This window comes from Dryas octopetala, chromosome 2, assembly GCF_963921425.1.
Source record: "Dryas octopetala chromosome 2, drDryOcto1.1, whole genome shotgun sequence".
NCBI classification, from domain to species: Eukaryota; Viridiplantae; Streptophyta; class Magnoliopsida; order Rosales; family Rosaceae; genus Dryas; species Dryas octopetala.
The window spans coordinates 905,820-1,027,099 of NC_141367.1; the positions used below are offsets into that span (position 1 = coordinate 905,820).

General features: G+C 36.8%; 6 protein-coding genes, 2 long non-coding RNA genes and 2 pseudogenes across 18 annotated transcripts; 5 read left to right on the forward strand and 5 right to left on the reverse strand.

Annotated features, from left to right (window-relative positions):
• Positions 1–8,774: 8,774 nt before the first annotated feature.
• Positions 8,775–13,498, forward strand: LOC147292343 (TMV resistance protein N-like). 2 transcript variants are annotated; one of them, XM_086231750.1, is made up of 6 exons: positions 8,775–9,016; positions 9,172–9,703; positions 10,080–11,163; positions 11,288–11,563; positions 11,652–12,524; positions 12,696–13,498. In XM_086231750.1, exons 2-6 carry the CDS (start codon positions 9,204–9,206, stop codon positions 13,248–13,250), a joined length of 3,288 nt encoding a protein of 1,095 aa, XP_086087876.1. In that variant the 5' UTR covers positions 8,775–9,016; positions 9,172–9,203; the 3' UTR covers positions 13,251–13,498. The 2 variants fall into 2 exon arrangements, with proteins under 2 accessions (XP_086087876.1, XP_086087875.1); XM_086231749.1 differs by having other exon boundaries at positions 8,775–9,703.
• Positions 13,499–14,486: 988 nt separating this feature from the next.
• LOC147292344 (uncharacterized) lies at positions 14,487–18,021 on the reverse strand (annotated as a pseudogene).
• Positions 18,022–18,472: 451 nt separating this feature from the next.
• On the forward strand, positions 18,473–20,968 carry LOC147292345 (uncharacterized). The gene is made up of 4 exons (XR_015120882.1): positions 18,473–18,869; positions 19,215–19,302; positions 19,506–19,562; positions 20,644–20,968. It is a non-coding gene; the product is annotated as an uncharacterized LOC147292345 (long non-coding RNA).
• Positions 20,969–32,257: 11,289 nt separating this feature from the next.
• LOC147292346 (uncharacterized) lies at positions 32,258–33,485 on the forward strand. The gene is made up of 2 exons (XR_015120674.1): positions 32,258–32,558; positions 33,237–33,485. It is a non-coding gene; the product is annotated as an uncharacterized LOC147292346 (long non-coding RNA).
• Positions 33,486–39,164: 5,679 nt separating this feature from the next.
• Positions 39,165–49,028, forward strand: LOC147292347 (RING/U-box superfamily protein). 4 transcript variants are annotated; one of them, XR_015120687.1, is made up of 10 exons: positions 39,165–39,320; positions 40,198–41,216; positions 42,106–42,790; positions 42,873–42,962; positions 44,574–44,774; positions 47,210–47,307; positions 47,557–47,656; positions 47,798–47,896; positions 48,013–48,159; positions 48,358–49,028. XR_015120687.1 is itself a non-coding variant. In XM_086234068.1 (9 exons), exons 2-9 carry the CDS (start codon positions 40,201–40,203, stop codon positions 48,073–48,075), a joined length of 2,352 nt encoding a protein of 783 aa, XP_086090194.1. In that variant the 5' UTR covers positions 39,165–39,320; positions 40,198–40,200; the 3' UTR covers positions 48,076–48,295. The 4 variants fall into 4 exon arrangements, 3 of the variants coding, with proteins under 3 accessions (XP_086090194.1, XP_086090195.1, XP_086090196.1); XM_086234068.1 differs by lacking the exon at positions 48,358–49,028 and having other exon boundaries at positions 48,013–48,295; XM_086234069.1 differs by lacking the exon at positions 48,358–49,028 and having other exon boundaries at positions 42,876–42,962; positions 48,013–48,295.
• A 4,466-nt stretch (positions 49,029–53,494) lies between these two features.
• PKT4 (peroxisomal 3-ketoacyl-CoA thiolase 4) lies at positions 53,495–57,387 on the reverse strand. 2 transcript variants are annotated; one of them, XM_086233837.1, is made up of 14 exons: positions 57,220–57,386; positions 56,970–57,046; positions 56,759–56,843; positions 56,554–56,680; positions 56,371–56,469; positions 56,195–56,262; positions 55,968–56,075; positions 55,809–55,886; positions 55,571–55,700; positions 55,377–55,473; positions 54,645–54,768; positions 54,454–54,562; positions 53,932–54,015; positions 53,495–53,816 (listed from the first exon to the last, which is right to left on the reverse strand). In XM_086233837.1, exons 1-14 carry the CDS (start codon positions 57,313–57,315, stop codon positions 53,707–53,709), a joined length of 1,392 nt encoding a protein of 463 aa, XP_086089963.1. In that variant the 5' UTR covers positions 57,316–57,386; the 3' UTR covers positions 53,495–53,706. The 2 variants fall into 2 exon arrangements, with proteins under 2 accessions (XP_086089963.1, XP_086089964.1); XM_086233838.1 differs by lacking the exons at positions 53,495–53,816; positions 53,932–54,015 and adding an exon at positions 54,076–54,212 and having other exon boundaries at positions 57,220–57,387.
• Positions 57,388–61,799: 4,412 nt separating this feature from the next.
• LOC147292349 (putative vesicle-associated membrane protein 726) lies at positions 61,800–64,391 on the reverse strand (annotated as a pseudogene). Its single transcript, XR_015120649.1, has 5 exons — positions 64,088–64,391; positions 62,590–62,731; positions 62,378–62,498; positions 62,091–62,153; positions 61,800–61,860 (listed from the first exon to the last, which is right to left on the reverse strand). The product of XR_015120649.1 is annotated as a putative vesicle-associated membrane protein 726 (transcript).
• Positions 64,392–77,499: 13,108 nt separating this feature from the next.
• On the forward strand, positions 77,500–96,281 carry CTF18 (P-loop containing nucleoside triphosphate hydrolases superfamily protein). Of its 5 annotated transcripts, none has more exons than XR_015120329.1 (25): positions 77,500–78,168; positions 78,441–78,502; positions 78,886–79,023; positions 79,170–79,442; positions 79,921–80,007; positions 80,914–81,015; positions 81,089–81,154; positions 81,951–82,061; positions 82,140–82,201; positions 84,973–85,017; positions 86,820–86,893; positions 87,149–87,216; positions 88,216–88,284; positions 88,378–88,478; positions 88,573–88,654; positions 88,742–88,820; positions 88,912–88,999; positions 89,083–89,236; positions 91,950–92,138; positions 92,224–92,283; positions 92,817–93,100; positions 95,025–95,127; positions 95,763–95,830; positions 95,932–95,989; positions 96,088–96,281. XR_015120329.1 is itself a non-coding variant. In XM_086231626.1 (24 exons), exons 1-23 carry the CDS (start codon positions 77,631–77,633, stop codon positions 95,814–95,816), a joined length of 2,889 nt encoding a protein of 962 aa, XP_086087752.1. In that variant the 5' UTR covers positions 77,500–77,630; the 3' UTR covers positions 95,817–95,830; positions 96,088–96,281. The 5 variants fall into 5 exon arrangements, 3 of the variants coding, with proteins under 3 accessions (XP_086087752.1, XP_086087751.1, XP_086087750.1); XR_015120330.1 differs by having other exon boundaries at positions 95,932–95,969; XM_086231626.1 differs by lacking the exon at positions 95,932–95,989.
• A 1,080-nt stretch (positions 96,282–97,361) lies between these two features.
• CSLD1 (cellulose synthase-like D1) lies at positions 97,362–100,816 on the reverse strand. The gene is made up of 3 exons (XM_086230267.1): positions 100,266–100,816; positions 98,407–100,005; positions 97,362–98,322 (listed from the first exon to the last, which is right to left on the reverse strand). Exons 1-3 carry the CDS (start codon positions 100,814–100,816, stop codon positions 97,362–97,364), a joined length of 3,111 nt encoding a protein of 1,036 aa, XP_086086393.1.
• A 5,754-nt stretch (positions 100,817–106,570) lies between these two features.
• Positions 106,571–108,593, reverse strand: LOC147292352 (putative F-box protein PP2-B12). Its single transcript, XM_086233836.1, has 3 exons — positions 108,269–108,593; positions 107,563–107,681; positions 106,571–107,001 (listed from the first exon to the last, which is right to left on the reverse strand). Exons 1-3 carry the CDS (start codon positions 108,548–108,550, stop codon positions 106,617–106,619), a joined length of 786 nt encoding a protein of 261 aa, XP_086089962.1. The 5' UTR covers positions 108,551–108,593; the 3' UTR covers positions 106,571–106,616.
• Positions 108,594–121,280: the final 12,687 nt, after the last annotated feature.

Sequence of the window (121,280 nt, forward strand, 5' to 3'; positions counted from 1 at the left end):
CTGAAACAAAGAAAACACTAGATATAGTTTGAGAGGTGTTATCTTTGGCCCGAATTTTAATATTTCCCTTTCCCATGACAGAAATTGCAGAATTATCTCCAAATCTTACAGTGGTGCGAAAAGACTCATCCAAATCAGAAAATGTTGACTTATTACCACACATGTGGTTACTGCAACCTGTGTCTATATACCACACATCATGGTGAATGTTTTCAATAGTTTGACAAACCATCAAAAGGGTAGCTTCATCTTCTTTTTTCTATAAAATTTGTCTTTTCACCTTTATCTTACAAATTTGTTCGACACTCAGAACGATAGTGGCCATACCTATGGCATCTGTAGCACTCAATGTTTGACTTATCGAACCTTGAGTCTTGATCATGTCCTCTGTCTCTATTTTGAGAATTGGGAGTGGAGTAATCTTCTGACTTGCTGTGTCTGCCTTCTCTGTTGCCAGCATTATTTCCTCTGCCTCTACCCCTTCCTCGGCCTCTACCTCGACCCCGACCTGAGCCTCTGGATGTTGGGAATTCATAGTTGGTAGAGACCTTCAGAGCTTGCTCCTCAATGGTACTGCGAGTGATCTTCCGTTCATGTACCAGTAAGGAACTTTGGAGTTCATCAATTGAGAGTTCATCGACATCATTTGATTCTTCAATCGAGCAAACAATATAATCAAACTTTGGAGTCATAGACCGCAATATCTTTTCAACAATGGTAACATCTTCCATCTTGTCGCCATGGATCCGCATCTTGTTTGCAATTGCCATTGTTCTGGAGAAATAGTCATTGACAGACTCTCCCTACTTCATTTGAAGAGTCTCAAAATCTCTTCGGAGTGTCTGCAATGCAGAACGTTTCACCTTTGTTGAGCCTTGGTACTTCTTTTTCATGGAGTCCCAAATTTGCTTCGAAGTGTCTTTTTGAAGAATTGTCTCTAGAATTGCACGATCTATTGCTTGAAAAAGATAATTCTTCACCTTTAAATCTTTCAGTCGTTGTTCTTCCAAACTTTTTTGTTGAACTTCTGTCAACACTGCTCCATTTCATGGTTCATGAATGCCGGTTTCCACCAAAGTCCAATACTCCTTGGATCTCAGGAAATTCTCCATTAACATGCTCCAATGATTATAGTGACCATCAAAGCGAGGAATTGCAGGTTGCACAAAAGTTTCTGATTGATGCTGCAATACAAGAGTGAGTAGAAGAGAGCTGCTGCTCAGTGAAGACTTTCTACACGACCTCTGTTTTTTTTCTCTCTGTGGCTCTGATAGCAAATGTAAACTCAAAGAAAGTAGAAGACAGTAGACTAAAATTGACTCAACTTAATTGATTAATATTGACTGAGTTGAACCCAACTTAAAATAGAATAAACAAAACTGACTTAGCACATAACTTGGAACAACACGTTCCATGACTAACAGACTTTCACCACTACTGGGATATCCCTATAGTAGGAAACAACCAAACAACTAAGTCCCATAAGAATAGGACAACGTACACCAACTTATTCAATAAATAATAAGTAAATAATAATAATCTTTAACATTTATTCCTTTTTTTAAAGTTTTTTTGCTAGTTTTAATCCTGTTTCGGGGCTGGTGGTGTTGGTGGTATCATGCGTACTTGGATGGGGGAGGTTGAGGTGGTTATGGCCCTTCCTCGTACCGACATTACCTCTCCATAGCAGGCTGATATATTGGTTTTTCTGCCCGAGATTTTCTTTGGTGGCTGGCTTTCTTTCCTCTTTGCTTGTGACTGTTGCTCGTGTCTTGTGTCTCGGTTGCTCAAAGTTGGCTTGGGTTTGACTTCTGATGTGCTATCGTTTGATGCTTTAGGGGTTTGACATCCTAGTTTACAGTTGTTTGATCGATTTGTGCTTCGGTCTTGTAACGGGGCCACTCATTTACTTATTAGACTTGTATTGTGTTGTGGTCCTTTCCATAGTTGGGGGTCTATTTCCCATCTTTGGTTATAAGCACTTGCGCTTTTGGTTTGTAATTCCTCCTAGTTTATTAATGAAATTTTTTTATCGATAAAAAAAAAATAAAACTGATTAATTAATAAACTAAACTAAACTAATTAAACCCCTCCCCTCATCCCCGTCACGCCCCTCCACCCACCTGCCGGTGACTCCTCACTCCCCCGGAAGCAGCGGCAGTGGCCCTTCACTGTCGCTTTCACAACAATAGCTACAACAAATGCTTACCTTGAATCTCAGTAATATGTCCTCCACTGTCACTTTCTCCAAAGCCAACCATCAATACCCCATTAATGCTTCATGTTCACTTCTCAACACAATCCAAATCCAGAAAAGCCTACACACCTCATCTGCTCTGCTCCGAAAACTTGAAACATGTTCCAAAGCCTTAAACTTCAATAGAAATTATGGCTACCAATTTGGATTTTTCTCAAAACTCATATCTAAGATCAAAGATTCTAGCGGAAACATCAGCCACTTGAGCCAAACTTGTGCATTCCCATTTGGGTGGGGGGACGTGATGGGGATGGGGGAGGGTCGGGGCTAGGTGGTGGAAACTGGGTTGTTTTCGAATGGGGTGAACTTGAGTTCGACCCAGATGGTAGAGTCGGGTTTCGAAGGCTTCCTCGAAGGTCTGGTAATGGGGAACCACCCGGAGATAGGTTCTCCGGACGCAATTTTTTGGGCGGAGATCGTAGCAATCTTGATTATCTGTGAGTCGAACATGTCGTTGTCTTTGACCTGGAACTCAAGGTTAATTATGGGGTGTGCCAGCGGGATTACGAAGTGCTCGCACCACTAGGGGTTATGCGCGTTCTTTATGAAAAAGGTCCAAATACAAAGATGTTATAAGCTTATAGCTGATTCTACAATAACCAAGCATGTTTATATTATAATCCCTACCAATATCATGATCAAAATCCAAAACATGCATTTAGTTCACATGTTAAGCATCATCTTCACAATTAGAGTCCTTGTAACGAAATTTTTGACACAATTGACGGAATATCTTTGATTGAAAAACTTCATTAATTATAGTCCTTGATTGAATCAAAGTGAACACAAGATCATCAACTGAAAATAGAAGTATAATTAGAGTCTTTTTGCTAAAATTTTCTCAATTGTAGGCGTCAATGCCACCAATTAATGCAAGCCAAATACAACATCATTGGTGCAAAAGTGTAGCCAGTTTTGCCAATTCCAACTATTGGAATGAATACATGGGTAAACTAAGATTTCTTATGATATCCAAACCAAGGAATGAAATTTCGAAAATTTCGCCGAAATTTCGGCGAAATTTTCGTTTTTTAGGGATCCCGAAATTTTATCACATATCCGTTATTTTTCGTAAAAATTTCGCCGAAATTTCGGTAATTTCGCTTAAATTTCGCCCGAAATTTCGAAAATGCCCCAAGCACATTTTGGTTAAATTTCTGGAAATTTTACCGAAATTTCGTCGAAATTTGGCAAAATTTCGCGTATAAATCGAAGGGAGGCAGAGACCGGAGGGAGAGAGGGCCGCCGTCGCCGGAGGAAGAGAAGAGATCGGGAAGAGGAGGTCGCCGTCGCCGGAGGGAGAGGAGATCCGGGGAAGAGGAGATCGGGGAGGGGGAGGGAGAGGGAGGAGAGAAAAGAGAAGGAGATGGGGGAGGGGGAGGGAGAGGGAGGGAGAGAGAGGAGAGAGAAGAGAGAGAAGAGATTAGGGAGAAAGGACGGAGGAGGGAGGAGGGAGGAGGGAGGAGTGAGGGGGAGGGAGAGAAGTTGGTCTGCGTGAGTGAGGGGGAGGGAGGTCTGCGTGAGTGAGGGAGGAGAATAGAAAGGTAAGTTTGCAGTCAGTCACGGGTGAAAAGGAAGAAAGGAAAGAAAAAAAAGGAAGAAGGAAAGAAAAAAAAGAAAAGGAAAGAAAAGAAAAGAAAAGAAAAAGAAAAGAAAAAAAGAAAAAGAAAAGAAAAGGAAAGAAAAAAAAAGAAAAAAAGAAAAAAAAACACGTTTTATTTACGTCTATGCGCTCGTTGACCCGAGACTTTTCCAACAAGACTAAAATCAAGACTGAGTCTTTTCTAATTTTTATTGTTCCTCAATGACTTGCCAAAATCACTTAAAATTCAAATAATTTACCAAAATTAACTTCGAGGTTCGAAAAACGTTCTGTAAAATCTCGTGAGCTCGTCTTAATAAATTTTATTTTTCTACTACTTCAAATTCATTTATTTCCTTCCAAAATTCCTCAGAAAAATTCTAATATCTCCGAATTAACAAGATAATTATCAATAAATCACTATTTACTTCAAAATAAATTATAAACCAACTTTTTGGGATCTCACAATCTATTTAGATTGTTTTTGGTTATTAGATTAAGTGGTTTAGAAAATAACAATACATGTCATTTTCTTATTTGTCCACATATGTTTTAAGGACAATTGGATTCAAAATGATTAAATATCCCTTAAAAAGAGGTCATTTTTATGTAATTAGTAATTAGTGAACTATTTTTATTTAACAGTATTTGCCTCCAGCGCACATTATATTCACCTTATATCATATGAAACCTACTATATAATTTGATTTCTTCAATATTTTTTATCAATGTAGTAGATAATATGTTAAATAAACATATGGTCAAGTTTCATTCAAAATTTCCGTATTTTGATAGCAATTTCCGTCGTTTTTGTCTAATTTTATCGAAATCGAAATTTTAATCGAAATTTCCGCGAAAATTTCCGTCGAAATTTCCATCGAAAATTTCCTCGAAACCGAAATTTTACTCCTTGATCCAAACAATCATATTTTTATAGGTAAATTACAATTTAATACTTCAACTTTACCTCATATTTCAAGTTAGTACTACAAGTTCAAAAAGTTGCACTTTTATACCTCAACTTCAAATTCGTGTCAAATTCATACCTTTGTTATTTATACCGTCAAGAAGTTTGTTATTCGCCTACGTGGCGCTAACGTGGACCACGTAGACTACATACCTGGACACGACGTACGTCTCAACGCGAGGTTGGTTCCTGCCCAATATCGTCATGTCAACGCTTACCATGTCATTTCCCTCTAAGACTAGATGCCACGTCGACTGACGCATAGCCATCTGGACTGACGCACATCCACTTAGATTGACACACATGTAAGTTTAATAAAAAAATTCAAGAAAATTCAAAACACATAATGATTAGATTTTTTTTAAAAAGCAAATTACAGGTATGTATCTCAGGTTTACACTGTTTTTCACATGAGTACCTCAATAAAAAAAAAGTTGCATAGATGTACCCAGGGGTTTAAATTTCGAAAATTTTGGCGAAATTTCGCCGAAATTTTCGATTTGAGGAGGGGTCGAAATTGAAACGTATAATTTTCGATTTTTCGTGATAATTTCGCCGAAATCTTCGAAATTTCGGTGAAATTTTCGACGGGTGAGATCGAGAGGGCGGCGGCAGGGGGCCGACATGGGGGAGATGAAGGAGAAAGAGATAGAGGGAGAAAGAGATAGATGGAGGAAGAGATGGTTCAAACTTTCTGTGCATCATTCGGTGGGTTTCGGCGGCAGGGAGCGGCGGCGGGGGGGAGACGAGGGAGAAAGAGAGGAGGGAGAAAGAGATGAGGGTGAAGGTGAGGGTGGTGATGGAGATGCAGAGAGAGAAATATAAGAGTGTGTGACTATGTGAGAGAGAGGAAAAAAAAAGTCACAGACTCACAGGTGCACTGCAGCAGCGAAGAAGAAGGAGAAGATGAAAGCAAAGGAAAGAAAAAAGGGGTCAGCCCATGGGGAAAGATAAGGAAGGAAAGAGAAAAAAAGAAAAGAAAAAAAAAAGAAAAAAAAAAAGAGAAAAACAATAAAAGATTTTTTTTATTGGAGTTTGAGACTTTTGGGCAATTTGAACAAAAAAATAATTTGGGGTTTCGTTTGGCCATTTTGGGATTTCGTTTAGTTGTTTTTAAACTCTAAACTAATAAACTCTAATAAATTTTTATATAAAAAATAATTAAAAATATCCTAATGGGCCTAAACCCTAATATCTTATATTATATCTTAAACAATATAGAGTATAGATTATAAAGTATATAGGGTTTAGTGTATAGATTATAAAATATAAAGAATATATTAATTTCATTTAATCATTATACTAATTTTATTTAATAGTATTTGCCTTCAGCGCGCATTATATTTATCTTATATCACATGAAACTTATTATATAATTTGGTTTCTTCAATATTTTTTATCAATGTAGTAGATAATATGTTAAATAAACATATGGTAAAGTTTCATTCAAAATTTCCGTATTTTGATAGTAATTTCTGTCGTTTCCGTCTAATTTCTGTCGAAATTTAAAAATCTTCAAAATTTCCGTCAAAATTTCCATCAAAATTTCCATCGAAATTTCTTCGAAACCCAAAATTTTATTCCTTGGATGTACCTCAACTACCATTTTTTGACACTTAGGTACCTAAGTCAACTTTTCCATCCGCTAGGTCATTAACTGTCTACGTGACACACTGACGTGGCTTTAAAAAATATGACGTGGACAAAAAAATAAAATAAAAGTTAAAAATACAAATGATTATTAAAAACAAAAAAATTAATAATTAAATTAAAACAAAAAACAAAAAACTCGCTCTCTACCTCACCTCCCTCCACGCCCAGCCACCTCTTTCCCCGACCGTCGACCACCGACGTGGCACTCTATCCCCACCCCTCACTTTCTCTCTCTGACTCACTCTCCCTCTCCCCGAAACCCCAGCCCAAACCCAGCCCCTCCCCACCTCGCCCCGACCGCCGCCTTCTCCTTGCGTCCCTCCGAACCTAGCCCAACCCCCTGCGTTCAAATCAGAGAGAAAGAGAAAGAAAGAAAGTGACAGAGAGTGACAAAAAAAGAAGGAAAGAGTGAGAGAGAGAGAGAGAGAGAGAGAGAGAGAGAGATGAATTTGGTGGCCGGAGAGGGGGAGGGAGGGAGGTGGGTGGGTTGGGTGGCCGACGCGAGGGAGGCAGAGGGAGAAGGGCTCGGGGCTGGGGTTTCAAGGAGAGAATATGAGTTAGAGAGAGAGAGAGAGAGAGAGAGAGGGGGGTGGGTGGGGTAGGCAGCGAGGTGGGTAGATGGGAGGAAGGAGTGGTGGCTAGGTTCTTTTTATTTTTGTCTTTGTTTTTTTATTTAATTATTTATGTTTTTAATTTTTTAATAATTATTTCATTTTTTATTATTTTTTTGTCCACGTGGCATTTTTTTAAAGACATGTCAGAGTGCCACGTCGACACTTAGCGGCCTAGCGGATGGAAAAGTTGACAGAAGTACCTAAGTGTTAAAAAATAGTAGTTGAGGTATGTCTATGCAACTTTTTTTTATTGGGGTACCCAAGTGTAAAACGGTGTAAACCTAAAGTACCTACGTGTAATTTGCTAAAAAAAAAATTCCACTCTTCATTATCGATCTTAAAAGCAAATGCCATTCTCTATCTGCTGAAAACCTAAAACCCCATATCCTGAACATACATAAATCCTGAAACCTTGGACCCGAAATCCCTAAATCCCTAAATCAATTTGAAATTTCAAAATCAAAAAGTGAATCACGTGATAACTAGAAGATTGCGTACCTGGTTTAGGACCTAATCAAGACAGCATGGCCTGGAGAATTCGTGTCGACGATGACTTTGATATTCCTATATATAGTAAGTAGCAAATCTCTGTGTATCTGATAATGGGTTTTTTTGACCCTTTTACATTTGTTCGGACCAAAATACCCCTTATATATCATATGTAGACCGCGCATTCGACAACTAGACTAGAATTTGATCATATTTTTCTCCTCTTTTGGCAACCTCTCGAATTTGACAACTAGACTAGAAATTCAACCATTTGCTTCTCCTCTTGCGGCGACGATCGTACAACGGTGACAATCGTAGCTGATCAAAAAATGGAGAAGACGAGGAAGAGCAAAAAGAGGTTGTTCAAGTTCAAGGGGGTTCTGGGTTTTCAAATCTGTACGACAATATTTTTTTATGGCAAAAAACCCACCACTACCATCCCATGATTCAACCCACCACCATACTCCACTTCCCCCCACCAACCTCTCTCTCTCTCTCCCCTTCCCTCCCAACCCACTTAGAGCAAACACCTAGATGAGAAAATTTGGGTTGTCGTTCTCGACGGCTTTCGCCGTCCCACTCCTTATATATCTGGCCTCTCATAAAGCCACAATCTTCATCGTCCTCCACCACCAAAACATTTGTGGTGGTACGACGAATTAGCTACTGCAGGAACACAACCGTTAGAGTTTCGAAGCTAAATAAGGTGGAGGAGAAGAAAATGGTCGAATTTCTGGTTTATGTGTCGAATGTACGGTCTACATATGATATATATAAAAGGTATTTAGTCTGAACAAATGTAAAAGGGTCAAAAAATGCTTATTTGGGAGGGAACGGTCAAAAAAACTTATGGTATGCTAAAAATGGTTATTGAATTAAATTATCCTTATTATTTTTGTGTTAAAACACTGCAAATACAAAATGCAAAAATTTTATTTTATTTTTAATACAGTGTAAGCCTGTAAAGCCTAAGCCCAGAAAAGAAAATTTATTATAAATAAATGCTATATAGTTTTTTATCAGATTTGTTTTCCACGCGCAAATAACCATTTCAGGTGTGAATGGACCTTGTTTAAATATTCATTATTCAGGTTGCGGGCCATGCCTAAATATCGTAAGGATGATAATTCGCAAGTTGCAATAAGAAGACAGTAGATGTAAGTCATGTATTCGGATTGCATCAGCACCAAGTCATATAAGTCATCAGCTTTTTCCAGGAAGAAGCCCTTTTCCTCCTTTTCTACTTTTGACCAAAAACATTACATGTAAAAATGCATCCATTCCTCTGTAATCACCATCACACAACACAATCCCTCCACTCCCTTCTTTGGAAACCAATGAATTAAATGATTGCATTTTTCTGTTCACTTATTCATCAGCTGCTACTAATTCACAGATCTCAAGCCAACCTAAAGGAACTTGGGGCCCAGATTCCAAATTGCCAAGAAACCCAGGTTAATTAGCTCCATCTAGTTATTTCTCTAATACCTAACTAACCTAAGCTATTTTTGCTTCTTTAATTTACATCTCTGCATATACATGTTTTTCTGATTTGCTCTTACATTCCTTTCAAAATTAAGTCTTATTGGTGCCAATGATATATTGTTAGCTCGAGAGGCACAAAATAGAAAGTAGATTCCAATGGCAATGAACGCACATGGAATGTCTACATCTTTCCCTTTTTCAACTCCTCAGTGGAAATATGATGTTTTTATGAGTTTTAGAGGTGAGGACACCCGGAAGGGTTTTGCAGACCACTTATACTCTGCATTGGAACAACAAGGAATAATCGCTTTCAGGGATGACCCTGAACTTAAAAAAGGGAAAGCTATTTATCCCGAACTTTTGACTGCAATTGAAGAATCGAGATTTGCTCTCATTGTTCTCTCTCAAAATTATGCATCGTCAACATGGTGCTTGGAAGAACTTTCAAAGATTCTTGAATGCATGGAAGCAAGAAAAACAGCGATGCCAATTTTCTATAATGTCAATCCCTCTCATGTACGAAAACAAACTGGGAGTTTTGCAGAAGCCTTCGCTAAACATCAAGAAAGGTTTAACAATGACACAGAGAAAGTGCAAAGGTGGAGATCAGCTTTAAAACAAGTGGCAAATATCTCTGGGTGGCATTCAAAGGACTGGTATACATTACTTATTTCTTTCTTTGAAAGTTTTAAAAAGTTAGAAAAAAAAGGAGTTCAATGTATGAGGAATGGAAATATATCAGCCATTATATTTACTCCTAATTTGCAATGCTAAACAAAACTGGACTTTTGTTTTGTTTATTACGTTACAATTCACATGGACGTTGGCAGATGACTAGTCTGAAGATAAATGTCATTAGAAGAATAGAAAATTATTATTGAATACATTGCAAATATGTTCACTGCATTTCAGGTCCCATGATAAAAACTAGTAAAAGAATATATATCTTTACATTTTGTCTCATTGTGCATTTAATTGATATTTCATACAAATAACATGCTTAATTTTATTTTCTTATCTATTTTATTGTAGGTACGAGTCAAAGCTCATCAAAGATATTGTTGAAGTTATATGGACAAAATTGCAACCTACAAGTTCTCTGGAGAATTTGGTAGGGATTGATTCAAGATTGAAACCAATCAATTTGCATTTAGGTGCAGGGGAGGATGATGTTCGTTTTATTGGAATATGGGGGATGGGCGGGATTGGCAAGACAACTACTGCCAGAGTTGTGTACGAGAGAATCTCTAGTGAATTTGAATGTAGTTTACTTGTCACCGATGTTAGAAATATGGTTGAGAAAAGTGGTCTAGTTAACCTACAAAAGAAACTTCTTTCTGGGATATGGAGGAAAAAGGATGACATATCGGACTTTCATCAAGGAGCCACAATAATAAGCAGGTCTTTACTTCACAAAAAGGTTCTTCTCATACTTGATGACGTGAATCATCTAGACCATTTAAAATATCTGGCTGGAAATAAAACGTGGTTTGGTCCTGGGAGTAGAGTTATCATTACAACTAGAAATGAGCATTTGTTAGTGAGACATGGAGTGGAGAGAAGATTGAAGGTCGAGGGACTAAATTATAATGATGCTCTTAAGCTTTTTAGTTGGAATGCCTTTAAAAAGGATTACCCAGAACAAAATTATCTTGATCTGTCAAATGAAGTTATGAGTTATGCCCAAGGTCTTCCATTAGCTCTTGAAGTCTTGGGATCTTTTTTGCATGGGAGAGGTCTAAGTGAATGGAATTGTGCTTTGAGAAAACTAGGAAAAGTTTGTAACTCCAAAATTTTTGACATACTTAAGATAAGTTATGATGGTCTGGATGGGGAGGATAAGAAAATATTCCTAGACATTGCATGTTTCTTTAATGGAGAGGACAAAGATCGAGTAATAAAAATACTAACCGCTTGCGATCTTTCTGCGATTATTGGAATAAATGTCCTTATCGAGAGATCTCTCCTAACTGTTTTGGATGATAGGCTATGGATGCATGATTCTCTACAAGAAATGGGTCGGGAAATTGTTATCCGAGAATCTCCTAATGAGCTAGGCAGGCGCAGTAGGTTGTGGCTTTGTGAAGATACCAATTATGTCTTAAGCAAAAATACTGTAAGTGATTTAAGTAGAAAAATAAGTTGTTATCTGTTAATATATTATGTAATAAGGTTTATAAGTGATATACCAATTGTTTCTTGAGTTATGAGCTTCATTATTCTATATTCTTGTTTAATAGGGAACAGAAGTAGTAGAAGGTATAGTTTTGCGACAAACGGATGGGCCAGGACTCAATGTGGATGCGAGGGCCTTTTCAATGATGAACCAATTGAGATACCTCGAGATTAATAATGTGATCCTCTCTAATGGGCTTGAATATCTTCCCAATAGTTTAAGGATTCTTAAATGGGTCGGATATCCATTAAAATCTTTCCCATCACATTTCAACCCAGAGAAGCTGTTAGAACTCAACTTGTGTAATAGTTGCATTAAAAATTTTCAGATGGGAATAAAGGTATGTATCCTGCTACTTATTTAATCTTTTGTTACCTATAGAAGTTGTTAAATCATGGAAACTAATTTTCTATGTTTTTCCTTAACAGCCTTTATACAATTTAAAAGCCATCAACCTCAGTCACTCTCTGACTCTTGTGAACACCCCAAACTTTAAAAGTATGCCAAATCTTGAGCTTCTGATTCTTGAAGGATGTATACAACTGCATGAGGTTGACAAGTCAATTGGGGTGCTTGAAAGACTTACTTTGTTGAACTTGAAAGATTGTAAAAACCTTGTGGGCCTTCCCAACAGTGTATGTGGCTTAAAGTCACTCAAAGCTCTTAATCTTTCTGGTTGTTCAAAGTTTGAGAAACTGCCGATTGAGTTGGGCCATGTAGAGTGTTTGGAGGAGCTTGATATGGGTGGAACTGCCATAAGTGAAGTGCCCTCCTCCATTGGTCTTTTAAAAAACCTTAAAGCATTATGTTTACAAGAATGTAAAGGACAATCACCTAAATGGTGGAATATGATCTTCAACCCTTTTCTGTTATTTCTAAAAAGAAGTCTGGTTCCGACACCTTTGTCATTACCTTGGTTGTCAGGTTTGAATTCTTTAACAACACTGAATCTAAGAGACTGCAATCTTTTGGAAGGAGCAATCCTCGATGATCTCAGCTGCTTGTCCTCATTAAGAAGTTTAGATCTAAGCAGAAACCAATTTGTTAGCCTACCCAGCATGTGTCAACTTTCTAGACTCGAATATCTTAACTTGGAGTATTGCCCCAGGCTTCAAGCATTGCCAGGCCTTCCATCTTGTCTATATGTTGACGTTTCTAATTGTATATCATTGTATACATTGTTTGATCCATCAAGACAATGGAATTCAGCAATATCAGCAAAATGTGTTAACTGTTTCAAACTAGTGGAGAAGCAAGGCATTGAGAGTATGGCACTTCTATCCCTAATGCAATACCTTCAGGTGCTCTCTCTCTCTCTCTCTCTGTCTCTCTCTTTTTGTGTCTCTTTCTCTCTCTCTCTCTCTCTCTCTCTCTCTCTCTCTCTCTCTCTCTCTCTCTCTCTCTCTCTCTCTCTCTCTCTCTTTGTGTCTCTCTCTCAGTAGTTCTCTAAACATTGTGGTTTTTCGGTACAGGATTACAAACCCAAACCTGAATTTAATAGATTTATTTTTGTTGGTCCTGGAAATGAAATTCCAGAGTGGTTCAATCATCAAAGTGTGGGATCTTCAGTAAGTTTAGAGCTGCATCCAGGTTGGTTAAGTGATAAGTGGATGGGATTTGCCATCTGTGCTGTTTTTGAAATCCATGAAATACACCAGCCTTCGTTAGATGATTACTTTGTGTGCAAATTGAAGGTCAATGGAGAAGATTGGTTTCCTTGGCCTGGGTTGGTATATGATGTTGTGACAGCTCACCTCTGGTTAGTCTATATGCCTTATAGATTTCATGAAAGGGAGTGGCAGGATATGTACTATCAGCTTGAATTTTCATTTGTGTTCTCAAAAGGGGTAGTGGGGGAAGTAAACAAGTGTGGGGTCCGTATGGTATATAAGGCAGAGTTGGAGGCAAAGAGCAATGTTAGCATTTCAGAGGCGTTGGAATTCCCTGATGCTAATGTTGTTTTAGAATGTGTCAGTGACCAAGGTACAAGCTTCGACCATAAAAACAAAAAAAGAAGGTTTACGTAACTGGACATGGACTTGGATTTACAAAGTTGTAGATAGTGTTGTGTTATTATATCAGTGAATTGATGTGTATATTTGATTGTGCTTTGATATCTTTAAGGACTTTGTTTGTGCATATGAGAAGCTTGTGTAATATCCACAGCGTGAAGATTTAGGATGCAATTCCATAAAAATCTTAACGCTGAAGTGAAAGTGTTTTTCAATCCTTTTCCACATTGATAAAAAAAGGGTAATGATGACAAAGTATTTCCATATTCCTTTCCATTATTTTAAAGTTTCATAATAACCCAATAGTTGTCCTTTGTCGTATAAGGTTATTTTTAAAATTTTATTTAGGGTTTATTTCATACTTAGTACTTAAATTTTGATCATTGTCTTAATGTGGTACTTAAACTTTTATTTATCTCAATTGAGTACCTAAACTTTTATTTTGTGTCTAATAGGTACTAAAATGAATTTATGTTAAAATTGTCAACAAAAGTTAGGGGCAATATAGTCAAAGTATATTTTAATTATTTTCTTTATATGTTTAAAATTATAAATAAATAAAAAACACAACAAACAAAAAATTATAATTAAAATATAAATTTTTTTGAAGTGACCATATTGTCCCTAATTTCTGGTAATAATTTTAACAGAAATTTACATGGGTATTTATTAGACACAAAATAAAAGTTCAGGTAGACAAATAAAAATTTAGGTACCACATTAAGACAATGGTCAAAGTTTAGGTATTAAATATGAAAAAAAAAAAAAAAAAAAAAAAAAAAAAAAAAAAAAAAAAACCTTTTTATTTATAATTTATCAAATGATATTGAAAAGAGGAAAATTCAAGGAATTTTCGATACAAAATGTAAACCAGATGTTGCGTCATGGAATTCATTGATTCTTGATATGTTAGGAATAATGAAAACATTTGAACATTACTTCTCTTCAATGAAATGCTGACTAATGCCTAATGGTGTTCATGAAAATTCATTAACGCTTGCAAGTGTTTTGAGTGGCATTAGTATCTCAGGCATCCTCAAACATGCCGAACAAATGCACACACATGCCTGCACAATTGTTAGTGGTATTCTTGATGCAATTTTAAATATATATATTGCACATCTGTCCTACAACTCATAATTTTTAAGAGAAAAATCTACAATAAGGCTAACACCTCCCACAAACTAGCTCGGTATCCATGTCTATCTCATCAATGTCTTCTTCCACCATTGCCAAGTGCTACGTTAAGATCTACCTCTGCCTCTTAATTTCGTTTTCCAAAACATCTAAATCTTTAGACCACCTCTTAATTTCATTCTCCAAAACTTCTACATTTTCTCTCAGCCTTTTCATTCTCCCCGCCCTTTGTACGAACTTCTCCATACCAAGAACAGATTGAACATGAGGATCCAGCCAAGCCAAGTCAAATTTGAAGATTTTAAGCTCACCCCAGAAAATTTCAAGCCGTTCACAGGCATCTAGGGTCATATCCATCACCTTTGTAGTCTTCAAAAAATGCAATAGTCGACCCAAAGCAGTGAACACGCACATCCTGTAATCAATCGACTTTGCTGCTGTTGGCACTCTATCAATGAAAGATGCCACGAACAAACTTCTTCTAGCAGTGTAACAAAAGCTTTCTCTATTAGGCCTACCACTATGCACGGGCAAATGTGACCCAAAAACCCAAAATGGGTCACATTTACTTCACACCCACTCACTATGGGCCGGAAAAGGGGAGCCGAAATAGGGTGTAACCAAAATTGTAACCCACTTCTTGGTCACAGGTGTGAGCCAAATTCAATGAGACCCAAATGCTAGCCGGGCCCACCCACGTGAAGGAAAGCAAGTTTCCCACTTGCCTGCAGCCAGACTAATGCAAGACAGAAATTGTCTGGGATAGTGAAGGACCAAAGCATGCCAAGAAAGTGAGATGCACCAACGGTCCAAATGGCTTGACCGTTGGTGATGAGCAGCCAGCAAGAAACGACCGTTGGACCCTTTTTTTTTTTTTTTTTAAACCCAGACCAAATTGCTGGGCCTAGATTAAAGGACTGTTGATTATCAACGGTCCAAATCGTAGCCAATTAATTTTTTAAAAACAAATTATTTAAAAATTAAAAAAATACCCGGAATTTTTTTGAAAAATTTCAAAAAAATGTTTAAAAATTCTCCAAACCCTCAAATAGCTATATTATCAAATGGGTCTATATATATCATACAACACTCATAGTTTTTCATCACAAACTACAACTTTGTTTACCAAATTTGCACAATTTTTTTTTTCTTTGTCATAGCTCCTAGAGTAAATGCTTGGGGGTAGCTGAAGATGAAGCCCTAGTGATGGCATACCTAGAGAGGTCTCCCAACGGTTGTCTTGGTACCAAAATAGAGCCGACGTACGTTGGGAACAAATTTATCAAATTTTCAAACGTAACATGGGGGGGGTGAAACCATTCATAAGGTTGGCGGCGTTAAAGCACGATTCAAAGATATTGCGCGTGATTGCAACAAATTTTATGCTTGCCTATTGGAGGCCGAGCAAATGCGCGCAAGCGGTGCAAATGATGCTAATGTGGTAAGTTTTTATGCATTTATATATTTGTATGATTATTTTTTGTTTTATCAAATTATCAAGCATGTTTATATATTTGTATGATTATTATATGTTTTGTTTATAAATGAAGCATATTTATATAATGGTATTATTATTTTTTGTTTTTTTTTATGTATCAAACATATTATATATTTGTATGATTATTTTTTGTTTTGTTTATAAATGTAGCATATTTACATAATGATATTATTATTTTTTGTTTTGTTTATCTATTAAGCATGTTTATATATTTGTATGATTATTTTTTGTTTTGTTTATAAATGTAGCATATTTATATAATGGTTTTATTACTTTTTTGTTTTGTTTATTTATCAAGCATATTTATATATTTTTATTTTTATTTTATTATTGTAGTTTACGCAAGCACTTGAAGGCTTTCGAAACAAGACTTGATTCAAGTTTCTATGGGTGCACATTTGGGAACAAATAAAGGAAAGTACAAAGTACGTTGTGGTTCATGCTCCTATCCGATTTAGTGATCCAGAGACCCCCGCCACCGACGATGCTGACACTCCCGCCGATTATGATCCCGAGGAGGCCGATCCAGTCATACCACTTGGCGAGGACGAAAACCCACCACTATTCCAACCAATAGGTTCATCGCGGCCAAGGCCAACAGGGAGAAACCATGCAAAACGGGCCAAGGCAGTCGAGCCCGTCCAAACTCATATGGTTGAAGCAGTAGATCATTATAATGAAAATTCAAGGATTTTCATACAAATAAAACTTGACAGGGAGCGTTCAAGGAGTGAAAGAGACGCCGCAAAGGAAGCAAAAGAAAAGGTGAGGATCGAGAGGCAGCTAGAATGAGAAGAACAAAATATTATGGGTCAAGACCTCTCCAAAATGAATGAGGGGCAACAGATGTATTGGGAGCAAAAGATGGTTGAAGTCATTGTAAAGAGGCAAATGCATGCTAACCACAATTTGGAGTACACTCCATCTGGATACTACCCGGATCTTTCCAACCTCAATCAGTCAAACCAGAGGTACCCGCCTAATAATTAGAATGAGACCTTGTATTATGTTTGCTCTTTAATTGTGTTTTTTATTTTGAATGTTAATCTTGTTTTAAATTATGTTTGCTCTTTAATTGTATCCTTTAATTTGAATGTCAATCTTGTTTTAAGTCATGTTTGCATTTCCACCCAACATTGAATTCTCACTTATTGTGGTACAACTCTAATGAATGCATGCATGCTCTACAGTAGATAAGACTTACTGTTGAAAACGACTACTAATCAAAGTGCATGAAATGACTACATCATCATAAAGCAAATGAATGTGGGCCATTCAATCCTTATCTCAAATGCATGTAGTTTCAATATAAATACCACTCTATTTACCATGTTATACTCAATCTTATTTCAGGATCATTTCTCATTCCATAATCACTAAGATGAATCCTTTGTACGTGTATTCATCTTCCTCCTCGTCTTCGGACTCTGATACTGAATGGGATAGGGCAAAGGATGGAAAGGAGATGGTGGGTCAGTTGATCATGTCAATGGGTCATACCGTCGTCGCCGGACGTCCAAGGTATGGCGGTACTTCTTCAAGTCTCCCGTACACACACCGAAATCGAGAAGCCTCCCACGAACGTCTCATGGACAACTACTTCAACCACTATACGACAATCATTCTTGAAGTTCGTGAGAGCCATCACTGACAACTTCAGACCAGAGTGAAGGATCTGTAGGGCTATCATTCCTAAACCCCTAAAATCCATAAGCTCGGCCGTTGGGGTGGTGGGGACTTTCCCACATTTCTTCATTAGAGAAGGATCTGTAGGGCTATCATCAGTAGGCTTAATACAAACTTGTTCAAAACTTGGTGCCTCAGGTGCTACTGAAGAGGGAGCTTGCATAGATTGGACATTTGAAGACTCCCACCTTTTTTATATATATATATTTTTTTTAAGGAAGGCACCAGTTCAGATTCTTCAGAACATGGTGTCTTAGGTGCTGCTAAAGTGTCTGAATCTTGCACATAATGCACATTTAAAGGCTCCCACCTTTTATATTGTTTATTTGAGAACTCCATAGTTGCAGAAACATCCATTCCTTGGTCTTTGATCTTAACTGGGACATCAACCTTAGCTTCAATAATACATACATCATTCACAAGATAACCTTTACTGCAGTCATAAAGCTCACTAGGAAGCATGAATGATGTAACGACCCGACCCAAATTTCACAAAAAATTTTAATTTTATTCTGATGGCCATGTAGAGGTATAGTGGGAAATGAAATTGAGAGACCCAGTATTTTTTTAAGGATTCATTCTAAATGTTTTGAGATTTTATGTCGATTATTTTGGGAATTTATTTGAGAAATAAAAAGGGGTTTTGGGTTAATTTTTAATTTTCGTTTTAAATTGGGTTTGACCCCAAAGTTGACTTTTCTTGTTAGTAGACTTTTGATTTTGACTTTAGGCCCGTTGGGTAAGTCTCGAGTGTACGAATTCGTAGACACGAAGCACGTGCAAATCGGAGTTACGGTTTGGATTTTACGGACGTTCAAAGTGAGGGGCAATTTTGTAAATTTCATGAATGGGTTTTAAAAGCCCAAAAAGGGTCCAGAAAATTCTGGATTTCTCTCCCCTCTCACGACTCACTCTCTCTCTCTCTCCCTGTTTTCTCTCCCCGACACCCCCGGCCCGGTGACTCTCTCCTTCTCTCCGGCCTCCCTCCCTCGCTGCCCAGCCAGGAGGCGGCGACGGCACTGCCTCAGCCCCCCCTTCTCTCTCTCTTCCCCCGTCCTCTGTTTCTCTCTCTCTCTCTCTCTCTCGCGACCTTCCCTGCGCATGCGACAGCCCGGCCAGAGCTTGGCTCTCCGGACACCTTCCTGGCAGCACAAGACCACCGGCGTGTAGCCCTTATGCCAGACGTCCTCCCTTGAGCCTCCCTTCACCGGCCAGTCACCAAAGACGGCGGATCGACGCGAGGAAACTCGCGAACCCGCCTCCTCCTCCTTGCAATTTCTGCCACCTCCGGCATTGATTAGACTCGATTTGAGGTGGGTTTTTCTCCTCTTTCCATTGGCTTTAATTCCCTTATGAAATTGTTGGTTAAATTTTGAGTCCTTGAAAAATTGATTTTGGGGTTTAGGAACCCATTTTGGGTTCCCTTGGGATTCTGAAATTGGGAGCTATTCTTGGGTGTTCGTAGACAATTCCCATCATTATAAAACCCCAATTGTTGATTACAATCGTAAACTTTGAGAACCTTATAGAAATTGTGATTTTGGATTTAGCAACGTCATTCTGGGCGGCGACAGTGGTGGTTTTGACCCCCCACTGTCAATTTGGCTGTTTGAATGTGAAATTTGGACTGTATTAAGTTGGGTATTGATGGTTGAAAGGTGGAAGTTGCTCAAAGTAGACGAAATCTCAAATCGGACCGTAATGGGACACTTGGCGATACCGGAACGACTTCTGAACGAGCCCGAGGTATATCGTACATGAGGTTTATATGAAAATAATTGACGGATGTTGGTTTTTCAGTCGAGTTGGATTTAAATTTGGGTTCGAGGGTATTTTTAATTTAACCGTTAAAATATGGAAAGGTTGAGCGGAACACCTATACCCACATATGCATGTTTGATTTGTGAATGAACGAAACCTAATTTCATGTCTTATTTCCTTACTTATAGGTGACACGATCGAGACTCAAGACGATCCGGTAGAGAATCGAAGCTAAATTTTGCACTGTGAGTGGACCTCTTGTTTTTATAAATGATTTATGAATTTCATGATTATTATTCTAATTGTTATCCTGAGTTTATTTAGAGTGTTGCATGGTGGGTTGAACTTGGTTTTCGAAGGAAATTTAATAAATTCTATAATTTAAATCCATATTCGTATCTTTAGACTTATTTGAGTTTCGATGTGTTTATCTAGTTGAGGAAATTTTCTTTGGTGGAGGGTGGTATAAATTGGATGTTTATTTATATATGCGCTTTGGAAACTTTGATTTGGGTTTTGGGGTGACGAATTAATTATAAATTTCTCACAAACATGTTCTAATGATTTTTGCTTAAGAGAGATAAAATTTGAAATTTAAGAGGCATGTATACAGATAAATTAGTTTGGATAATGTTGTGATTTGAGATTTTGTGAGGATACCTGCCTGCCCGTACATCGATTCGCTCTGTATGGGAAGTGGCGAGCCTAGGTTCCTGCCTGCTCGTGTATAGATTCGCTCTGCACGAGAAGTGGCGAGTATTCCTGCCTGCTCGTGCATCGACTCGCTCTGCATGAGAAGTGGCGAGCATCCCGGCCTGCCCGTGCATCGATTCGCTCTGCACGGGAAGTGGCGAGCATACTTATCTGCCTGCCCGTGTATCGATTCGCTTTGCACGGGATGTGGCGAGCTTAATTATCCAAGAATATGACTAGCAGCTTTCCGAATACTTATATAATGTGATGTTTCATTTCATGGCCTAGAGATGGATAGCTTGCATGATTGACAAATGAAGGATTTTAGTAAATTACATTATTGTCTATTGTGGCGTGATAACATGCTTAATAATTTACCTTGCATATTTTATGGTAGTCCTTATCGAATCAATTGTGGTTACTTAAATGATGAAAAGGTTTATGTGGAATAATCGTTGTTTTTGTTTGGAAGGGAGTTCCAACAGGGTTTTGAAACTGTGGGATTTCAAAGAGCGACGTGATTTCAGGATTTGTAAAAAGATAAATGACCATTACTTTCCGTACTTATAAATTGTCCACTCACTGAGATTATCTCATGTTTTTCTCATATTTTTGTTTTAAATTTTTCCCCAGGTAGGAGCGGTCGAGCCAAGAGGAACGTCGAGGCATCTTGAAAACGTTGAGGACCCCGTAGTCTAGAGTCCCTTACATTTGTACTTATAAAAAATCTAGAATGGCTCTGATAACCTAAAAGAATTTGTTGTACGTTATGTCACTTTATTTTTGGACGGGTCAGAGACCCTCATTTGTTTTGTGGTAGAGGTGGCTGAAAGGAATAGAAGTGCTTTTTAACAGGTTTTGAAATTTCTGGGTTAGTCCATTTTCACGGGAGGTTCTGCCGAATTTTCGGTAGGATTTCCCTTGATTTTGGATTCCCGCAGGACCTCTCTGGGTTTTCAGGGTGGAATTCGGGGACGGTCCTGTCAAATGATGTATAGCCCAACTCGCTCTTGTTTTCTTTGAACTCTTGTCGAGGATTGCATGTGAACTAATATATCAAGGAATACAAATAATAATCAAGAATGCAAAGCGCATCACCAGGTAATAAAAAAAAAATAAAGGAGGTCTTCGACGTTGCTAAAGAAGAATTTGCTAATAAAACAAAGTGATGAAAACACTTGCCAGATGAGGGTGGTCCACAGAATTCCTTTGGTTTTTTACAAGTCTCAACTTCTCTCTGTTCATGGTCTCTTAGTGCATGTTATACACTTGATCTTCTAACTGTAACATAATTTAAATTGATTCCATCCAGCTACACCCAGGAATCTTGGTGAATCCCTTCTTCTCCATGACCTTTCTCAATCTCCTGGCATCGTCCCATCTCACAGAAGCATAAATGTTGGCAAGAAGAGTATAATATCCAGCTTTATCAGGCTCCAATTTAAAGCAATTCCGAGCAGCAATTTCTCCAAGCTCTACATTGTTGTGTAGCGCGCAAGCAAGAAGCAAATCTTCCCATACCCTAACTTGAGGCTTCATCGGCATGCTCCTTATTAGCTCAAGCGCTTTGTCCAACTGTCCTGCCCTGCCCTGCTAAAAGGTCAACCATGATTCCATAATGATCGCCCGAAGGTCATTCATGGAATTAAAACAATCTTTATTATCTTAAATTTCACAAAATAATATAATAAACTACATTTCATCTATATATATATGTCACCAATTTTATATACTCAATCACAATTATCTTTTCACTTTTCTCACATGCAACAACACATAGACACAATAAATTGTATCTCCTATAAATTGCAACACCTCAAAGACATGCTTTATACTTCTTAAAAAATTACATATATGACTATAAAATTTACTAACCAAACTATGAAAACTAATTTCCAACTTCCTCTATTTATACTTCTCATCCTCTATCTCCAGCTTATTGTCCCTCATTTATTGTGAGATATTGCATTAATGTCATTTCTAACAATAGGTTAACTTCTCCTGTTGTGCAAAGCTGCTTTTCATTGGTTACCCTTTCATCCTCTCTCTCTCTCTCTCTCTCTCTCTCTCTCTCTCTCTCTCTCTCTCTCTCTCTCTCTCTCTCTCTCTCTCTCTCTCTCCAGATTTTTATGCCTCAGTTGAAATTTTTTTTTTTTTTTTCTAATGCTTCCTTACCCTGCATTATTGTGAGATTTTTAGTTGAACTTCATTTTTATGCATGAATTAACTTCTACTGTTATGTAAAACTAAAGTAGAAGATACAAATATATAATAGAAAATATTAATTTGTCTTCGAGTAGCACGTTGACAATAAGGCTAAGGCGTGGAAATCTCGCTCTCTTTAAGGAGATTCAAGCCTTCTTCGGTTTAGTAAGACCACGAACTGGTGCAACATATTAAACACTTTTGACTTGTCCCCTCCAGAATACAACAGCCCAACTCAAAATGTTGTGTAGATCACACCAACCTGCACTAGTGGATGAGCCCAAAGCTCCACCAAGAGAACACCCTTCTTTGGCTAGAAAAAAAATAATTTGAGCTGTTTTTTCTTTTCAGTAAAAAAATCTAATCTCTCTAGCTTATTAAAAAGAAAAGATGAAATTATAGCCACTAATAATAACAGCTATATAATAAAGATGAAAACCGTTACAACGGTTACATAATAAAGATGAAAACCGTTACACACTAATGACGACGATTACACAAAAATTGAAGGGACTCATAAAACCTCCAAAATAAATCACTCAATTTATTACAAAAAATTAAAACATTTAATTAAAATATTAAAATGTTACAACAATCCCCCACTCATTTTAATATTAAAATTAAAGAAAAGAATTACCGGGCGAAAGAGGAATCATTATGCATCATGAAGGTGTGACTCTGCATTGAACCTTCATTAGTGAAACAATAATTCCTACTCCAGAGTTTATAGTGGTCTCAGACTTGAACTATCACTGCTTTAGGGAAATTAAGAATAATTGCTCACACATAATAATTCAAGTGTTAATTATGAGCTTTATTAGCTAGCACATTACGGTCTTGTGCTGAGGTTCCAGTAACTATTACATCTCACTCATGTGTGCTACAGATTTTGTTAAAAGTTTAAATAAACTCAACCTCCATAACGTTACAGGATATATGCACTTACACCATAGGGATGAGCAAAATAGTGCATCTCTTACAACCACCTTATGATTTGTTTTTTCCATTGAACCCAGTTCTTAGGATCTCTGATCACCGGGTTGGGTGTCCTCATATATGGCTGATGAATGTATGGGCTTTAATCTCATCCCCCTCGATGTGTTCCAAACCCTTTCTCTTGTCAAGGCCTTAATTAATGGATCTGCAAGATTATTATTCGATCTAATATAATTCACAGTAATAACACCACTTTTCAAATAAGATCTCACAGTATTGTGCTTCCTTCTTATGGGCCTGGATTTACCATTGTAATAACAGTTATTCACTCTACCAATTGCAGCAGTGCTAGCACAATTAATTCGAATAGGTGGTATTGGTTTTTCCCATAATGGGATTTCATACAACAAATCTTTCAACCAACTTGCTTCTTCACCAGCTGAAGCCAAAGCAATAAGTTCAGCTTCCATAGTTGAATTAGCAATAATGGTTTCCTTCTTTGATTTCCAACAAATAGCACAACCACCTAATTTAAAAATATAACCAGTAGTAGAAAGAGAATCATCTGACAAAGTGTTCCAGTCGGCATCACTAAAACCTTCAAGCACAGAAGGATATTTTTGATAAAATAATCCATAATTCTTTGTGCCAAGTAAATATTTCATAACTCGCTCAATGGCATGCCAATGTTCTCTACCTAGTTTACTGGTAAACCTGCTAAGTACTCCAACTGCATATCCAATGTTAGATCTAGTACAATCAGTTGCATAACGCAAACTACCGATTATGCTAGCATATTCCTTTTGATTAATCACATCATTTTCATTTTCAACAGCAAACAAATGAATACTAGAATCAAAAGGAGTAGTCACTTGTTTGCAGTCAACATAATTATATTTTCTCAACATAATGTGACTGATCAAGAAAAATATCACACATGTTTTTGTTATTTTCATACCCAAAATAACATTAGCCTCACCAAGATCTTTCATGTCAAAATGGCTCTTAAGCATATTTTTTGTTTCATCAATAACAAATAAATTTGAGCCAAAAATAAGTAAATCATCAACATAAAGACTAATAATAACATGTGAATTTTTCCAAGACTTATAATAGACGCATTTGTCACATTCATTTGATTTATAGCCACTTTTAATCATGCATGAATCAAATTTTTCATAACACTGTTTAGGGGCCTGCTTTAATCCATAAAGAGATTTAGTCAACTTACACACTTTGTTCTCTTGGCCAGGTTCAATAAAACCTTCGGGCTGGTTCATATAAATCTCCTCGTCTAGATCACCATTCAAAAAAGTTGTTTTTACATCCATTTGATGAATAATCAAATCATAAATTGCAGCAATAGCAATCAACAATCTAATGGATGTCACTCTAGTAACCGGAGAAAATTAAAGTATCAAAAAAGTCTAGATCAACTTTTTGTTTAAAGCCTTTTGCAACAAGTCTGGCTTTATATTTATCTATACTTCTATCTGGTTTGAGCTTCTTTCTAAGGACCTATTTACACCCAATAGTTTTACAACCTGTTAGTAAATCTACTAATTTCCATGTTCTATTAGAAATTAGTGATTCTATCTCATCATTCACAGCCTTTTTCCAAAAAATAGCATAATGTGATGATAAAGCTTCCTGTAAAGTAATATAATTTTCCTCAACATTATAAACATAATAGTCAGGGCCAAAATCTTTTTGAATTCAATTTCAAAATTATCTTGACTTTTTAAATTAGGAGTAGAGGAACAAGTTTCAGAAAAGAAATTTTCTCTAACTCCTTGACCCCCACTATTTTTTGATTTAAAAGGAAATTTTTCCTAATGAAAAATAGCATCACCTGATTCAATAATAATATTATTTTCAATATCAAGAAACCTGTAGGTTGTACTATTCAAAGCATAACCAATAAAAACACAAGTAGTAGCTCTAGCACCCAATTTGGGCCTTTTAGGGTTCGTTAATCTTACAAAAGCTAAACAGCCCCACACTCTAAAATACCTCAGATTTGGTTTATGCCCCTTCCACACCTCAAAAGGTATAATTTTGGTCTTTTTGTGCGGCACCCTGTTCAACACATAGTAAGCAGTTAAAACTGCTTCACCCCAAAGATTAGAGGAAGCACCTGAATCAATAAGCATGTCATTTGATAGCTCAATCAAAGTTCTATTTTTCCTCTCTACTAGACCATTAGATGCAGGAGAATATGGTGGTGTTGTCTCATGTATTATTCCTAAAGATTGAACATAGGAATTAAACTCAAAAGACTCATATTCTCGCCCCCTATCACTTCGGAGTCTTTTTATTTTTCTACCAAATTGATTTTCAACCTCAAGGAGGAACTCTTTAAATTTACTAAAAGCATCACTTTTATTTTTCATCAAATAAACAAAAGTAAATTTTGAAAAATCATCGATGAAAGTGATAAAATATCTATTTCCTCCACGAGTTAAAATTCCTTCAAATTCACATAGGTCTGTATGAATCAATTCCAATAACTCAGTATTTCTTTCAACACTTTTGTGAGGCCTTTTGGTAATTTTTGCCTTACTACAAGTTTCACATTTTTCAAAACTTTTTTTTCACCATTGGCATTAAACCCATGCTGCTCATGATTCCTACATATTTGCTATTTATATGACATAAACATGTATGCCAAAAATTCAATGAAGAGAGCATATAAATAGAAGTAAAAGCTTTATTCTTATTCTCAACATTCAACTTAAACATACCATCACAAGCAGCCTTTGCCCACAAAAACAAGCCTTTCTTGGTAATTACATATTGGTCAGACTCCATAGTTTGCTTAAAACAAGCCTTGTTTAGAAGAAAACTTGATATCAAATTTTTCCTCATGGAAGGAGTATGAAGCACATCTTTCAAAATCAACACCTTTCCAAAAGTGAAATTAAGTTCAACCTCACCACTTCCAAGCACTTGAGTTGTATAAGAGTCACCAAGGAATATTGTTTTAGGCGCGCTCCTTGAAAGGAGTATACAATTTGAACCAAACTTTATCATAGCAGACATGCCTATTGGCACCAGAGTCTGCCCACCATCCTTCAACGCTATAAACCATATTCACATCGGTTATCATTGTCGTAAACGGTTCTTCGGCAACATGAGCTTAAGGATTAGGCTTACGTTTCCGGTATTTGCAATTTTGAGCAATATGCCCACTTTTGCCACAAACAAAACAAATTGAAGGAGTGAATTGGTTCTTATTCACTTGGCTTGGGTTTCCTTTATTTGGTTGGTAAGGCTTAGAGAACTTTTTCACAATTTTCTTCTTAAGCTGCATATTATTATTTTTAGGAAAATGACCTTTGGGCGAATTATTATTTGAAGAGACTAGATTTACCTTGGAGGAATTACCATTGTTCTCTTGCATAAGGACATCTTGATCTCTAGCCTCCTCCTCTACACGAATACGTGTGATCAAAGTCTACAAGGATATTTCTTTTTGCTTGTGACGCATTGTTTTTTGAAACTCTCTCCATGAAGGTGGTAATTTGTCAATGATGCCAGCCACAATGAGGCTGTCACCAATTTTAACGCCTTCGGATGTGACTTCAACTACAATCATTTGGAAGTCTTCGACTTGTTCTACAACCGATTTTCCATCCACCATTTGATAACAGAAAAAATGGCTTGCAGCATATTTCTTTGCACCTGCCTCCTCGGTGTCATATTTGCTCTGCAAGGCTTTCCAAATCTTCTTTGCAGAAGAGTAAGTAGTATCATAATAATCATAAAAATGATCAGCCAGACAATTCAAGAGATAGTACTGACAATTATACTCATCATTTTCAAACTTTTGGATTTTTTCTTCATGATCAAGAAGTTCATCATCTGACATGTTTTCGGTGTTCTCCTTACTTGGATTTTTGTCCGTAAGAACATAGGCAACCTTAAGAAGGTTGAGATAAAACAACACTTTTCCCTTCCATCTCTTGAAGTGTGCTCCCTTGAATCGAAAAGGCTTGTTGAGATCTCCGACATTCTCCAACGACTTCTCGGTTGTAGGCTTCATCTTTGGATATCCTTAAAATTGAAGTAGAAGATACAAATATATAATAAAAAATATAAATTTGTCTTCGAGTAGCACGTTGACAATAAGGCTGAGGCGTGGAAATCTCGCTCTCTTTAAGGAGATTCAAGCCCTCTGCGGTTTGGTAAGACCACGAACCAGTGCAGCATATTAAATACTTTTGACTTGTCCCCTCCAGGATACAACAGCCCAACTCAAAATGTTGTGTAGCTCACACTGACCTGCACTAGTGGATGAGCCCAAAGCTCCATCAAGAGAACACCCTTCTTTGGCCAGAAAAAAAATAATTTGAGCTGTTTTTTCTTTTCAGTAAAAAAAATCTAATCTCTCTAGCTTATTAAAAAGAAAAGATGAAATTATAGCCACTAATAATAACGGCTATACAATAAAGATGAAAACCGTTACAACGGTTATATAATAAAGATGAAAACCGTTATACACTAATGACGACAATTACACAAAAATTGAAGGGACTCATAAAACTTCCAAAATAAATCACTCAATTTATTACAAAAAATTAAAAACAATCAATTAAAATATTAAAATGTTACAACAAAAACTACTTTCAATTGGTTAGAGGTGTTCCTTATGATTCAATGGCTTAAATTGCTAGAATCATTTTTATCAACCGCTTCTTGCATCTTATCAATCTCATTCAAATGAAGTTTTTTCATTCATATGTTTTTTTATTACACGTTAAAGAATATGTTTGCACTTTTAAATTACATCGACTCAAATTTTACCATTATACACAAAAACAAATCACATTTTCCAAATTTTCATCAAAGAAGAGGAGAATCCCCCTGCTCAAAGAAATGAAGGAGATAAGCAGCCCAAGAACACTGAATATGAATCCCCCAAAACCCATTAAGCCACCTGTGAACGCCCATCCAAGAACTTTTGAACAATGACCATTTGAATATTGCCCATCTTTTGTTTACTATGACATACAATATATTGTCTCACCAAGTATTATAATACTTTTTTGAATGCTGTTTGGTTTATTAAGATATTAACAATATCTTAACATAACAACCAGCATATAGAACATACCATGAATTCGCATTTTGTAACTTAAGCTTGGTTAGCAAACATTGATGTATATATGTAAAAATTTTATAAGCCTTCTGCACGTTTTATAAGCTTTCCATACCTGCAACATCACGCGAGTACTATTACTAGTTAAATCTAAACACGTTAAATTTGGAGCTTTTTGATTACTAGTTTTTTTAGGAGTTTTAGGGGTTTCGAAATGGTTTTTTTTTTTTTTTTTAAATCTAATAATACTTGTATTTATATGGTTTACTATTTTTTTATTTGATTATAGGTTTGTTATTTATTTATTCTTTAAGGGCTTTCTTGTTTACTAATCTTTCATATTGGACATGTCTTTTTTTTTTATTAGAGATTGACACTGATGTGTTCAATCTTTCATATTGTATATGTATTAGTTATTTATTATAGTTCAATTTTATTTTTCAAACTTGACACTGATAAGTATTATATCCCCTACATATCATATACTTATCATATAAACCCTAATTTATGACACTTATATGTTTAATGCATGCATTGATGATTAATTTAACATTTCCTTAAGTTTCATTTAAAAATTATGTGTTTTGAAGCCAATATATGTTGTATCTGTGGAAGGCGGCCGATATCGATATCTCCTTAATTTGGAGTCTCGATAATATCCTCACGGCCGATATTTTAAACCTTGGGCATGACATACCAGAAAATTCATCATCCTCAATGCCTCCTCAACTCCTTCTTTCCTTACTTGATCTTTTTCTTACCATCTTTTCTACCTTTATTGTGCCTTTTTTTCTTATCAAAGTAACTACCACTGTCTTCACCATTAGAAGCAGGCGAAAGATGACCCATCTTATATTGTAACACGCTATATTTTTCCAATCCTATCGTGTGTTGACACGTGTTTTCAAATTTCTTGTGTACTTAGAAACTTAAGATTTCTTAAAGGAAATGGAGTTTTCTTTGTCTTTTGAGTAACTAACTTGTACCATTAGAAGTTTAGAGTTAGCTCTAGTACCCTTGAGTATGATTTTGGTGATTATCAAGTTGGAATTAATTAATTTTTTAGAATTAAATTCTTTGGAGATGAATTTTTCATATTTTTTCTAGAGAACAATTTGTTATTTTGAGGTTACAGGAAATTAGGATTAATTAATATGAGTCCGTATGAATTTTTGGGAAATTATTTGGAGTCCCAAGCTATTTTTGGTGAGTTTACAAAGTTTGGAGAAATTAGAAAATTAGGAAAAAAGAGAATTAATTTGGTTTGCTGACTGGACTGACACGCAATGCATGGCGCGACGTGATTGGTTCGCTCGCACTGACACGGCGCTGACTGATGAGAGGCGGACGAGCTAACGTGAACTTTTGTGAGCGCGTTTCACCGGATCCGATTCTGCGTTTTAATCTAGAGAGTCGAAGCTCATTAAAACCGAACGATCTAGACCGTCCATTCCTTTAAGTGTCAGGCACTATTCATCTAGGTCAATTTGACCCGCGTGTTTTGCCAACCGGGTCAGCCCGCCCATTTCGTCTCACAAAGCTTGCGACTCGTGGGTTTTTTCACAACCCAGTTTGATTTTCAGCCTTCTTTTGAGCATTTCTAGTGCAATTTGTTCTACATTGAAGATTTACAACTTTTTCCAACCCTCTAGTGCTTATAAATAGAGACATTTGTCCCTCATTTCCACTTACACCACCAAGTGAAGTTAAAGTTACTCATTCCTTGGTTGTTTGTGAGTCTCTCTAAGAAGAGACATACCAAAAAGAAATACATTTCCATAGTTTAAAGTTTTAGGAGTGTAAGGAGGAATCCCTAAGAGTGAAGTCTAGCTTTAGAGGTCTACAACCGGGTAACTATTTTATTATTTATACTTTATTTATTTATTTTTAGGTTTTAATTTTATGATGCATGCTTAGATTAATTAAGTAGGATAAATTTATTAATTAAGCATGCCTAGCTTTATTATTGGAGACTTAATTGTTTAATTAAAAGTTATTAGCATGCTAGGATTAGCAAGTTTCAATTGTACAGATTAAGTTGGATTAATTTAATTTATTTTGAGGATTTGTTTTGAGCTTAAACAAATAGTCAATTGGTTTGACTTTAAGATAAAACTTGAAATTTGTGAACCTTTAAGTAAACTCTAAAGAGTAGAGTTTAGTCCACTTAGGACTAGAAACGAGCGACGTGTGACTAAAGGAAATGTCATACCGTCTTCCCTTATTGTTAATCGTCTCTAACTTAGAATTTGTTTTCTTTTGTCGATTTTGTTTCTATCGGATTACCCAGTTGCCGAGTTATTAAGAGGTTAAAGTTGATGTATTGTCTAGTTACGAAGGATACATTTGCCAAGATAGGACCGTGCGCAAACGTGGAAGGCTTGTGGAAGAGAATACTTGAAGAGCATTGAATTCCAGGTAGGGGAATTTATCCTACATTCCTGACTATGGATTTTGTGTATGTATGTGTAGTTTTTAAACTGTTATAACATGCTATTATGCTTATTGTGTTTGGTCTGAGAGTAAGGGTAGCCTCGTTGGTGACCTTGGGTTCAAGTCCCTAAACCTTCTAGAATAATTGATCACTTACGTTATGGGTGTTTAGCCAAGTTATCACGTGTGACGTGTGAGCCAGGGCTCATAACTGATCCGATGACAGATGATACGATTTCTCAATTGCGAGTTCATATCTCTGCTTACAAGGGCACTCTCGCTATGGTAGCTATCTTTCGTAGCTGACATCATAGTTGTACCTAATGTGTATCGACCTTTTAATTTACTGTTATTTATAGATTTTTATGCATGTTTACCATATACTACTGCAACTAAGGTGTTAAATCGATTTTGTGAAAATGTTTTGGAATTTTGGAAATCAATCTTTCACAGGGAAATATTTTTAAAGGTTTTCAAACCTAGCAGGGTCCCCTGAGGGAATGTTCGTATGATCGTATGAGGTGCTTACACCCTACTTTCTTTGTTTTGTTTTGTTTCTTCTCTATTGCTTATGCAGATTTGCTTATGGGAGGAGATCTTGATTGAAGGGTATACATCTTGAATTCTCTTGTCGGGTGTCTCAAGGTCTCTATTGTCATGTCTTTTTCTATTGTAGTGGTTCTTGTTTTCCCATGTGCATTTTACATTGGGAACCTATTTTGAACAATGATATTTTGATTTAATCATTTTGTAAACTTATGTGGGTTTTGCTTATACTTTAGTAATTCTTTTTCTGGTGCATTGAATTAACTATTTTACTTGGGCATATTGGTTATTTTATATATTTATGTTTTTGTTTTGATTTTATTATTTCCTTAAAGATCTTGTTGTGTAATTAGCACTCAGACCTGACCTCATTACTTCTTTTACTATTTTTCTTACTATGTCGCCTCTTTCTATCTTGGTCAGAACTTCCCTCACTTTCATTTCCCGAAAAATATGATGATGATAAATACTCATCCGACGAATACCACTTCTTTCTAGACCCCTTCGTTATTCTTTCAAGATCTTCACCATCTGAACTACTATATCGAGAACTCTTCTTTTCCCTCCTAGCTTATCACTTGACTTCTTCTTATATTTCTGTTTCACAGTTTCACAGAAGCGTTCAAATTCTCATCCTTAATTGACACATGAGTCAAAGTTTAAGTCATTTTTTTCTCAATAAAAAATTAGAGAGGGTGACTGCAACGACCCGATCCCAAATTTAATTTGAACTTCAATTTTCAAGTTTAATTGTCAGTTTCATTTAAATTTTTGGAAAGGGATTCTAGTATTTTAAAGGAGCGATTTAAAAGAGAAAACTTCTGGTCAATAAATTCTAGATGATCTAATCATAACCCGAGTTAATGGACGCGTAGGCGAAGACAGTTTGTTATTTGGAGTTACGGTTGGATTTTTCGCGGACAATTGAAGTTAGGGGGCATTTTAGTATTTTATACAAATAAAAAATTGTTAAGTTCCCAAATTCTAGAAACTTCAAAATTTCCTTTTTCTCTTTTCAAAAGCTCGAGCTCTTACTCTATCTTTCTCCTCATTTCTCTCTCTCCCTCCCCGTGTTCTCTCTCTCTCTTCCAGTTTCTCTATGTACGACCACCTACCACCAACACTGGCCACCTCTCGCCGTCACTAGCCATCAGTGATCGACCTCACCTCAGGCCGGCCGACACCCCAGCCATCCTCCTTCACCGAGCAGCTCTTCTGGGTCAAGGAAACAAACCAAAAACCCCTCAAACCCACCGGCCTTGTTATCCAAAATTCTGATCAATTGTCACTCTAATATCCAAGATTTTTATTGGGTTTTCTCCTTGAGGTATGAGCTTCCTTCTCCTTATGTTTTGGCTGATTATTTTGAGTGATTGTAGAAAGTTGAAATTTGGGATTCTGTAGCCATTTTGGGTTTTCTTTAATTTTTGAAATTGAGGGTTGTTTTGTTGTTTTGTCTATCAAATCTCATCCTTAGGAACAACATTTGTGGATAAAAATTGAAGGAATAAGTGGATATGAGAAAATTGGCATTTCTTGGCTTAAATCTTGTTTTGGGGCTGCCAGTATGGGCCGCACTTTCAGTGATTTCAAACCCCATTGTGAATTCATGACTAAGGGATTATTTTTTTGGGCAAAGTTTGTGTGTATTGTTGACATTGGATGTATTGAATGGGGTTGGAGAAAACAGATTTATTTTAGAACTAATTTGAGACCTTGTTAATACCGATTTCACTCTAGGACGAGTCTTTCGATCGAAGTGAACCTTAGACGAGTTTTTTTAAGTTTAGGAGTTTTTTTGGATTTGTGGGTGATGTGGGGTTGAGCCGGACATGTTTTGGGAATAGATTTGCGAGCGTTATAGTTTTAAGGAAGGTGATTTATCTAACCATTGTGAAACATAAGTTGGGTGGGACATTAGGTTCGTTTACACACACACACACACACACACTCTTTTTGAGGTTGAGTCGAGACTAACGGTATGCTTTATGGTTTTATTTTATAGGTGAGACGACCGTGGGTTGAGACGATCCAGTGGAGGATGGAGGCTAGGAATTCTCACTTTGAGTGGACCTTGATTTTTAATAAATTATCTTTTACTATGTGATTTTGATCTCTCTGATTTAAATTAAAGTCGACCTTGAGTTTTTTTTAAATCCTAAGTTTCACAAATAATCACTTAAGTTAGTCTGATTGCCCCTACCTTGGATTTCATATTTTAAGCGATCAAATAATATTTCAATGTGTTTTTAAATGTGAATTTCTGATTGATGAAATTGTTAATTAAAGGGCGTGCTTTAATTTTAACTTAATTTATGAAAATATTACATATGTCTTGGATGTTCGTTTCTTTGAATATTTATGTTGGTTGTGATGTTATGATTTGAGGAATGACACTTTTTGAGTTTGGATTGTTAAGGAGAGTTGGAAGGAAATAAAAATGGCTTAATCATTATCTCAGAAGTATTTTTAAGGATTTAAAAAATATTTTTAAAACCGCCATATAAGTATCTATTTCTGAGATTGAGATATAGATACACATATGGGCTTTGGGCTGTGTGTCGGGATGCCTCGCCCTTTGGGGGCCGCTCTACGTGCACGTACGATCGGATGAGTCTGCCTATGTAAAATGCATGAGATTGTGTGTAGGATATGAGTCTGCCCATGTGCGGGACTATGGCCAGGGTATTGTTGTCTACAGTTATGGGTATGAGTATGGTGGCATTTTTTTATTTACCAAGGATTTCTCTATAACATGAGTTTAAAACAAGAAATTTCTTTATTTTTTTTCATTTTATTTTATCTTGATTCTTGGACACGTGGTTTTGTATGATAAATTAATAGGAAAGTCCTCAATGAAATGGTCGCATATTGGTTCTATTTAATTACCTTGTGTTAAATGGTTTCTATGATATTTTTAAAAAGATTCGAAAATAGTTTAAAACTGGGGGATTTCAAAACCAAGCTTGATATTAAGGAAAAAAGGGTTTTCAATATGAAAGTAAGTTTGAAAAGGGTTTTACGCTATTAAAATTAGTTTATGTCCACTCACTAAGATTTTTCCTCATGTATTGTCTGTTTTATTTTAAATTTCCCCCCGATAGAAGCGGTCGAGCCAAGAGGAGTGTCGAGGCATTTTGTAACCGTTTGAAGACTTTGTAGGCTAATGTTCCCTTATATTTCTATTTATTTTGAGATCTAGATGGCTCTAATAACTGTGGAATTTGATTGTATAATGTTCTATTATGATTTTTGGACGGGTCAGAGACCCTCATTGCTTTGTGGGAAAGGTGGTTGAAAGACTTAGAAGTGTTTTCTACAGTTTTATAAATTCGGGTTAGTCTATTTTCAAGGGAGGTTCTGCCGAATTTTCTGTAGGATTTTCCTTAAATTTGGATTTCCACAGGATTACTCCGGATTTCGAGGTGAAATCTGGGGACGGTCCTGTCAGTGACCATGACTCCTCAATTGTTAAAAAAAAAAAAAAATCAAGTTTGTTGGGCCTAGACTCTTTTTGTATATTGATCTTGAGCCATGGGCAATTTCACTTCCCCTATATTATTTGTGTATATCTTCACTAGCAAAAATGCTCTAGAGCTAACCAGTTAGTAAGATAATATTATGCTAATCACCTTTTTAGGCTCACTACACAACGTAATTTAAATTCATGATCCAAACCGTTCATATTTTAGGTCACCAATTAAAGATCAACCTTGCAAAAAATCAATCAAATCATAAATCATTTAGCCATTTGATTATCATTACAATTATTTCATGTTTTATTGAAAAACTTGTGTTCATCCATTTACATGAACACAATTAGTTTACTAATAGTTAACTAAACGATTTCTACTGATTTTTTTAATGATGATTTTTGAATGTGAACTAAAAAAATAAACAGTTCAAATCATGAGATTACATTGTGTATAGTGGGCTCAAATGATGGTTAGCGTCGTATTATCTTAATAACTGGTTAGCTCTAGAGCGCTCTTCTCTTCACTAGTAGGGGTGGGCATCAACCTGTCCAAGCCGACTCTCTGACTGACCCGCCGACCAAAATATTCGAAGCCAACTCAAACCGATAAACGCCGACTCAGTTTCAGGTTTCATCCTTCACCAACCGTCAGCACTTAAGCCAACGAAAGAGAGAGAGAGAGAGAGAGAGAGAGAGAGAGAGAGAGAGAGAGAGAGAGAGAGAGTATGACAGAGACCCAGGCGAGAGAGAGTGGCATGCAAAGTGCCATTTTTTCTGGTAAGACAGAGACAAACAAAAACCTAGACGAGAGAAAGAGAGTGGTAGCGGCTACCATTTTTAACAACGAGAGAGAGAGAGTGAGAAGCCTTGTCGACTTAACCCGAACCCTGACCGCTATTCCGACTAACCTAAACCCGCTCTGACCAATGGTTGTGCGGGCGGTGGCGAGTTGAGCCCCAAGTACGTTGACCGTCGCCCACCCCTATTCACTAGTATGTGGCCTTTGAAGATATATATTTCAAGTTCTTATTTAGCATCCTACTTTCACACAATGTTATATTGTAATGTCTAAGCCTATGCTTTAACTAAAACTGGCTAATGTAATGTAGTCTCACTTAAGCTAGCATGGGTTAGTACCAAACGCAGGATGCAGTTCTTATGTGAGCCAATTTCCACAAGTCCGATGTAACAAACAAACCCTTAAAGTGTTAAACCAACCCACAATTTTAAGGTAGTGCCCGTATTTTATCGGGCTATGTGTTCGGCCTTTTTTTAAATTATTTTAAAAGATCGATTGAAACTATTCACAATGCTTGTAAGTGTCAAACAATAACTAAAAAAATTAGGGTGGATGTAATTTTAATGATTGTACGTATTTTGTATTGATTATTCAATTTTCACATGTATATGTAATAAAAAGACAAAATGCATTTTGTATAAAATATGTTTCTTCATATGGTTTTAAAATTGAAATTGTCCTACAATTTACAAATTCTAGGATTACAATGCATTTTTTAAAATAAAAATAATTAAACTATGCCAAATGCTAACGCCCATACTAAATGCTTGGTTCATTAAAAAGTGACCGACTTATCACTCACTTTTGCATGTAGGCGGACCTACTAGACTATTCATGTTTGGACTTTTCTTAAAAAAAAAAAAAAAACCATTTTAATTATAGTATAGATATAGAAACATTAATAGTAATATACAGTAAAAAGTAACTAAAGCTTATTATTGGGTGGGTTGTTCTCCGAAAGCTGCTCTAAAACTAGATATGGCTAAGGCTTGTGATCGGGTGGAGTGGTCTTTTATTCGTGCTGTTATGCTAAGGTTGGGCTTTGCGGATTCTTTTGTGTCACTTGTCATGGATTGTTTGACTACTGTTACCTACTCTATTATTTGTCAGGGGCAAGTTACGGGACATATTGTGCCTCACCATGGTCTTCGTCAGGGTGATCTCATTTCACCTTATATGTTTTTATTATGTGCAGAAGGTTTCTCTGGCTTGCTTCGCTATGCGGAGAGGGTGGGTTTATTGACGTGTGTTTCGGTGGCTCCATCGGTGCCATCGATCGGTCTCACATTTATTTTTTGCGGATGATAGTTTGTTGTTTTTTGATGCTTCAGTGCCGGCTTGTAATTCTTTGCGGGCTATTTTTGTTAGTATGAAGGGGCATTGAGTCAGAAGATTAATCTCCATAAGTCAGCTATTTCTTTCCCTCCCCATATTTCGTTGTTGCAGGTTCCTATGGTCACGTTTCATGAGAAATATCTTGGCTTGCCTACTATTGTTGGGTGTCAAATGACAGAAGCTTTGATGGTTTATTTGGTTGGTTACGTAAATGGCTTTCTGGTTGGAAAGAAAAGTTGTTATCCAAGGCCGGTAAAGTTGTGTTGATTAAGGCGGTTTCTCAGGCTATCTCGTCCTTTGCTATGAGTTTATTTAAAATTCCGACCAAAGTTTATGACATGCTTAACTCTCTTACTGCTTCTTACTGGTGGGCTGGGATTCATTGGCTTAATTGGTTGAAAATTTGTCAACCTCGAGATGATGGGGGTTTGGGTTTTAAAGATTTACAGACTTTTAATCTAGCTCTTATGGCTAAACAGGGCTGGCAACTTCTCTTGCTTCTCACATTCTTAAAGCTCATTATTTTCCTACCACTTCTTTTCTTGATGCTGCGAAGGGTCGAGGTTCCTCTTATATTTGGCATTCCTTGTTGTAGGGTAGGGAGTTGCTTCAATCATGTTTAAGGAAAAAGATTGGGAATGGTAGGGATACTTTCATTTATGGTGAGGCTTGGCTCCCTCGTGATTTGGATTTCTGTGTTTCCTCTCTTCCGATGTTGTCATAGGATGGAGCTGTTAGTTCCCTTGTCACGGCATCTGGTGGTTGGAATACAGCATTTGTTAAGGTTCATTTTTTACCGAAGGATGCGGTAGCTATTCTTGCTGTTCCTCTTGGCCTCTCTCATTCCCGTGATAGGTGGGTCTGGCACTACACACCTTCTGGTGAGTTTACGGTGAACAGTGGCTATAGGGTGGGGCTGTAACGGCTTCTCGCGAAGGAGGGTGTTGGTTTGACTTCGGATCCACAAGCTGTCAGGGTGTTTTAGCGTCGGGTTTGGGGTATGCATGTACCGGCAAAGATTCGGTTGTTTGTGTGGAGTGTTGTCCATAATGGTTTGCCATGTATGGCTAATCTTCATACTCGTACGATCACTCCGGCCCCTTGTTGCTTGCTCGCATTGTTGTCTGGCTTCAGAGTCGCTCCTTCACATCTTCTGGTTTTGCAAGTTTGCTCGCAAGGTTTGGAAGTGTTTCCCTCCTTATTTTTCTATTCGCTCTTGGGTAGGGTCTGACTTTGGGAGTTTACTGGAGTTTTTTAATTCTCATCTCTCTACCGTCACGTTTAAGCAATTTGTGGTTATTCTCTGGAGGATGTGGTTTGAGAGGAATTTATTCATGCATAAGCAGACGTCCATGCAGGTTGGGCATGTTTGTGAGGTGGCTCTGAAATACCTTGCAGAGTATTAGGATGCTCAATGTCCTGTTGTCTCTTCGGGGCCGCGGTTGTGAAAAAGTGGCGTGCCCCCATAGAGGGGTGTTACAAGTTGAATATTGATGGTTCTTTTAATTCTGTTTCTGGGGCTGCTGGTGTTGGTGTTATCATTCGTTACTGGGTGGGGGAGGTTGAGGTGGCTAGGCCCTTCCTCTCATCGATGTCACTTCCTCGCAGCAAATTGAAGGGTTAGCTATCTTGCGCGAAATTGAATTTGCTTTGGTGGTTGGGTTTAACTCTGTGTCATTGGAGTTGGATGCATATTCTGTTGTATCTCGATTTAATAGGCGGGGGTTGGATTTAGCTTCCGATGGTCATTTGTTAGATGAGCCTAAGGAAGTTTGGTGTTCTTTTCTGAATTCGTCGTGTCAATTTGTGCCTCGATCTTATAACGGGGGTGCTACGTCAATGCTTCATGCTTCACATTGTGGTTCTCTCCAAAGATGGGGTTTTTCTATCCCTTCTTGGATAAAGGCACAAGTGTTGTTGGATTTCCCTTCTTACTAGGGATAACTCGTGCCGGTGACATGTTCAAAGGGGAAATTAATTAAAGAGAGAGATGCGATAAACCAATTCTCATGGGTGAAAAAATAAATTTGAGAAATAGATAATGGATCATTGGATGAAAGCCGAAACGATCTCAGTCATTTGAACCCGGAGATAAATTTTAGGATTTAAAAACCGTTTTGTTTTATTATATAGATGATTCTCTTTCCATAAAATAAAAAAATAAAAAGCCTAAAGGTTGTTATTATTTTGAGCATTATCTAAGAATTTTTTTTTTTTTTTTTCCTGGGGTGGAAATTAGGGCTAGGCTCGGCCCAAAAGTTTTACGAGTTACCCTAAAAGCTCGACCCAAAGGTCCACCGACCCGACCCATTTCCGCCACTGAGGGGAGACGGATAACGGGTGGGGTGGGTTCATCGTTCAAAATACACACAGAGATTGAACACGAGCGTCTGAGATCATCTTCCTCTTCCTTCCGTTCAATTTCTGGACTTCGCTTTCTTTTGGATGTGAATCCACAACAACAACAACGAAAATCTCAGGTTATTGTTTTATTTTATTTTATTATTTTTTTTTCTATGGTTTGCTTTCAAATCTCATAAATTTTGAATTTAATCGGGTTTATTTCCTTATGATGCATTTGATTTTCTTATCCATTCCCATTCTGATTCTCTGTCATCTGATTTCTCTTTTATTTTTTAATTTTTTAATTTTTTTTGTTAAATTAGGTATTATGTGTTTTATTGGGATTGTTTAATTCCTAATTCTTTTGTATGATTTTTTATTTTTGAGACTGATTGGTGACTCATGTAAGCAATTCAAAAAAATTTTTAAGTTAAAGTTTATTTTTTCTATATAATTGTTTGTTACATTTTCCTTTATAATTTTAAATTTGCTGTTCAGACCAAACAAAGAAATTAATTTTTCTGTTGTGCATTGATCCCTCTTTATTTTGTTTTGTTAAACATTGATCCTTTTTATGTTTCAAGGTGATTATAATTTGTAAGTTTAGTGTCATGAAATATATCTGCTAGTTATTTTGATATTCATTACCATGTCTTGTCAAATGATTATCTAGGAATGAATTATATGGTGTAATGCATCATGCATCTTGCACATCAAATATCTTTATCATAAAGCTTGATACTTGATTGGTAACCCAGGATGATTTCTTTGATTGGGCACCACTGAAACTTGTCTCACAATGAATCGAACGTCTTCCTTTTTTCTATTTTCACTATCTAGGAAATTTTATCTCTTGGAATCTCTTATTAAATACAAGAAAAACATTATTCATTCTACATTTTGGGTTTGACACTCTTTAATGGGTTTGATATTATTTTTAGGGTGGATTCTAATATTGACTAAATGTGCTGGTGCTGATTCATTTAATTTATTACTATTATCAAATTAATGCAGATTATGGAGGACATGGACATCGATCAGGTAGTGGATGTACCTGACACACCTGATAGATTAGCTGCCAGACATGTTATTGGCAGGGAATCTGTTGCTAAAGTTTGTAATTCAGCATTAGCTTGTCACCTGAGTAATCCACACCTTGTGGATGAAAAATCTGTGAATGGGCTGAGGCTCAGGGGTAAATTTGTCAGTGAAAATGGGCAGAGTAGAAGAATAGTTTGTCATCCTCCAAGAAATGTTAGCAATCTCGAAGTTAAGAGTTGCAGCAACTCTAGTGTTCCTTCCTCAGGATCATCTTCCCAGAATGCTCACTTTAGGAGAGCAGCAGTGGGAAAAAGCTCCAGTTGTGAGGCCAAACATTCTACTGGAACTGAACATATGGACAAAGGAAAGTCTATGAGCATTAAAATTTCTCCTAAATCATCTGCTTGCCAAGAAAACACTAAATATTTTGATTTAACCAAACAGAATGGGCACACCCAATTATCCAAAATGGTTTTTCCACATGGTGAATTAGAAGATTTTGTTGCTGAAGGCACAAGAAAAGGGAGAACAGTGTCAGTTGGCAGTTCTATAGATTGCGTGCCAAATTATTTGGAGAGATCCAAAAATGCCATCAAGGGGAAGGAAAAGGTAGATGACAATAAGGGTCTTGGCAAAGGGGTTGACCTGTCCACTGATCATCAACGTAGAACGGAGCAACAAAAGTCCATGCCTCTTCATTCTTCTACCTTGCCAAGAGTCAGTGGCCAAAAAAGGTTGGTGCGAAATGGCTGTATTTCCCCACATAATATAGCAACAAGGGCTAAACAATTGGCTGAACAGCCTAATAATAGTTCAAAGAATATTCAACAGAGTCATGCAAGAGATGTGGGATCCAATGGTTCACCATATGTCATAGACATAAGTGAAGACAATAATAGTTTTGAAAGAGTGAAAGAGAAAGGGAAAGGGGTAATAGCTCATTCTTCTACACCAAAGGAGAATAATGCAAGATTTATTCATACATCTAACAGGTATTTTGTTCAAGATGCTCTTTAATTATGTCTTTTGTTAATGTGTGATTGATTATATTTTGTTTGATGGGTGTCATTCTGCTGTATTTAGTTTGGTTCCAACATTCAAGCATTGTCTTTTACTGTTTCGAAATGAGATCAATTTATACAAGCACTAATTTCGCGTCTTGTTTTACTATCACTTGCATAACTGTTCGTTGCTTGCATTCTTTCCCTTTTCTATGGTTCCTCTCTACAACTAGTATGTTTTTTCACCAGTTAATTTTGTGATTTATAATTTCTTTACCAAACATCATGTCTTGACATCTGGATTGGTTAAATCATAATACCTGTGTTTCTTCTGCTTGTGTCAGAGAGAGCATTCAACTCTGTACTTGTAGTTTTTTTTTTTTTTTTTTTTTGGGTCGAAATTGGGGGTCTTATGTCCTTGTGTGTTCCTTTTTACAATCTATTTGGGAATGCTGAACTTAACTTTTTCCCCCCTTCTCTTCTAAAGCTGAGAAAATAGTAGATACGGGTTGTGATAAGTAGGTACTGTAGTGCTATGGCTTGGTTGTATAATATCACTCATGTTTGAAATTTGGTAATAACTTTCTTCATGGATTTTACCTTTTTTATGACTTTTTAAATTTTTTTCAAGTGCCTGATGTGAAACCCTATGAGATTAGCCTTTTCTTCCTTTAATGTTTTGGACTTTGTTCTCAAAAACAACAGAAATTCTTAACAAAAAAAATAAAAAATTTGTCTCCATATGACTGTTGAGAATTTTTATTTGTTTTATTATTTCTTGACTGTTGTTGCCAACAGTGTGTATTGATGATAAGCTTTGTATGTTGTCCCTTCTAATTACCAATATCTTGAGATCTTATGACATAATATGTTTTTGCAGCAGTCTTGTGAATGATAATAAAGAAGCTAATGGAACCGGTAATGTCAGTAGGGATATATCTGGATGCTCTGAAGGACTAGGTGGTTGGAGATCTACACGTAATCGTTCAAAGAAAATGGACCATTTCTCTTCTGATTCAACTGAGAATCTTCCCAGCAGGATTAATGGTGTTGGAACCTTTGCCAATCAACATGAATATAAAGTAGAGAGGAGGGATACTAGGAGTGAAGAATATCAAAGGACTGAAGATGATTTTGTAGAAGATCTAAATGCAACTCTAACAGCTTCAGGACTTGTGTCCGACCTAGACCGGATAGCTGGACCTCAGCATGCAGCTAAGACCGTTATTAAAAGGCAGAGGAAACGGGGATTAAGTTTGAGAAATCATGGCGAATGCTCTACATCAGTATCTGGTAACTCAGATATTGTTTTTCTTGGTTCATCTGAGGCATCTGAAAATTTGAAATCATCCAGGATCCAGAGACGTCAATTTCAGGGAATGTTGGGTCCAGTTATTGAAGTTGATGAGTTGTCACCTGCTGCAGGTCACTCTGCCCCCCATGGTATTGATTCCATGAATGATGATTCAGATGCTAGGGCAAGACAACTCGAAGCGGATGAGATATTGGCTCGTGAACTCCAGGAACAATTATATCATGAGGCACCTATCATTGGAGGTGGTGAGGTCAGTGCTTTTTAGTGGACTTTGCTGTGAACATTTTGATGCTTTTCTTTTTCGAAATGTTTGATATCTGTCCATGTTGTAGCAGGTTGATGAACATCTAGCTTGGGCACTGCAGCAAGAGGAGAATTCTTTAAATACTTCTACTAGTGGAAGTCGCAATATATCACATCGGGTGAGTGAACCTCTTTATTTGAAAATAAAAATTCAATTTATGGCGACTGTCAAATGATTATTTAGAAATATTTTGATACATGTGGTCATAGAATATTAGATATCACACTCACACATTAATGAATCATTATCCTGCTGTGCCAGTCTGCCAGCCAGCTCTGGTCTCTATTCTTAGAAACTGAAAGAAAAAAAAGTATTTGTCAACCCAGTCTGTCAAGTTCTATTTAGTATTTTTCATATCAATTTGCTTGACAATGTAATGTCTTGCACGTGATACACCATTGAGTTGTGGCAACTCACAGTTAGGACTAATGTTTTACTCAATAAGGCAACAGTTGAATTTGTTAATTCTATTATAGGGTTTTATACTCCTTCAAAGACTAATATTTCTCTCTAACCAATCATGCATAAAATTAATATCTTCGAGCTGGTGAATTAGATTTTTTAACAAATTTGCCAGTCTAGCACTATAGCGAGTTCCAAAATGAATTCGGTACAACCTAGCAAAGCTAAATAAAGAGAAACTAAGCCTGGGGTGATATTCCCTATAATTGAATATTTGGGATTGCACCAATCTTAGTCGTTCATGTATTTGTCCATGCAGGACCCATGTAGGCCCACACAAAGAAGAGCTAAGATTTTTACATTATAGGAAGTGTAAGCCTTTTAGTTGCGTTGGTGATATTAAAACTGAATCCTCAAAACAAATTGCTAAGGACTACCGTTGACTAAGACTGAAAACTTAACAGTAGATATATAGAATTGAATCCACAACCTCTGATTTTAACTTAACCATCAACAAAAAAAATTGCAAAGGACTACCATTGACTAAGACTGAAAACTTAACAGTAGATATAGAATTGAATCCACAACCTCTGATTTTCACTGAACCTCATTTTACTCTGGATATACAGTAAGTGGTAAAGTTGACATGGTCTTAAGCCTTATCAATATCTAATTTGCAAATAGTACCATTCTTCCTTGACTGAAGTTTTGAATTAAAGCACTCATTAACCAGAAGAATATAATTAAGAACCTGTCTCCCTCCACATATGCAATCTACTTCTCTGAGGCAAAGTTACTGAACACTCTTCAAGTGATGTGCCAACACCTTTTCCAATAAGCTGATGAGTTTAAAGTCTTTCAAATCGTACGCTCTCTCTCTCCCCCTCCCCGGGTTTCATAGTGTAAAACCCCCATCTTTGTGTGTTTCTCTGGAAACCTTAGTTTGAAAACCAACTCTTTATGGAGATTGTGCAAGATGTTAGGTGTTAGGTCTGTTTAAGATACAAGTGTCACGATGCCATATATGGAGATCCTCATGAATAAAGAAAACCAAATGCTTTGTTATTCTGCAGTGATGCATATCATCCTTAAGTTTAGTTTTTCTATTTTCTCAATCATGCTAGCATTCTGATATTTGGTGTATGGATGATTGGAAGATAAAAGAAACATAAAAGGAAGATGTAATTTTGAGACTAAATTTCATTAAAAAAACATTTCTGATGATGGGCAAATGGACATTTATTTCTCTATGTAATGACTATGAGTTTTATGCTGTTTGATAGCAGTGTTTCGTATCCTTAATTTTTTCTTTTTGTATGTTATGTAGGGAGGCTCGACGATCTTGCATCAACATAGACAACCCCGACCAGAGTCTTTTCAAAACCCTTCGACTAGGAGAGGAACCCAGGCTCGACTTCCTACCTCTTCTAGAATGGCACAGTTAAGGAGTCGCTTTCGCAGCCAGTCTCCCAGAGTATCAACTAGAGGAAGAAATCTGCGATTTCCTTTGGGCATGGATCTAGACATGGTACCTGTTTTATCCCTTCTATTTTATAGGGTCTGTTCGATAACGTTTTTGTTTTTTATTTTTGGTTTTTTTAATTAAAGAAAGAAAGGAGAGAGGAAGATAAGAAAGAAGGGAGATGAAAGAATTAAGGGAGAGTAAAACAATAATACATAGAATGTTTTAAAATAAAAACTAAATAAAAGTTTAATGCTTTTTAGTTTTATCTATTCCTCCTCACTTGTTCACTTCTCTCATCTATCTCCTCTTTTTCTTTTTAATTTAAAACAAAAAACAAAAATGTTATTAAATGGATCCGTATTTTCTGCTTCTTACTTGCTGTGATTGGATGATACAAATAACCCTTTAAGAGATATATAAGTTGTCCCCTAGTTTGGGGTGAGGAGATTTATCTTGATTGTTTTTCAAGGCATTTTTTCTTTTGGATTTTCTGGGAAATAATGTTGCCCTCAATGCGGCCCCCAGTATGAACTTTTAGGTTGCGTCAAATAGTCTCCTTTGCTAGCTCAAACTGTAATGGAAAAATTTTATACGGGTCATATGATGACATTTCACTCTAGAAAATTGTCACATAACGAACAGGTATCATGCATGCAAATTATTTCTTGTTTGTAGCTTCAATCACCTTCCTTTTCTTTCTCTTCTTTGCATGCCACCATCACACCCACCCGCCTCCACTCTCTCTCTCTCTCTCTCTCTCTCTCTCTCTCTCTCTCTCTCTCTCTCTCTCTCTCTCTCTCTCTCTCTCTCTCTGTGCCAACCACCATCACATTCACACACACCCACCTCCCTTCTCACCACCACAATCAAGTCATATTTTGCATTGCTATTGAAGTTAAAGCACTATATTAATGGGCTTCCTGCCAATAAATTTGAGAAATTAGAATGAGAAGGATATCAATAAACAGATGAGGAAGGGAAAGCACTGCATCATCAAGCTATCTGTTGGAGATATGTGTCTTTTAGCTCTATTATTAATTTTTTTTGCTGTTTCACCTGCAAGAGTATTTTGGTCTGTCATGTACATATTTCTAATATAAATAGATGTGCTTGGTCTCATTTCAAAACAAGCAATGTACATCAATATTATGTTCTTCTCTATCAATAAACAGATGAGGAAGCATGGCATCATATTGAAAAATGCCCACATCCATATTTAATAATGAAATGTGCACAAATCTGGACATTTTATCACAAGATTATTGAAATAGAGCTCTATATGTCAGCATGTTTTTATGACAGCAGCCACAAAATTGACCAGTTAGGTTTCTGATTTTAGTGAAAAAAAAAAATGGAAAACATATTGGTTTTAGACCTAAGTAGCAAAAGCTTGGGTGATGTGGTGAGAGGGGGGTGGGAGTGGGTGGTGGAGGAGAGACAAGAGATGGGAGGTATGTGAAGCTCAAGGAGTAATTTTGTAATTCCATTAGTAATTTACACGTGTTAGACCCATTAGTTACATGGTAATTCTTTGGCACATGTCAGTCACATGATAACGAAACTGGTCTATCTCTTATTTATGGTCTGATCTAACGAAACTGGCACACAATCTAAGGACAGTATTGGAACCTTTGAGTGTCGTTCTGTGTTTGGGGCAGTATATGATTGGACTTTGCACGATGTTGTTCTATTTTTGGTGCATGTTCATATTTAACTACACTTATTGTTTTTTAATAACTATCAATGTAGCATATTAACTATATGTTTTGTTCCATCTATTTACATGAAAATAAGTTAAGTAAAGCATATAGTTGACCATTGTTGTATTATTCATAATAAACCTTAAAATTATAATTTTACATCGAAGGATATTTTTATTTCTTCCATAGTCACTTTTAGTATTATGTCTTTTTTGGATAAGAAATATTTTTGGTTTTTTTATTCGAGTGATTTACATGCTTACAAGATTTCATATACCTTATGTTTTGTGTCTTTGTAAAGAACTCACTTATTTGAATAAATGGCTTGAATGAAGACAAACTTATTGACACAGGTGAGGAAAAGGAAGAGGGGATTTTTTTTGGGACCACATGTTATCTGGGCTTATTTGAAATTAAATTGTTTTCTAAGATTGCTAATTCAATTCTTAGCTGTGACATCAAACATGGGTTAAGGGGTACTAATTTAATGGTCTAGACATCAAACATGGGTGAAGGACTACTAATTTAATGGTCTAATCTCATCCTTGTCCTGTCTCCTACACAAGGATTAAAGTTCAAGAAAGGCATTAGCATTTATCCTAAAGTTTGTGGGGGACAATACGATATTTCCTCTAAATATTTTGTGCAATAGTTATATTGTAAGAACTATGAATTATAGTTTAATGTCAAGATATAGTCGAATGTTTAATCACAGATCAACGCTCTGTCAAGTTACAGTTAAATTTTAGTTTTGTTTGTTTTTTTGTTATAGACTCAGATTTCTGCTTTGTGATGCAGAGAATTAATATATTAGAAGCTTTAGAGGCTGCAGTTGAGGACCTTAGTGATGTGGGACTGGATAACCCCATGCTTCGAGTTCAGAGGGATTTCAATGAGTAAGATTTTAGCCTATTTATCAATTTATGTCTTGCTTATTCTTATCCGATTCTGTTTCAAGTAAGAGGAAAAAAAAATTCTACTTTTTTAATCCACTGGCTTCATACAGACATTAAGAGATTTGGCATGATTAATCATTTTGTGACTTTGGATGTACACTTGAAGCATATATATATATATATATATATATATATTATTTCTCAGTTCCAGTTTCAGTTACCTTGTGCCTCCTTTTCATTTTCTTGCAGCGATGATTATGAGATGTTATTGGCACTTGATGAGAACAATCATCAACATGCTGGTGCAACAGCTCATCAAATTAATGCTTTGCCACAATCTACAGTGCAAGTAGGTGGAATAGAAGTTGTGCAAATATTGAAAAATGAACATATTTACTTTTTTGCTTCTTGTGGTGGGTTATGCACCCAATTATCTGATATTGCAGATTACTTGATATAAAGTATTGTTTGCGGTTTCTTTGTCTCACAGACTGATACCTCAGAAGAAGCTTGTGCAATTTGTCTTGAAACTCCAACCATTGGAGAAACAGTTCGCCATCTTCCCTGCTTGCACAGATTTCACAAAGAGGTATGGACTCCTATTCTTGTTTAGTTAGCTTTTATCTTGCAAATCAAGTCATCAAATATTTGGTTCCTCCCTCTCCCTTTCCCTCTGCCAATCCCTTTTTCCCATTTCATTCTCAGTGTATCGATCCATGGCTCAGCAGAAGAACTTCATGCCCAGTTTGCAAGTGTTCCGTCACTTAGTTTGCACTGTGATTCAGTGCTCAGGCCATCTTTTGTGACAACATACTATCTTAATACTGCAAGCAGTGTCGTTTTGGGATCAAGGTAATCATTAGTCTATTTTGTGTTTTCCTCCCGAAGGATGTCATTGTAGCAGAAATTAAGAATTTGTTGAAGTGGTAGACTATGTGGACTTCTGTGCATAATTGGATTTTCAAATACAAGAGATCAAGTTTACCTGTCTATCTTGAGTTTTTCTTTTTTTGGACTTGTTTAATCAGTTTTTCTGGTCCTTTTTTCCAGGCCTGATTATTAGGCCAGTTTTTTATTTTGACATCAATGCGGTTAGCAGCCGGAAGCCCTGGCATAAATTCAGATGGATATGAGTGCCTCGTTAGTGGACAGATACGCACTTGGGTGGTGGTTCTTGGGATGTGCTGATGATTTGCATAGGGGAAGGTAGTATGTTACTATGTGGATCTATGCATACACATGATGTTGTCATGTGAAATTGTCAATTGCATTGATGGTCTTCTTGGGGTACAGTAGACCATCTACATAGTCTCCAATATCAACATTGATCTCCATATTTTATGGCTGCCACTAAATTGGTATGTTTGTGCAAGAAATCAATGCTGCAATGCGTTTGATTTACCAATGCTATATGTATTGGGTTGAGTGCTGATGCTCTGCAGCTTGTTAAAATGCATTAACTTTGCATCAAGGGTAGTGTGTGCAAGCCATGCATGCTTACATGGGTATGTATTTACCTGGGTTGAGTCCGCCCCACCTATATCCAACTGCGTGGATTTCACTCAGACAATCATCACATATTCACATGTTGATAAATTAGGTTTCTTTTCTCTTCATTGGCCCAAAAAAAACAGGTTTCTTTTCTCTTCATCATTTGGATAATTTGTCATGGTCAATATCAATTTGAACAGGCGAGCCTAGGCAAAGATGTTTGCAGCATATAGTTAAATTATTTTTCTCTCTGACTAACTTTTTTACTAAACATAGTTAAAATGTATATACATTTTAAAGATTAAAATATATATACATTTTAAAGATTAAAATAGTAAATTAGAAAAAGATAATTTAATTTCTGTGAATAGGAGATTAGTATATATATTGGAGGTCAAATTATTATTGAAGCGCTTGTAGTTTAGGTTATTTTTTATTTTGGTTTCTGTAGGTTTAATTTCGTTAATTGTATATCTATAGTTTTTTTTTTTTTTTTTTTTTTTTATGAAATAAGATTTCATTGATGCTAAAACATTACAGCCCAGCAAAACTAGCTAAGCAATAAGCAAACAAATACAATCACAAGGAAAATAGACACAATGACATTACTCAGCACACTGAGCAAAACTCCTAGCATCAACAAAATGGTGCCCGTTAAGGGCTAGACCAGCAGGCAACCGTTGAAAACGAAACACAAACATTGTGTACCTGACTCCAAAAAGTTGAAGCAAACCCGTGGCAAATAGCCAAAACGTCAATCTGTTATGGGAAGGAGATACCAGAAAAGGGAAAGGGTCATATCCGCCAAGACCTTCCCCCACACTATTCCGCAAAAGAGCTCCAACACCACCCCCACAACATAAACACCTGGGATGAGCTGGGACTAAACAGCACACGGCAAAAACGGCATCGCACACGACAAGGGGGACACCACCTCGCAATGAGGAAAACAATACTTAACAAAACACACAGAAAAACGGAAAAACAAAGAAAACAGATGGGAGAGGCAGGGGAGAGGAGAGGACCAGTGAGAAGGGCCAGCGCCCCCTCCCCTTGGAGCGCTCAACGCCGCCGGGAGGGTTATTGTTATGTTTTATGCCTATCTATAGTTAATTAACAGTAGTAATTACGGTTGAATTAGAATTTTGTCTACTGAATTCAAGGAATGTGGTATGCACATATAGGGTAATACAAAAAAAATTCAAGTAGCTCTATGTGTGGGCATTCTGTCAAATACTTTGTTTGTAATCACATCTCAATTACAATCGTTAATTAACTCTAGGGTAATTTAATTAAATAGCCCCATTTAATCAAACTCAAGCTTTTTTGACCCCCTAGCCCAAAAACTTACTTTAGTAGCGCTTTTGTATTTTATGTGACCAAAATACCTCTCTAAATATATATACTTTATAGACTGGGAATTTCACCAATAAACCAGAAAGTTCACATCTCTCTCTCCCTCGTGATGGCTCTTTGAAGAACAAAAACCAGATCTATAGCTTTGCTCAAAAACAAAACAAAAGCTATTATAGCTCTGCCCAAAAGAAATTAAAAGAAAAAGAATAGATCTTGTTTGCCCAAAAATTAAATTTCTTATAACTCTTTGATGAACAAAAACCAGATTTATAGCTTTGTCCAAAATCCATCGCCAGCATATCTGGTCTTTGATGAACAAAAATCGAATCTATTCTTTTTCTTTTAACTTGTTGGGTGTTATCTATATGTTCTAGATCTGATCTCTTTCTCAATTTTGTCCATGGTGTTACACCCTGAACACTGGGTATGCAACAAATGCATCCACCTTGAATATCTCAAGGGATTAATGTCACTGATCAAGCATTAATCCCCCAAGACACCCGGATTGAGCATTTTGGATTAAATGGACCGGTTAGATTAGAAATAATAAATAAATAGCGGAAACATGTGAAATAAATACAAAACTTCTTTATAAAACCAACCTTTAAGGTTACGGTAGTTCATTGCAACCTTAAAAAATTAAATGAATTCAAAATACATAGAAAGCATAGAATAAATGTTTCAAAATTATGCACACGTATAACCAAAGTATATAACTCAAAATCATCTCCAAACAATAAAGGTAAAATCATTAAAGACATACTCGAAACGGGAAAACAATCAAATGACATCATCAAATAAATCCAGATAGTTGACAAGTCTTAAGATGCTGCTTTGCTCGACCCTCGTCCAAATTCGTCTATTTACCATGCTCGTACCTATAAAATATCCAATAAACAAGGAACACAAAAACAATGTAGAGGGTAAGCATCTTATACGATCATAACTTCTCTCAGGGGATCCTGCTAAGTTTGAAAACCACAAAACCATTTCCAATGAAAAACATAGTGAAAATCTTTTTCCGTCAGATTCTTAAATCATCTAAAACAAGTTCTTCAATTTATGGGTAAGATGGGTCCAAAACCAAAATTGGATAGGAATATACTCAAGTGTAGAGCTTCCTAAAAATATTAATGGATGCAGTCAATCATATATAGAATGATCTGATATTTGATGGAATTCTAGTAATACACTAAAAAGAATGCGGATTCGGATTCTCAGCTAATCAAGAGAAGAGTGTTAATTGGTCCCTTATAGTATGTTTGGACGAGGAAGTTGGAGGTGAGATTTAAAATCTCATATTACAAAATTACTTTGTCTGGAGGCAATAATCATTTGTTCTAGTAGATGACGCTCAGTCTCTATAGACTATAATTAATTAAAAGAAAAAAAAAAGTACTTTTGTGTGGGGACTTAAAATGAAAATTGTAAATTTATTAGATCTTAGAGTTTAACGAACTAACTATTAGTCTAGTTATAGTCTAGTAATATTTTATGTATTACACAATGTTAGAGAGGGTCCAAATTTGATTACCTCTTTCTAAAAATAAAATAAATTTCTTTTTTTAATCATCTAATAGGGGTTATTTGGAAGTTTTATAATCCTGGAAATTACGCCAGACTTGAAAAGGTTTTTTTTTGTTTTTTGAGTTGGGGAGCGGGATTCAAACTTGGGTGCAAAGTAGGTAATTCCACGGCCTTTCCAACTGAGTTACCATAAAAATTAGGCAAGACTTGAAAAGTCGGATGTGTAAGAGACAAAAAAGAAAATAATCGAGTAAGCATAAATGATTCGATTGGTTTTCTTTTTCTTTATTTTTTTTTCTTTTTAAAATTATTGGTTCAATGAGTTTTCCATAACAATCAGGTATCTCATAAATTAATAAGATTTTGCGGGATTGAAAATCAGAATTCTTGTGAAAGACAATTATTATGGAAAAAGTTTGGAATTTAAAATTGAAACTGCTTGTTAAGAGAGTGAGTTTTGCAAGAATGCCGATCACATTAACCATCAAAAGAAAAAACGGCAAGGTATCAAACTTTTTTTTTGGCCATGGCTAGGTATCAAACTTTGTTTATCAAATTATGTGACAATATTTCATATTTGGATCCACTATAATTTTCAACGTGTAAAATATTGATACATATACTGACACATAATTTGATCTATATTTGTACAAAAAATCCCACATACTACTAGTTGAATCCAGATTCAGTCACCAAAAGAAAACCCAATTGGCTAAACTTTTTATGAAAAATTCATGTGATGTCTCTTCCAAATATTGAAAGAGGTCCCAAGTTGGATTTCTCTTGCTCTATATCAAAAATGTCATGTGATGTCTTCATTAATCATAAAAGAGTGGTTTTAACTTTTAGGCATGTGGTTGTGGGTCAGTGGGTGTACCAAGGATTGCAATATTGATCTGTTTTATTCTATTTGTATGGTTACGAACTTACGTTGTTTATGCAAAATGAAAAGAGTAAGTGGGTGAATAGAGCAAAATGGAGAGAGCAATAGCCTCACTCCTTGCTTTAAAGTAATTGAGAGGTAATAGCAAAGGACAGGGTGTTACTTGCACCTATACGTAACTGCTTTGTGTCTGAAATCTGAATAAGCATTTGAGATTAACAAACGATTGCAATTTCATTTGCCGTCTCTGGTGTGTGTGCTTCTGTCTATGTATCTCTAATCTGACTGTTTTCATCTCAAATGGTTAAAAGCTATGAAACCAAAAGTTTACATTTTTTACAGTCAAGTCATTTTTAACTTTTCATTGTGTAGTAAGTTAGTAACTAGAGTCTAGAGTAGCCAATGGACCGGCCTGTATTTATTTTTAGCACCTCGTATTTATCAACATATATTCTTATTTGGCCTTGAAAATAAAGAACCCTGCTTATGAATCAAATATTCTCTTTCTTTTATTTTTTTCTTTTTTTTCAATTTGAAACGCTTCACCTGCAGCGAATAGCCAGTTGCTCAAACAAGAAGCCAAATTTTTTCTTAATTTTAGGACATAGAATTCCTACTTTTTAAATTTCGTTTGAACCGAGTCATTGGTAAGAATTTCGCATAGGAAGCAGAGTTTTTTTTTTTTTTTTTTTTTTTTTTATGATTATAAATTGTTAAGAAGATTCGGCATCATGCTAAATAAGTCTAACAAACAAAACTTGAAATAAATGCTTAAACAGAGTCAGAGAATGACCTATGCGAACAGACTGCCCTAGTAAAGGACAATTAAAGCAACCTTTTATTTTGGTCAACTAAAGCAACCTCATTGCAATGCTAACTGCTTTACTATGATTTTCAGTCCCAACCATACATCATTGAGAGGAATTGCAATGAGTGAAACCTTTTAACATAAGAGAAGAAATGCATGGGGTGAGTAGAGATCACCAGCAACATTTGAATTTAGTGATAATAAGCACTCGGAATGACCTATGTGATTACATTACTCCAATGAAAAGTGAATCTTATTGCACTCCTTTACTATGATTTTCAGTGTAAACCATACATTATTTGTAGGAATTGCAACGAGTGATGATAAATTCTTTCTACCGAGCATCCTTAGACAAAAGATTGACAGATTCAACTTTGCGGGCATTGCAGAGTTCATCAGTGCTGTCCCCGCGTTCGAAAACAGCTGCTGCCCCCATCCCTGTGCCTGCATATGCAATACAACATCCATTCTCAATATTTGCAATGGGTGGTATTCATGTTTGCGTGACAGAGAGAGAGAGAGAGAGAGAGAGAGAGAGAGAGAGAGAGAGAAACAGAACCTATGCACATTGAGATCACTCCAAAGCGGCAGTCTTTTCCACGTCGCTTCATCTCATGTAATAAAGTGGCAACACCGCGGGCACCTGCAATGATCAAATGAGGTCATTAAACTTAACGCTTTAGTAATTCAAACTTCATATCCTGAAACAACAAATTTAACCTCCTCACCCCCACCCACAATCACACAATTGGAATGCCATCACAATCTCCTTCGCTTTATAAAGATATGAGAACACTCTAATTAACCCTGTCATGCATGCATGCTACAGCAGACTGTAGCCTACAAGATTAATGATGGTTAGGCAGAAACTACATATTTAAGATTCCAGCATGCAGAGTAACTATTCATTCATAAAAAATAAAAGCCTGTTTACAAAATTTTAGAACCAAGGGTGCAGATTTACAATCTGTGCTATCACTTCCTAAAACCCTTAAGATGCAGTAATCTATAATACTTCAAGAACGTAAAACGCAGTGCAGTGCAGTGCAGTCCATGAGAAACTAGAATATTATATATGTACCTGTTGCACCAAGTGGATGTCCAATGGCAATTGCACCTCCATTAACATTGATCTTTTCTGGATCAAGCCCCAGCTTGTTACGGCAATATACATATTGGGATGCAAAAGCCTGCATAGTTGAACATTCTCTGTGTCATTTTATACTCTCAGGGCCTGAAAGCAGATGTAGAAGTTCAATCAAAATTTAATACCTCATTTATCTCGAAAAGATCGATATCATCAAGCTCTAAACCTGCAGCCTTGACTGCAGCTGGAATTGCAACAGCAGGGCCAACACCCATGACGGCTGGATCTACACCAACAGCAGAAAAGGTCCTGCACAAGTGCACAGTCAAGAAAAGGACAATGCGTATAACATTCAAAATAGTGTTACATAATTTAGACTACTCTAGGAGGCAACACCGTGGAACATATGCAGACATTTCACTCTCTTCAGCAACTAAGATATTAAACTATAAGAGATCATAATTTTAGAGGCAAACTAAATGTAGATCCCATGTCAATAGGCAAACCCTGAGATGCCAAGGTCCTTTTGATCTGCTTAAAATGAAGGAAACTGGTTCTGCTGTGAATTAGAACAAAGTAACATAGGTCTGTGTGCCATTGTTTCATCAAAGAAAACTTGCTGGTTAGAAGACCAGGGTTTCAGAGCTTTGGAGCATATATTGGGTGGCGGATTAATAAAGTATGCTGTTAGCAATAAATAAATAAACCCTAAGGTGTTCATCAGTGGTACAAAAAAAATTACCAGATACTAAGGTGTAGTAGATAGACTTCCGGTATGCATGTTGAAAAACTAAGAGAATATTAAATCTTAATTTTACCAGGCAGAAATTGTAGGTTACACAAGAAAGGGTAGCCTCCCCCTGACCAAATCAATTACTTCTGGTCAAATAGATGCACGACATCATGGAATAGCCTACCTGAATACACCAAGAATTGGCAATCCTTTCTGATCAGCAACACTTCTCTTCATCAAGAGAACAGCTCCAGCACCATCACTAACTTGACTAGAATTACCTAAAAGGGATGCACCGAATGATGATATAAAAAATGGATTCAACAAGTGAATATGTAATTTTTAAAATGCAATGATGTATGATCTGCCAAAAAATACCAGCAGTGGTGGTCCCATCTTTCTTGAACACAGGCTTCAACCTTCCCAAGTCTGACAATGTTGTGTTCCGAATCCCATCATCGACCGAAATTGTGACAGGTTTCTCTTCACCAGATTTTGGGTCAACAATCTATTTTAATTTCAATGAAATTAGTGCCCCAACAAAGACCACACACATGCCCTTGCACACATGCATGCAAACATAATCTGCCAAAACTGCAATGAAATTGCATATTACCTTGGTTGCGACAGGGATAATTTCATCTTTAAATTTACCAGCAGAAGTAGCAGCAGCTGCCTTCCTATGAGAATCAACCTAATAACATGTACTAAGCAAAATCAATAAACATGAACAAACCAGAGTACAACACCAGACTGACAGATTTATCAAACTTACTGCAGCCTGATCTTGCTCCTGCCTCGAAACACCAAAGCGATGTGCAACATTTTCTGAGGTAATTCCCATAGGAAGAAGGCAATTCTGAGCTTGTTCAAAGATCTTTACCTGATCGCAAATTTACGTTAGAATTCTGTCAAAGATATCACTTGCGCAGGAAACTTGATTTCTAAAAGAAAACCAATACAAACAAGAGTGTGCACATGCATCAGAGAGAGAGAGAGTACTTTAGGATTAACTGATCCTTCCCATGCCATTGGATTTGCAGTCATGGATTCTAACCCAGCTCCAATTCCTATATGAAATAATCCCAAAGAAGAAAAAATAAGGAAATTAAACTTAACGCTACTTGTCTGAAGCGAAGTAATTCTGAGACAATAAAAAAACCTCTACACACACTGACCAATATCATAAAATCCTGCCCTTATAGATGCAGCAACATCAGCAACCGCCTGAAGCCCAGAAGAACATTGTCTGTTCACAGTTCTAACTGGGACAGTTTCTGCACATTACAGCCACCATATGCATGAGTAACAAACCATGACCTATTAAAGGATCATGAACTGCACTTGTGGGGGGTACATACCAGGGAAACCAGCATAAAAGGCAGCCATCCTGCATTCACTAGCTCTTTGTGATCCTGGAGCCAACACCGTACCCACAACAATATCCCCAACTTCACTTGGGTTCAGCTTGGTTTTCTCGATTACAGCCTACAGAAAAGCAATCATCGTTCCAGTAAGAAAAAAATTGTTCTTTTATTCCAAAACCAAGAAAATCGTATAACCAACCTTCAAAACAGGTGCGAGGAGATCATCAGGATAAGTATCCTTGAAGCCACCGCGTTTAGCCTTGCAAATTGGAGTCCGATAAGCTCTGCAAGACCAAAAAATAAATAAATAAAGCTCAAAATGATATAAAAGCACAAATCAAGCAAATATTTAAGACGATAAATACACAAAATCAGAATCAAAGAATGAATTGGAAGACGAAGCAACTTACGCTACAATAACGACATCATCCCCAAACACATTTGTCCTTGCATATGCAGCGCTATCACCAGCCAAACACGCCGATGCCTGATATTCATTACACAAATCTCAGAAAATTGACGAATTGAGACCACCGCATATTGAAAATTAAAACCACCAGTAATCATCAAGAACCAAAGCTCAGAGTTGTGAATTACAAATTAAGCAAGAAGGAAATCCGAAGCTGACTGAAAGCAAATCGAAGAAGAAGAGAGGCTTACGGAGAGAGAAGAGGAAGAGTCGGTGCCATGGAGAGAAGACGAAGAAGGTCGAAGGTGGTCGAGCAGAACCTTCTGCCTGTTGATCGCTTTCTCCATATTTTGCTTTGCTTATTGTAATTCTATGTATTTGTGTGTTGTTGGTGTCAAAACTCTAAACTAGTTTCTGATAAGAAGCCAAGGCAAGGAAGAGTTCGTGTCTTCTTATATAGTGGCCCAGTGGACGGTTAGATCTGTCCCAACCAAATATTCACAAATAATTTATCAACTTGCAAAATTACGAAATTATTATTATTATCATAAATTCATTAATTGATAGGATAAACCGATAAAGTATGGTATAAGGAAGACACTTTATTTTTATTTTTTCATTTTTACATGATTTTCTGTTCTGTTAGAACTTAGAAGGTTATTACTTTTTAGGTAATGACAATTTGATGATGAGTGGGCAGGCGTCACCTACAAGTACATAGAAGGCTCTAGGCTGCTGTTTTCCCACTCTCGCCTTCCGCGCGTGCCTTTTCTCTTTAGACATTCTACGTTTTTTAGGATCATTTTATTTAAACCTCCTTATTTGCTTATAATAATTCCATTAACCACGGTTTTGGATGCGGTATTCTTTGTTTTTTACTCCAACTCTCCACGTTAGTTGTTGTTTTTCTTTCTATTAAACACTCCAATTCCTATGCTTTCTTTACAAACTTTTATTCCACATCATTTCTTTAATTAAGAAGAATAAAATGAAGGATAGAGGTGTGTGCCTTTGTTTTTTATTCAAATAATGGGGTATCATAGTGTACATTTATGCAAATGAATACATTTATATGGAACTAATTTTGAATAAAGAAGGTATCTATAAAGAAGCATTTTTTTTTACATAAGAAGAATGAGGTATCTATGTATGGTAAATCTCTTTATAATCGTCAAAATAAAATAAAATTAAGAGAGCAGTGAATGGCAAATGGAAAAAAAAAAAAAAAAAAAAAGTAAAAAAAGAGATGAGTTTGTACTTTGTTATTTAAAAAAAAGTACACAAATTTTTTCCCTCCTTTATATATTAATTATCTATTAAACTTTTTTAACATTTAAAAAAAAATATGTAAGTACTAAACCATCCCCATTTCACAAACTCTTTTTTTTTTTTTTTTGCCTTTTTATTTCATGTATGAATTGATATTTTTATTTATTTTAAATGGAAAAAAAAAAAAGACATAAATGTATGAGGTGGAGACTGTAGGCTGTGTAGTCAAGTATTTTGGTAATTCAAATAGTTGGTTTGTATCCAATAATTAACTTATGAACTAGCACACACGCGCTTTGGAGGGATGAGGTCAGTGTGCAATGTGAAAGCTAAGATATTGGAATGCGTGCCCGTATGGGAAAAGGAAGATAGAGATGTATTTGTATTATTATATTCTTCTAGAAATAGTACGTACAGGATATGTTAATCCACAGCCTAATGGATATTCGATAGCAGCAGTTTATTGCAAACACTCATCACCCATCATCCATGGACCATGAGAAGTTGAGAACCCAACCCATAGCCCACAGACCACTGTCAAAGATATCAATAAAAAATTAGGAAGATGATCTTCATATTCCCCATTAAAATTATTAAATAAAAAATTCTGAACCTTACTAGCTCTTCCACCTATTTCATATTATTGAAGAGTTTTGTAACTTTTATTTTTTGGATTCCTATACTTTTTTACTTTCGGAAAGACGAGGTAACATGTGGGCAAATGAAGAATGATGTTAAAAAATAATGGGTTAATTTCAGTTTAGTATTTCAAGTTTGCTTCAAATTTCAATTTAGTATCTCATGTTTAAAATCTTGCAATGTCATTCCTCATCTTTCCAATTTGTTGCAATGTCATTCCTCATCTTTCCAATTTGTTGCAATGTCATACCTCCGTCAATATAACTGTTAAGAGATCTATTAAATGCTGATGTGGCACTCTCAAAATATTGACTAGATGTCACATAGTCTGACAACATGACACATCATGCCAAGCGGTATAAAAAATAATTTAAAATCTAAAAATTTAAAAATAATTATGTGGTATGATGTGCCATGTTTTTAGGTTTTTAATTATTTTTATACCATGTGGCATGACATAGCTTGTTATCATATCACGTGGCATCTAGTCATCATTGTGGGATTATCATGTAAGGGTCACATCAGCTTTTAACAGATCTCTTAACAGTCATACTGACAAAGGTATGATATTGCAAGATTTTAAACATAAGGTATTAAATTGAAATTTGAAGCAAACTTGAGATACTAAACTGAAATTAACCAAAAAACAATCAACAATCAACAATCCAAATGTTTTTAGGCATGTTAATTACATCCGCAATTACATAAAAACAAATAATCATTTACATATTGCATTTATTCAATACAAAAATTAAGATATTAATTTGTCTGGTAATACCAAATAATTAACCTTAAAAAGTATGAAATGGGACAAGATTATCAACCAACCTCCCTCCATGTGTTTAGGTCTGCATGCATATGGAGAAGAAACCAAAGCACCTAATAATTTGGTCTTGTAACAAATGTTATCAATCTTATTGCGCAAGTAGTAACATACTCATAGGCTTCACCAAAAAGCCCAAGGCTCAAAGCCCGCCCAGCCCATTAGGCCTGAAACCCAATCTAGTCCAAAATTCCCGAAAGTCCCTTGGGATGAGCTTGGGCCATCTCCTTGAAGCCCATGGCCTGCTCGAAGCCTTGCCTGATTAGGCCTGCCCGAAGCCCAGTTCAAAGCCCGTTTACACACAAATATATTTTCAATAAAAAATAATATAAGATTTTGATTATATTTTGATTCGAACATGAGACCTCACAAAATTAGCTTCAACTCTCAACCAACTAAGCTAACTAGTTTATTTGTCTAATTTGTGAATCATAACATATTTAATAGGTTTTTCGTTTGTTTACTCCAATAAATTAGGTTTTATATAATTTTTATATAATTAATATAATGTATTAATAATTTAATATATAAGGAATCTCAAGTTTTGTATTAAATATTTAAATGGATTGTTTGGGGGTTTTAATAGTTTTAAAAGTATTATTTGGGGTTTGGTTTGGGGTTTAGAGTTTTTATTACATATATTTTATAAACATACAATGCAATTGTATTTTCAACGATCCGAACCGTTCATTTTTTAGTTCTTCACTCAAATATCATCCCTGCAAAAAATTAACTCAATCGGAGATGTAGAAGTTAGATAACGGTGGTCCAACTTATAAACGATCATGGTTTTTCTAATGATAATCGAACGGGTAAATAAATTCCAGTTTGGCCGATTTTTTATAAGGATGATCTTTGACTATGAACATAGAAAATGAACGGCTCACATTGTTAAAATTACGTTGTGGTCTTCACAATTATGGAAACGATAAAGTTTCAACGGGAAAGTTATTAAAATTATATTTTTCAAGTGTATTTATATGTAGAAGCTTACATCTCAATTGTGTTTTTAACGATCCGAACTGTTCATGTTTTAGTTCCCCACTCAAAAATAATCCATGCAAAAAATTAGTTTAATCGGAGATGTAAAAGTAAGGTAACGATGGTCGAATTAATGAACGATCCTGGTTTAATAACTTTAATTATAGTTGTATTATAAAAGTTGTATATACACATGTACATTTATGTTTTATTATAGTTGTAATGTTGTATATAATTTTAAAAGTTTATTATTTATGTTATTATACTAACATAATAATATTATATAATAAACTAGACAAATAAACTAGTCAGCTCAATTGGTTGAGAATTGAAGTTTGTTATGTAAAATCTCATGCTCAAATCACAACATAACCAAAATCCTATATTTTCTTTATTGAAGATATATATGTATGTAAACAAACTTTGGGCCTATTATAGGCCGCTCGTTCGGGCCTAACTCGGCTCGATCCTTCAAGCCTACACACCGTAAGCCCGTTGGGCGGGCCTTGTGCTTGTATATTAAGGCCCAAGCCCAGCCCGGCCTAGTCCGAAAGTCCTATTGAACTCCTCTAATTCAAGTCCGAACCTGAAAAATTTGGGCCGGACAAGCCCGGCCCATTGCCGACCGCTACATACTTGTGTAGCAAAAAATAAGTCACAGTTTATACCATAAATTTTACAAAATCATAATTGAAGCAAATAAGGGGATAGGTTTAAAATTTTTAATAGCATTATTCCAAAAGGACATGCTGATTTACAATCGTCCGAGTATTCCTCAATTACAACTTAAGCTAAGGTCCATTACATGAAGCAGATATAGTGACTTTATCTACCTAAGGAAGGTCAAACATATATATACTATACAACAATTCAAAATACAAAATCTCCCCCATCCTAAAATGACTGGCAAAAGAGGACGGCGGGTATAACCTAAGAACGTAAAGAACCCAAATAGACAGAGCAATTTACCAAGACTTTCAATGCAGCATCACCGCCGGAGGCACAACGGCCAGGGACATTCCGTGGTAATTTAATTAGTACACTTAAAACCATGACAAATCGACAAAAATATGATGAGGATTATTGCAATGATGATCCCCACAACAATTAATTTTATCTTCATATTCTGAATCCACATCTTCCTTCTCATTTTTGTTCCCTGTTGCTTGAAATCTTGGGCCTACAACACAGCATTGTTTTAAAAATGTACAAACACCATATCAACATTACAAAATCACACAATGTGCAAGAAAGATGTAAAGAGTAGTAATAAGAAAAACTTAGAAACGAAAAGACAAGAAAAGGAGGGGGGTGGGGGAACAGAAACTAACCACCCCTACAACACCCATCTAATAAAATATACCTTCCCCCATTCAAAGTAGTTTAATTAGTTTTGCTTCTTGGACTAACCTGGGAGCGAAGATTATCAGTTTTATCCACCAACAGCTCAATCTTTTCACCACGGTCAAGAACCTGCACAACAGAAACAGATGAATTTCCCAAAAATAATAGAATGGTCAGGAATGAGAGTTATTCTCATTCCTTCCATTTCCCATCCATGTAATTAAGCATGTCACCATTTGGAAAAGTCAATTACTAATCAGAAAGAAGCATGCAAAAGCAGGAAATATCTTAGTCAGTTTCAACAACCTATATTACTTATATAACAGTTAAGAAAAAGAAGCAGCTCTCTCTACCTTCTCAATATTTTCCATCATAACACCCTTGACCTCTGTAACTTGAGCCTTCACTTTTGCAAGCTTGTTGATCTCTTCAGGATGCTCCACACAGTACTTCATGTGCTCCTTCAGTTTGGGTCTACAATATTCATACAAGAGTTGAGCATATTAATGGAAAACCAAAAGTTGAAACATATTCATCACCATGTAAGGAGTTCATAAAAAAATACCCAAACTCTCTGTTCAGTCCTTTGGCAGCAGCAGTCGCAGCTTTTCCACCACCATATCTTTTGTTGAAATCATCCTTGACTCTCTCCAGATAAGCAATGGGAATTTGCCTGCCAGCAGATTCAGCTGCAACTACACAGTAGGCTGTAGAATCCAAAATAAAGAGAATTTATAACCCTACCCCTAAAAGATGTATGGGAATATTCAACTCATATAAAAAACATCCAACTCAATAAATCAATAAAATCGCATAGTTCTAAATTGCTTCAATAAAATCAAATGCATTTTTTCTTGATATGTAAAATTGTCTAAGAAACTCAATGCAACTGCAATATGTTTTTGCCTTTTATTCTATCAGACTAATGCAGATGCAGAATGATGTGGCAGCTGGAGCTGCTGATACATAGTCTAGGTCCTTATACTTTACTTTGTCCCTTGAATTCTTTTTCTTCTTTATTAATTGACACTTCAAAAGAAAGAAACCACAAATAGGGAAAATATTAAACTTGCAAATTACAGGAGAAATATGATTCTCTTGAAAAAGAAAAAAAAATGCTAGAATTTTGATGAAGAGGGAGGTGTTGACTTTTTGGGATAAAGTGAGATGTCGGGGGTCTTTGTGGGCATCAGTGACTGCATAATTTAGGGACAATCCATTTTTTATTCTTCATGCGAATTGGGGATGCTTCCATTAGCAGATCATTTTTTCTGTTATGTTCTCTTGTTTCTGTATTGCTGTTTGGTGTTGCTCTGTTTTGTATACATATATGTGTGTATACTGTATATATATATATATATGTTTACCATTACTGTATGGAAATCAAAGGACCCTAATGCAAGTAACTTTATGCAAGTCCAATGTGCAGAACACCACATTGACTATATGAATGCAGAACAATGTAGATCCCAAATAACCTTGCCGCGAATTCTATAAGACGAACAGATTATTAACACAGACCGGCAACCACCCTTCTTAATTGTTGAAGAAATATAGGAAATCAAACGAAATTCAAGACTAAAAGTTATCAGATTCCATGCCATCTCAAATCCAACATAATAGAAACCACCAACCAGCCAATCCTCAATGCCAATGATCCTTATGGTTTCCAAAAGCAAGCAAGGCTAAAACACATTTCAAATCTTCAAATCCTCTCTCAAGCTTCCCACGATAGAATAAAACAGGCACAAACCTTCTCCTTTCTATAGCACCAAACGCTCAAACTGCCGTGCATCGAAAAATCACGTAATAATGATCCAATACAACAATTCAGTTCTACCACAACAAAAAATCAACATAATGTTTCATATTCCAACAAAACAAACAGACAAAAAAAAAAGGATCAAAGCAACAAAAGGAACAAATCTAAGAAAACAGGACGTAGATCAGAAACAGGCATTGGTAACAAATGAAATCCATGTGAAATTCAATGAAAATTTAAAAGAAATACATAATTTGAAGAAAACATGTATATTATAAATATATATAATTCATGGACTCACTGAAGCCGTTTTCGACGAGATAATTGAAGGTGTGGCCATCGCAATTGTAAGTGAACTTGTTGTTGGAGGAAGGAAGTTTCTGGAGGCATTGGGCGGCGACGCCGGTGAAATTTCCGGTGAACTCCGTGTACTCGGCCAGAATCACAGAGCCTCGAGCCACGAAGCTGTAGATCAGCGATTGTTGCCCCATCTCTCTAAAGCCAAAGCCAAAACCAACCCTAACCCTAAACCGAGTAAATGGAAAACCAAATTTTGTTCGGACGGAGATTCAGAGAGACGATTCGATCAAAGAACGAAAATGCTGGAAAATGCTGGATGTACCGTAGTTTTCTGTGTTTATATATTTTCTCTATTTTTTTTTTTTTTTCAAATTACTTTGTTTTGAGAGAATGAGGCTCACGCGGGTCTTTTGAATTTCGATAGTTACACACGTAAAGTGTGTGAAAGTGAGTGAGTGCGTGTTTATTTATGGTTGTCTAAAAAATTAAAAATTAAAAGAAAAAAGAAAATGCTTGAAACCAACAATCAGTGGCCACGTGGCGGATGTGTGGTCAAATGGGTCTCCTCGTCCACCGCTTGTCACTGGTACTGGTGGTGCCAGGGTGCATCCGCAACAAATGTAAGAAACTTGCAAAAATAGGAAGATTTATGTGTTTAACCAAATAAAAAATTAGGATTAAATATCAAATTTTAATAACTTTTTGGTATAGTATGAAGATCATGTAATATTTCAATAGAACTACCAAATTTAAATGTAGTTTTTTAGATTAGGTCACAAATATGTTGGCCTCTTTGATTTGAGCCTTTTCCATTTGATATTTTTATCCTTTGGCCCACATATGATGAATGTTAGTTAAAATTTATAAGGTTTTGACAAAATTCCCCTTAAAACTTTTATATTATCTTGAAAATTTGCTAACGTAGTCTCAACTTCACATTTAGGCCCCCGTTTGGGATTGCGGTGGAAGACCCAAAAGCTGTTGTGGATAACAATTCTCAATCATCTACAGCAATTTTGGTGTTTGGTAAAAAAATTAAAAACTGTTTTTTCCTACAATTCTCAACTCCCCACAACAAAAACAGAAAGCAGGTTTTTATGTGCTTTTGAAAACTGCAGTGAATTACAGCAACAATGAATATTTTATTTTACCCATAATATCCTCATTGATTTCTATATTTTTTAATTTTTTAATTTTAAATTAAAAAATATGTCCATTGTTAGTTATATTTTATATTTTGATAATTAATTATGATATTTTATTTGCACGATTAAAATTATAATATACTTAAAAAAATAATACACATACTTATTTAATAATGTTGTTCTTAGAAAAATTAATGCTAATAAAAATTTGTAGCCAAAAATTTTAAAAACAAGTAAAAAAAATTTTATTTTTACCAAATAAATAAGTGAAAAACACTTTTAGCATCATGTCTATTTTAGTAATTATACACAGTCACATCACTTTTACATTAACATTTACCAAACACTTTGATACTGTTTTTTGCACTCACAGCACTTTTGAAAACATACTTTACCAAACACTCAGCTGCTTTACTTTACAGCTGACTTTACTTCACAGCTGTTTTACCTCACAGCTGTTTTTTCACATAGCAATACCAAACTGGCCCTTAGTTGTGACTGTACAACACTCATAACTTCAAATTTAGTTGTGACTGAACGACAGCCACATCTAAGTTGTGAGACAATCACAGTTAAGTTGTGACTTAATTAAATTTTTTTTAGAAAAATTATACTATAATATAGTATAAATAGAGGTCAAAACAATACTTTTACTCAAAATAATATATAGTATAGTGGTGTGAGTTGTCTCTTTCAATTTACCAAGACAGTCATAGTTAAGTTGTGACTGAATTGATTTTTTTTTTAATACAATATAGTATAAATTAATGTAATATTTGTGATGTAATATTATTTTTATTTTTTATTGTAGTGGCATGTGATATAATATATGTAAATTCTAATACCTTTTACTTTATTAATTTGTTTGACTTTTCAACTAGTACCTAATCTAAAAGAGGAAATTACAGATTTGATCCACTTATTTTATACCTAGTTCAATTTTGGTCCATAATCTTTTTTAAGTTCTGTTTTGGTCCACTAATTGTTTCATTTGTTCAATAAAGGTCCAGATTTGTGACTTTAAATCCTTTGGATTGTGTTTTCTTCAATTATAATTGAACTATAAGTTATATTTCATCATTTCTTAGTCATAAAAACAAATTTGGAGTATTATAATCTAAAAGAATTGAGATTGGGTGAAGTTTGAAAAATTGGCAGTTTCGGGTACCCTACTTTGGGGTCAATTATCTTAAGTTTTAGAACTCCAATTTGAATGATTTTTATATGGTTGTAAAGAAGAAATACATAGCTTTAAAATAAGTATATGTTCACTGAATTTGAGTGAGATTTGATAGGATAAAAAGCATGCCAAATTTGAGAAAACAAATATGGACCTTTATTGAACAAGTGGAACATTTAGTGGACCAAAACAGAACTTAAAAAAGATTGTGGACCAAAATTGAACTAGATATAAAATAACTGGACTAAATCTGTAATTTCCTCAATCTAAAATGCTATTTAATTTTAGTACTTAAACTAAAAAGTTATTGAAATTTAGTAGGTAAAATCAATGGACCTTTAACCAAATTCTAAAAGCTTGCATCCTCATGAACCCAACAAATCATTTAATTTGTCCCATAACCTATTTTTTAAAGCTTCTAATTCTAATTTAATATTTAAGAAAAACAAAAGGCAAAACGTTAATTACATGTACTTTTTTATCAAGAAAAAATGCAACATACAAGTATCATGTTAACTCCATTTTCTTATACTATTTTCACTATTTTCGAGTTGTCTAAATTACGATTTTCTAACACACTTTATTAGTTAAAACAATTATATATTTTAAGGATAAAACCGTAAATTAAAACTATGAGATAAAAAAGAACCTGTAACTCACTCTGCTCTCCATTTTTTTTCTCTCTCAATTGTGGCGGTTATCGGTGAAAAAGTCAATTGACATGTGAGGAGTGTGTGTATCAAAAAACTAGTATATATATACGCATATCGGGTAAGTTTCAAGTAAGGATCTTGAAGCTCCCTATACATATATATTCTTCTTTATAAATAAAGCAAATAAGCATCTTGGGTGAAACATTCACAATTCGATACATTACCTATGGTTAATTAAAATGTAGTGAAGAATTGTACTTAACAATGATAAATTCTTAAAATAAAAAAGTATTAAAATTAACAATTAAAATTAATAAAAAAATGAGTCGTGTTCGAAAACTCCTCCAATCTAACTACAATTAACAAGGGATCAATAAATAATAACAATTAATATGTTAAATCAAACATATTTAAAATAATCAAATAACTATTAGTTTAGTGGTATGTATCTTCTTAATGTTGGAAGAGGTGTGAAGTACGACTTTCTCTCCCTCAAATAAAAAAATAATTGAAATAAATTAATAAAAAAACATGTCCTAAAAGATATGAACCACTAACAAAATCATTTTTAAAAGGGAAAATTTTCGCAAAAGGACTTCAACTATACTTCTATTTTCAATTGAGGATCCCATTTTCATTTTGAAGCAATTACGGACTATAATTTTTCAAGTGGTTCAATCAAGTACATTCCGTCAACTTTGTCACATTTTCCGTAAAAACTGATCATGTGACCATTTTAAAAGGGCATTTATGTATTTTTTTGCGAAATAAATCAGACCCATCGATTTAATTCCATCAGAAAAGAAAACCAAAGGACTCCAACCTATAATTTTGTTCGAAAATCAAAAAAGAAAACCAAGATTTGAAAATAGAAGACACATCGTCTGTGATTCCATCAGACCCATCGTATTCCACAAAACCTTTAGGGTTTTAGATTTTGGGAAGCTTTACCAGTGCGAATCGATTCCCAAATATTTGGCAATCATTGCGACTCTAACTAGAGATGGATATAGGCGAATTTCTCAGAGAAAATAGGAATACCTTGAACTACAGTAAGTGGTCCCGTGGTATTTCGATGAACTGTTTACTCGTTTTTTTGGTTTCTTTGATGAAGTGTGATTTGCAAAATACCTTCTTTTTATGAATGTTGTTTCTCGGTTGTCTCTTTATATCATAGATTCAATTTCTTTTATGCCTCTTTACGTTGACTGGTTGGAGTTTTGTGGTGGCTTTTGGCCTTTATGGGCTGTTGGGACTAGGATGTGGAATAAATTAGAGGTGGGTGGCAGTGGGGACTGGGGTGGAAGCACAAGCTGGTGGAGGGGAAGCACAATCTGGTGGAGGGGAAGCACAAGCTGATGGTGGTGAAACATATGATGATGTTGGTGAAACACATGCAGAGAAAGAGATTCTTGAAGAAAAAGATGGTGGAAATGTGCCAACATGTTATGATGAAGTTCAAGCAGAGTCTCAAGATGCAGAAGCTAGCCATACTGAGTCATTGTATGATGTTTCAATTTATACCAGATCAAATAAAAAAGGCAAGACCCCAATGGTAGAAGCAAGTGATGATGAAGAGACACAATCAGATTGTGAAGATGATGAGTTATCTAAGGATTTGAATGGGAATGAAGATGATGAAGACTATCAGTATGTGGATAGTGAATATGAGCAAGCACTTCAGTACATAAACATGTTTGACTATGATGACACGTATATTCATAGTGATATGATGGTGGCAGTTTTGGAGAAGTTCAATTTGATGACATGACAAATAAGGATAATGTATGAATTGAGTTGTGATGAGGTTGATGTAGACATTGATGAGCTCCTTGCCAAGGAAAGGAGACGCAGGAAACTGATGCCAAAATTTACATGTTTTAGAAAGGAAATAGACATGAAAGATCCAAAGTTCAAGTTGGGGCAGACATATGAATCTGTTGAGGTTTCAAAGCTATCATTAAGGGCTACTCCATTCTTAATCAAAAAGATATCAAATTTGCCAAGAATCACAGATTGATGGTTAATTAGAGACAAATGTGCTAAAGGATGTCCTTGGCATCTTTATGATCATATGATAGGAAAAAGCATGTGTTTGTTATGAGAACCTACGTGAATGACCATAAGTGTTTACCTCCTTTACAAAATGAGAACGCAAATGCAGTTTAGATGGCCAGTAGATATGAGGATGAGTTTTGAATAAATCCCAACTGGGACATGAAGGTATTCAAGCAAAGAGTCCAGAAGGAATTTAACATTATAGTGACTGCTTCTCAATTCTATAGAGCCAGGCAAATAGCAATGAAGGAGATATTGATGGAAAAATTGATGACCAGTATGCCAAGTTATGAGATTACTTGGAAACCCTTAAGTAGACAAATGAGAACACAACCGGTAAGGTCAAAGCAGACTGGGAATATGACTCTCCAAGGTTTAGAAGATGCTATATTTGTTTTAGGGCTACCAAGAGAGATATTTGGATGGTTGTAGACCTATAATAGGTCTAGGTGAGTGTTTTATAAATGGGCAATACAAGGGACAATTGCTTAGTGCTATTGGTGTGGATGCCAATCATGGCATGTTCCCAATAGCATATGCAGTTGTTGAAATTGAAAACAGATCCTCCTGGACATGATTTCTAACCCTTTTGATTGATGATTTGGAGATAGAAAACTCATGGAGGCAGGTGCTTATCTCAAACAAACAAAAGGGTCTTGTGGATGCCATCAAAGATCTACTCCCAAATGCAGAGCACATGAATTGTGTCAAACACATGGCTGTCAACTTTAGGAAAAAGTATCCAGGCTTGTTTCTTTACAACTTGGTGTTTGCTGTAGCTAAGTCAACAATAGAGTCAAGATTTTTGGCTGAAATGGACAAAATGAAAGATGCAGATTATTAAGCACATGATTGGTTTGATGACAAACCGCCACAAAATTGGTGTCAGCCCTACTTCAGGACTTATGCCAAGTGTGATCTCATCTTAAACAAACTGTGTGAGTCTTTGAATGTTGCTATAGTGACTACTAAGGGTTTAAGTCCCCTGCCAAGAGGAGGACAAAATCTCAAACCAGTCTAGCCACTGAATAGCCCAAGATGAGAAAGAAGTCAGCTGTTAAGAAGAAGCTAGTTAATTAGGGTTTGAGTTGTGGTGGATTGAAGGAGATGGTAGTGGATTTATTTTGACTTGTAATTGAAATAAGTATTAGCGACCAGCCACATTGTCAATTGGCACGTACCCTCTCAAGTTTAGTTGAAATCATTGGAGGCCTTTGGCCAAATTTGTTGTAGTGAGCGATGGTGTAGCGAGGTTATGTGTAAAGCTTTCTCATTTTTTTCATTTTTATGATCTTTTGTAAAGAATGAGGAAGAAATGTTGGATCTTTTATTAGAATGGAGTAGGTGTTTTACCATAAAGAATGAGCTTAGTGAGAAAAGAAAAACATATGGACACCACCCACAAAGTAGATAGGTGTGTAAAGTATATTCTAGGTTTCTTTGTTTACTTTTTTGCAAAGAGTGTGAAGACGGTTTCTAACAAGACCGCCCCCGGGTTCCACTTTGAAACCCGGAGTGGATCTGTGAAATCCAAATCCAAAGGAAAATCCTATTGAAAATTTGGCAGAACCTCTCCTGAAAATGAACTAACCCAAATTATGGAACCTGTAGAAAACACTTCTATAACTTTCAGTCACCTCTATCATAAAGCAACAAGGGTCTATGACCCATCCAAAAATAATAATAGAACATTATACAATTAAATTATCAGAGCCATCTAGATCTAAATACAAATAGAAATACAAGGGAACATTAGCCTACAAAGCCTTCAAACGGTTACAAAATGCCTTGACGTTCCTCTTGACTCGACCGCTCCTACTTGGGGGGGAATTTAAAATAAAGCAGACAAAACGTGAAAGAAAAACTCAGTGAATGAACATAAACAAATAACGTAAAACCCTTCATGAACCAAATTCCATAATAGAAATCCTTTTTCCTTAAAATCAAATCTCGGTTTTTGAAATCCCCCAGTTTTAAAACTATTTTCAAATATTTTCTAAAGTATCATAAAAACTATTTAACACGAGATAAACAAATAAATAATACTCATGTGCGACCGTTAATTGAGGACTTTCTAAAATATATTTATTATACAAAGCCATGTGTCTAAAAAAAATCAAGATAAAATATAAAAAGAATTTTATTATTTAAATTTATGAAATAGGAAAATCTTTGGTAAATAAAGAAATGTCATCATACTCATACCTGTAACTGTAGGCAATATCCTGACCACAATCCCGCGCACGAGCAGACTCATATCCTGGCCACAATCCCGTACAGAGAAGTTACCATGTACGAGTATGCTCATATCCTGACCACAATCTCGTGCATTTTACACAGGCAGACTCATCCAATCAATACGTGCACGCAAAGTTGCTTCCAAAGGGTGAAGCATCCCGACACATGACCCAAAGCCTATGTGTGTGCCGAGATGAGTCCCAAAGACCTCTTTGTATCTCGATCTCGAAAATGGACACTTATACGGCATTTTAAAACCATTCATAAGTCAACAAACTGCGCAAAATAATCTCTTGAAATGAAAAATCCGTTATAAAGTTATCAGTCACTGTAATACCACTCAAAGTTTACTCTAGACTTGAAATCTATTTGTTCTTAATAATTAGTTGTATAAAATCACGTGGAAATTATTTAACTCTCGCTTATCTTAAAACCAAGACAAGGCATCCATCTCAATGAAGAAAATATCATTTAATAAAAACTCAAAGTGACAATGAATACTTTGAAAATCATAAATCACTTAAAAACAAATCCATTTCCAAGATCCCTTAACTTAATCCAATAGTCAAACAAACCCAGAAAAAATATAAATTCATTAAATATGCAAAACATTTTGTCCACTCATAAATTGAGAAATCTAGCTTCGAACCTCCGCCGTATAGTCACGATCCACAGTCGTCTCACTTATATATAGAAAACAATAACATACAATTAGTCTCGTCTCAACAACCAATAAAGTGTGTGTGTGTGTGTACAAGGAACCCAACGTCCTAGCTACTTAACATTCTTCCCTATGATTAGAAATCGCTTCTTTAAAACTATGACACTCTAAAACATATTTCTAAAACATCCTCGGCTCGACCCACGACACCCAAGATCTCAAACTGGACCAAAATCTAGAAATGAACCCTACATGTGGCTTATCTAAAACAAGAAAATCATCCGATGATAGCTTCGTTATCCAACAAGGTTCCGATTTGATCCCAAATGAACTTTCGTCAACTCGAGTAGTCTCCACCTACCAAAATCGCCAACCAACTTAGTAAAAGTATTTAAATTAATGCTAGGAAATCAAAATGACAGTGGGGTAGTCAGAACCATTGTCATTGCCGCTCAAAGTGGCGGCACTAAAATCAAATTCTACAATTTCCCCAAATTTCACAACGCTTTTAAATTCTAAACTTCAATTGGGTTTCAAATGGATAGATATTGTCCAACAATGGTCCAAGAATAATCCCCAAACCCAAATTTTCAAGGCAAACCCGAAATGGCCTATGAACCTTCAAAATTATGTTCCTAAATACCTAAAACTCTTAATTCTCCAAAATTGCTTCAAATTTTCAAGTCTAAACATCAATTAAAGGTTCTTAGGGGTGAGAGTTGTCCAAAATTGCATACAACATCATCAATTTTCGCAATTACAAGAGGAACCCGAAATGGGTGCTAAAATCCCCAAATTTCTATTTTTCACAAACCTCAAAATAAACCAACCAAATTCAAAGGAAATGGAAGCCTATACCTCAAAGGGAAAAACCCACTAAAACATTGAAAAAATCGTGGTGAAGATTGGCTGAAATTTTTGGCGAGATAGAGGAGAGTAGCAGTTAGGGTTTCTGGGTTTCTCTGTGTGCGTGGGGTTGAGTTGCTAGTGAACTCAGTGGGTGTCGGCGCCGGCAGGAGAGGGTCGCGTGGGTGGCTGGGTCGATCGGAGAACGACCGGAGGTGGTGGTGGCCGCAGTCGGGTGTGTGTGTACAGAGGAGGGTGCGAGAGAGAGAGAGAGAGAGAGAGAGAGAGAGAGAGAGAGAGAGAGAGTATGTGTGTGTGTAAAATGAGGAAATTTTTTTCTTCTGATTTTTGGTTTTTAAAAAAAATCTCTTTGGTACAATTACAAAATCGCCCCTTCTAGAAAAATCTACATAATCCTTTCCTCGAAACTCCGATTTAAACGCCGCTTCCGCCTACGTGTTCGGGGGTTCATGTTCTATTTAACCGTCTCAAAATTATTAACCAAAGTTTCACATTTTTTTTAAACGTCCCCTCTAAAACACTAGAATTCTCTTCCCAAAATTTAAATACAGTCCAACCAATGAAATTAAAGTTAAATTTCAAAAATTTTAAACTTGGGGTCGGGTCGTTACAATCTCTCCCGTTAGATCCTCGGGTTCTGAAATTTTATATTAGGTGATTTAACTACCTAATTAACTTGATTAAAACCACAGTCAGTAATCGGACCCCAATTTTTGTTTACGTGATGACTCAGGAACTAATCAAACAGACTTAAATTTGAAATTGCAGATTAACACTTGTAAAACAAAATACAACTTTTATAACCAACACAAATCAAACACACCAAAGGATTAAGTGACAACCTATACACTCAGAGGACCCATCACAGTAGGCATCCCAGTGTTATCCACAATTACAGTGGTGTGTGATTAATTAGATAGTTCAATATGACATATAATAATATCAAGCATAGATATTCAAGGCAGATTTGTGTTTAAAAGTTAAGTAATCAGTAAGCATTAAGACACAGAATGAAGACGAAGGCACACAAGATGTTCACCTAGAAAAATCACAAAGGGTAAAAATTGGGGGTCTTTTTCAGCTGACCGGACAATCCACTATATAGGAAGTTTAATACAAAGACACTAGACAACACACAAGCTTAATCACTAAGCCCTAAACTAAATGGCAACTTCTTACCTCTTTATGCAACTTCCAAAAGCTAGGCAATCAGTCAATCCTGAAGAAGGCAGCTCAATCTCCAAGTTCATCAATCCATGGCACCGATTCACACCAAGCACAACAGATTCTTCAATGTATGAACATGAAATGCAGATTTGGATTCTTTAAAAATCAACCTTCTCAAGCTAAAGACATGAAAAATCTAATGAAGAATCCTAGATCTAAAATCTAAATGATAGTGTTGATAAATTTGTGAAAACTTTTAGAACACACTCAAACACATTCAGATTTTAGAGAATTGAAAAACAAGTTAAGAAATTATTTTAGTTTTTGAAATTCAAAACCATTTTCTTTCTTGAAAAGATGAGTACTCACAAATGACCTAAGCAATCACCACAACAATCACGCCCAAAGATAATGCTCATCCAAAAATGCAAAACCCAGACCGATACACACCTATACCCACGACAAACACACTTGTCTGCCCGTGCCACCTGGAAGACAACCAATGGATGTTCGCAAAAGACAAATTCAAGACATATTCTTTTTGTTCTATAAAGGAATCATAATACAGCTGTAGATAAGAATGTGAAGCTGTAAATCAATAATTTCCTTATTTTACAAAATTCACAAAAGTGGAAGATGATAAATAGTGTATTCAAGTTATGTGTGAGTGCGTAAAGACAAGCTGAAAAGCAACACATGTCTTTTACAAATTGAATTAATGAAAATCCAGTTCATGTGCCGTTCACATGCTTGTTTTAAAAACAGGAAATGAGCTTTAAAAGAAATTGGCTTTAAGAGCCAAGTCACGAAATGAGCTTTGAAGTATCAATAATCATTTAAGTAATGAAAATGCATGTACAGTGCACGTGTGAAAAAAATTGTCCTTATGATCAGTGAGTGATTAGTCAAAACTGTTTTCGTGAAATGCATGAAGTGTATTATACCTTAGAGCTTTTTGCATTGTAACTTCAATCTTGATTTATTCATCCCAAATGTTTTTAACCTTAATTTTAGTCTAGCGCTTGTGAGTGAATAATTAAAAAATAAATATATTGATTTTGACAAGGAATAGCTAATTCAAAATCCTAAAAACTAACAATCTCCCCCTTTGGCTTTGCTTGACAAAACAATAACTTATTCACCTCACAAGACTCTCAAAACTCATCCCAATACTTTGATCTAAGCTTCCAAAAAAGTGTACCTGCAAGAAGAAACACTAGCACAATACAAAAAGTGACAGCTCAGCAGCCAATGTAGTTTAAACAACAAATTCTCCTCCTTTTTGTCATGGAAAGACAAAATGACACAAAAGAAATAATGGTGAAGTTCAATAGTACATAGAGTTAGAAAATGTGCAAGAAAAATCAATGGCAACATTTTCAAAAATAAATTGAAGTAAATGTCATAACTCCCCTTTAATTTGAACTTCCCCCTAAAACTGATAATTTGCAGCAACGGCAGTATCTCTATGCCGGGTTTGCATGGCGAGTTCAAAATCATCAGCATGTTGAACACCACTTGCACTTACTGCCACAGGAGGAGCACCAGTGTGGTCCATCTCGGGTTCCTCATCTACATGATCTGTGACTTCATTAGTGGGATTGTGATCATCATCCTTAGTTTGCAACCCATCAGAATAGGGAATTATGACAGTAACAACAAAATGAGCAGTGTGCGTTGCCAATTGGGCCAAGAGACCCTAAATGATGGCTGATTGAGCTCACAAAGAAATATCATAACTATTAAAGCTCTACAACTTCTTTCGTAATTAAACTCTACATCGAGTCCAATCGCGACTCAATTATAAATATATCGATACTGAAAGTTAATTCCTTGCATTTATCTATGATCATACAAAATTTTAATTTACATAACTTAATTTTTCTAGTTGCAATTGCTCATTAGGTTTTTTAGTTGGTGGGGTACTATCGATCGTATGCGTCGTACCTGCTAATGAGTGCACTAAATCTCAACAATAGTTGTCATGATCGAATTAGAAAAGAGCAATCTCAAAGGTATTTATCTAGATCTTCTTTGGTGGTTCATTAAGTAAAGTAGACCCCGGATTCAGGATTTTCTCTATCTTCAACATAAGTTGTCGCTTGGTATCATCATCGGCATGTTCGTAATTTTTTTCAAGTTTTTCCAACTTCAACTTTATTTGAGAAGTCAGGTGGTTAATATTCTTTAGAACATACTTGTAATCTAACTTCCTCCAATGAGGATAAACAACATCAATTGGAATGAAGCGATTAAAACGTTTATAATTCAAAATCTTATGTGCATATAGCAACTTAGTGCAAAGAATGCTACAACAACCCGATACAACATTCCCATCAATCCACTCGACCCTAGAAATACAAATAATTAAGTTAGTATGTGTAAAACAATATACATCAAGCAAGCCGAGACAAAAGCAAAACCCATTATATCTCTCAACTCCCTATGCTCGAAATTTTGTTGGACAAAAACATTGACTTTTTCAAATAAAGCCTTAAAATTAGTGTTGCATATTTGCAACCTTAACAATTAATGAATATGTTCTCACAATGTAGCAAAGTTAAGTTGGTTGTTGCCAAGTTGTTGCTTGGGCCTAGCATGAGCACTTTCTACACTGTTCATATGCATAAGTTAGTGTGAACAAACTGCAAAAATGAATTCATACAAGTGTGTCATGATGGTAACGAAGGAAATTTTTTCCAAATTACTTGTTAGAGGTCGTTGTGCCAAGATGCATACAAGTGTCTGTCCATGCAACCATATTCTTTTCCTTGTACTCATTCAACCATATAGACTTAATATAATTATTAGCATTGGTATAAGAACCGTTATGATTCAATGTCACGCAAATAAAAATTATACAATTCCTTTGTAGCTGAACTCACCAAGTTATGGTATTTGTCATTAAACTTATCCCAATCATTATTTAACGTAAATTGCCCTTTGCAATTTGCTAACGCTCCCTTACCAATATATGTGCTATCTACACAATAAATGTCGAGCATTAAAGGATACATTACGGATGACATTCAAGAATACTAATTCTTGGTATGTAACAATAACACTAGTAAGACAATCATCATCCAATAAACCTCTCAATCTAGTCAAAGCTCAAGTATAATTGTCTTCTTTCTCACATTTTATATAAACAAACGCAACAAAGAACATTATGTCAGAACATGTCATCCTCACAATCTCAAGGAGTGAATAACAGTATCTATTAATCTTATACGTACAATCCATAATTAGTACATAAGAAAACACAGGTAAGATATAAAAAAAAAAAAAAAATTTTTTTTTTAGAAATTCTCTTTGGTTAGAAGTTTGGACTTTTTTTTTTGGTAGAGTAAGTTTGGACTTTCATCCAAACCGAGCACACCTCAATTTAAGTGTATAAACACAAATTCTCTTATTGACAGAAAAAAAAAAAAAAATCTAGAAATTCTCCAACTCATTTTGCCGCCAAATCACACCTAATCCCCAGTTTCCTCTTCCTCTTCTCCGGCCTCTCTCTCTCTCTCTCTCTCTCTGAATGCTACTCTCACGGACTGTGACGAGACGCATCTGAACCCCCGATGGATATGGACATGGACATTCCCCTCCCCGAAGAGCTCGAATTGCTTGAAGCGAACTATAACCTGCACGAAGACTCCCTAGACCTCGAACCACCGGAACCCTACCCAGAAGAATTCGAAGAAGAAGACCAACAACCTACCCGTTCTAAATCGCCTCCGTCCACCGACCATCCGCCATCTTCTGAAACCCAAACCAACGGCCACAAGCGTTTGCGACCATCGGATGGTCCTGATGCGTCGATTCTCAAAAATGCGGCTCCGTCTGAGGAGAAACGGAGCAGGATCGATGATCTCGACCGGTCTGAGAGTGATGATGATTGGCTTCGGTACTCTCCGCCACACGAGAGCAGTCCTGTGGTTGAAGAAGGAGTTGCTGATGTTGTGGAGGAGAAGATTGTGTCAAGGTATGCGTCGGAGATCGATGGTGATTTCATTCCGGTGACGGCGCCAAGTGCTGGTGAGAGGGTTTACGCGAAGATATGTAGGGTGGAGATGGAGGAGCGTCCCAAGAAATTGCATGTGAAAAGGCAATCCGGAGGTAGAAACTAATTTCTTGTTCTTAAATACTTCGGATGTTATTTTCTAGCTGTCTGTTTGGTTTCCGAGAAATGTGGGAAAACCAAAGAAATTGTCAATTGTGTACGAGTAAATGGGTATATTTAAGTTTTGGAGCTCGGAGAAGTAATTGAACAGTCCTCGAGTAGTGGCTGGGTTAGATTTCTAAACATATATAAAAGGGCTAAAAGTCTTTAATTGACACAAAGTTACATTTTGATAACAGTTGATACCTTAGAATTCTAATTTTTGCAGGTCTTATTGTGGAACCTATTAATGTTCTATTGCAAAGAGTGGAGCAAGAGGCTTTTACTAAGGTATGCTAGGCATTATGATAAAGATGACTTAGTTGCCACTTCAATCCTTGTCATTATTTTAAAATTCATGTTAGATAGATTCAATATTTTAAAGGGCACACAAATATTTTCATCTATACATATATAATGGCATACATATCATCATGTAATCTGAATTCTACAAGGACCTGCTAAAGCAAGCTGACCATCTCCGTTGTGGTCTTATAACATTTGACCCTGCCCCATGAGCCTCTAAATATTCGCTTGAAACATTTGATGAATCTTAAATTATACCTGATTCATCAGTGAAAAAGTTATATTGATATGCTTCAAATAAAATGAGATATTTGAATTCCACCTATTACTAGCAAGGAAATTTTGTCATTAAACAAATAATATTGCAGGCCTTGCAAGCTAGTTCTAGAGGTCAGAGTGATGTGATTCTTCCTGAAACACCAGTAGTGCATGAACAACTTTGGGTGGATAAATATGCTCCAAATTCATTTACTGAGCTTCTCAGTGACGAACAGACAAATCGTGAGGTATCTATATCTGTTTTAATGTTTTTTTCTTAACTTCTTTTGGGAACTAATGCTCCTGAAGGCATATATGTTATTTTTTGTATTTTTTAATCCCGAAAAGGATTTCTGTCAGCATCACTTAACTCTCTACTGTTTTCCCATTGCAGGTCCTCCTATGGTTAAAACAATGGGATTCTTGTGTTTTTGGATCTGAAATTAGGAGCACATCAGATGAGGTTTTGTCTGCACTGAGACGACATTCTTCGATCACTCAACATCATAAACTTTCTGATTCAAAGTTCCCAAGGAATAACAGAGGTTCCAGATGGAATAATGATAAATTTAAGAGTTTTAATGATGTGAATCATGAAAATACTAATTCAGAAAGCATTGAAGAATTGTGGAACAAATCAAGGTCTACTGGTCCGCCAGAACAAAAGGTAGAATATGAATTCTGTCAGCATATTTTTCTTTTATTCTCATGTTATTTGCATGGAAGCCTAGTGGTGGACATTAATTGGATAATTTTCCGACGATATCACTCTGGGAATTGTTAAGCTGTTGATGCAAATGGTTGCTTAATGTACATTGGCTCTTAGTTTGACTTATTATTATTTTGCTGATTCTTATACTACTATGGGCCAATATTGCCTTATAGATACATTTGGGCCAACATGCTTAGTCTTGGACTTCCAAAGAGGATTTCTTTTCTAACCAAACTGTTGTTACAGCATCATAAGTTGCAAAGAAACAATTACTATTTCTGTTCACTTTATGGAATAAGATTGTCAGTTTACTTCTTATTCTTTACACCTTTCCTATTGTTGAAAACTTCTTTTTTAAGGAAGGGGGAAGGAAGGGGGGGCGAGGGGGTTCAGAACTCATAATTGATTTTTTTTTTTTTCATGATCACTGCAGATCCTTTTACTTTGTGGCCCCCCAGGGCTTGGAAAGACTACACTTGCACATGTAGCTGCAAAGCATTGTGGATACCGAGTGGTGGAGGTATGTTTTTTACTTTTTACCAGTCCAGACATAATCAGGAGTAATTATGGCCACATCATTTTTCTTTTCATTTTTTTTTTTGGTAAGAAACAGTGGTCCTAAAAGTTTTTCCCAAATTTCAAATCAGTGCTTATGCTTTTCATTGCTTCAATTAGGTCTCTTTATTTTCTCAATCAGAACATGCAGTCATTCTATCTGCCATAGTGACAATCTTGCAATTTGTTTTTTGCTTATGTGACACACACACACACACTCCTTATGGGGATGTTGAAAATCAGCTTTGGAGCAGATGTAATATGAATTTCCTGTTACTTACATGTATATTGAACTGTCATTCAGTTAATTTGTTCCCACTCAAGAAATTAGGTCTTCAAAATGGTTGCATTTTAACCTAATTGGATCATTTGGATGTAAGATTACTTGCAAGGACTCTTAAATTAAATTACATGTCCAATTTAGCAAATTGTGTAACAAACCATGAGTATGATATATGGTATGAGTATGACAAATGGGAGGATCACATTGCCTTTTATAAAAAAGTTGAGGGACTTAATTGAAACAACTAAAAAAGAAGATAAAAGCTAAACTGAAGTTTGGGTGAAATTCAGGGGCCAAAAGTATGATGTAGCCTTTTATAAGGATTTTCTCTTGGATATTATCAGTAATAGGCATATTAGAACTCTATATTCTAAGCACTTCAAATTTTACCTCTCTCTGTACTAATGTGTGACTGATTATATATCTCTCTTTGTGCTAGAAATGGGTCCCTGATTCATGTAAATAGAGCTTTTGTTTTTCACTTTTTTTGGGGGTGCTGATTACATGATTTACTTTATCTTCTGTCAGTTTTTCTTTAAAAGGAAAATTCATTATAGGGATTCTTAAGAAGAGTTTCATGCTTTGTAGGTTAATGCTAGTGATGACCGATCATCGTCAACAATTGGAGCTAAAATTCTTGATGTAGTTCAGATGAACTCTGTCACAGTCGACTCAAGGCCAAAGTGTTTGGTTGGTTCTTTATTTCAAGCTTAATATTTTTACTCTGTGCGCACATAACCAAAGTTAACTGCATTTCCTCTAGGTGATTGATGAAATAGATGGGGCTCTTGGTGATGGAAAAGGTGCTGTCGAGGTTATTCTAAAAATGGTAATTGATATGATTGTAAATTAATATACTCTGTATTTTATGAGATGTATCAGATGCATTCATTCATTTTTTGGGCTATTTTCAAATGATTCGGACCATATCCGTAACATTTACTTTCCCAGTTAACTATAGATATTTGGTGGCTTAATGGGTGTACTCACTGAATGATTCTATGTTCATTTTTCGTCATCTTCATCATCTTTAGAGTTGACAAATTAAAACAAAATTAATTTTCTAAAGCTTAGCGACCATTATGAAATAGTGGACATGTAAAGAACATGTAATTAACAGTACACTACACACCTCTGGATCTTAAGCAATTTTAAACCTTTTTGTGAAATGTATAAAAAATTTGCCTTAGTAATGATTTATGCAGTCTGTTTCATGATCCAGGGTGCCAGCATTAGGGTAGTAGCATGGTATGATGCTAAATCATATTCATTTTGTTTCAGGTTCTTTAACACTTATATTTCTTTGCATGATTATGCTGGTACATTAGGATCCTTCCAGAATTGTTTAAATTGGGAATTCAATCCTAGGATAAAAACCTAATATTGTTATATGACTTTATATGCACATTTTATTACCTTAGATATATATAAGCAAGACCCTCAAATTTAACTAATTTTCATGGGTTACAAATTTGAGCTTTGATAAACTGGGCTAGACAGGATGGTTGTTTTACTCATGTTACTAGTTGATAAATTATTATTGGTCAATCGAATTTCAGCAGGTTTCTGATGATAAAAAATTATTGTTTGTCGTGTAATTCGTTTTATTTATACTGTTCATGCAGGTTTCTGATGATAAAAAGTCTGACATGGGGAAGGAGAATGTTAATAACGAACAAAAAGCAGGAAGGGTGTCTTCAAAAAAGGGGCGGAAAACTGCATCTTTGTCAAGACCTGTGAGTAAAGTGATATTAAATGGATTATTTAAACTTTTTTCCCCAGAATATTATAAGAAATTGGCTGTCCTTTTGTAGGTTATTTGTATTTGTAATGACCTCTATGCACCAGCCTTGAGACCATTGCGTCAAGTTGCAAAGTAAGTCTTTCTTACTATCAATTAATATATCATGGAAAACACAATTTCAAAATTTGTTAAAGCTCTGTTGTGGAAGCATAATGCTAACTTTTCCTTCCAACTTTAACAAAACTAACAGTATTTGTGAGTGTACTCATATCTTTGATTGATATGTTTTCACATCTAAGTTTTGGTTTGTGTCAATACTAGAATTTAGATAAACTGTCTTGTGCAAGTTGCAACTCACACGACCTGAAATAAGGGAAACTGATAACTGTAGGAGGCTTTGGTGCGATGTAACCAAATTTATATACCTTTGGCCTTCTGTGTAACAACCCAAGGCCTCATCCAATAGTGCTATGTTGACTTTTAGATTCCTAGTCCTTGCTTAAGTACCCTAGATCTCCCTAACACAGTCAATGTGGGATTCGGGGGTATTGCAATCTCCTCCTTTAGGCCTTGGCATTCTCGACAAGAAGGAAGTCACACTTATAGACATATAATAATGGATGAGCCTATTTCGATAATGGAAAAAATCATTTACCTGCTTACGGATCCACGCTACACTGTAGCACAAGGGGAGCGTCACCTTTTTTCTTGCCGGAAAGCGGGCGTCATGACTCATGATAACCATGACCCTTGAGTCACACATGGGCAATAAGTAGGGTTACTTTGATACCTTTAGTAATGACCTTAGGCCTCATCCAATAGTGCTAGCTAAAGTTGACTTTTAGATTTCTAGGCTTTCTTAAGTACCCTAGATCTTCCAAACTCCTAATTGATGTGGGATGCAGAGGTATCACATTCTGATGGTTGGGGTATTTATAGCAGTCTCTCTCCCTACTTGATATGCTCCTTGAGTGTTGACTCGATCCCTATATGACATGTTCCTTGATTCTGGCCACAATCATTGGGTGTAATATCTAACAAATGCTAATCAATCTCGTAGTTCCAACCATGACCATTCTCCTTCTCAGCTTGATCCTTGACTGTGTATTGGCATCATAAACATAAGTCTTTCACATCATTCCATGGCTAGTCAGAAGATGCAAGATTGTTTCTAACATGCCTGGAATGATTTGCTTGGGTATGTGCATTTCCAATAATATATGAGCAGGTCCTGCGCAGGCATCGTGAAACATCATGCCCGAGCATTCTATTGACGCACGCTTGGACACATCCTTAGGTGTGTTTCCTGTTGTGACCATGCTCGAGGTCTTGCTTGGGTGTGGTGAGATGGCATGCCTGTGCGTATGGCCAGGTTTGCTTTCTTTCATAACACACCTTCAGAACATGCATTGGCAATTCTATGAACCAAAACAGTTTGACTAGGCTTTGGAAGAAGTCCTTTCCTGTGTGCTACTGTAAACAAACTTATTCTTCCGAGTGCTTGTGACCACTAAATCAATTGAGGGTAGTGGACTGCGGTGAAGAATAGAACCTTAACGTGCCTCAGAGCATCTCGAAGGGTGCACAATCTTGCTAAATGATCCCATATCTCTTTTTCCGTGGACAATTTAGGATTTGCATATGAATAGACAGTTCAACATAGTTATTAATCCAAGTAATAACCTTGGAATTATTTTTCTGCCAAGTAGCCACCAAAATTTCATATTTTTCCTCACTATTAGATGGAATTTTTGTATCTCCAGTCAGATAACCCTATGCCTGCACCTTTTCCCATTACAAATTTCTCATCACATTTTCCCAATAGGCATAGTTTACCATCTAGATTAATGCTAATGGCCTGAAAGGAGTCATCTTGTTCACCAACCATATTCAGTCCATTTCTAAATTCCAAACAGTAAATTCATGTAATCCCACAAAATTCCAAACTAAGTTTTAAAGAAAATAACCCCTTAAACAGGAATACTATGCATTTTTCTGTGATTGTATTAGTCACCAAAAATTGAAAGTGCGATGGTGTAGTTACTGTGATTGAAGAGAGGGAAAGAGAGGCTACTGTGCACAATTTGGATGCAAATCAAAAGAGAAGCCTTGCAAGAAGCAACTTTATTGTTATGTGAAATCAGGGAAGAATACCATGCAAAATCAATAAGAGATATATGGTTTTGAATATCTGATACCATGATAAATATGCAAAGAGAGAGAGACACAAAAGGGAAGTCGATTGTCTTGTTGAATGTCAAAAACTGATTACAACAAGAATACAAAAACATATATACAGCCCTAATAAAGTATAAGGACATAAATACCCTTATGCTATGCATAATATACATCTCTAAAAAAGTAAAAGGGCTTAAATATCTTTATGCTATGCGTAATGTACATACCTCAAACACAAATAACATCTTAGAGTAGGTTAAATAGAATTTTATGGAATAAAATGTGCCATACATATATCACATGAGTTTTCTCATGTGTATAGAAAGCTTCTTACCGTGCTTGTAAATAATTTTCATTACTAATTATAATGGAAGGAAATGGTCTTTATAGCAATTTTTGGCTGTAAGTTCCCATTGTATTCATATTTTCCTTCTAGTTTAGGTTTCTGTGATTTAGTTTTGAATGTGGTTGATTGGAAATTTATTGAAACCTAGTTGTGTGTCTGTCATTACATAATATGAAGCTCCATATCTTATCAATATCACATCTATGTCACTCTCTTTTCTGTTTTCTTTCTATCCATTTTAAGGTAATGGCAACAACTACCGCTAATTCTAAAGGGTCCCTCTTAAGGCCGTAACATAATATTTAACTTTAAATTTTTTTCATTTAAGTAGAATCATTTGAGAATTTTTAGCTTGACCACACAACTTGCTCTTTTACAGGGTCCACGCTTTTGTTCAACCAACAGTGAATCGAGTGGTGAGCAGGTAATTTTCACAAAAAAATGATCTGGTAGAATTGCGACTGGATCCATTGTCATATAAAGTTTATCAGTATGTGAGATGATTTGGCATCTCAATATCTCATTGTGGTCATGTTTATTGTCCATTGTGAAGTGCTATACGTCTCTTGTGTGAATGCAACTTCCATTAATAATAGTTCAGGAGATGAACCAATATGATTATATCAAGCTAATGGTAAAGTTTGTTTTGAAGTCCCCATCCAGCTGAAGTTGGCAAGTGTTATATATTTTCATCAATAAACTCATCTTGTTGATAAAGCTTTATCCATTTAATCGTTAGGTACAAAATTGTATCAATATGACTAGCAGCATATGAATCTAAATCATCTTACGACAACCAGAACCCCCACTTCCCACCAAATTGTTTAAGCCCATAGAAAGGGGATAAATCACTAATCAAAAAATCAAATGTGTGGAACATGTGGGAAGCATGGGCCTTCGTGTAATGAAAACATAGTAAACTATTGAAAATTAGGGCATGAGCATGGTCAACGATCAACTGTGTGTCTGCGTTTGTAATATATTTTAAGTTGATAATTACTGGCATGATCATACAAGATATACAAATCACATTCAATAAGCTCACTTTAAATGCGACACAAATTTAAGCTGTCAACAAAAACAAAAAGGCATTATGATCTTCTAAAACCATATTTTGAAACTGGTATGTCATGGAACTTAGATTTTGTTTGGTTTACCTAATATTTCTTTTTTTATTTACTAGAGAGAAGGAAAAGCATGGGCAATCGATCATAGATTGTGATTTGTTTTGTTTTGTTTTGTTTTTTTTTTTAATTTGAAATTAAATATTGAAGATATGTGGGAGTAACTCTAAATTAGCAAATTGAAAAACCCAAACCCTTGATAGAGCCAAAATAATTACCTTACTTTATTATTATTATTTTTGTGATAAGAAACAGACTTTCATTAAAAGAAAAAAACAATACAACATACAATGCAGTGAACAAGATGTCCACTAACCTACATTCTCCTAGATAATAAGCTCTAGGATGATAAAAAACCAATCATACAAATGTTAGGAGAAAGTCTCCCTAATACACAACAGACCCCCAATTAGACAAGATTACACAAAATAATTACCTTACTTTTGTACTTTTACTAATTGGACCCATGATGTGTTGTATTTGATGAAAATAATATAATTGTATTTAAACGTGTACAATGTGTGTCTGATGCATGTTTGCTCATGTTTCTGGGCTGTATCTTCTTTGTACAAATGTTGACCACTGCATTGACTCCTTTACGAAGGTGTTCATCTTGAGGAGATTAGTGAGTCCTATTAATGAGTAACTTTTGCATGCTTAAAATTTATTTCAATATCGATATAACCTGTGATTTATCTCTTTCGGTGGAAGTGAATCTTGTTCGAACTATGTCAATATGTTTTATTTATTCAAGAATATTAAAGTATCTTTAAATGAAATAAGCAGGATAATTGCTGTCTTTATTATGAATTGGTAATCATGTATTAGCATACATATATACCAGTCATGGTATATACATATTTACTATGTATTGGTTTAGATATTATGTTAATTGAAGTACATTGTCTCATTCAAAAAAATTCCTCTTTTTATTTTATTTTATTTTATTTATTTATTTATTTTTTTTATGTATTTACTGTACCCAGTTGTTTGGACTGAATCTGTGGTACCAGCTACCAGCAGATGTTTTATGCTCCCTTTGAATGTGTTTATGAGTTTTATACTTGCCTATCTTAGATTGATTGTTAATGATTTATAACAGGATTAAATATATATGTAACAAGGAGGGAATGAAAACAAGTTCCATTGCACTCACTGCACTTGCAGAGCATACAGGTCAGTTATGTATCCCTTTATTGAGAGTTCACATTATCTGAGTTCATCAATTGGGATATTCATATTGCTAAAACCACTTCTATAACAGATATGCTAGATGTTTTTACAATTTTGATCCTGTTTTTAAGTTTAAAAGGCATACCCGTTATTGTCTAAACTGTTATTACTGAAATTTAGTTTATACAATTTTTAGACCTTTAGTCATTGTATTCAAGATTTGATCTTGTTCGATTCACTCCAGCCTTTACGTTGCAGAATGTGATATACGTTCATGCTTGAACACTCTTCAGTTTCTCAACAAGAAGAAGGAAACGCTCAATGTGGTAATACTCTGATGTGATCTTACTTTTGCAGACTATTCATTAATTAAGCAAAAGCTTCATGCTAACAGATTCATGATTGGCTTTATCTCCATTTTAAAAATTCTTAAGGCTTACAATCTTGTTTGGGATGGTTTTGTTGGCTGGTGAGGTAAGTTGAAGAGGAGATGGAAGCATGATATGGAGTGCGAAAAACACAGTCAAAGTTTCCTTGTTCTCAATATTTGTGACTTGCTCTCTAAGGTCCACTTCATAGTAGAATAGAGGCAGACTATGTTTTAACCTGAAAAGGAATTTTCATTATTGTCATCATCTAAGCTTTTACACAGTAGGGCTCGTGCATCCATTTAACTCTGTTTGAAGTTTGTAAGTGTTAACTTTTGCAAAACTATCTATTAAGGTTTTGGAGCACATTAGCAACTTTTCTGGAGAATTGGAGTAAACATGAATCTCTTTATGATACAAGTTCATGTCATACTCATGGACTGTCCTTCTTTCCCCTTGTGGTTAAAGTGCTTGCATGAAATTTCAAGGTCAGGGGTTTGTGGGCTGGTAGTGATGAAGATGACGATGGAATGAACTGCTCGTAGAATAACTCTTGAACTGCCCTAACTGTCATCTCATTATAGTTTTGGGATTTCCGCAGGATGTTTAATCCGTTGTCAGAAGAATATTTAAAGTCTTCTCTTTTTCCACTACTCCTTTTCCTGGTGCATGGTGACAGTTATTTCTGGTAGAGTCTCATAGATGACTTTTGAACTGTCCTAACTTCCATCTCATTATAGTTAGGGGTTCCTGCAGGAGGTTTAATCCATTGTAAGAAGACTATTTAAAGTCTTCTCTTCCTCTCACTGTGCCTTTACCTGGTGAATGATGACAGTTATTTCTGGTGGAATTCTTAATATTGGTTTCTGTTTGAAGAAAAAAGTATTAATTTTTGTTAGGTGGAGTGATTTTATATACTAATTTAGTTTTCTCATGTTTTACTTTTTACTTTTCTAGTGGGAAATTGGTTCTCAAGTGGTTGGTCGAAAGGACATGTCAAAAGGTGTGTTTGATGTCTGGAAAGAGGTAAGATACAGCAATAAATTCCACTGATGTGCTTCTTAACTGCTTTATCAATTATTTTCACAATCTTATGCATTAAGATGCTACTCTATTTAGATCTTCCAAAAGAGACAAAATAAGAGGGGAAGAAGAACCAACAGTAACTGTGGAACAATGTTAAATGAATTTGACATTTTGCATTCTCTTATCTCTAACCGGTAGGTATTAAATTCCAGAAAATATTATAGTTCAACTGGTGTTTAAAACATGTAACCTATAGCTGTCAATCTTACCTTGTACACAAATTTGCAGTGGTGACTATGATCTGATTGTGGATGGTCTTCATGAAAACTTTTTACATCTCCCTTATCACGATCCAGTGATGCAAAAGACTGTAAGCCACCTGATTTAACTATATTGATTACTGGGTATGTACTAAACAAGACTTTTGAACCTATACAATGTTTTCTCTTCTTTGAAGGTCAAGTGCTTAAATAGTCTTGGTGCCTCCGACCTTATGCAAAAATATATTATGCGTACACAACATATGTCCCTTTATGGTAAAGACATTTAAGTATATACCATTCCAATGTTGAGAATCATTTCAATTATATACTTCTTTGACTCTTTCCTCTTCTTACTTTTCTGCAGCTTATCAGCCTGCCATTGCAATCACTGTACATCGTTTGGTAGCCCAAGTGCAGAGACCAAATATTGAGTGGCCAAAATCTTATCATAGGTATTTCTAAGGCTGCTAGAAATTGAAGTATAACATAAAGATTCATATTTTCTTACTAATTTGAATCCCATACATAAATTCAGATACCGAACAATGTTGATGGAAAAGATGGACAGTTTGAGGTCATGGTACAGCACAATTCCACCATCTATTTCAAGACATTTGTCAATTAAGTCCTTCGTAGAAGACTCGATTTCATTACTGTTACACATTCTATCACCCCCAACTCTAAGGCCGGTAATTTACGCACATTTTAGTTACGTCTTTTTTTATTTATTTATTATTTTATTATCTTTTAAAGGTTCTTGGTTGCAGTTCCATATTTCTTTCTGTGTTTATAAATAGTGATCTTGATTTGCAGTTCCATATGCTGGAGACGTAGCAGTTACACATGCTACTTGTCATTATCTGCTAGTTCAAGTGCTTTTCAGTTTCTATGTTGCGTTGGTCTGTTTGTTCGTGATCATACATACAATGCTTTTGGAATAGCTTGATTGAGTGTGTTTCTATGTTGGTTTTGGTCTGTTTGGTCTTTTTTCAGACCATTTCATGCCTTTTGGGAGGCTGAAGTGCCTCCAAAGGTACGAGTTTTAGCTTGGATTATTGCTCATGGGAGGTTGAATACTTGTGATATGGTTCAGAGGAGAAGGCCCTCTTGGTGCCTATCACTCCAATGGTGTGTGATGTGTAAAATTGATGCTGAAAATTCGAATCATTTATTGCTTAACTGACCTATACGCTGTCAATATGACAGAAGTTGTTTAGGGAGTCAAATGTGGATTGGGAGAATCCAGGATCATGTTTTGCTTTGTTGTGTGAGAGATATAAGTTTTTCAGAGTTTTAGTTGTCTTTCTATTTTTTGTAAAGATTTGTCTTTCTGAACAGTGGACATCTTGTCCCCTGTTTTGTACTTTTCTTTTCATAATAAAAGAGTGTTGTTTGTTATTTATTTCACTTTAAAAGAAAATGTGGTGTATCATTTTATTCCAATAGAACTTTGGATTCCAAGTTTCTTATTTTTTTCTCATTGTTTTTTATTGTAATAAATGGAATTAGTGATTTTTTCTACAATCCATGTCTGTACAATGCAAGATTCCAATGCAAAATTTAGGAGGAACATGAAGAAAATTTTTGCAGAAGTTGTTTATAAAATTTTCACTGCAGCATATACAGATGTCATGTCAATGACATATTTCAATCATCTGAACAGGCATGCTCATCCATTGATTATAGAAAGGGTTCAGAAATACACATAATGTAATCGTTCTAGTCTTTTGACTTTTTTTTTTAGTGCATAGACTAATGCGATTAAACATTAGTCTTCTGGCTTTATACTTGAGTTCACTTTTTGACTGACTGGTCGTCCACTTTTTCACTTAGTGGTGTTGGGGAGGTGAGCTGTGATGGCTATTTGGTGGGTAATTTGGATGGAGAGAAATAAAAGGGTCTTTGATGACGCTAGGGGGGAAGAGGTGGATAACCTGTGGGAGAGAGTTCAGTTTGGGCTTCTTTATGGGCACCAGTCACTCCAGTTTTCCGGGATTATTCATTTTTTGCAATTATGTCTAATTGGGAGGTTTTTGTGTATTAGGTGATTAATGCTGTATTACTTCATTAATGTACTCTGTCTGGATCTTATTTTCTCCTAGAGCTTATTACCTAGGATCTTGTAGGATAGTGGACATCTTGTCCACTGCATTGTACTATGTACTACTTTATTTTCGTTAAAAAAAAAAAAAAAAAAAAAACTAACTTGTATCTACTTTGTAACTAGGATGATGATTAGACATATAGGCCGTGCTTATGGAAACTTTTTTTTGTCTTTTGTTTATTTGTTAATCCATAATTAATGCTTCCATTGCACTTTTTGAACATAACATAATGCTATGTATAACAGTACAAAAGTAGCAAAAGATAGGGATTAGGGACCAAACTGTGATACTGTATCATTTTGACTGGAAATTCATGTGAACTCACAGACTGTATTGCTCCTCGGTTTAATTCTCTCTCTCTCTCTCTCTCTAAATTCTTTATTATAAATATTTTGATGGAATTTCTTGTCCACCACCCCAGTTAATTGTAGATGACTTAAAGTGTAATGTGGTTTGTGGGGTAAATTTCATAATGTAGTGAATTAAACCCCTGTGATCTTTTCTTTGATGTATTCTAGAATTAGACAGATTTAGCAAACCACACAGAAATACCAGCAAAAGCAAACACACACAAGAACACCAAGATTTATTATCGAGGTTTGGCTAACTTTGCCTATGTCCCCGTGTGATCCTTAGAGAATCACAGCTGCACTATGAAGATTAGAAATAGATTACAAGAACTTATTGAAACCCTAAAACTAACCCTCTACCCGCAGCTTCTTGTTTCTCTCCCTATCACTCTTGAGTTTCTGCCTTTCTTCAGAACTTATGAAGACTTGAGAAACTCCTCTTTTCACCCTTGGCTTTTCCCTTCTTGTTACCCTTTGGTGTTTTTCCCACACACCCTTAACAAGGCTTGCTGCAATCTATTTATAAGGTATAGGCTGCAGCTTACAAGTAAAAATACAACTAGGAAACCTATTCCTACTAGAATTAGGGAATAAGCCTAATTACCTAATTCTAAACCTTGTACACTTAGGAAACCCTTAGAACTACCTTTCTAAACTAGAAAAACCTTGTGCAAGTCTTCTTAGTCTTCCTAGGTCTGTACCCTTTCCTGGAACCAGCTGCAACTTACCTGTTTTGTCCACTTTCCAGAAAAATTCCGGCGAGCCAAACACAACACATAATTCTTCCCTTGTTGAAATTTCTGCCACTACAGCTGTGAGAAACATAGTACATATCTATTATGAGAAAGGACTATTAGATCAGTCCCAGTATTCTCTTGTTCTATTATGTTTTCTGATCTCTCTATCTGCATGTGAATCTCATATATATAGACTGGTATCTTTCTCAGGTGGCATTGCACTTGTTATCAGAAAAGGAGAAGAATGATCTGGCTCAGTTAGTTAGCACGATGGTCTCATATTCTATAACACATAGAACCATGAAAACCGATCCTCTGCCTAGCAGTCTCGGACATGAAGCAGCTGATGCCTTAGCACTGTCTTTTGATCCCCCCATTAGTGACTTTGTTAACTTCAAGGTTTGAGTTGTTGGTTATGGTTGTGGGATGCATTATGCTTCATGTAATGATTCTTATCATATATCTTTTTCTTACACTCAAACAGGGTTATAGATCTGGCCATCATGTGCTTGCCTCAACTATGAAGCAGGTGTTGGCGCATGAGGTGAGTGATGCAATTTCTTGAAGTTTAGTATGTTAGCTTGATATACATTGTTAGTCCATTCCCTAACAACTTAGGTTTTTGGATCTAGTGGTGGTCTAACATGGTATCAGAGCCTTGTTTACAAGAGGTCTTGGATTCAAAACCTCCATATTGACTTCATAATCATTTGAAGTAAATAAATTTTTTCTGCACTTTCCACCCATGACATTCTCATCCTATACCATGGATGTAGTGGGCTTTCATGTAAGCATGAGTTTTAATTGTAGCCTCTAGAATTATGTGCTTATTTTCAAAAGTCAAAATAGACGGGAGTCATGACTTTGCCTTTGTGCAATTCTCAAAGTACAAAATTTTATATGAACACACACACGCGCAAGCATGAGTAGTAAAGCACTTAAGAAAAAGTAAGTGTGTATGTTCTTAAGAAAATTACTTTTTTGCGTCTTCTGTTGTTGAAAGTTACTGCACTCCTTGGTCATTTGCAGACGATTTTTATTTTTCTTCCCTTTTAACTTATACTCAATTTGTGTCAGGTTGAAAAGCAAAGGATCTTGCAAGTAAGCATTGGAAGATCTGTGCATTTGACAGATACATGCAACAAGGAAATCCAAGATTTTTTAGTGCCAGAAACCAGGAGATTACAATCTGCCAGAGCTAATCATGCAGAAAACATTTCAAATGGGAGGCAGTCAAATCCCAGTACTTCTAGTGTTTCATCAAACTTGAGTTCTGCTGGAAGTACCACAGCCAGTGCAAAATTAAACGCTCCTGCATGTATGAGAAAGTCTTCTAATGGTTCCTCCAATTTCTTTGATAGGTAATATCTATATTTGTATACTTTATACTTATATCTATTTTCTATACATACATACATACATACAAACTATTTCTTTTAAATTGGAACATGCACATATTTTGGTAATTGATCATGAGATACAAATTAGCAGATATAACTGACTATTCGTACACACCATCAATTTATATGACTGGGTCTTGTCACTCAATTACATTCGTGTAACTTGGGGACAATTTTATTAATTTAGATAACTTACATTAATATAACTGAGTGACAGATGCACTAAGTATTATCTGTAACTTTGTAACTTTGTAAATTTTATACGTTAAATTTGGAAATACACTTCTATAATTGTCTTTTTTTTTGGGTTATGAAATACTTCTATAATTGTCTTAGCATTTATATACACACCTATAATATGTTATCTTGTTACTTTTGTAATGTTTCTGCAATTGTCTATGAATATATTTAGTTTGTGGTTTCGAGATGATTTTGCATTTTTTTCCTTTGTTGAGTCAAAATAGATGGTTGGAGCAGAGTTTGAAAAATGTAACAACAATCTCAAATTTTTGTCTTTTCTTTTGATGGACCTTTGTTGTCTAATTAATCCCACTTAAACACCCTTATCGTCAGATAACTTATTGATAGAAAAACACTTTTATTCTCATATTATGGAATAGGAATAATGACATATAACACACCCTTGTGGTCAATCTGTCTTCCACAAAATAAAGATCTACACAATGATTTTAGGCCTTAATTCCCTTTCGGTGTTGGCCAACAACAAAAAAATCCTTATCTGTGGCAACATTGATTGACACTATGAATATCTTGAACAAAAGTGTCATAATATATCATTAGTGTGCATTTCTTGGATACAAACCAATTTAATATGTTATACTCATGTTTAGGGAATTAATACTAAATTCCAACATCTTGAGCACCGTGATGGCCTACGGTGGCAAGGGAGTATTAATTGAACCAATAATAATGAGGATTGTTTTTTAAAAATAAATAAATAAAATGTAACAACCCCCAAGAAGAAAATAGGTTGTCTACCTTAATCATAAGCCATGATGTCAGCTACCGTTATGTACTATCATAGCAGATCTCTGAGTTTAATTACAACCCTAAAACATCTTGTCACATTCTTTTCCATAGCATTAATTACACAATCACCTAGGGACTGGAGCCAAAATTTTCTAACTTACATTTCATTCCCTTTTTGCTTTTTTTTTTTTTTTTTTTTGAGATACTCTGGCGGGCATAAGCCCAGAACAAACAAGAAACACTAACCAGGCACCAACCTGGTCCTGGAAACCATACAATGATCCTCAAACACCAAATCAGCCACTAGAGCAGGAGGGGAATCCATAACTTGACATTTCATTCCTTTTTTACTTTCATTTTCTCTATAAATTTTTCATTTCTTCATTTTCAATGGATGTGATCTGTTAATTATTTTCTAAAAATCCACACAATCTTATTTTTTGTAGTGAACATGTTTAAGCTGAGCCTGCATATTTCTATTTGAGACCACCTTGCAAACATGCATTAACATAGTTTGTAGCAACCCTATTTCATCCTGTCTCTCTTGGAAAATTCCCTGCCTTATTAGCTGTTTTATTTTTCAGGTTACAGGTGTAAAACTATCTTACCCTGGGGCACATCTTATTCATTATAATTCTTTAGCTTTGGTACAAATTATTTATTTTTTTCCCTTAATAGTTTGAAGAAATTAGTGCTTTCTCTGATGATATTGTAGATAAAAATTTGTGACCAAGGAGTTGGTCACAAAAGGAATTTTCTTTTTTCGTTTTGGTCTTTTGTGGTGAAAAATGATAAATGGCCCCTGGCCCCTTAGAATGCCATAGTGCATGGTAGTCTTAATATGTTGTCAGTCCTCTCTTTTAGTTCTGATCTCTCTTGTACACTTCGAAAACAGGTTTAGAAAGCTGAATAAAGGTTCTCAGAATACTGTTGATGCTGCACGGAAGGAAGCAACTTCAGAGAGAGATTCTCGTCCACTGGTCTTTAAATTTAATGAGGTGCATGATCATTCATAGTTTTTCAACTTCATCAATTAACTGCAAGTATTGCTTATTGTTAGGTTGATACATCTGTATGCTTCATTGATTACATTTTGTGTGGTTGTTGGCTTTCACATGTATGATGCACTAAACTGACTTCAGCACTTGCTTTTGAGGAAGATTTTATGCTATAACAAGATCCCCTTTGTTACAGTAACAATTTATAAGGGAAAATTTGTAATTATTACTTGCAACATATTTAAGTGCAGTCTTACAACATATTCATAGTTTTTTGTGTGTACCCCACATAACCTATCATTAAACTAATCTATTCTAGTCAGACCTTATAGACAAAATATAGGCTTTAACTTCCATTCTGTTTTTATTTTTTGTTGGATTTAATCATGAGATATTCACTGTGCCAACTTTCCACAAGACAGTACCTACTTTAACTTTCTGGGTACCAAAGTAGTCTAAACAAACATATCACAAAAAGTTTTTAGTTGCTCGAATTCACATATTATTAGCTGGAATTTGCAGCTTTGAAAATGAAAAGGAAACAGATTTCTTGATCAAGTTTACCGGTACCAGCGGCTTGAACTTTTAACAAGTTCCCATGAATGATTTTTTTTTTCCTTTTTTGTTCAATACAGGGCTTTACAAATGCAGTAAAAAGGCCAGTTCGCATTCGTGAATTTCTTCTGTGATGATCATGGCTCTTGTAAGCAATATGGTGTTGCTATTATTCTTGCATGTATTTTTTTTTTCTATGTCTAATACCCCCATGTATATTACTTTTTTTTTTTCGTTTTTATGGAACAGTATAAGCTCACTGTGGTTTTAAGAAAGAATCACACTAGGTGTTTCCTGGAGCCTGGAGGTTCTATTTGGCCACTAAATTAAATGTTTAAGCTATTAATGAATATATTTTTCTGCCTATGACATTGCCTTTTTCTTTTTCTTTGATTTTTTATTAAGTTTTTTAAGGGAACACGGAACACCTGCATGGTTCAAAGTTCCATTGAAGGCATTGACACTCGTCTCAACTAATTGTGCTATGTATTCTGCTGCATAAGGAAAGATATGGAGCCTGCTAATGAATATTATCATTGGTCACTGCAATGTCCCAAATTTGAAATACATTATTCCTATTTCCTAACTGGTTTTTATTGAAATAAGTGTGCATGTAATCTTAAAGTTTTAAGAACATAATGTATTGTATATACAGTAATTGCGACACAGTAATATTTATTGTTGGTGCAAGTGTTATTGAGTGACAATAAAAGTATATACAGTTACAGCGACAAGGGACCTACAATTACGAAAAATATGATTCTATGCTTTTTTATTTTTGGTGAGCTTTGTATGCTTATGGACAGCAAAAATGTGTCATGGATATAATCAAATGTCTCGATTGAAAAAGAATGGTTTTCATAGATTTTCACCACTTTCACTCTAAAGCATTGTCTTTAATGTCGTTACCGGCCATTGTGATTTGAGCAACTGTTTGAAATGTTTATAGATGTATTCTTAGTCGTAAGAGTAGAAAAGTTGTCATTTTCTTAGATGTTATGAGAAGTCATCATTCTCTTGAATGTTCAAAAGAATTTATGTTGTTAAATTGAGGATCAAAATTTTCATTCCTATTTTGTACATTTGCACTCATTCCAATTCTTCCTTTTGTTTCTATGCTTTCGTTCTCTTTTTATTTATTCAATTACCAAAGCATAAAAATAATGTGAGTGCAAATAGACAAAATTAGAATGAAATCACTACCCTAAATTAATGGTTTTACAACATTACTCCATCTGCACTAGCAACATTACTCGGAAGTCGGAAGAAACGAAAAACGCCAACTACATCTGCACTAGCAAGGGGAAGAAAAGATGAAAAAGAAATGAAGAACTAAGCATCTAAAGTAAAAAAATTGCAAATGAACTTCCAGCAGAATGTGCTCTTCCTTGACTTGGAAATAACAGTTATAGGATTTTGCCAAGGCTAAACATTAGAGTAGTAACTTTGGTACCTTATCATGTACAATCTTAATTTGGAAAATTTACAGAGATTTGTAGGAAGAATTATCTAAAACTACATAAATCCTCCATTAATTAGTAGCTATACAGTACATTTGTGATGGCACCAAGGCTGCCACTTGAAATTACAAAGTTTATTTCTTGTTTGTCTTGGTTTTGGTTTTGTTTCTGAAGCAGAAAATTGTTAGACATTTCTTAGTGTATTTATTGTACACATATTTATAGCTGTATTTGTCCGGCGTCGAGCTGCGCAGCGGCGCCGCCTGGAGGATTGACTGTAATCCAAAGCAAAGAGAATATGATTGAAATGAGGCCGGCCCAGACAAATACAATGGTAGGCACCCTTCCTCTCCTTCCCATCAAGCCTTTGCAGAAGGGGTACATGTGAGCCAACACCCAAAAACTAAAGAAAAGTCCTCCCATTAGCTTATTCCACTGGGGTATGACCTCGTACATGGTCCTGGACGCTCCAACCACCACTGCAATAAGGTTGACAATTATGATTGTGAGTGGCATTATGAAGAGACTTGTCCACTTGACGACATACAGATCAGCATAGATGTCGTCTTCGTCTTCGTTGGAGGACTTGGTGGTCAAGGTGAATGAGATCTCGATCCCGGCTACGACTTTGAGGAGACCCTGAATGACAGCCACAAGGTGAGCACTGGTGCCACCAATCACCCAAAACTGCTCATTTCGCCACCATTCCTCGAGGCCAATGCCGGACCATCTCACTTCGAGCAACGAGATGAGGCAAAGGCAGATGGTGATGATCAAAAGGTAGGTAAGGAAGGTAGTATTTAGGCCTGCTACTATGAATTGTCCTGTGAACAAGCACAAAGCTGGGAGGAAACAGTAAACACACAGAAACACGGAGGTGAAGGGGTAAATGCCCACGTTGAGGTATGCAATACGCTGTAGAAACTTGAGCCTGCGACATGCCAGAACTGCATTGTTTCTCGAGTAGAAGATTTCCACTGACCCAGTGGCCCACCGGAGCACCTGGTGCAACCTGTCCGTCAGGTTGATGGGTGCAGTTCCGCGGAATGCATCACGCTTCGTTATGCAATACACAGACCGCCAACCGCGATTGTGCATTCGGTAGCCTGTCACCACATCCTCCGTCACCGATCCATAGATCCAACCGATTCTATCTCCCCATTCCGTATTGTCCTCGTACCTGAATGTGTGCATGAACATTAATCAGTACCATATATATATAGCAAGTTAGCAACATATATAACATATCTTATATATATCTTACCAGCATGAAATGACAGCAACTGCTTCAGCAACCGTGGGTGCATCCAGCGGGGGACGTGGTTGGAGCAGCGTGCCGGGAGGGCGCCCATTCTTGACAGATGCGTGATCTGCAAGAGGGCGTCCTTGATACTCGGCAACGCCAATGGAATCGGTGAACATTTGTGAGTTTCCAAACTTCTTTGGGAGGCCTAAGTCAGGGTGAGTTGCCAGAGGCTGTGTTTCTTCATCCATCTGCTGATAATTGGGTGCAGGCGCTTTGATTTGCCCAAACATGCCCAAGTACTCATTCGCCCTTGGAGGGTGAAACCCATACAGTGCAAAACGCCTAAACATGCACCCAGTTCCCACATACACCGGCCCTTGCAGACCGTCCAAGGCTCTCATATTCCCATCAAAGAACACTGTGTTGTGATTTGCATAACGGTCTGATGGGTCGATCCCTTCAAATCTCTGAGGGAATTGTATGTAGCAAAGTCGGTCTCCACCACGGTCCATCATGAAGCACATTCCTTCCCTTATAGCCAGAGAGTTGTAGATGTAATGGTCACAATCCAAATTGAGTATGAATGGGCCATTCGATAGTATTGCGGATGCTCGCACCATGGCATTCATGGCTCCTGCCTTCTTGTTGTGGTCGTATCCGGGTCGCTTTTCTCTTGACACATACGCAAACATTGGGATCCGAATGTCGACCCCAGTGAAATCTAATTTTTTCTCGTCCGGAAAACCAATTACAGGGTCCATTTCCGGGACCTTACTCATTACCTGTATGATTCCAGCATGGTCTCCCTTTTTATGGTCCGCGCAAGAGTCAAACCATGTCCCGGGCCAGTGTGTCCCGTCAGCCATCCAGGTCGCCTTGGGGACAGTACTACTCTCAGATGAATCATCAGCTGCTGGTGGATCAGTTAATAATGTACTACTTCTCTCCTTGCTAAGCTTCCTTTCCTTCATCTGCTCTTTCGAGTTGTACATTTCACATCGCTTGCGTATTACATCAGGGAGACCGTTGATCCTCACCTTAAACTCATCATACTCTCTCTTGATCCAACGCCGGTCCTTCACAAAATCGGGGCGCTTCTTGTTCTTGGTGGGGTCAACTTTGCTGCTGAAGTAACTGTCTGGATTCCTAGGCTCTATATTGTGTTTTCGGCAAAAGGGTACCCAAAGCTCAGCAAAGCTAACAGCTTCAGCCATGGCCTCAAAGGTGAGAATGGCACCACCATCATCTGAAATGTAGCATGAAAGCTTTTCTACAGGGTACTCCGCAGCAAGGATGGAGAGGATGGTGTTGGCAGTCACAAGAGGTGGTTCCTTCTCTGCATCGGCTGTCGACACAAACACATCCACGCCCGGGAGGTCCGACCGCCCACTTGGGTTCGTCGGAGAAGGCATCTCAAACTTATCATGCAGAGCAGCCAAGTCCGTGGCACGATTTATGGGGTTCATCTTCGGAAGTATGTCTAAAAGCCATGAGAATGCAAACCATATCTCACAAACTATGGATATCCCCCATAGCCACATTGCATCCTCGTTTGGATTCCGGACTCGCCACGATAGGAAAAACATAAGTACTATCAGACGGATCACCACCAATAACCTGTAATCATATTGCATGCATGTACAAACCCAAATTAAATCTTAACGTACTCTAAAGAATGTGTGAGTTAGTAAAGCTATAAATATAGTATTGTTATTTGAATCATCTCAACTAATCTCTATTATACTTTGACATGCATGTGGTCGAACAATCAAAACTGTTTTTCTTTTTTGGTTTTCTAATTATTTTCTGTCCTAATCAACCCAATACAAGTATAATAAATTTAGTTGTAATTTTGATATATATATATATATAGGTACCTGTAAGGGCTAAGAACAGCAGCAGGAACTTGGACCTTCCGGGTGAGTGGCTTCCATGGCTTGTCAATAAAATCGTTCATGCTCATTTCGGGTCCCGGTCCCTCATTATAGGCGTCTTCATCCTTTTGTGACCAATACGCGTTCCCAATGCCATACGTTCCCTTGCTCTCAAACAACCAACGGTTATGATCAAAGTCCCCCGTTTGGCTTCTCAACAGTATTGACTTGTTATTAGATACCGACATTCTCCTTTCGCTATCACCACCACCATCATCACCGCCACCGCCGCCCTGCTTCGAGTCCATGCCGAACCGGGACGGCGGCTTGGTATCCGACGACGAGGAGCTTTCCACACCCGGCTGGTTGTCGGGTGTGGGTGGCATCATCACCGTGTAATTGATGTAGTCATCTTGGCCTGAGACGTCCCCGCTCAAGTCCAAATCGTCGTCCCGGGACAAGCTCATCACACGCCCGCTCGACGTCCGCCGCGCAAATTTCACCGCCTGCGGTGGACGGGCTGCTGGTGTTTTCTTTGGTGAGTTCGGTGCCATCTAATCTAATTTATATAAATCATGAGTTTTCATCATATGATCATCATTTCATCACGCACCCTAGAGACTAGAGACTCTCATATTTTATTTGCAACTAATAACTACGTACATAAAAAGAAGAATTATGGAATTTCATGCAGATCGAGAACAATCAATTACTGCATGAGAAGCTCATCGATCATATGGAATTGGATGTAATTGAATGGCTGGTTCAAGGTAGGCCGAATATGATTGATCAGTTTGAATGAATGGTCTCTAATTTGCTTCTATTTTTAGCTTTCGCTGCACGTACCGAATGTCACCTCCTTGTTTCAATCTCAGTCTCATAATTTCAATCTCAGTCTCATAATTAGTAAATACGCTTACGTACGTATCATCTTTTTTATTTACAAAAAGAGGACAGTGCTATTTCTTTTTCCCTAGTTGATTTTTGTTATTTCAAAATTAGGTAGACTAATGAAGCCCAAATATTAACAAAAAGAAAAACACATTATTTTCTTAATTAAATATATAATTTTAACTTAACGAAAAAAAATGTATAATTTTAATATATAATTGGTTAAACATAAGTAATATATATTGTTATGTGCTAATATCTATACATTTTTTTTGAAGGGATCATATCTATGTTTTTTTCATTCATTAAAAACGCCTGACTATAAATTACATCAATGTATCAAATAAATAATCAATTATCCTACAAAGTACTATGAATTAGCATTATTGTCTATTGAAAATGGAATAATGCTATTTTTGAAAATAATAGTTGATTAATAATTAAGATAATGATGGAGATGATCTACACGTACGCATCTATCCTGAGTGATGTATGGGAACGTATGTGGGAGATGCACTCTAAGGGCAACAAGCTGTTGATGTTCATTTCTTAATTGGATCGTGAGTATTCTCTTTGCTTCCTCTCCCTCATCTCTCCAAATTAATAGATCGATGAGATATCTGCGTGTATGAGAAATTATGAAGAGTACAAAAGAAAGACATTTGAAATTCAGCTGTACGTTCAAGTCAATAAATGCTAGGTTATCTGTGGTTGGAATTTTTTTTTTTGTTTAAACACTAATGAATGATCAATATTATATATACCTCATTAATTTGAAGACTCTCAAGCCGTAATTTGATCTAGCATCTATTTATCAATACTTGTTTGCATCGATGACAGATAATATAGAACGTCTTTTAGTGGGTTTAATTAGGATTTTTGGTGAGTACTATGGAGAATGTGCTGGGTATATAGATGATGTTGGGTTGGGTATAGTTTAAGTGACGTTGTTCTATTTTTTTTTATTAAATTATATGTTCTTTTTGGTCAAATTGCATTATGGTATAATTGAAAATTGCATTTTCGTTAAACTTTTAGTGTTAGAAATAAATTTGTTGGTCCCAAATACCAGAACTCCATTAAAAAAAAAAAAAATTCAATTGCATTTTACTTACATGAACTATGTGGCTTTGTGAATTTATTATGTGAGAATTAAAATTTTTCAATTTCATAAACAACTTAGAGCCAATAAAAAGAAAATTCATACACAGCATTTGCTTCGTGTTGCATTGTGATACATTCATCAACGTCTCTATCAGTTTCTCTGTGGCTTATGTGAGTCCGCTTTGTTTTTGAGAAATTCTATTTATACTCAATAATTTTCTTTTCTTATCCAATCTTCTCACTACACTTAACATTGACTTTTTATTTTCTTCATTTTCTTATTATACCCAACGTAATTAACTATTATATCCTCATTTTTGAATACCCACCATTAATATTGAAATTTCTTTTCTTACTCAAAATAACTCTCACATCCAACGTATCTAAATTCAAACTCAAGTTTACGCCCAGCCTAACCCACCACCGCCATCCCCACTAAATCATAACAACCCATCTCACAACAACCTTTTGGTGGCAACCCTAATGTTTTCAAATTTTCAATCAATTAGGTAACTTTTCAATGTTTAAGTGATTGATTCTTCAATCTTGTTGACAGATGTGATGTTTTTGTATGAATTTGAAAACAATATTTTAATTTTTTTGTGGGTTTATGAGGTTGATGGCATGCTCATGACGTGAGTTCATTCGATACTGGTATGCTGAATACGATGAGAGTATTTGGTAGCTAGCCATATCGAATTAGTTTAGTATTTTCAAAACATCTCCACCGAATGACTCCAAAAATGTTTGCTTCATATCTGTATTTGGTGGGACCATTCCAAATACTTGTGAGTTGTTCGGTGGATGCCAATCGAATGAGAGTATGTACATTATTCGGTGACTGCCAGCCGAATAGCCCATTCAATTGACACCCATCAAAATTTGTTATCATGTTCGGTATTAGTCCACTAGATCTAGAGAGTCGACATATGCACAAAAAACTGTAGAAAAAAAAAAAATATATATATATATACATGCACACATACCTCATTTGGAGGCTCTCAAAGAACGATTTTATTCTCCATTCGTCTAAAAAACCTTGTGTTGATGCAAATTTCCGTAAGAGAGATGCAACAACTTAGAATAAGTGACTTGGCTGATCAGAAGCCTTGCCGGATGATGACGTGGATGTTGATTGGGATCTTCCTGCAAATGAACACAAAACCAAAGGAGATGGACCGGTGTGGTACCAGCCAAACATGCTCCGATGATGAAGTCAGTGATGTGTGTTTGGTGGTGTTTGAATAAAAGTGAGGAAGAGTAGGAGATGAACTTGGGAGAATGGGAAGAACAAGGCAAATGTTCTGGTTTTTCTCAAAGGTTCAAGTGTGTTTCTCATAAGCCTTTGTGAGTGTGAAATTTTGTGATAGATGGCTAGCTCGATCCTCAGTTTGTGCATGTATGTTGGTTTATATAGGCAAAGGAAGGTGTGATGAGTAAGTTACCTGCATGTGGATGAATGGTTGACAGAGATCCACGCGTTCGGTCATGACTAGTTGCATGCACAGCTGCTCACCTCCTCAGCATTCAATGCTGCATTGAATGCTCCATTTAATGCAAGGATGGATGGTTCAGGTGAACTGCCCCAATAGTCATGGATGTAGGCTGGAATATCCCACCTGTCAGAGGACCATGTCAGGTGCATTTAAGTATGGTTGTTCGTCCCAACGTGATCTTCCTTGGAGTGGCGGCGCGGAGCCGAGCCGATCTGAACGTAAGTTTCCATGCGTAAACACGAAGTTTATGTGTGTGATCGGATCGGTTGTGGATATCCAGGCCGAGCCGATCCAAATGCCGCTGTCTCTTCAAGTCGTAGCCGGCTATAACTAGAATTTGGAGAAGATGTTCGTTTGGGGAAGAGCTGAGATAGGCCTAAGCCGAGGCGAACCGGGATGATTTTAGAGAAGACGATCATTCGAACATTCGAACTTTCAGAGATCCCTCAGATTGGGTCGGATCGGATCTGACGGGTTCGTCATGAGGAGCCAATCCGATCCGACGGAGAAGATGCCAAGCTGTGCGGTGACGTGGAAGTCTAAGCATGACCGTTGAAAGTCAACTCCAAAGTCGGATCTGATCAGCCACGTGTCCAGCCATGAATGGCTGTGAGATCGGTGTGGGTTTACCCACAAACACCTTGTTTGGATGATATGGGGACAAAAATTGTTTAGGGTTTGGAGTTCGTTTTGAGAGTGAGATTGAAAGTGAATTTGAGAGTGAAGTTGATGAAGGGTTGGGGTTGTTGGGTATATAAAGAAAATTAGATTATTTATTTTAAACATAGTTTGTCCTCAATGATCATTTCACGTGGGATATAATAGTTCATTCATGGTCAACAAATTTTTTGGATTAAAAAAAAAAAAAATTATTGGGTATAAATAGAATTTCCATTTATTATTTTACAAGGACGCCAAATGTGCGCTCATGGAACTTCATGTACCAAATTGGTGGGCAACATCAGCTAAGAACTCTTGAATGGATAATGATTGGCCAAAATTAGTCATTGTAAAGACCGTTTTATTTTGAATCATTAATTCTAGCTTGACTTTTGTTTTGACTAATTTTGCAAATGATGAGTTATCATCCCTTGATGATTTATGATTGACCATGAAAAATTGAAAATTGACCAATGCACTATTTGATCAAAATCTAAAGGATAACTTTCATGATCAAACTTGATTCGAATACTGATTTTGATATGATGGTATGTGTTCATGGATTTTCAAGGTCAATGGTGAAAATGAGATTAATACAATCTAGAAATAGTTAGAAAATCTCTTCCAGACTTTCACACAGGCGCTGGGTTGCACCACATTGGGACGGTGATGAGTTGCACACAGCAGGGTGTAAGTTTGACAATGATGTCGTTGAAACTTTAAAATAATCAAGGATCCAAGCTTCTCATTCACATGGCTTTTTTGTTTTTTTGTTTTTCTTTTACGGTCAAGTCATATGGTTTAGAGTTTAGATTAATTTACTTTAATCATTATTATTTTATCTTTGAATTACATGGGTCTAGACTAACGAGCAATATTTGCTAATATAAACAATCAACTGGGCCATACAAATGAACTTTCCAATCACTTCTTATTATAAAAATGATGGCAATTTGCATTTAGCAATTGCAATTATATATGCAGGGAGATGGCTGGTAAGTGAATTAGGTCATTGTTTAATCCGTTTTTGTTTAGATTCTAGCTTCACGTACATTCGTTTAATTGCCTTGAACATTCTAGCTTCATTAGAAACAGTTTATGAGATAAAAGTGAATAAAATGAATTTCGGACTAGAACAAAGTGAGGCACGATAAATAATTAGGCCTGTTTTGAACAATAATATTAAGTTCACCAGATAATGTGATGGTGTACTTGTCAATATTTATCAGCCATGGACGAGTAAGTGTGTTGTACTCTACTAAGTAAAAGAAGACTGGTAAACTATAAACAAATTTATCATAAAATAAGAAAAGAAAAAAGAATATCTCTCGAATTGGGATTAATATTTAAGTAAGAACATATATCTCAAACCTTTATCTAAATCTCTCCTCAAATTTAAATTCGGGAAAAAATGACATCAAATACAATATATTCCAAATCTTTCCTAAAATTTCTCCAAATTTGAAGTTTTCCCAAATTTTTTCCCAAATCAAGTTGAATGAATATGCCGGGCTCCCCACACTCTCCCCAAACCTACGGTCAAATTTTATATGTATTAGAAAAATTTCAACTTTAGCATTGAAGAACCCTTATCCCCAAACTTATCGATCCTCATATTTGAAGGAAATATAAGAAAATGACCAAAAATGCTCTAAGCATGAATTATTAAGTTATGTTGTATATCTATATATATAGGATTAATTAAGTTATGTTCAATTAAGAATGAAAGTAATTAATGCTCAAGTAACAAAGGGAATCTGTCATTCCGCGTTAAACCCGGCCTTCAGTTCCATGTTCCTGCATTCTTTGATCACATTTCCCACAAGAAATTAGGACCACATTAAGGTAAGTTGTCTTATATTTAGGGCTGTTTGGTTGTAAATCAGTCATTATGGAACCCACAACATGGGATGTGGGGAGAGCTTTCTCTCCTTAATTAGAAACTAACCAAATGAAAAGTCACTCACGTGCATGCAAGAGCATGCAGTAGTAGTAGGTGCAGTACATGAAAATTGACATGGAACCTTTCTTTGTTTTGCATACTGAACACATATATGCTACAAGACTTGAAGAACAAAAATTAGAAAGGAGCACATAACAAAAAGATGGAAACTCCAACTAGAAGATGAAAAAACATGTAAAACAAGTATGACAGCATTGTTTCAACACTAAATATATTGAGGCATTAATTTCACTCTATCTACTACATATCTTTGGGCCTGAACTCAATACCTTCCACAATGAGGCCGCGTGTAGGTCCCCTAGTAAGTAGCCAAAGACTAGTCTCCACAGTAGCATTATCTCCGTCTTCAATGAAGAATTCACCCATCTCAATTTCCATCCACCCATCTCCTCTGTATCGAGCCTGTGGAGGCGTAGGGTCTAGCTTCACACCATGCTCTGAAACTACGCCTTGCTCATGAATGATGCGAAACCTAACCGGCCTTTCTTCAAACCCCCAATTGGATTCTTGGAGCTGATAAACAAAGTAAGCTGCATAGGTTGTTCTCGGGGACAAAATGTTAGTGTTTATGAATCCCTTGATTTCAAGCCACCATACACATTTGAGCTTCGCCACTTCAGAGAACCTGCGATTCAAAATATGCATAAAAATTTCAATTCGATGATTATGGCATTAGTGTGGGTGACAGCATATATAGCCCCTTAAAAGCTTCATGTAGTCTAGAGTAGACAACAATCACTCCCTCTCACGAGGGGTGTTAGGTCCCGTCAAATAATGGATTCCAAGTGAGTTTAGCCATAGCAATTAGCCACTTCACTTTCTTTGTACAATTAAGGGAGTCATACTTGTAATTAAGGACACCATCTCAACCCCCTCAGACTCACACTTTCACAATGATAGTCTTCCTATCATTCCCCCTATACTTTTTGATGCACATTATTGGAAATAACTAATGAGACCATTGGGGAGTCCTTAGAAGACATCACTACGGTGTTCGATCTCTGACCATGATAAACCTACAATTCTACTAAGTAATAACATTATTCCTTCTCCTGTTCGTAAATCTGGGACCAAATGCATCCAATAAACGATCAATTGTCCTAAAAAGTATGAATTAGCATCACTGAAAAAAAAAATTACATATATATATATAATATGTATAAGATGGTAGTGATCGAGAGAATACCTAGACTCTGGTAGAGTTATCCACCGCCAATAATTGGGTGTATCTCCCCATATAATTGAAAGCCCTCTTGCCCCTATCATATAACATTTTTTGCCGCTCTGCTTTTCTAGTGCAAAGCTCTGTGCCAAACAAGGATGCCATTCGTGATTCACAATGGAAGTAATATAAATAGTATTTACAACAAGGATATCCAACTGTCCTAAATCATCTAAGATTGTCAAACTTAGCTATCCATGACACACAGTCCTACGTACTTATCCCTATAAACATGTAATCAAGCATGTAAAACAACAAGCAAAAGGATTCAAGTTTAAATTTCTCAGACAAAAAAAAAACAAAAACAAAAATCAATCAAGGTAGATAGAAGAAGCCATCACTAATAGTCAAATCACTCCCACAAGAGTTGGTTATCAGAATATATCAAAACCTCTATGCAAGTGTTTGAATTCATAAAATCAGAAAAACTTCAAGTCCTACAACAATATTTGTCCTTTTATCTAATACCAAATGATTTGGATTGTGAGTCAACAAATACTAATTAATCTTAGGATCTTAGTGGTTGATGATTCTGTAATTAATTTTCACATATATGGGTGATCAATATGATCACCCAATAGAATTGTTGAAGCAGAGGAAACAAAGAAATTAAAGAACCCTTTTATGAGTGAAGAAAAATAAATATTATAATGGGAATTGGGTTACATACCTTGTTGCCATTGGCTATGATGATGGGGTCATTGCAAAGATGGCGGTAGAGATCCTTCCTGGACAAGGTATTCAAAAAAGCTGCGGACACGGATTCGGAGATGATTTGTCTATAATCTCTTGGCAGAAACCTTTCCCACACATTATCAGAATCCGCAGCGATTTGAAAGGCAGAACACACGAGCGATGATCTGCACGCATCTTGAGGAGATGTACAGGAAATGATGAGGGAGATGCACTCCACAGGCAACAGGCTGATGATGTTCATTTCTCTCTGCTTCATCTTCCTTCTCTCTGTGACTCTCTGTGTGTATAACAAAACAAAGACCTTTAGAAAAGGGACACAATCCTGAATCCCCGCAAATCCGCCTTCAACACAACTTAACGGGTGTGAATTGAATTTTTTTCTTAGTCAAACTCAGGTCAAGCCACCCAATTAATTATGAGAAATTTTATTCAATAACCCTTTTAAATACTTTTTAAACTTTTTTGACAACCTAGTTCCAAAAGAGTGCTACTATTTGCACACCCTTTTTTTTTTCTTTTTGCACACACTTTTCTCCTACACACCCCCCCTATCTTCTCCCAAAATTTAAAATTTCTCTTTAACACACCCCTCCAATTACTCTAATACCCCTATTTTATACATTTCACAAAATTTCTCATAACACACCCCTTCACCCACCACACCCCATCAACCATACCAAAAGAAAAAAAACACACAGCCCCTCCCCTTCCCTCACCCCCGACCACCTCCCTCCCTTTCTCCTTCCCTCACCGACCACTTCCCTTTCTCTTTCCTCCTCGCAGCACCGACCTCTCTCTCTCTCTCTCCTCCCCGCAGCACCACCCTCCTATCTCTCTCTCTCTTCTTCCGCAGCAGCACCACCCTCCGAACACCATTAAAAAAAAAATTTCAATTCAACAGGTTCGGCGGACCAGTGCCGAACTGCATATATATATTTTTTTTAATGGTGGCTGGTTCTGGGCTTCGAGGTGGAAGACAAGGTGCTGCGGGCGGAGGTGTAGCAGCGTGTGGGCGGCGGCCAAGGTTGACGGTGAAGAAGAAACATGTGGCTGCCGAAGGTTCGGTGGGTGGCTGCCGAAGGCAACTCGAATGTTCGGTGGGTGGCTGCCGAAGGAAATCGCCGGTTTCGGCGGATGGCTGCCGAACGAACCCGCAGGTTTCGGCGGATGACTGCCGAACGGCCTGCGAAGCTCATCCTTTTGGCAGGGACTGCGGCGTGGTTGTGCGAGCTGGGCAGAGCGAGGTCGGGCGTCGGCGGCGTGGTCGGGCGTTGGGGCTGTGCGAGCTTAGCATGGTGGTGGGCGTGGCTGTGTGAGCTTGGCATGGTGGTGGGCGCGGGGAGGGTGGTGCAGCAAGGAGGAGAGAGAGATGAGGAGAGAGAGAATGAGAGGGTAGTGCAGCAGGGAGGAGAGAGAGATGAGGAGAGAGAGAATGAGAGGGTGGTGCAGGAGGGTGGCGCATGCAGGGGGTGGTGCTGCGCACGGTGGTGGTGCTGCGCCGGTGTGTGCAAAAAGATGGGGTGTGTACGGGGGGGAGATGGGAATGGGGTGTGTGGGTGTATGGGTGAAGGGAGGGCCAAAGTGGTCTTTTTCTTTGAGTGTTTTTTTTTTTTTTTTCAGATGGGGTGTGCAAAAAGAAAAAAGAGGGTGTGCAAATAGCAGCCCTCTTCCAAAATTAACAATAATGACCCTTTTATATTTTTCAGACCAAAATACCCCTTTATATACGAAAATGTCGTCACAGTCTACTATGTGTTGACAAAAAATTCGACAAGTTGCTACAACAGCCAAACTCTCCTCCACCTTCTTCCTGTAGAAGCCATGAAGAGCGACCTCTCTCACCAACTAACGACCCATCATCTCCTTTCTTTATCTATCTCCCCTTTTCCCCTAACCCAAATTTGGAAAAAAAAAAAAAAATCAAAAACCCAGATTTGAGTTTTTCTCTAAATGGGTTGGGAGGGAAGGGGAGAGAGAGAGAGAGAGAGAGAGAGACAAAGACAGAGACAGAGATAGAGATGAAAGGTCGGTGGAGGATGGTAGTGGGCATCGGCCAGCGACCCATCATCTTCTCTCTTTATCCCTCTCCTCTTTTCTCCTAATCCAAATTTGAAAAAACAAAAAACAAAAAAAAAATTCGAAAACTCAAATCTGGTGGAATGTGCTATAGCCAGAAGGGAGAAAAGATGTGTCAACCAAAAATTCCACAAAAGTAATTTGTGGTAAGTGCTATAGCACCACCATGTGTCGACCAAAAATTCGACCATGTGTCGACCAAAAACCCAGATCTGAAATTTTTGCATCTTCTTCTCCACTGCTGGGTTTTGATGGGTCTGATCTCTCAAAAAATCAACCATTTTCTTGGTTTTATTTTTGTGGGTTTTGCTGGGTGACGCGAGTTTTTTTTTCATTGGATTTTGTTAGGTTTGCTGCTGCATCTATTGGGTTTGCTGCAGTGGCGGGGGATGGGGGCGAAGCTAGGGCGACGAGAGGGGCAGTGGTTGGCTGGGAATGAGGGAGGGAAGGGTTAGCTGGGAAAAGAGGAGAGAAGGGGGTAGTGGTAGGCTGGGGAAGAGAAAGAAAAAAAAAAAGTTTTATATGGAGGGTATTATGGGTATTTCACAAGAAAAATGGTCAAAAAAGTTTAAGGAGTATTTAAAAAGGTTATTGAATAAAATGTCTCATTAATTATAAATCAATTGTATAATTCTTTGGGCTAATTACAAAGTACCCTTCCTAAGTTTGTTGTCATTTTCATTTGGTAGAAGGGTACTCTCCTCCTCTAAGCGGGAGTTCTTTCAAAACCTTAACTTCTACGCAAAGGCAGCGGCTGGCGGCTAGGGTTAGGGTTCTCTTCACCTGGGCGGCAACGCCGAGACTAGTCTTGGGTCTCTCTCTCAACTAATATCAACGCTTTGGGTGGGGAAGTCTGATGGAGGAAATCGAAACTAGCTTCTCCAAAAGTTTAATCCTGACAGAAGACGAGGTTGATGCTATCCCGATTGCGCGACCAAACTCAATGACAAATAGGGAAGTGCTGCAGCGTAGTCTGGTGGGGATGGTATTAACAAAGAAGCCTTACCATAGAACGGCCTTTAAACAAACCATGGTGAAGCTTTGGGATGCAATGGGGTCAGTGACTGTGACGGACTTGGGGCCTAATCTTTTTTTGTTCACCTTTGCTTTTGTGGAAGACAAGAACCAGGTGATCCTTCAGGCGCCATGGACTTTCGATAGAGCCTTAGTCATACTCGAAACCCCAAATGGCCAAATTGCACCGTCCCAGATGAAACTCAAATTTGCGGATTTTTGGGTGCAGTGCCATAATATTCCCTTTGACCTAATGACAGAAGAAATTGGCAAGATTATTGGTGATGGCATAGGACAATGCCTGGAAGTTGCAGGGGGCTTTGCGGCGCATCTGGTGGGTAGGTTCCTTCGTGTTCGGGTACGACTCGATGTAACAAGACCGTTGCCCCGGGTGAAAAAGCTTCTTCTTGATGAAGGTGTGTTGGTGACAGTTGAGTTTAGATATGAACGGCTTCCTTATCACTGTCATGCTTGTGGACGGATTGGACATAGCTCCAAAGTATGTGAATTTATATCAGAGGCACAGAAGTCTCATCCTTCATACCAATGGGGGGATTGGTTGTTAGCAAAGGGTGAACCAAGGAAATTTAATCCGGTGGACTCTGGAAAGGGGGGTTCTGCGGAGGATGTAGTTGCGGCGGTGGAGGCTGTGGTAGAAGAGGTGACTGAAGGGGCAGTCCGCCAACCTCAGGCTATGCGGCATGGCAGACCTGTGAGTAACGTCGAGGGTGATGGAAGTATGGCATCGGTTTCGCTGTCGACTATTCCGAGTACAGAGGCGGACTGCTCGGGGCTAGAAACACCTACTGGGAATGTCGATGCAGCCATGAACTCGGTTCCGCTCGGGACAATTTTTGAGAATATACAGGTGGGTTTAGACAAAGGAATCGCTGTGCCTCAATCAAGTACCACACCCTCTAGTTCCAGGGTGGCATCTCATATTATGGCCGAACGGGGGGAGGAGGAAAGGCGTCGCTCCGCCAGAGTAGCGGCACGGGAAAAACAAGACACAAGACAGCCAATGGGGGGTGGCGGGGGGCTACCAGACGCTTCACTGAATTCAGGGCTGTTGGGTGAGGCAAATGCAAAGCTGGGGAATATGGATGGGCTGGGGGCAGTACAGGAAGCGGAGGGGTCTTTGGAGAAACAAGATATGCCTACAGGGAGCAAAATTTCAAAGTTAAGCAGGGTGCTCAAACATGTGTTAAAAGCCTCAGAGGGGGCATCGGGGGGGAAGAAGGAAGGCTTGCCTGGTAGGCCCTCGATGCCCAAGGAAAATACTCAAACCGAAGGCATCCCCTCTACATTGGCCTCATCTTTGGAGATTTCGGAAGTGACAAACAGAGTAAGGGGGGGGAAGCGAAAAATGGTGGAGGAAGAAAAGAGTGTAGTCGCGGCCAAGAAAAAAGGGCGCCTCATGGATGCACTAGTTTCAGCCCCAGGGGCTAAAGTGGTGGGACCGGATGCTCCGGCCCACCACGAGCAATGATACTCTTAAGTTGGAATGTCCGAGGACTCCGGCACACTCGGACATTCGACGCTCTCAAGAATCTTGTGAGAGAAAAGAGGCCGGACGTCATTTTTTTGATGGAAACAAAAATGACGGATAGACAGATGGAAAATTTGCATCTCATTCTTGGGATGAAAGGATCGATGTTTGTGGGTAGACGAGGTTTATGTGGAGGCCTAATTATGCTATGGAGGCACGGATGGGAACTGAAACTTTTGTCTTACTCCACGGGGCATATTGATATGCAATGCACACATGCAAACAGTCCTCATTTTCGTGTTACAGGTTTCTATGGCAATCCTGTTGTGAGTCAAAGAAGACACTCGTGGGAATTACTCAGACGTCTGAACGGAATTCAAACCAGCCCTTGGCTTGTACTAGGTGATTTTAATGAAATTTTATCTCCGGAAGAGAAAATGGGGGGGCGGGATCGGCCTGCACATCAAATGCATGACTTTCGAGAGACCTTGCTTGATTGTAACCTCTCTGTTGTTCCATTTACAGGTGATCCTTTCACTTGGGAATGCCGGCGTGATGGTATAAGTTACATTAAAGAAAGACTGGATCGGGTTGTGATGAATCCGGCATTACACGAATTATTTGGGGAGTTGATGACGCACCATATCCAATTTCCTGGATCCGATCACATCCCCATCTTGGTTCGGACATTGCCACATGCTAGTGCACCTCCACAGACACACATAGGCCGCAGGTTCCACTTTGAACAACGTTGGTGTCGGGAGGAGGGCTGTGAAGACGTGATTAGGAAGGTATGGGCGGAAACCGTATCTGAGGGGGCTGCAGTGATACCGGGGCTCAAGAGGTGTGCGGGTCAATTAAAATCATGGAGCTCTAAGCTTTTCAGGGGTCGGCAAGGTCAAATAAAAAAGATTCAATCTGAACTTGAAGCCATCAAAGCGACTCCCCCACATGGAATCCATCTTATGAAACAACGGGACTTGGAAGAAAAGCTGGGTCGACTAGTGGTAGAGGATGAACTGTATTGGCGGCAACGTTCTAGGATTTCGTGGCTTCGGGAAGGCGACAGGAACACCAGATTTTTCCATGCACATGCAAAAGAACGTGGCCGCATAAATTCCATCAATGGGCTGTTAAATGAGCAAAATGAGTGGGTCACCGAAAATGGGGTGGTCGGCACCATGTTTTGTGACTACTTTACGGGCCTGTTTACTACCACTGGGGGTAAGAGTATGCAGCACATTCTGAGCCATGTGGATCCCAAGATTTCAGATGCAATGAATGCCGGATTATTACATCCTTTCAGCCGAGAAGAAGTTGAAAAAGCCCTCTCTCAGATGTATCCCACAAAATCCCCGGGTGTGGACGGCATGCCCGCTCTCTTTTATCAACGGTATTGGCATATTGTGGGTGATAGTGTTACGGATTTCTGCCTCAAAGTGTTGAACGGACATGAAAGTGTGGGGAGCGTCAATGACACCCTCATTGCGCTCATCCCCAAGATTGAGAAGCCACAGTATGTATCGGACTTCCGACCGATCAGCCTCTGCACTGTTCTTTACAAACTTGTTGCTAAGTCTCTCGCAAATAGAATGAAAGGGGTGCTCCCAAACGTGATTTCGGAAAACCAGAGTGCCTTCGTCCCGGGCCGCCAAATTATTGACAATGTGGTTGCAGCTTTCGAAACTACTCACACAATTAAAACTCAGAATGCTTCAGCCACACCGAAAATGGCACTCAAATTAGACATGGCTAAGGCATACGACCGGGTCGAATGGTGTTTTTTGGAAGCCATCATGCTTAAATTGGGGTTTCATGAACGGTGGGTTGCTCGGATTATGGATTGTATTACTACTGTGCGGTTTTCAGTTTTGTGGAAGGGAGGTCCTCTGGGAAATATTACACCACATAGGGGTCTTCGGCAAGGCTGCCCACTCTCCCCATACCTGTTTTTGTTGTGTGCCGAAGGCCTTAGCGCACTACTACAGAATGCAGAACGACAAAATTTGATTCGAGGTGTCAAGGTTGGCTTCTACGCCCCATCAATTACCCATCTTTTCTATGCAGATGATAGTCTCTTGTTCCTTGAGGCTACTACTGGGGCGGCATGGGTGATAAAGAAAATACTGAAAACCTATGAAGAAGCCTCAGGACAGCTAGTCAACTTCACTAAGTCTGCTGTATGTTTTAGTAAAAATACAGAGCATCTTATTCGCACAATAATATCCCAGGTGTTGGGGGTTCCTGTAACGCACTGTCATGAAAAATATCTGGGCTTGCCTACGGTGACAGGGAGAAGGAAAGTGGATGTGTTCAATTCCTTAAAGGATCGGGTCTGGCAGCGGCTTAATGGGTGGAAGGAAAAGCTACTCTCACGGGCTGGAAAGGAAGTCTTGCTCAAAGCGGTAATACAGGCCATTCCTACTTATTATATGAGCATTTTTAGGATGCCTAAGGCAACGTGCAGGAAGATTACAGCCTTGGTATCTCGGTTCTGGTGGGGAAACAAACATAAACAGGGCATGCACTGGCTTGCGTGGGAGAAACTGTGTGCGTCGAAGCTTGAAGGGGGTTTGGGTTTCCGAGATTTGGAGAGTTTTAACAAGGCTATGTTAGCGAAGATGGGCTGGAGGCTTATCAACTCCCCACATGTTTTAGTAAGCCGGGTACTAAAAGGAAAATATTTCCCAAATGGAATTTTCTCAGAGGCAAATTTGGGGTCTAAACCCTCCTTCTTCTGGAGGTCACTTATGTGGGCTAGGGATCTAATGGTGACGGGATTGAGGTGGCGGGTGGGCAATGGAGATAACATCTCGGTATATAAGGATGGCTGGCTCCCCACCCCAACTACCTTTCGGGTGCAGTCTCCTCGACTAGCAGCGAATGATTTACGGGTCTGTGATCTCATCACTCCTGGAAGGCAATGGAATTATGATTGCATCTATTCTCTTTTTTCCATTGCGGAAGCAGATGTGATTGTCGGCATTCCTATTAGTCGATTGCCGGTGGAAGATACCCAGATATGGCATTACTCTCGTAATGGGCATTATACGGTTAGAAGTGGATATTGGGTGGCTATGGCGGAGAAGCATCGCATGGGGGGCTCTGAGGGACCATCTCGGGTTTCAATGGAAGGTTTATGGCGGAAGGTATGGCAGCTCAAGATACCGGGGAAGGTGAAAATTTTTCTGTGGCGAGGGTGCAAAGAGATCCTCCCATGCAACGCCAACCTCTTCCACCGCAAGCTTTGTGACACCCCCATCTGCCCTTGTTGCTCCAAAAAACCTGAAACTTCCTTACATGCTATTTGGGGGTGTAAGCATGCCCGTTCAATTTGGAATCACTCTTCCCTAAGTGAAGCAGTGGGATGGCCGATGGGGGGGTCTGTGATGGATTTGATTCAGTTTGCCATGCAGGTCCTCACAAAGGATGAAATGGCTCTGTTTGCTTTCATATGTTGGGGAATTTGGCACTATCGGAACGATTGGGTGCACAACCAGGTGCAAGTGGATGCTGCGCTCTCTTTCGACCGCCTGGCTCATCTGGCTGCGGAATATGGGGAAGCTCAAACTCAGGTACAGGGGGCAGGCTTGGTGTCATCTAGCCTAAATATTTGGGAACATCCGCCTGCTGGAGTTTACAAAATAAATGTGGATGGGAGTACATCTGTGGCGCAACGCAAGTGTGGGCTGGGAGTGGTGATTCGCGACAGTGCCGGTGCTGCTATGGTTGCAGCGGCCAAACATGTCCCGGGGTCCTTCTCTTCTAATGCCACAGAATTAATGGCTGCTGCAATGGGGCTGACTCTAGCTAGGGACATGGGCTACCAGAATGTGATCCTAGAAATGGACGCCCAATATGCAGTAAAATGTATCGGGGATGACTCTCCCTGCTTGCATGCCGACGGTGTCTTGGTGGAGGAAGTTCGCCTGCGCATGGCATCCTTTCGGAATGCCACTTGCCAATTTCGAAGACGGGATGCTAATAGAGTGGCTCATCAATTAGCCCAATTTCTAAGTCTCATGTTGGAGTGTCCTTCTGGACTGATGTAATGCCTTCTTGGCTCATTGAAGCAGTGTTTACTGATTCTCAATAAATAAAATCAATAGCTTCTTATAAAAAAAAAAAAAAAAAAAATTTGTTGTCATTTTCAATCCCCCCATAAGGTTTCAATTTTTCAATGTAGTACATAAAGTTTTTAATTTAAGTCAATGTCACCTATTGTCAAACTTTTGTTTGGTTGACCAATTTTTCAACAGTTAAGCAGTGACATGGTATGTATGGGGTCCATTTTTTTTTTTTTTTAATTATGTGGATCCTAGGTGGCATTATGTGGACAATAAATAAAGAACACGAGAGAATAATTTCCGAATAGAAGAGTGGGAGTTGGTCTCTGCATTTCTTCATTTGGCTGCCAATTTATAGAGAAATAATGCTTGGGCACCACTCTAGATATTTTCCCATTTTACAAGTATGGGTTTCTAGTAAATATAATTTACAAAGCAGCCCCCATAGTTTCTTATTTGTGGACAGCCACACAAAATAAGTTATTTACAACTTTTTTTTTTTTTTTTTGGTGACAAGGAGACCAAAGGATCGAATTCTAACCTTGTGTGTAAGGGTAAATGCTCTCAAAGACTAAAAGCTACAAGCCCCTAACGTTAATCAAGTGTATAATTTATTTTATTATGAACTTAATCAAATGAAAAATAAGGCTATTAATTAATAATAATATAGAGGATAATAGGTAGACAAATGAGGGGAGACATTAAAAAATAATTGAAGTTGGTTCAATTTTAAGTGTTTATGATAATAGTTCAAAAAAGCATGTTTATTGTATTTAAACTAAATATTTTGTGCACTTTAAATTGACAATTGAAGTTTATTAATGAGAATTATTTCTTTCATTGTCATAAAATATTTGGAGATGGAAATAATTACTAATATTACTATCAAGTTGTGAAATAAACTCCTCATTTTATTCGATTGCTTAATTTACTAAGTAGGAGATTGAAGAAATTTACAAGCACGTTGGACTATTGGAGGTGAATTCAATTTCTGAAGCAGCATGTGTAAAAGATTTGTCCTATACTCCTATGTGATGTGTAATTGCATATGGATATAGTACAATCACATGAGGAGTGCGCATTAGATGATGTTAGTAAGGTTTCCTAGTTACTAGGGATTCCTATTGTAATTGTGTATTGATTACTTCCACTCCAAGCATATTAATTGTGTAATTGTATAGCAATAGGGCACATGCTTGTACTATATATTTGATCTTTGAATCAATAAAGGATATCTGAAACATAAACCTTACATATGAAGGCTAGGAACGTGGAAAAAGAAGAAATAAAGGAAAGAAAGATGGTGAATGTTTTCCTAGTGAGAGACGATTCTTGTGGGCCATAGAGAGTACAACAATTAACAGTTGCGTGAGGAAAGAAGCAGCGTGATTCTTCTTTTTGTGATTAGTTACTTTGATTCAAATTTTGGGGGTTAATAATTATATTTTTGTTGTGGTTGATTATAGTTAATAAATGGGAAAAAATTTTAAACAATACATCTACTTTGGAGTCAATCTTAGTTTAGGACACCAGTTTGAATTTGTGTTAACATAAGACACATATTTAAGATTTGTTAATCTGGGATAATTTGTCAATTTTGTTAACTTTTTCATTCAAATAAGGGATAATTTGGTCATTTCATATTTTTAAAACAAATAAAAACTAAAAAAAAAAAGTTTACTACTAAAAAACTAAAAAGATTAATATTAAAAGTAAATCAAAATATTTAAAACTAATTTTTTAGAATTAAAAAAGATTAAAACTAAACAACATTAAAACTGAAAATATTAAAATTGAAATAATAATAAAAAAGAAACAAAAAGAATTAAACTCTCTCTCTCTCTCTCTCAGGGTGACTCAAACGGCAGCAACGCCAACGCACTGGAAGTCATCAGGGCTGGGTGGGGGGGGTTGCGAAGGGGCGGGGTTGGGTGTGGGGGGGGGGGGGGGGTTGTGACGGGGCCGAGGCTGGGTTGGATTGGGTGCAACGTTGCTGAGTTGGGAGGTGGTAGGGCAGGCTGGGTGGGGAGGAAAGTGGAGAGATAGAGAGAGCTTGGGGTCGCGTCAGCAGGTAAGGCCTTCGCCGACGGGTAGGCTGTCGCCAACAATAGGCCATAGATTGGGGCGGCATGGGATGGGTTGGTGCGATCCCAGATTTACTGCATTTTTTTTTTTTTTTTGCTTTTTTGTTATTAGTTTTAATCTATTTTAAATTAATTTTAAATTTTAATCTTTTTGAAATGTAAACTTTTTTTTGGTCTTAAACTTTTTAATGATTTTTTTTCCTCTTTTGATTTTTTTTTTTTTTTTTTTTTTTTTATGAAAAAATTTACAAATAGGAAAACATAGTCCTTAATTGACACAAAATGAAAGTATGTGTCATTCATTAATAGAGGAAATTACAGATTTGGTCCACTTATTTTATACCTAGTTCAATTTTGGTCCACGATCTTTTTTAAGTTCTGTTTTGGTCCACTAATTGTTTCATTTGTTCAATAAAGGTCCAGATTTGTGACTTTAAATCTTTTGGGTTGTGTTTTCTTCAATTATAATTGAAGTATAAGTTATATTTCATCATTTCTTAGTCATAAAAACAAATTTGGAGTATTATAATCTAAGAGAATTGAGATTTGGTGAAATTTGAAAAATTGGCAGTTTTGGGTACCCTACTTTAGGGTCAATTATCTTGAGTTTTAGAACTCCAATTTGAATGATCTTTATATGGTTGTAAAGAAGAAATGCATAGCTTTAAAACAAGTATATATTTGCTGAATTTGGGTGAGATTTGATAGGGTAAAAAGCAGGCCAAATTTGAGAAAACAAATCTGGACCTTTATTGAACAAGTGAAACAATTAGTGGACCAAAACAGAACTTAAAAAAGATTGTGGACCAAAATTGAACTAGGTATAAAATAACTGGACTAAATCTGTAATTTCCTCTTCATTAATATAAAGCAAAATTAATCTCCTGAACTAAAACAACTATCAAAATATGTGTTCTGTTTATAAATATATATATATATATATTTTGTAGTAACTCTTTTTTTTTTTTTTTTTTAATATGAAATGACAAAATTATCCCTTATTTAGACGGAAAAGTTAAGGGAGTTGACGGATTGTCTCAAACTAACACAAATCCTAAATATGTGTCCTATATTAACACAAACTCAAACTAGTATTCTAAACTAAAATTGATCCCAAAGTAGATGTCCTGATTGAAATTTTTTTCTTAATAAATAAAGATAATGGAAGCTGACTATATTTCACATGAACAGCAAGTGAAAAGTCACCTTCTGGAGTATTACCTCCACAGAAAAAGTAAGGAGAATATCTGCCATGTTTGCTTCCATACTGGATCAAACACAAAGAACAGACCAATAATGCAAAAGCTCTAGGCAATTAAATTAGATTAGAAGCTTGAAAACGCAGTGAAACTTTGAAATGAACGACTATATATGGATACTTTTCTTCACGGCATTTCAATTAATCAAACAAAAACAAAGCAAAAAGAAAGATCACTCCAGCTCCAAAAGAAAACCCAATGCAACAAGCTTAGGATCACTTTAACTCGTGATCATGATGAGTTGAGATCTGCTGTCCCCACACATTTTGTTCCAAGTTGGTTGAATTATAAGAATATTTTGGGACAGCATATCTCAACTCCAAGTTTACAAGGGTCGATCTGCAACAAGGAAGTAATCAAGTTGTGGTTTCCTCATAGGCCAGCTATTCTTTTTATTATGGGAAATTTAACCTAGTACCTCTTTGGGAAGCCCTATTGCTTTTATAAGCACATTTTCCAAAATATAACTTTTACGACTCTAGCTATTTTTCAAACTAAAATATCCCTCAGGACTTTGACAAAAGAAACTCTCATTTGAACATGATGAACACGATGAACTGGCTACAAATTCAAATCGACCAACTCATCGACCATTTGTCGATCCATGATATCAAAGTTGACCATTTGTCGACTATTTGTCAACTGTCAAATTTAGAAAACTAAAATACTTAGATCTGCAACACCAAAAATTCTAATCTAGAATACCCAAATATAAATTGCAGTACTGTAAGAGAAGTACAAAAAACTACCCAAAGCAGTAGTCAAGAGAAACCCCACCCACCCACCAGAAGGGAGATATCCATCCATAGCAACATAGCATGTGGGGAGAGCTTTCTCTCTCTAAAAACTAACCAAATGAAAAGCCATCCACGGGGAAAGAACCAATCCAATAATGAAAAAGGTAACATGCTCTTTATCTTAAAAGCAATTATCATTACCCAATAATTAAACATTTTTCCCTGTCTTATTACATAGAGGTCCTGGGCTAACTCCTCAT

Excerpts from the sequence above, each read along its gene's own strand:
- CSLD1 (XM_086230267.1), bottom strand. The coding sequence starts at position 100,816 with ATGGCACCGAACTCACCAAAGAAAACACCAGCAGCCCGTCCACCGCAG. Across the intron at positions 100,006-100,265 it reads GCTGTTCTTAGCCCTTACAG|GTTATTGGTGGTGATCCGTC; the intron begins GTACCTATATAT and ends ATATGATTACAG. Across the intron at positions 98,323-98,406 it reads GTTGCTGTCATTTCATGCTG|GTACGAGGACAATACGGAAT; the intron begins GTAAGATATATA and ends GCACACATTCAG.
- LOC147292347 (XM_086234068.1), top strand. The coding sequence starts at position 40,201 with ATGGAGGACATGGACATCGATCAGGTAGTGGATGTACCTGACACACCT. Across the intron at positions 41,217-42,105 it reads TTTATTCATACATCTAACAG|CAGTCTTGTGAATGATAATA; the intron begins GTATTTTGTTCA and ends ATGTTTTTGCAG. Across the intron at positions 42,963-44,573 it reads GTCGCAATATATCACATCGG|GGAGGCTCGACGATCTTGCA; the intron begins GTGAGTGAACCT and ends TATGTTATGTAG.
- PKT4 (XM_086233837.1), bottom strand. The coding sequence starts at position 57,315 with ATGGAGAAAGCGATCAACAGGCAGAAGGTTCTGCTCGACCACCTTCGA. Across the intron at positions 56,076-56,194 it reads AAGGATCAGTTAATCCTAAA|GTAAAGATCTTTGAACAAGC; the intron begins GTACTCTCTCTC and ends ATTTGCGATCAG. Across the intron at positions 54,769-55,376 it reads CCAATTCTTGGTGTATTCAG|GACCTTTTCTGCTGTTGGTG; the intron begins GTAGGCTATTCC and ends GCACTTGTGCAG.
- LOC147292343 (XM_086231749.1), top strand. The coding sequence starts at position 9,204 with ATGGCAATGAACGCACATGGAATGTCTACATCTTTCCCTTTTTCAACT. Across the intron at positions 11,164-11,287 it reads ATGTCTTAAGCAAAAATACT|GGAACAGAAGTAGTAGAAGG; the intron begins GTAAGTGATTTA and ends CTTGTTTAATAG. Across the intron at positions 11,564-11,651 it reads ATTTTCAGATGGGAATAAAG|CCTTTATACAATTTAAAAGC; the intron begins GTATGTATCCTG and ends TTTCCTTAACAG.
- LOC147292352 (XM_086233836.1), bottom strand. The coding sequence starts at position 108,550 with ATGAAGCAGAGAGAAATGAACATCATCAGCCTGTTGCCTGTGGAGTGC. Across the intron at positions 107,682-108,268 it reads TCATAGCCAATGGCAACAAG|AGCTTTGCACTAGAAAAGCA; the intron begins GTATGTAACCCA and ends TGTTTGGCACAG. Across the intron at positions 107,002-107,562 it reads ATAACTCTACCAGAGTCTAG|GTTCTCTGAAGTGGCGAAGC; the intron begins GTATTCTCTCGA and ends TTTGAATCGCAG.
- CTF18 (XM_086231626.1), top strand. The coding sequence starts at position 77,631 with ATGGATATGGACATGGACATTCCCCTCCCCGAAGAGCTCGAATTGCTT. Across the intron at positions 80,008-80,913 it reads GTGGATACCGAGTGGTGGAG|GTTAATGCTAGTGATGACCG; the intron begins GTATGTTTTTTA and ends CATGCTTTGTAG. Across the intron at positions 88,479-88,572 it reads CATTCTCTTATCTCTAACCG|TGGTGACTATGATCTGATTG; the intron begins GTAGGTATTAAA and ends ACAAATTTGCAG.